General features: G+C 34.9%; 1 non-coding gene across 1 annotated transcript; it reads left to right on the top strand.

Moving 5' to 3' along the window:
* Positions 1-46,700: 46,700 nt before the first annotated feature.
* Positions 46,701-104,023, top strand: LOC132693223 (uncharacterized). Its single transcript, XR_014137553.1, has 3 exons — positions 46,701-46,806; positions 90,804-90,915; positions 103,886-104,023. It is a non-coding gene; the product is annotated as an uncharacterized LOC132693223 (transcript).
* Positions 104,024-144,179: the final 40,156 nt, after the last annotated feature.

Genomic DNA, 144,179 nt, shown 5'->3' with positions numbered 1-144,179 from the left:
AAATTTATTTAGAAAACATCCAATTGCTATTTCATTTAATGTATCTGAATCATTTAAAAACTGTCCATAAATGATCTAAATAACCCAGAAAATGCCCAAATGATTACTAGAAGAATAATTTTAATTTTGAAAATGTAGTGAAATAGTACATAGGAAATATTAGGATTAAATTCTGATATTTGCCCCTAAACAAAAGTCTGTTTATGGCATTTACATGGTTAACAGAAAACAGCAATTAAAAAAAAAAAGCGAAAGTACAGAGAAAGCAGACTGGCTTCAAGGTGGTTGTAGGCTACTGAACCAGACTGACCTTAATAAGACACCCAGGGAGCAGTTCACCTACTGATAACGAAAATGAAATCTGCACTTAGTAAGGCTGGCAGCTACCCCCTCACTTCGAGCTTTAACAAGTCAATTGACATACATGTGACCCACACTACGAAGAGGAGAGTCTGACTTCACAGAGGGATATCCTGTCTAGAAAAACTGCTAGGAGAGACAGCAGTCAAGTAGCCAACATACTTACTATTTAAAGGAGATTTAGACAGTCTACTGAACCCATGAATATATATTACAACAGCTCATTATTCACATTTCAAATTATCTATGAGGGAATGTCTTTACAGCTCTGATGAAACTTTCAGCTACTTTTCATTTCTGAAAGTTCTGAAAGTAACTTTGGGATGAAATAGAACTACTTTAAAAAAACAATTAAAAGCCTAGGTATAAGGGAAATAATTCATATGAAGTCACTTCTTCTAAATGACTACATTTTTGCAAGATATTTCTGGGAACAGTTAAGAAAGGATTACAGCTTGAACATGAACTTAATCTGATCCTAGCACAGAAAAACTGCTTTCTTAATTTCTTTTCCAACCTGAAAAACTCTTTATTCTAAAGGAAATCAAAGTGGGCCAGATTTTCTTTTTTATAGTTCTATCATTTTAGTAATCACGAAAAATGCTTCTACAGCAATGTTTTTGAAGTAACCTAAAGGTCATTTTAAACAAAATGCCATAATTCAAGTGTTTTTTGTTTTTTTTTTTTAATTTTTTTTTAACGTTTGTTTATTTTTTTGAGACAGAGAGAGACAGAGCATGAACGGGGGAGGGTCAGAGAGAGGGAGACACAGAATCTGAAACAGGCTCCAGGCTGTCAGCACAGAGCCCGACGCGGGGCTTGAACTCACGGACCGCGAGATCATGACCTGAGCCGAAGTCGGCTGCTTAACCGACTGAGCCACCCAGGCGCCCCAATTCAAGTGGTTTTGAAGCAAAGTAACTTATACACACAAACATACAGCTTATTTCTAAGTCCTTCATTTCTTCAGTTGTTAAATAAATTGAGAAAAGCAGCTCAGATTCCTTGTTCCAAAGTATGCTACCACAAACTTTAAGTCTCAGAAGGTAACAACACAAAAAAAATCAATTTCTGAAAACATGTCCTCTTAAAAAAATTTAAATACAGGATATAGAAATCTTTTATATTGAATTTTCCTTAGTTGAATAAATTAAAATCATTTATGTTTTGTGTAACAGCTTTACTGAGGTTTAATTGACATGCAATACTGCTATTTTTCAAATCTGTAGTTTGATAGGTTTTGACATATATGAAACCTTCATCACAATCAAGATAATGAATCACTACCAAAAGTTTCTTTGTACCCTTTGTAATCTCTTACTCTGTTCTTTACCCCTTTCACCTAACAGCCTCCCAGTACTTACACACCTAATCCTCAGGCAATCATGATCTGCTTTCTTTCATTATACATTAGTTTTTATTTTCTAGTACTTTATTTAAATAGAATCAAGTAAGTACTCTTTGTGTGGGGGTGGAGGGTAGAGTCTGGCTTATTTCATTCAGCATTTAACTGCTGAGCAGTACTCAAATGCATGGCTAATAAGACAGTTTGTATATCCATTCACCTGGTAAGAGATATTTGGGTTGTTTCTTATTTTCGACTCTTAAAAATAAGTCTGCATTTATGTACAAGTCTTTGTATAGGCTATATACTTTTGTTTCTTTGGGATAAATACCTAAAAGTGAAATGGCTGAGTCAAACAGAAGGTATATATTTAACTACTTAAGAAATTTCTAAACTGTTTTCCAAGGTATTTGTACCATTTTACACTCCTCAGCAGTGTATGACAAACTTCCACTTGGTCAGTATCTTTACAAATACTTGGTATGCTTAATATTTTTTTTAAATTTTACCCATTCTTATAAGTGAGGTGGTATCTCTTATACGTGAGGTTCAATTTGCATTTCCCTACTGAACAATCATGTTAAATATATTTTCATGTGTTTGTCATTCACATATCTTCTTCAGTCAAGTGCCTGTTCAAATTTTGTGCCCATTTTTAATTTTATTTTTTTCCAGCTTTATTGAAATATAATTGACATGAGATTGTGGAAGTTTAAAGTGTTCAATGTGATGATTTGATACGCATATACATTACTGCAAAATATTTACCACAATAAGTGTTAGTTAACAGTCTTCACCTCACATAATTATGATTTTGTTTTTGTTGTTCTGGTGAGAACATTAAAAAGTTCTGTTCTTGGGGTGCCTGGGTGGCTCAGTCAGTTAAGCGTCTGACCCGCCCTCCCTCCCTCCCTCCCTCTCCCTCTCTCTGTCTCTCTGTGTGTGTGTCTCTCTCTCAATAAATAAACTAAAAAAAGAAGTTCTCTCTCATAGCAACTATCAACTATATAATACAAAATTGTTAACTATGGCTTCCATGTGTACCTTAGCCCCTGGTACTTACTCATTATAAAACTATAAATTTGTATTCTTTACCAACATTTCCCCATTCCTTCTATACCTCATCTCCTGGCAACTACTCTGTTTCTAAGAGTTCCATGTTTTTGATTCCACACAAAAATGAGATCATACAGTATTTGTCTTTCTCTGTCTGACTTACTTCACTTAGTATATAATGATAATGCCTTATGGGTCCATGAATGCTGTTGCAAATAGCAGGGTTTCCTTTTTATGGCTGAATAATATCCACTGTGTATGTGTGTATCACATTCTATTTATCTATTCATCTATCAATGCACATTTAAGATGCTTCCATATCTTGTTTGCCTACTTTTTAAAACTGCATAGTTTGTTTTCAAATTACTGAGTTTTAAGAGTATTTTATATATAAATCCTAGATAGAAGTCCTTTATCAGATATGTGATTTGTCATTATTTTCTTCCAGTCATTAGCTTGTCTTTTTATTCTCTTAAAATGTCTTTCAACGAGAAGTTTCTTGACTTTTATAAAGTCCAATTTATGATGTTTTTTAGTGAATTGTACTTTTGGTGTTATATGCAAAGAAATTTCACTTAGCCCAAGGTCACAAAGATTTTTTTTCTTTATGTTTTCTTCTAGAATTTTACAGTTTTAAGTTTCACATTTAGATCTATGACCCATTTTTGAGTTGAATACTTTGAAGTATGATTCACAGTTTATTTTTTGCATGCAGGTATCTCATTTTTCTAAATCCATATACTGAAGACTATCCTTTCTCCACTGAATTACTGCTGTAGTTTGGTTGAATATCATTTGGCCATATGTGTGTGGGCGTATTTTTGGACTCTTGTATTTTGTTTACTCTATTTGTATATTCTTAATTGTCTTAACTTCTGTGGCATTATAATTTTAAAATTAGGTGATTCAATACCTCCAAACTAGTTATCTTTCAAAATTGTTTTGGCTATTCTAGTTCATTTGCATTTCTGTGTGAATTATAAAATCAGTTTGCCAATTATACAAAAAAAAAGAAAAGAAGAAGAAGAAGAAGAAGAAGAAGAAGAAGCAGCAGCTGCCGCCTGCCAAAATTGTGACTGGAATTCCACTGAATCTATACATAAATCTGGGGAGCAACATCATAATAATATCGAGCCTCTAACCCTCCATTTATTTAGGTCTTCTTTAATGTCTCTTAGCAATATTTGTAGTGTTTGGTGCATAGAGGTTTCACATTTTTTATTCAAGTCATCCCTATTTCACATTTTTAAAATTATTGTAAATTGTATTATTTTTAATTTCAAATTATTTGTTGCTAGAATATAGAAATAATTTTTTTTTGCATTGATCTTGTATCCTGTTAGTTTTAACAGTTTTTTGTTTTGTTTTTTTTACGTAAGATTTTCTGTGCACAGAATGATGCTGGTTACAAATAAGGACAGGTTTACTTCTTCCTTTTCAATCTGTCCTTAAACTTGAAAAAATTAAAGACTGAAAAGATTTAGTGTAGGAGATGCTTAAGAAACGTGTATTATTCTCTGTCTCTCTCTCTCATACACACACACACACACACACACACACACGCACGCATACACACACACATGCACGCACAGGCGCGCGCACACACACACACACACACACACGTATATATACTGCTATGGACTGAAATTCAAATGTTGAAGCCTAAACCCCTAGTGTGATGATTTTGGAGATGGGGCCTTTAGGTGAGGTCATGAGGGGTAGGGCCCTCATGATGGGATTAGTACATTTGAAAAGACTAGAGAGCTTGTTTCTCTCTTTGCTATATGAGAACACAGTAAGTAGGCGGTTGACCACAAGCTAGACAGAGAGCTCTCACCTGACCATCCTGGCACCTGATCTTAGACTTTCCAGCCTTTAGAACTGTGAGAAATCAATTTCTGTTACTTAAGCTACACAAACATTTAGTCCATTTGCAAAAGGGATAGTTTTACACACACACGGCCTGATTAGATTAACACACATACACATGTGTGTAAAACTATCCCTTTTGCAAATGGATTAAATGTTTGTGTTCCCCTGAAATTCCTATATTGAAACCTTTTTTGGCATTCCCTAACTAATTCCAACAATGTGGGGGGGGGGGGGGTGTTCTCCATACACATTACAAAGCATTTCTCAGGCACTAGCTGGATGTCTGCGAATTTAACTCAATTCTGACACTATGTATCTGGAGATGGCATCAGATTCCACAGGGCTCCTCCGACAAGCCTACCTCCTAACCCCCACTTCAGATGCCAGTCTCAAGGCCCAGGCTGTTATCTATGCTTCTGACCAACCTGCTACAAACTGGAGGTTCTAACCACCTTTTGCTTAGGTTCTTTTAATTTGCCTGAGCAGCTCACAGAACTCAGGGAGACACATTTACCAGCTGATTAGAGAATATGATAAAGGATATGAATCAACAGCCAGATGAAGAGATACATATGATATGCTGAAGCCCTAAGTATGAATAAAGAACAGATATATCTGAGAAATATACATTTCAAGGACCAAATTATAATTTATATAAATACAATAATCTGAATGTCCAAATATATCTTTCTTACAAATCATTACATCATAGAATATAATTCCCAATGTTCTGATATTGGGAGGTGGAGCCTTTGGGAGGTGATTACGTCATGAAGGGAAAGTCCTCATGAACAGGATCAGCGCCCTTATAAAGAGACCCAGAGTGCTCCCTCATGCCTCCAAGATGTGAGGACACAGGGAAGAGACAGATGTTGAAGAAGCAGGAAATAAGTTTTCATGGGACACTGCATCTCCTGGGGCTTTGATCTTCCCAGCCTCCAGAACTTTGTGGAATGAATTTCTGTTGTTTATAAGCCACCCAGTCCTTGGCATTTTGTTATAGCAATGTAAATGGACCAAGACATCCTCCTACTTATCTCAAAATAGCACCTTGAAATTTGAGACATTATGATCTAGTGTAATCAAGGAAGTACACTTCCAGGCTAAATAGAGCTGTTTCGGTATACTAAGAAGGTTAATATGATAATTAACAACTGGAGCTATACCAAATCATCAACTTTTGTTTGGTGATTGTCACAATCAAGCACACAGTATATAATTTCCAAAATCTTGGTAATTTCAGACTTATAGTTACCTCTTTAGCAAAGGAGTACTGACAGGATCCTACAACTGATCTCTAAAAAAACTTTCATATTCTATTCAAAAGTATCAAAATATAAACATACACATACTGAATGATTAATTCTAAACACCAAATACAATATAATCAAATGCAGTTTAGAACAATTCTAAATAAAAAGTATTCAGAATTTACAGTATACATGTCATTTAAAGCTGTATTTTAAAGCTAACTAGGCTCATAAAACATAACCATTCAGTAATACAACTCCTTTCTGCATTTTTGATAAATTATGTCCATAACAGAGGTAATTGTGGGAAAAAGAACATGATTTACATTTGTAAATCAACCCCAGCTATATTGTGAAAGGGAATTTAAGCCAGAAAATATTTCTTCTGTCAGTACTTCCATTTCACTTCCATGTTTATTTAGCTGAAGAAACACATACATACATACATACACACACACACACACACACACACACACAAAGTTGAAATGGGGATCTTATTATTTCATGTGTTAACTCTTATTAATAAGTACTTAAAATAAAAATCCTGATTTATCATATTAATAATTATTAACAATTAAGGTTAAATTTAACCCTCAATTTAATTATTGTCACCATTCCAAATTTTCAGTCATTTAATAATTGCTTTTATTAAAGCACTATTCTAACTTTAAAGCTTATCAATTTTATTATTGTTTGAAAATTAATATGTTTCCAAACTGAATGAATGAACCCAGAAAATGAAAAAGCAAGAGAATACATTGTAAACACATTTTTGTCAATACCAATATTATCAATTCCTTTAGATTTCTAAGAAACGTAGAGTCCTAATTGAGGAATTCAGTTAGAGATACTGGCCCAAGAGAATTCTACTCCTAACTACCAAAGAAATACACTATGACATTATTGTTCATTTAAATAGTCTCTAAACAAATAAAAATCTACTTTTATTATATACTTTCCTAAACAACAGATTAATTTAATTAAATTATACTTAATCCTCTAAAATTGATCCTAATGAATAATTTAAAAAATAAAAATCACTCTATTTGTAAAATTCATTTTCTAGATAGATTTTTGACTCATGCTTTTCTCTGCTTATAGGGGATATGTCATGACTAATAATGTACATTGTTAAGATGTCAAATTTTGTTCAAAATGTAATTGAACTCACACAAATGTATAGTATAATGAGATTTTTTTCAAGAGCACTCTAACTACAGGATAGAAAATCACAGATTCGCATGGGAAGAGACTAGAGTTAAGAGGCTGTTATAGTAAATTAGGTAAGAGATGAACAAAAGAAAAGAAAGGGAAGACACAGCACTTTTAATTATCTGTAAGTATTTCTATATGACTTGTGATTTATTTATTTTGGTTAAAAATTAGTGAAACATTAAGCATGTAACTGGTTTTCTGACTTGAGCACTGCAGAATAAATTAGTGGTAATGATGGATTCTGAAACCAGACTGCCTTGGTGTATGAGTCAAGGATGACTACTTACCAGATGTGTGACTTTGATCTAATGTTACCTGTACATCAATTCTGTCATTTGGAAATGGAGTATAATAACTGCACCTATTTCAAAAATTAAAGGATTAAATATGCTAATGTGTTTATAGCCCTTTATGTTCACATGTTCACGAACTGTTAGCTATTGTGGTACACTGTTCACTGCAACCGGAAGAACAGATTTTAATAACACCTGTCTATAATTTTGCTTGTAAATATGCATTGGGGATGCCTCTAAGATATCCTAGTGGGTATGTTCTAAAGGCAGTTGCATGTGCTACTTTATATTCCTAAAGTGGGATCTTAATTAGAGTTTGAGTTATGAAATCAACAGTAAGGAGATAGTAATAACTATAGTCATAGAAGTGTAAGAATATTTTTATAAAATATATGAAAGGTAAGGGGGGAAAGAAGGAAGCTTGGGTCAGAACATCAAGTAAAACAAAAATATAAGTGAAAGATGAAGACAGTGGTCATGTTAAGTATAATGTAGCAAGCCAAAGAGTGATACTAAAGGATGAGAAACTTGTGAAACATGGTGAAATCATAATTTAAAATGTTGGGAAAAGCCTGTAAAAGGTGAGGAGAAATAGGTATTGAACTTGTTTGAAAATTAAGAAAATGAAAACTTTGGTGACTTTGGGAAGAGCAGCTTGTATCAGGTAGGGGTGTGAGATAGAAGGCAGATAGATTTAGGTTGAGAAATGTATGGAAAATGAGAAAACCAAGACTCCAAGTCTAGGTAATTCCTTTTGAGAAGTTTTGATAAGCAAAATTAGTGTGGAAGCAGGAATGGGAGTAATGGAAAGAGATGATTTTTTTCTATGTTTAATATATTTTAAAGATTTAACAGGTTCGTATACCTTTTTTTAATGGGGATAATATATATGGCTTATAAACAGGTGGAAGATGAATACACAGAAAGAAGAAAGAGGAGTGGAGAAAAATATTTAAAGATGGAAGAGTTCTGCACAAAGCACAAATAAAAAGGTCAGTCTTAGGCAAAAAACAGACTACATCTGTTGTAACTGAAAGAGGAGAAAAGGATCATTATGAATCAGTGTCAAGTGAGTTCAAATCTGGAGTCTTCTGCTTTCCCTGTGAGAGGGAAGGAAGGAAGGAAGGAAGGAAGGAAGGAAGGAAGGAAGGAGTGAAGGAAGGAAGGAAGGAAGGAGTGAAGGAAGGAAGGAAGGAAGGAGTGAAGGAAGGAAGGAAGGAGTGAAGGAAGGAAGGACACTTAGAATGAGGTCTAAGAAGTAGAATTGAAGGTTTGAGGTTTCAAATTGAGAATTTGAAGGTTTGGGAAAGACATGGCATTTTTATATCAAGAAAAACAATAATCTGTTCCAGTGATGGAACTTTACTTGGAACATGCCTTTCTTGCTTATAAATGACCTGGGACATTTGGTCACAAATGTCAGCATCTTCTAGGCAAACTAATTAATAATGGCCATATCTCTGAATAAAAAGGTCACAAAGGAGCCTTTCTCTAAACAGAATAATACCAAGGGGATCTATTCCCTCCACTGACAGATGGATGAACCCAGGCTTAGGAACTGGCTGCTTGCGCCTTGGATGAGTAGCAGGGATTTCAGCACTTCAGTCTCCTCCTTGCCCCAACAGCTGGCTATCATTGTGCACTGATCAAACCGCACAATAAAAATCCTCAATGGTCTCCATACTTCATTTTCTCTAGCTGGCTAAACAGTCTCAGTTTCTAGAACCAGGCTTCAGCCTAGGTGACAATTTACTCTCTTGACTGACTCATTTTTTATCCAGGTGGTTTTCTGTCAAAATCAATCTATTTTACTGGTCATCTGGTCACCAACTTCAATCTATTTTATGTGATAAATAATTCCTGGAATGAAGAGGTAGATTTCATGTTAACATAAGATTTTTCACTACTGACAGGAAACCAGTGTTAAAGATTTTCAATATGTCATCTACCTTGTAATATAGCTAATAAAACAGTGCTTGGCATAATATATTTAATCATAGTTTAGTGGCTGACAGTTTTTGGTATCAACTTTAGATTCTTATTTCTCAGGGATACTCTCTCAATATTTCTTAATATTAGCCTTCATTTTTTTTAAAGGAATGATGAAAGGTTAGGTCTTCTAGCATAACTTGTGGATAAACTGTCATTTCACATCTTTTCCTTTACTTTTATATACTCCTCAATGCGTACACCATAATGTATAAAAAATAATAAATTTGTAGTCCAATTTCCTTTGCTAGTCTTCACTAAATGTTAATGTATTCTTATTTTCTTTCTTTAGTAATTTTTGTATTTAAGAGGTCTTATTTTGATTTTGATTTTGGCAATAAGGTATGAAGGTAGGAGAAAAATATGTTATCTTTAAATATAATAAATCTACTAAAAATACTGAAAACAACTTTCAAAGGACATACTTTTTAAAGAACGTTAGAGGAATTTTTTTTTTGGCCAAATTGAAAAATGCCATAAAGGACAATGTTAAATAAGTAAGTATACTTATAAGTAAATACAAATTTAAGGGGTTTCAACATATACTGAGATGCTGATGGACTTTGGGGATGATTTTAGGCATATTCAAGGTGAGAAACACTAGAAGCTGTGAGAAACAGAAGATTTAGAGCAATTCAAGATTTTGGGAAACATGAAATATTTGGCTAATGATGGGATAATCAAGAAATTCACTGGAATACTTAACAATGCAGTGCAGAGTGGGCCATGAGAGGCTAGGAGAAGGCATTTTCCTGAACAGAATTCTTTTAGAGCTTAAATATGGTCCACTTTATTTCATAAGGCCAGGAACATCCTTTACTTTATCAAAGAAGGAATGGAAATTGGCTTTAAGATTATTCCTAATAGGTTCTGTGTCCAGAATATGGGCAAATTGAGTTCAAAGTTCAGCAGATTTAGGAAGGCATGAGAAGGAAAGTAAGCAGCAGGGATGTTAGCTAGTAAATTAAGGAAAATAATCAAATTTGTAGGCACTGTTCTCCTTCTTTAATGTTTCTTTGTTGTTTTGTTTTGTTTTGTTTTGTTTTGTTTTGTTTTGTTTTGTTTTGTTTTGTTCTTACAGTGGGAGAAACATATGCAATCTATGGTCTTAATGCAGTAAATACTTTGGAGAAGTAACCTGTTATTAGCCAGGATGAGGCAGGGCCTAAATGATTAGGTTTTTTCACAAAGACTGAAGATATCAACTAAAGACATTTTTAGAATTTTCATTACAAATAAATCTAGGCCAGCTTGCCCAACTATGTATAATTAACTCTAACTGATATGTTTTTAAATGGTGTGTTTTCTATTGTACCTTACTATATTTAATCAAACATGCTATTCTGAATGCTTCAACTTTATTTTCTATAATAAGAGTGTTGATTTGTAAATTCAGAAATAAACCTATACATTTTTGGTCGATTGATTTTTGACAGAAATGTCAGGAAAATTTAAAGGAGAAAGGATAGTCTTTTCAAGAAATGTTGCTGAGACAACTGTGTACCAACATGCCAAATAAAGGGTCCCCCTTCGTTACACCATACACAAAACTAATTCAAAATAAAGTATAGACCATATGTAAGAGTTAGAACTAGAAAATTTTTAGGAGAAAATATAGAAATAAATCTTTGTGATCTTGGGTTAGGCAAAACCTTAAATAAAGTAAGGAAAGGACAAATGACACAATAAAATAGATAAAATGGACTACATCAAATTTTTCAAAATTTTGTTCTGCCAATAACACTGTCAAGAAAGTGAAGGGCCATCTGGGTGGCTCAGTCGGTTAAGCGTCCGACTTCAGCTCTGGTCATGATTGAGATAGGGTTCTGTGTGGACAGTGCAGAGCTTGGAGCCTGTAGCCTGCCTGCTTTGACTTCTGTGTCTCTTTCTCTGCCCCTCTTCCACCCCTACTCACACTGTCTCAGTCTCTGTTTCTCAAAAATAAATAAACATAAAAAAAAAGCGGGGTGCCTGGGTGGCTCAGTCAGTTAAGCATCTGACTTCGGCTCAGGTCATGATCTCACAGTTGGTGAGTTCGAGCCCCACTTCGGGCTCTGTGCTGACAGCTCAGAGCCTGGAGCCTGCTTAGGATTCTGTGTCTCCCTCTCTCTCTGCCCCTTCCCTGCTCATGCTCTGTCTCTCCCTGTCTCAAAAATAAATAAAACATTTTTTTAAAAATTTAAAAAAACATTAGGAAAAAACCGTTTGTTTTTTTTTTTTAAGAAAGTGAAAATACAAGCCATGGAACAGAAGAAAATATTTGTAAACCATAAAAGACTTTTATAAAAACTGACTTCTATCTAGGATTTAAAAACACAATACCCCTACAACTGAAAAATAAAAAGAAAATCTAATTTAAAATAGGCAAAAAATATGAATAGACATTTCTCTAAAGATGATATATGAAGAGACAACAACCATGTGAAATACACTTAATATCTGTCATCAGGGAAATACAAGTGAGACAAGAAAGATACACCACTTCCCACCCAGTAGGGTAACTATAACCAAAAAGGCAAGAACAAGTATTAATGATGATGTGTGGAAATTGAGACCCTCATACAATGTTGGTGGGGATATATGACAGTGTAGCCACTTTACAAACAATTTGACAGTTTCTTAAGATGTTAAACAGAATTTACATATTAACCAACAAACTCACTCTGTGAAATAAATTAAAACATATATCCACACAGGGGCGCCTGGGTGGCTCAGTTGGTTAAGCATATGACTTCGGCTCAGGTCATGCATAATCACACAATCAGTGATTTGAGCCGCTAGGGCTCTGTGCTGACAGCTCAGAGCCTGGAACCTGCTTCAGATTCTCTGTCTCCCTCTCTCTCTGTCCCTCCCCTGCTCATGCTCACTCTCTCTCTCTCAAAAAATAAACATTAAAAAAATTAAACAAACACATATATCCACACAAAAATTGGTACATAAATGTGTGCTGCAACACTGTTCACAATGGCTAAAAAAGTGGAAACAATCCAAATACTCATCAACTGATAAATGGATAAATAAAATGTAGATCTTCATGACACATGAAGTTGCAACCAAATAAACTTACGCTGTAGATATTCCCATACAATGATTTCATATGTAACCAACTAATATTCTTTTCATTTCAGGATAAAAAATTTCCAATCAAGCTGAACTACTCTGCTAACTTGTTTGGGCTTTTCTAATTTTTTAAATTATATAAATCAATGAGATCAAGTATTGTGGCCTCTAGCTGTTCTGCTCACATATATGCATAAATTATTGCTAACTGCTTCCCTCAAATTTAGATATTTTCAAGTGCAGCTGAGCAAGGCAAAGATTTAAACTGTCTTCAGTGAAGGTAAAATTGCTTTGGTTACATGGCAGGTTAGTACAAGAGGACACAAAAACTTGGGCAACTGAAAATGATAAAAGTGTTCTTTGATACAAAGTTAGTTAAAATATAAAATTTACTTAATATATCTTGTATCCTCTGTGCCTGTTAAATACTGAGGCAAGATGCAAAGCAAATTCATGAAATTACTTGAACTTAAGTAATTTAGCTAGAAATAAAGCCCATCTTTAAAACATTTTGCCTATTTGACAAACAATAAATCTATATTTTGCAAAAATTAACTATTTCCATGTTCTTCAAATAGCAAACACTAAGTCAACATGACATTAAGATTTAATCTCATATGCAAGCAAGAGAAAGAAAGCATAAATTCCACTAATAGTCTGTAAATTAAATAATAGGTTGAGGGAATTTTGATATTTAAATGAATAAAAATATAAATCTGACTCTATAAATATCTCTTTTCATTCAACTTTAATTACAAAAGATGTAAATAATAATGTTATATAACAATTGGATATATCTGCTGATTATAGTTTATCATACTAATTAAAATCAGAACGATAGTTGTTTAGAAAAGTTATAATCACAATAAATTTTTCTTTTCTGATGTTCACCAGTATCAAAGCAAGTTATATAATGAAAATATTAATAAATTTACATTTTTTAAAACGTTTACAGTTTAAATCTTATTTAACCAACATGATTAAGCAAATATATTTACTGAGCAATTGTTAAACATAGGATATAATAGTAGGGAGAAAAAATGCATAAAACTAAGACCTTTAGGGATTTATAATCTAATTGTGAGATGAGAGGATTACACCCATATATACAAATGCAAAGAAATTTAATTGCCAAAGAAGTAGTCCAAATATTAGCCTGGTAAAAAGATGGAAAAATCTATCTTGTTTAAGAATGATAAAAAATAAATAAATAATACATATAAGGTAGTATTTGAAGAGGTTCTGTCCATTTATTTGCTTATTTAAAATACAGAGGCAAAAAAACTCAAGAAAACATACTTTCATAGATAATGGTATGTTCACTGTCATTTGAATCATAATGCTATCTAATGCTCTCTCTAAAATCAAAGAAAGCCATAGTATGTATCTCTCTGATGTCACAGGATTGAAACGCTTCTACTGGAAGTTGAAAGATCCTGAGTTATTTAGAGGAAAGAAAACACGCTACCTGACAAAAGACATTAACAGTTCCCATTCCACAGCCTCCTTATGTTCTGCTTTTACCTATTTCCCCAGTGCGATCCCTGAATGAGGTTTTATGCCTTGATTGCTTTGTTCTCTTTTGACCTCTCTTCATATCCAAATTTCAATCTTTCTTTTTTTTTTGGTGTTTTAAGCATTTTATTTCAAAAGCATGCATTATAAATGATATGTGTGACTTGCTTATTAATGAATAGTGTGTGACTTGTTCATAACAAATCATTGATTTGGATGTTAAATAATTTTAGCGTTTTATAGAATTCCAACTTCATAAAATGTATTTTGCCTATAAAAACACTCCTAAAGAAATTGGATTTGAGCAATTATATTAAAATGTAAGAGGTTCTGTTTTCCTATCACAGTCTTTATTTCTTCATTTCTAACCTCACTCGTATTTTATATATTTTGAAAAAAATTTCCAGTCCTGGTAGGATTTATGTTGAATCAACAACACTCCATCCCTTATGTGAACAAAGTTATACACTCAAGGGTAAGATGCTATGGTTAGGTAGCAATCTATGCTGAAAAACAGAATACAATTAAAGTCTTAATGTGGTTGAAAATACATAAGATAAAATATATATATTAACACCTTATGTAAGCATCATATATGTATATTATATATATATGATAATATCTTATATACAACTCTAAAACCAATATTAATTTTCCTTCAAGTTATTCTTCCCAACAATTTAATTCATTTTATGAATTTTTAGAATACTTACCATCACCCTGATGAAAACAGGGCCAGGCAAGTGATATCTTTGTTGCTACTGAGAGAAAATTCAGTCTTTCATTGTCTATGGTCATATATTATATGAGATCAGATTTTTGTCTGAATTAGAAAAAAAATCTGGTAAATATTACTATAAATCTACATCAATACAGATTTCAATTAAAATTTTAACCTTCATGTATCAATTATGAATTGGAATTTTATGGATAGAGACATGTATTTGAATTAGTGGCAGCTTAAATGGCTCATGGATCTTGTAAGACAATTGTGCCTTCTGCATCTCAAAAAACTAGTTTCATTTCTCAGGGGTGTAAATGAATGGAAATAGTGCTAACTAGTAGTGTTTTGATCATCTTTATTAAACTAGAATAACAGATTTTTATTCATTTTTTATTTTAAAGTTTATTCCTTTATTTTGAGAGAGAGAGAAAATGGGGTAGGGGCAGACAGAGACAGAGAGAGAGAATCCCAAGCAGACTCTGAGATGTCAGCGCAGAGCCCGATGCAGGGCTCCAACTCATGAACCCATGAGATCATGAACTGAGCCAAGACCAAGAGTCAGACACTTAACCTGTTGAGCCACCCAGGCAAACCTAGAGTAACAGATTTAAATTTAATTAACTAAAAAACCAAAAATTTGTTCTGTCCTTCAATATCCTGAGCATCATTTTGAGTACTAGAAATACACAGAAATTTACTATCTCTTAATAAAGCTTTCCACATTATGAGATATAATAAAAGTACTTTATATTCCACAAAGTAGTTTAATGAGGATAAAAGCAATATAAAAATGTATTCATAAATTCAATCTACAAATATTTGTACACACAAATTACAAATTAGGTATACAGTGGTATATAATACAAACAAATGTCCTTTCTCAGGCTGCTTCCTTAATGAATAAAATAGGTATGTCAGATCAGGCCAAAAAATTGGAATGATAAATCATAAAGTATTTTTCCTAGATTTATTGATATATAAATGTCAGCCAAAGGTGTACATGTTGATTAGATACACTTACATATTGCTAAATAATTACCACCATAACATTAGCTGACATCTCCAACACATCACAAAATTATAATTTATTTTTTGTGGTGAGAACATTTAAGATCTACTCTCTTTAACAACTTTCAAGTACAGAATATAGTTTTATTAATTATAATTATGTTTTACATTAGATCCCAGAATTAATTAAACTGTACCTTAAACTGGAAGTCTGTGCTCTTTGACCAAATCTCCCCATGCCCCTCATTCCCTAAACCCTGGTAACTACCATTCTAGTCTCCATTTCAGCTTTTTTAGATTTCACATAGAAGTTATATCATACTTTGGTATTTGGTTTTCTATGTCTGGCTTATTTTATTTAGCAAAATGCCCTCAAGGTTTATCCATATCAGAAATGGCTGGATTTCCTTTGTTCTTAATGAGGGAGCAAAAGGCAAGCTGAGGGCAAAGCTCAGGCTAACACCCTGAAACCCCCCTCCCCAGGTGGCCTATGTGTGACATTCCTCAGGCACTCCTGGCTGCCCAAGAACAAAGGAAAGGGAAAAACAAGTGGTTACTGATATAGATCACACTCATGCAGGACATGAGTTTGCAACTATCTTAATGATTTACAAGAAAAACAGCAGTTTTATCAATAAATAGACCCCCAAGAAACCTATAGACTCATTCCTGGATCCCTAACATCACTCTCCTGTCCATAGGAGAGAAAAACTTTTATCATCAGTCACACCTCAGAACCCCAGTACAGTTCTTTCTGCCCACAGTTCTTGTCCCTGTGCTATAATAAAAAACACTTTTTGGCACCAAAAACACTCAAGAATTTTTTCTTGGCCGTTGGCTCAGAACTCCACTACTTCAAATTACTTCATGGCTGAATAATATTCCATTGTGTATACACATATTCCACATCGTCTTTATGCATTCATCCACTGATGGACATGGAGGTTGTTTCTGTACCTTGGTATTGTGAATAATGCTGCAATGAACACGAGAGTGCAAATATCTCTCTGAAATCTTGTTTCCATTTCCTTTGGATTCTACCCACAAGTGGCATTGCTAGATCATATGGTTATTCTGCTTTTAAGGTTTTGAGGAATCTGTATACTGTCCCATAAAAGCTGTCCCAATTTATATTCCCACCAACAGTGCCCTTTTCTCCACACCCTCACTAACTGGTTATCTCCTGTCTTTTTTGATAGCCATTCTAACAGATGTGAGGTACCTCACTGTGGTTTTGGCTTGCATTTCTCTGATGATTGGTGATACTGAGAACCTTTCCTTGTAACTGTTGGCCATTTGTACATCTTCTTAAAAAAATTCATTCCTCTTCTGCATTTTTTAATCAGATTTTTTTGCTACTGACGTAACATGAGTGCTTTATGCATTTTGGATATTAATCTCTTATTGGACATATGGTTTGCAAATCTTTTCTCCCATTCTTTAGGTTTCCTTTTCATTTTGTTGATAGCTTCCTTCTCTGTCCAGAAGCTTTTCAGTTTACCATAGTCCTTCTTGCTTATTTTTGCTTTTGTTGCCTTTGCTTTTGGTATCAAATCCAAAAACATCATTTCTAAGATTGATGTCTAAGAGATTACCCACTGTTTTCTTCTACAAGTTTTATGATTTCAGGTCTTACGTTCAAGCCTTTATCGACTTTGGATCTATTTTTGTGTCTAATGTATAACAGGGTCCAGTTTCATTTATTCCCATGTGGTTGTTCAGTTTTCTCAACACCATTTATTGAAGAGATTGTCCATTCTCCATTGTAGGTTTTTGGCTTATCATAAATTAATTCACCATATATTTGTGGGTTTATTTCTGGGCTCTTTATTCTGTTCCACTGATCTGTGTATTTGTTTTCATAACAACACTAGATTTTTTTTGATGACTACAACTTTGCAGTATATTTGGAAATCAGAGAGCATGATGCTCCTGGCTTTGTTCTTTCTCAGGACCATTTTTGCTATTTGGGTACTTTTATGGACCCATTCAAGTTTTAGGATTGTTTGTTCTATTTCTCTGAAAAATACCATCTGGAATTTTGGTAAATATTGCACTGAATCTGCAGACTGCTTTGGGTAGTATGGGTATTTTAAAAATATTAATTCTTTCATCTATGAACATGAAATACCCTTCCATTTATTTTTGTCTTCTTCAGTACTTTCGTAAATATCATAATGTTCAGTGTACAGGTCTTCTACCTCAGTTAAATTTTTAATTATTAGTTATTTTAATTTTTGATGCTGTTGTAAATGGGATTGTTTTCTTAAGCTCTCTTTCTGATAGATCATTGTTAGTACATCGAAAAACAACAGACTTTTGTATATTGATTTAGTATCCTGCAACTTTACTGAATTTATTTGTTCTGACAGTTTTTGGTGGAGACTTTAGGGTTTTCCATATATAATACCATGTCATCTGCCAACAGAGACAATTTAACTTCTTCCGTTCTGATTTGAATGCCTTTTATATCTTTTTCTTGCCTAATTACTCTGGTTAGGGCTTCCAGTACTATGTTGGAAAGAAAGTAGCAAGAATGGACACCCTTGTCTTGTTCCTGATCTTAGAGGAAAAGCTGTCAGCTTTTCACCACAGAGTATGAGGTCACCTGTGGATTTATCATATATGGCCTTTACTATCTTGTGATACATTCCTTCTATGCCCAGTTTTTGAGAGTTATAATCATGAAGGGTTGAAGATACGTTGAATATTGGCTAATAAAAGAATTTAATTAGAGATAACTAATGTGTTATTGATTTAGAAGACTTGCCAGTGGCACTGTTTACTAATGTGGAGTGACTATGGGACTGGTAGGTTAGGGAGTAATTAAGTTCTGTTTTGGCAATGTTAATTTGAAGATGCATATTTATACATCAAATTAGAAATGGCAAAAAACAGACAAATTCTTCAGAGTTCTTAATAAAAATGAGGATAGACTATACACACTGGAAATAATCTCTTCTCTAATGCTGGTATGAAATTATCCACAGTGGTATTTCTTCTGAATATATTTCAATATAAAATGTTAGACAAATGTATTTTTGAAAGATCTAGCTGGAGAACCACTTTTTTTTCTTTTATTTTAAACTGTATTTTGGCCATTTCAGTGGCTTTGAGCATAATATAACTCAACATAGAAAAACATTCTAAATTTCTCCCCAAATACACTTGTTACCTATTAAATAACACACATTATTATTAAAATTATTTTATGTAACAATGTGAGGACATAAAAAATGATGACACAATGGATAGATAAACCTTAATATTTTCAGGGGATCCTGGGAAGATGGTGGCGTAGGAGGTGCGCTGGGCTCACCGCGGGTCCTGCTGATCACTTAGATTCCAACTACACCTGCCCTAATAACCCAGAAAACCGCCAGAAGATTAGCAGAACGGAGTCTCTGGAGCCAAGCGCAGACGAGAGGCCCACGGAAGAGGGTAGGAAGGGCGGCGAGGAGGTGCACGCTACACGGACTGGCGGGAGGGAGCCAGGGCAGAGGGGCGGCCTGCTGCCGGCCAGGCAGAGCCCCCGAGTCTGGCTGGCAAAAGCAGAGGGGCCAGACGGAGTGTGTTCCGACAACAAGCGGGACTTGACATCTGGAAGGTTATAAGCTAACAGCTCTGCTCGGAGAACAGGAGGGCTGGAGGAAAACTAGAGGGAGAGTTGTTGAGCCCCGGACGACAGAGCGCAGCTTTGTGGGGAACAAAGGCGCTCCTCAGCACCATCTCTCTCGCCCATTCCCTCACCCATCGCCAGCCAAATCCCAAAGGGAACCAGTTCCTGACAGGGAACTTGCTTGTACCACGCAAACACCCAACACTGTGCTTCTGCGGATCCATCCCTCCAGCGGGTCTGACTCCCTCCAGGTGCCGCAGGGCCCCTCCCGAAGCAGATCTCCCAAGGAAAAGCGAGCTGAGCCTGCCCCTCCCGCCCCTGTGCACGTTGCCTATCCACCCCAGCTAATACGCCAGATCCCCAGCACCACAAGCCTGGCAGTGTGCAAGTAGCCCAGACAGGCCACGCCACCCCACAGTGAATCCCGCCCCTAGGAGAGGGAAAGAGAAGGCACACACCAGTCTGACTGTGGCCCCAGCGGTGGGCTGGGGGCAGACATCAGGTCTGACTGAGGCCCCGCCCACCAAGGCAAGTTATTCAAGACAGCACAGGGGAAGTGCCGTGCAGTCCCACACCACTCCAGGGACTATCCAAAAGACGAAACGGGGGCGCCTGGGTGGCTCAGTCGGTTAAGCGTCCGACTTCGGCTCAGGTCACGATCTCGCGGTCCGCGGGTTCGAGCCCCGCGTCGGGCTCTGGGCTGATGGCTCAGAGCCTGGAGCCTGCTTCCTGGAGCCTGCTTCCAATCCTGTGTTTCCCTCTCTCTCTGCCCATCCCCCATTCTTGCTGTGTCTCTCTCTGTCTGAAAAATAAATAAACGTTAAAAAAAAAAATTTTTTTTTAAAATACAAAATGACGAAACGGAAGAATTCCCCTCAGAAAAACGTCCAGGAAATAACAACAGCTAACGAACTGATCAAAAATGATTTAAACAATATAACAGAAAGTGAATTTAGAAAAATAGTCATAAAATTAAACGCTGGGCTTGAAAACAGTATAAAGGACAGCAGAGAATCTCTTGCTACAGAGATCAAGGGATGAAGAAACAGCCAGGAGGAGCTAAAAAATGCTATCAACGAGTTGCAAAATAAAATGGAGACAACTACGGCTCGGATTGAAGAGGCAGAGGAGAGAATAGGTGAACTACAAGATAAAATTATAGAAAAACAAGAAGCTGAGAAAAAGAGAGATAAAAAAATCCAGGAGTATAGGGGAAAATTAGAGAACTAAGTGATGCACTAAAGAGAAATAATATACGCATAATTGGTATTCCAGAGGAGGAAGAGAGAGGGAAAGGTGCTGAAGGTGTACTTGAAGAAATCATAGCTGAACTTCACGGATCTGGGGAAGGAAAAAGGCATTGGAATCCAAGAGGCACAGAGAACTCCCTTCAGATGTAGCTTGAATCGATCTTCTGCACAACATTATCATAGTGAAACTGGCAAAATACAAGGATAAAGAGACAATTCTGAAAGCAGCTAGAGATAAACGTGCTCTAACATATAAAGGGAGACCTATAAGACTCGGGACCGATCTCTCTCCTGAAACTTGGCAGGCCACAAAGGAATGGCAGGAGATCTTTAATATGATGAACAGAAAAAAATATGCAGCCGAGAATCCAGCAAGTCTGTCATTTAGAATAGAAGGAGAGATAAAGGTCTTCCCAAACAAACAAAAACTGAAGGAATTTGTCACCACGAAACCAGCCCTACAAGAGATCCTAAGGGGGACCCTGTGAGACAAAGTACCAGAGACAACACTACAGGCATGAAACCTACAGACATCACAATGACTCTAAACCCGTATCTTTCTATAATAACACTGAATGTAAATGGATTAAATGAACCAACCAAAAGACACAGGGTATCAGAATGGATAAAAAAACAAGACCCATCTATTTGCTATCTACAAGAGACTCATTTTAGACCTGAGGACACCTACAGATTGAGAGTGAGGGGATGGAGAACTATTTATCGTGCCACTGAAGTCAAAAGAAAGCTGGAGTAGTCATACTTATATCAGACAAACTAGACTTCAAATTAAAGGCTGTAACAAGAGATGAAGAAGGGCATTATATAATAATCACAGGGTCTAACCATCAGGAAGAGCTAACAATTATAAATGTCTATGCGCCGAATACAGGAGCCCCCAAATATATAAAACAATTACAAATATAAGCAACCTTATTGATAAGAATGTGGTAATTGCAGGGGAATTTTAACACTCCACTTACAGAAATGGATAGATCATCTAGACACACGGTCAGTAAAGAAACAAGAGCCTTGAATGATACATTGGATCAGATGGACTTGACAGATACAGTTAGAACTCTGCATCCCAAAGCAACAGAATATACTTTCTTCTCGAGTGCACATGGAACATTCTCCAAGATAGATCATATACTGGGTCACAAAACAGCCCTTCATACGTTTACAAGAATTGAAATTATACCATGCATACTTTCAGACCACAATGCTATGAAGCTTGAAGTCAACCACAGGAAAAAGTCTGGAAAACTTCCAAAAGCATGGAGGTTAAAGAACACCCTACTAAAGAATGAGTGGGTCAACCAGGCAATTAGAGAAGAAATTAAAAAATATATGAAAACAAACGAAAATGAAAATACAAAAATCCAAAGGCTTTGGGATGCAGCAAAGGCAGTCCTGAGAGGAAAACACATTGCAATCCAGGCCTATCTCAAGAAACAAGAAAAATCCCAAATACAAAATCTAACAGCACACCTAAAGGAAATAGAAGCAGAACAGCAAAGGCAGCCTAAACCCAGCAGAAGAAGAGAAATCATAAAGATCAGAGCAGAAATAAACATTACAGAATCTAAAAAAAACTGTAGAGCAGATCAACGAAAGCAAGAGTTGCTTTTTTGAAAAAATAAACAAAATTGATAAACTTCTAGCCAGGCTTCTCAAAAAGAAAAGGGAAATGACCCAAATAGATAAAATCATGAATGAAAATGGCATTATTACAACCAATCCCTCAGAGATACAAGCAATTATCAGAGAATACTATGAGAAATTATATGCCAACAAACTGGACAACCTGGAAGAAATGGACAAATTTCTAAACACCCACATGCTTCCAAAACTCAATCAGGAGGAAATAGAAAGCTTGAACAGACACATAACCAGTGAATAAATTGAATCGGTCATCAAAAATCTCCCAACAAATAAGAGTCCAGGACCAGATGGCTTCCCAGGGGAGTTCTACCAGACGTTTAAACCAGAGATAATACCTATCCTTCTCAAGCTATTCCAAAAAATAGAAAGGGAAGGACAACTTCCAGACTCCTTCTATGAAGACAGTATTACTTTGATTCCTAAACCAGATAGAGACCCAGTAAAAAAAAAGAACTACAGGCCAATATCCCTGATGAATATGGATGCAAAAATTCTCAGGAAGATACTAGCAAATCGAATTCAACAGCATATAAAAAGAATTATTCACCATGATCAAGTGGGATTCATTCCTGGGATGCAGGGCTGGTTCAACGTTCGCAAATCAATCAATGTGATACATCACATTAATAAAAGAAAAGAAGCATATGATCCTGTCAATCGATGCAGAAAAGGTCTTTGACAGAATTCAGCAACCTTTGTTAATAAAAACCCTCGAGAAAGTCGGGATAGAAGGAACAAACTTAAAGATCATGAAAGCCATTTATGAAAAGCCCACAGCCAACATCATCCTCAATGGGGAAAAACTGAGAGCTTTTTCCCTGAGATCAGGAACACGACAGGGATGTCCACTCTCACCGCTGTTGTTTAACATAGTGTTGGAAGTGCTAGCATCAGCAATCAGACAACAAAAGGAAATCAAAGGCATCAACATTGGCAAAGATGATGGTAAGCTTTCACTTTTTGCAGATGACCCAATATTATACATGGAAAATCCGACAGACTCCACCAGAAGTCTGCTAGAACTGATACATGGATTTAGCAAAGTTGCAGGATACAAAATCAATGTACAGAAATCAGTTGCATTCTTATACATTAATAATGAAGCAACAGAAAGACAAATAAAGAAACTGATCTTATTCACAATTACACCAAGAAGCATAAAATACCTAGGAATAAATCTAGCCAAAGATGTAAAAGATCTGTATGCTGAAACTATAGAAAGCTTATGAAGGAAATTGAAGAAGATATAAAGAAATGGAAAAACATTCCGTGCTCATGGATTGGAAGAATAAATATTGTCAAAATGTCAATACTACCCAAAGCTATCTACACATTCAATGCAATCCCAATCAAAATTGCACCAGCATTCTTCTTGAAACCAGAACAAACAATCCTAAAATTCATATGGAACCACAAAAGGCCCTGAATAGCCAAAATAATTTTGAAGAAGAAGACCAAAGCAGGAGGCATCACAATCCCAGACTTTAGCCTCTACTACAAAGCTGTCATCATCAAGACAGCATGGTATTGGCACAAAAACAGACACATAGACCAATGGAATAGAATAGAAACCCCAGAACTAGACCCACAAACGTATGGCCAACTCATCTTTGACAAAGCAGGAAAGAACATCCAATGGAAAAAAGACTGTCTCTTTAACAAATGGCGCTGGGAGAACTGGACAGCAACATGCAGAAGGTTGAAACTAGACCACTTTCTCACACCATTCACAAAAATAAACTCAAAATGGATAAAGGACCTGAATGTGAGACAGGAAACCATCAAAACCCTAGAGGAGAAAGCAGGAAAAGACCTCTCTGACCTCAGCCGTAGCAATCTCTTACTCGGCACATCCCCAAAGGCAAGGGAATTAAAAGCAAAAATGAACTACTGGGACCTTATGAAGGTAAAAAGTTTCTGCACAGCAAAGGAAACAACCAACAAAACTAAAAGGCAATCAACAGAATGGGAAAAGATATTTGCAAATGACATATCGGACAAAGGGCTAGTATCCAAAATCTATAAAGAGCTCACCAAACTCCACACCCGAAAAACAAATAACCCAGTGAAGAAATGGGCAGAAAACATGAATAGACACTTCTCTGAAGAAGACATCCGGATGGCCAACAGGCACATGAAAAGATGCTCAACGTCGCTCCTCATCAGGGAAATACAAATCAAAACCACACTCAGATATCACCTCACGCCAGTCAGAGTGGCCAAAATGAACAAATCAGGAGACTATAGATGCTGGAGAGGATGTGGAGAAACGGGAACCCTCTTGCACTGTTGGTGGGAATGCAAATTGGTGCAGCCACTCTGGAAAACAGTGTGGAGGTTCCTCAAAAAATTAAACATAGACCTACCTTATGACCCAGCAATAGCACTGCTAGGAATTTACCCAAGGGATACAGGAGTACTGATGCATAGGGGCACTTGTACTCCAATGTTTATGGCAGCACTCTCAACAATAGCCAAATTATAGAAAGAGCCTAAATGTCCATCAACTGATGAATGGATAAAAAAATTGTGGTTTATGTACACAATGGAGCACTACGTGGCAATGAGAAAGAATGAAATATGGCCCTTTGTAGCAACGTGGATGGAACTGGAGAGTGTGAGGCTAAGTGAAATAAGCCATACAGAGAAAGACAGATACCATATGTTTTCACTCTTATGTGGATCCTGAGAAACTTAACAGAAACCCATGGGGGAAGGGAAGGAAAGAAAAAAGACAATAGAGTGGAAGAGAGCCAAAGCATAAGAGACTCTTAAAAACTGAGAACAAACTGAGGGTTGATGTGGGGTGGGTGGGAGGGAGGGAGGATGGGTGGTGGGTATTGAGGGCACCTTTTGGGTTGAGCAATGGGTGTTGTATGGAAACCAATTTGACAATGAACTTCATATATTGAAAAAAAATAAAATAAAATCCTCCTTTATGTAATAAAAGAAACTGTAATATTTTCATACCAAATATATATATATATATATATATATATATATATATTTAATGCTTTCTTAGATTTTGATTCTATTTGAAATGACAGAATTTTGACCCTACCATTGGCATAGATTTTAGTACTGTAAATTCTACTGGAAGTAATAATTATTGGTATAAAATACAGTCATGTTCCTTTAAATAGGATCAGAAATCTAATGACTAAATTGTATAAAGTTCTTTTACTGCTTCCAAATATTGTATCTCATTTCTGCTCTGCATTTTAAGTGTGGCTTCCAAAGCATGATGGAATATGCACGGTATGAAAATAATGTGGATATGATGATTGCCTTGCCTGCTAAATATGGTCCATTTATAGTCTCATAATTCAATGCATTTTCCGTGGAATTTGCTGTGTTATAACTCAGCATTAAGCTCTCAAATCTTATCAAGTATCACTATAAAAATCATCCATATGAAAATCATTTTTCATGGTCTGTAATACTATTATTTTCTTCAATAACAGAAAATGTGTGAAAGTATCAATTTTCTTTTCTTCTTCTAATCTCTGAAATACTCAGAAAGAAAAAGCAAACAAATGCCATCCAATATATTAAAATTTGCTGAGTAGCTTTCATATTTGCATTCTGAATTTCACTATACTATGTTTTATTCATTTGTTTACTCTTGATGCTATAGGCTTATCAAGGACGCTAAATATGTGGAGATATATATCTCAATACTTTTTGATACTCATACTTCTTGAAAAGTTCCAAAGGAATGTCCATATCTGGAAAATTATCTATAAAGTTGTGGTCATGTAATTCAAGGTGGGAAAAAACTTACTGTCAATGTCACCTTTTTGACCACAAAACTGCTTTTTCCAGTACAAGTTGGAAATATAGTCTAAAGTCATAAAAAAATGACTTACAAATGGAAGCCATTTAAATAGTTTAAGTGTAGAATCTTTATTTGTAGCAGAGAAAATTTTTATGATATTAAGAATAGAGTTAAACTGGAAGCATAAATATTCTAAGTTGGAATGTGTCCAGAGATAAATCCATCTGAGCAGTCTGCCCTGGGCACCAAAACAATTAGCAACTGCATATACTCAGTATTAGCTTATATTGCTTATAAAATCCCCTCTCTCCAATATTGTCTATAGCCTTTGTAGGATTTTGGAGTCCAACATAAATATTGCTTTTTGTATTTGGTGTTTTGTTTCTTTTTTTAATTTTTTTAATGTTTATTTATTTTTGAGACAGAGACAGACAGAGCATGAATGGGGGAGGGTCAGAGAGAGAAGGAGGCACAGAATCTGAAACAGGCTCCAGGCTCTGAGCTGTCAGCACAGAGCCCGACACAGGGCTCGAACTCACGGAGTGTGAGATCATGACCTGAGCTGAAGTTGGCCGCTTAACCGACTGAGCCACCCAGACGCCCCTGTATTTGGTGTTTTTAGGGATCCATATCAAAGCAGAGCCTGAGAATAAATAAAGGAAAAAAAAAATAAGATAAAGAATGAAAAGCTATATGAGAGTGATTTATTGAAGTTAACTCTGAAGCCAACTGATGCTTAATTTCTGTTTGACAGCTTCAGAGAGTAAGATGCTTCATAGAATTATCAACCTAAGGATTGCCTTTGACAAGTATTTGTCCTCCACAGCTTCTTCTCTCTTAAGACTTTCCTCCAGAGGTGTTAACTCAAGCATACATGTACAAAACAAAAGTGCAGGAGAAAGGCATGTCACAGTCTCTTCAAAAGACTTAGTAATGAAGGATTCGTGAAATAATCTAGCTGCAACTGGCCCTAAGGCTTTAATATTCATCATCTCCGTGTTCTACCACTTATTCTAGATTTTCCTCACCTTCACTCATGCATATCTGATAAGAGGACTTCTGCATGTTTCTGTACCATATGAGAAATATCAGCAGAAAAGGTGAAGTTACAAGTGGCATATGCTTGAAGTGAGATACTTAAAAACTATCCCCTGCAGCCACATCTGAAATTAGACATAAGGTCTAATGGTGTATATGAGAGTAGTAGAAGCATTGAATTAATTAGGAATCGCCTTTTGTGGTTGCATTTATAATTTATCAAGGCTTTCCAAGTTGCTTGGTTAATAGAGTAGTACTATTTCTTATTCAGCATTTTACCCTTAGTGTCTTATAGTTTGGGGACTTAGTAGACAGTAAATTAAGTCTCGAAAGAACACACAAGTGATGATATCTTCATAAATACCTAAAATATCCTTCTCTCATATCCTATGTCCTTCCATTCCTGGCCATTCTACTTAAGAAATAGCTTCCCAGTCAATCCTCTCCCTTTTATTACCTTGTTGTACACTCCTGGCCATGCTGTTTGCATTTGCCACCAAATCTAAATACCAGGTTTCAGGGAAAAAAATAGGACATAGAATCATATACACAGAATTGGATCACGTCCATCCTTCCGTAAAATAATCTGTATCCTCCTTATTCTTTACAGTATGAAATATCAACAACTCTGCATGATAAATTCATCCACAATCTAGAGATAATCTATAACATCCCCTCATATGTCAAATCATATTCCAACACCCTATGTTCCAGCACCACAAAACAAGCACACTTTTTTTGAAAACATCATACATTTTTGAACTTCTCTTGCTGTTGTTCACTGCCTAGAATGTTTTTCTCTCCCTTCTAAGTGTGAAAAACACTACTAAAGAATCTAGGTTAAAAGTTATTTTGTGAAGTGTTCTCTTATTTCCTTAGGAACAATCATTCATGCCACTGGCATTACATTATCTAAGCCTCATTATATATAATTACACAAGTCTCATTATATAAGTTTCTTCTGTGGAATACACATGCCATTTTTCCACAAGTCTGAGAACTTCTGAGGCCAGGAAACATTTTTCCTGATATCCTTAATATTATGCTAACTCATAGGAAAAATATATTTCTTGGTTAAAAAGTAAGGAAAGGAGGAAGGAAGTAGGTAAGGAAGGAAGGCAGGGAGGGAAGATGGAAGGAGAGAGAAAATGAAAAACTAAACTCCATAAACTTCCCCATAAATATCCCTTGGTCACAGATGCAATCTATATATGTGGCTACCTCATTCACACACATTTTTAAATCTTTCGATCTTTTCATACAAGAAGGTCATACAGAACATTCTTCTGGCCTCAAAGGTAAAGAAAGTCATCCTCTGCATTTTCCAAATTCTCCACACAATATGAACACAAACAGATGGTTAGCACTGGAAACTGTAACCTACATCCCATGACAGGGATTAATGGAACAGCAGACAGCTGGGAACTAAGGCTCATTGTGCACAGTGAAGGAATGCCCTGGCCAGAATTTTTTCTTTTAATCTTCTGAGCATTGCTCTGAGCACTACACCACTGTGGACATCTGGTATAAAAATGACAAGAACACTTTAGATGGTTTAGCCTTTTGTCTGTGCTGTAATCATCACACACACACACACACACACACACACACACACACACACCCTAAACACATCAGCTCTTATCCATTTTGTTAAGAAAGGATGCTTAAAGAGAAAGCTGTGTTCTACCATATGGTGGTCCTGTGGCACCTGGATTCAAACATGCTCTTTCTTAACCTACTCTCTGCTCTGATCTCTAAATGGCCCTTTATCCTAGACTGAATGTTAAAGTACTTCTTTTATCACATAGTAGGACTTCTGGCTCGATTAGGACTGATCCCAGACTGAAAACTGAGACCTATATTTTTCTGACTGAATTTCCTGGTTGTGTTCTTTACCTGTATATCTCTGCTTATCTACTCAGAATGTACCAGTGTCCTCTTTCTCTGAACTAACCTAAGATTTCAGGTGACATCTTCTAGATCTCACAATGACCACTACCACCATCCTAACTAGTCAATCTCAGACCTCTGAAAATTTGACCTTCCTCCTACAAAACCTCATACACAAGTGATGATGGAGTCTTATTAATTCAACCTTCTAAATATTCAGCAGCTCTGTGACCCACTGTAACTGCCTTTACTAAAGGCCTTTTTAAAAAAGAAATTCAGCTTATCTGATGGCTGGCATAATGTAAGCAATCAAATGTGGGGAATAAGTGTAGGAATTCCCTGTGCTTGCACCAATGGGTTAACAAGGCTTTGAGCAGAAAGTGGCCACAGGACAAAGCATCCAAGAATAGGTAAACAGCTGAACAGAGCGAGAATAGGTAAACAGGTAAACAGGGCTAAAGACAGGTGCAGCAGGGTGAAATTGCCCAGAGCTAATTAGCAAAACGGAAGTGCCTTGTTGACCTTGTGGTAGCATGCTTTGTCTGTCTTAGCCCCTAGGCAAGTTAAGATAAACAGACATAGTGCCTCACACCTGCCATAAACAGCCATCAGTTCGGTGCCAGGATTTTGTATTGACCCAAACACCTAACACTGCATATCTTCAAAACCCCCTTTCTCTCATACACTTGAATTAATGGTCACTGTGACATTGTCTCTTTCTGCATGTCCATCATGTTTGTAAGCCTTCTGATCTTAATAAATATGGAGCAAGGACCCTTATTGGGACTCTGCTCTCCTCCCAGACACTAGCCTCTCTCGCATTCAATTCTGTGTCCTCTCTCTTGCTGGACATGAGAGAACTCCAGACTCAAAGTCTGTGACATTCAATAAGTGTTTGACAAAGGAATTGATTAATAACACTAAAGCAGAGTAGTTTATCTTCATGACTCCAGAATTACCACACTCAAATCCACACACAACCTTTCTGTCAGTGTTAGTTCCAAAAGGAAAAAGAACATAATAATTTTTCCATGATCCTATTTTCAATAAATTGAAATCCAAACTCCTCTGAATGGCATCTGGGGTTACTTGTCACCTGAGCGCTGCTTATATTTCTTGCTTTGTCTTTTGTAGCCTCCACATAGTTGCAATTGCTCTTCCTTCCAGGGATTCTTGTTACCCAGTGAAATTGTATTTCATTCTTTAGGACTAAGTTCCTCAAATACAACTTATTTTAAAACATATTATTTACAGAAGCACTGATTATAATGCATTGTCCCCCAATTAAATGTAAGCTCATTGAATTAATGATTGCCTTTTTGTCTAATAATCAGCATAGCACCTGGAACACTGCAAGTATTCAAAATGCTTAAAATAAGTTGTATCCATATTTCTCATCTTTATGTTATGCTTTTCATTTGTCCTCAGAGACAACCCTACCGAACCTTACAAATATGCCATATTCTCCACCGTGTCTCTTGGCCTTTGCTTGCTTCTAGCTTAGCATATCATACTTCAGGGTTACAACAACATACCCTTCAAAGGCTAATATTTGAGATTTCTCAAGTTTGCACAAACCTTTTCCTTCATTCCTATTATCTAATTCTGCATTGGCATGAGTTTGGACACTGGAAGGGAGACTGGTTTCCTTTCACAGATCTTCAAAACCATGACTTTGAATATCCTCTCAGTGCAATATCATTTTATATGTATACAACATAAAAAGTCAAGAGAAAAGAATATATCCCTTGTTACTTGTTCATAATTGAGATAATCTCCAGTTTACAAACAGCATTATAGCGTTTTTAAACAACCTAGGACAATGCTTGTAAATCCTTATTTTTACTCCTTCATACAAAGAATAAAATCTAAAGGGTTTCTCAGGCTTGGCCACAAAGGGTAATATAATTTTTAGAAGTAAACCAGAGTAAACTAGCCATTAGCCTTTTCATAGATAATTCTCGAATGAAAGGAGAGCATATTTTTTATAGAACCTCCAACTTGTGCCAGACAACACACGTATATATCACAAGCATGATCACTCAGTTAAAGGGAAAAGTCATTTGTTGAGTTACCTAGTAGGAGTGAGGTCTCATGATAGGTGCAGGAACAAAAATAATAAAAATAAAAAGAGACTACATATGAGCCTTTAGGAAGAACACAGTCTTCACAATACTCATTTGGGACAGGTAATATTATATCCTCACAGAAAATAAATGACAACTGAAGCCAGAAAGGTCATGATGGAAACCCACATCTGTTGGTGTCAACAATCCTCTGTTTTGCAAGTCATTTTCCTGCACCCTAGGGAAACATGCAAACATGACCTGCTCTGGTTAATCCAATAGGAATCTCCTGAGAGAAAACAAGACAAAGTTTAACTTAACACGTAGGTAATAGGAAGTAGTAAAAGTTTTGTTCGAATATGCAGTGTGGGCTTCTGAAAAATAGCTAATAGATTAATTAGCAGTGAAGATTCTGAAGAAAATACGTGAGGTTTATTTAGACTTAAAAGTACAGCAATTTTCTTTGTCTGACAATGATATTGGGGACAGTGAGTTTTACTTTGAAAGAAGGAAATCACGAGACACACAATGGCAGATTCTTTTAGTACTTCTGGATAAAAAAAAAGAGGGTAAAAGATGGTTTCCTCAAGGTAAGTGATAAGAGAAAGGATATACAAAACATCCAGTCTTTCTGAGTATCACAAAATGAAGAGATTCTGCAGGAAAATTGAAAAGCTGAACTTCAAGGGAACCCTCTTTCTTATAACCAAAATATGAAGCCTTTTCAGGAACACTAAAGATCCAAGAATTTAGGGTAAAAGAGAGCATAAACTTTCCCTTGGAAAAGTTCTCTCTTCACCTACAATCTTTTATCTTTCTCCAATAATATGCAGGCATTATCTGTCCTCCTTAGTTTCTCCCAAGTGTTTCCTCCTCAAATGATTTCAGTGAGAGCCTTCTCCCCAGGAGTCAGAACAATCTCTTTGAACTACTTTTCTCTTTCATATTCACCCTACACACTGCATTTAGATTTGTCTTCTAAATCTTTTACACACATCAAATGATACTCCGGGATCTTATAACTATTTTCACTTCAACAAGTAACTTATCTTTTGCAGATATAGACTAGTACTACATTTAAACTCAATGGCATGCTTTAGGTTATTATTTACAAAGTGGAATGGAAAAAAAGAAAAAAGAGGGTGGCAGATTTTTCTTTACTGCTATTAAACAATAGTTGAAGAAAACAAAGAGAACTGATTAAGAGTATGCATATTACAGTCTTAAATGCTTTCTAGGGGAGGTGTTCAATCAAATAGGATTCTCTCTTCTATCTTATTATTTCCAACACAATTGTTTCCTTTCCCTCTGTCTCCACTTATGCCCTGATATTCAAATCCTAAATATATTTAAAAGTAACTTGTAATCATTTCAAGCTATTTTTCTCCATTTCTGATCCTTCACTGCTACGTCTTTCAGAATGACAGTTACAATGTAAGCCCGTCTGTTCTTTACTTTAAAATTTGTTGATTTTTCATTTTTATCATTGAAATACATAGTTCAAAAAGTCCTAAAATTTAAAAATCATCGATACCTTACCCCACTCCTTCAACCTGCGAAGTACACTATCTATAGTCAACCACTTTGCATTGTCTGGATGTTTCTCCTGTTATTTAGTTCTTAACGCTACATAATAAATACTACTTGGTTTTCTAATATTATACAGTATCTAATATCTTCTAAATATAAAAGAAGGAAATTTGGTTCTTTTATATCATTGTCTCCTTTTCCCCAAAACACATGACCCCTCTGTTCTCCTCCTCATGTTAGGTTAATATTTATGGTTAAATCAAATTTTAATATTTTAATTATTTTACCAGTACATGTTATTCAATAACAACTTATATCATATAACACAATTTCATTTTCCTTCTTGTCCATCATCTTTTCTCTGAAGTTACCAACTGCTTCAACTTTAACTTAGTTTTTTTGTTTTGTTTTGTTTTCTTTGTTTTACTCAAATACCAATCAATAATCACAGGACTCACCTAACATGGTCAGGCACAGAAGGTAATTGATCCATTGCTTTTTTTCTCCTTAGAGCAATCTTGAGGAACACTCTACCTTCCTACTCCAATTGTATGACTTGCCTTTCTCTCATTTTGTACCTTCTCTTCACCGTTAAGAGTAGGAATCTCTTTACTTCTCTCTTTATCATCTCTCCTTTTCCTAGATATTATGTCTGTCTTCTTTCTTCCACTCCTCTCTCTTCTCTTCTCTTCCCCTCTTCCTTCCTGTCTTACTATTATTATCTCTCATTTTTGGATCACATTCTATGGTAGCTTCCCTATACATGAAGGGTAATTTTTCAAGTATTCCACTTTTGAAATACCATGTTCCTACCCAAAAACCGTAAGTGAAATTTTAGCTTGATATGTAATTTTCCCAGAAATTTAATGGAATTCCCTTATTTTCTTCTATATTTTAATAGTTTTGTTATGAAACCTAATGCCATTTGATTTCTGATCCCTTTCTTCATGAGCCTGAATTATCAAAATAGACTTTATCCTTCCCTCTTTTACTTTGGACTTTTCAGTGATTTTGCTAAAGTACAAATTTAATCATGTCACTCTCTAGTTGTCAGAATCATCTGTTCTTAGAAGAAAGCATACACTCCTTGGCATTTCTGACATAATTATTTATATTCTACCTCACCAGCCTCATTTCTTCCCACTCAAATCTTATACTTCATGCCCTGAAATACTATCTATCTTATTTCAGCTAGCTGAATATATGTTTTCTTTCACATTTTGGTTTTTGTATATGTAATCCCTCATCCTACAATACTTTCTGACTCACTCTTACCTTTAACTTCTATTCACCCTTCAGGTTGTAATCAATATTTGGTACCTCAACCTTGTGATAGCTTACCACAGACATCTCTAAACTAGAAATTAGCACACTGAATTGTATTTTTCTGTTTATGTCTGTTTTTTCCCCCAGTAAGTTAACAATTTCTTTAGATAAAGACTGTGACTCATTTGTCATTTTCTTCCAAGTTCCAAGAAATGCCTGGATGTGAAAATATTTTTTCTTTTTTAAAACATTTTCTTTTAATTAAATGGATTCATACCTTTTTTCCAAGAGCCACCTCCACCCCCAGCCTGGCATGGTATCATTTCCTTAAATTTTTATCACTTTCTTATTAAATGCACACTCACAACTTACAACTATTTGAGATAAATATACATGTATCATATTTTGCCTTGTACTAAACTTACTATTGAGTACACATAATTAACTAATTATCAAACATGAATTTTTTTAGCATAAAATCTTGCACCTACTAGTGACACATTGAGTTGATCTTTAAAAATTAATAGAAAGGAGTAAATAAGATATTCCCTCTTTTTTGCTACCAAATTTCACCATTCACTTGGGGAAATTGGTGTAGATCGATGTAAAAAGCTTTTGAGTAGCAGTGGCACTCTGCAGCTGTCTACAAATATATAGGACATTAATAAGTCAGGTGTGTGAAACTCAATGAAAGCCAATATTAGCAAATATGTCTGTTAAATATATTTCATTTAAAATTTTCTTCAGATAATTTCTCATCAAGCTACAAAGATAAGCACAGAAGCTTATTATCCATTTTGGAAAAACAGATGCCATAAAAAGCAAGAACAGAGGAGTACAGCAATTTTGTTAAATAAGACATCTAGCAAAGAATATTCCATCTGGGATTTAATTATCAAAAGATTATGAGATATAAGACTTCTAGAGCACTCTGCCAGAGTGTTTCTTAATAAGTGAGAACAAGAAAAAAAAAGAACAAATTCTCCCCATTTTAAAAAACACTAGTTATTTCTTAACTATTAGGAAAAGGAAGAAAAATAGATGAATTATAATTTGATTCAGATTTTATGTTCTAACACTGAACTTCTCTTGTTGAAAAATGTTAAGACTCTCTTTAAAACTTACAATGTTTTTACTAAAAAACAAACAAAAAACTCTTTATCAACATGCCGATAATGTATCTCTGTGAGTTCTCTAAGGCCCGTCACACCTAAAACTATCAGTGGAAACTTGTAACGCTTCAATATAAGTTTATTATCCTTGAAAGTAGCCTAGAATGTGAGTTGAAAATAATAAGCTTCTTGGAAAAATGTATTTTCTTTTACTGATACAGGATTGAAAACATGAGAAGACCCTTGAGAAACTTCATATCATGCTAATAGAGACAATGAAGGGCAGAGGTTACAGGTGTAGACACTAGATCCCCACTAAGAAGGTTCTTATCTGAGATTGATAGACACCAGGGTTAGTCATGAACCTCCCTGTATCACATCCTCTATATCCTATAAAATAAGAATACCACTACCTCACGGGGCTTTTTGCAGGGTTAGACGGGTAGGAGACACAGTTCAGATGGTAGCAATGACCCTTTTAGTACATGGCCATGCTTTGGAATAGAGGCCATCAGGTGAACTGTGGACCTCAGCAGGATGGTTTAAACCCAACGTTTAAGCTGTTTATTCAGACAGTTAATCATTTCAGAGGAAACAGTGATCAAGATGCTTCGCATATTCTGATGTTTTGGTTTTAATGACAAAATGACAAACTTTTATACAACCTCTGGAGAGGTCTCTAAGAAATGCATACTGACCTTATCAGTGTATCTTTGCAGGTTAAGAATTACTAAGACAAGACTCTCTCCTCATCTCAGAACCAACATAACAAGAGCAAAGACATTTATATTTTCTTAATACCAGTGGATCTATCACAGGGAAAAGTGCTACTTGCATGCTCTGTTGGTAGGTTAAAAACAATTAATACTTTCTTCCTAAAAACATATTATACTGCTCAGGTTTCCAGATGAGTATATAAGAACATGTTTAATCCATAAAAAATGGAACTATTATATACCAGTAATAATATTACGTGTTTCTATTTTATAGCTTTTTTTAAGTACCTTATATTTTATACACATTGACCAGTAAGCCATTATTTAATATTTTATATGAAAATTTATGAGCCAAAATTCTAATAAAATAAAAATGATTAGTATTTTATTCTAAAGGATTATATATATATATATATGTATATATATGTATATATATATACATATATATATATATACACACTATAATTTCATTCTATTTGCTTATTTATCTTTTTTTTATAAAAGTTCTTTTAAGAGATACAACAAAGATACATAGAATACAGCAAGAGAACTAATTAGTAGACAGAAAATTTTACTTAAAATTTTGACTTTGTACATATGTTTCCCTCACCCTGATAAACTCTTTGCCTTACTTTTACCTTTACCTTCAGGTTCTAGTTGAGGCTGAGTAACTTGCATTATAACAGGCACCACATACATATCTAAACTAGAAATTAACTTTCTTGATGAAGCTCTACCACCTGACAGTTAACAACAAATAAATAAATAAACAAAACTCACAACACAATGGAAAACTAAATTTCTAATAAAATATCCTTTCAGAATTTGGAAGGCGTTTCCAGTAATTATAATTATCAACACCGTGGGGCTGAGTTGGAAATTGAGAAATATATCAATACCTTCCTTATGGCATGCCCAATTTTTAGGTCAAAATGAAGGCTCCATGCTTGGTCTGCATGAAATAGAAAAGTAACAGCCATCTCCCTTTCAGGATGATGCCACTGTTTAAGGTAGACAGATGCACTGCTGCTTCAACCCTCATTTTCATCATTGGTAACACACTGAGTTACACATTATAAAGGCATATTATTTCTAATAAACACCACTCTTTTTGGCAGAAACAAGAAGAAATCTGTTGGCAAAGCATGCTAGGAGTTTTAATTTTGAAGACACTTCATTAGTTAAAAGTGATGGAGAACGAGGCTGTTGGCGAAGAAGCGTTATACCTTCGTCTACTAGAATAAAAGCGCAACGCTGTATTACATAAGACAAAAGTCTACTGGACTTAGGGTTTTCTGCTGCATTTTAGCCACCACTGTAGCTATAAATCTCAGAAAAAGATTCAATCGTCATCCCAGTGTCATTCAGAAAAGCTACTAAATTATTAAGTAATCATACCATAGATGCCAAAATTACAGCCAATATACTAATCAATTTAATTCCTATATACTAGTTGCAAACAATCTTAAATTTAAAAATGCAATTTATAGCAACCTCAACCATGATATACTTGTCAATACATTAACACAATATTTTTAAGACCTGCACGCTGAAAATAGCAAATTATTGTGACGAGGAATTGAAAACCTAAAAAAAAGAAAAAAATACATGAGCTATCTTTCCTGTATTGAAAGACAATACTTTAAAGACATTTACTCTTGGGGCACCTGGGTGCCTCAGATGGTTAAGCCTCTGACTTCTTAGGCTTAGGTCATGATCTCAGGGTTTGTGAGTTCCAGCCCCCCATCAGGCTCTCTGTTGTCAGCACAGAGCCCGCTTCATATCTTCTGTCCCTCTCTATCTCTCTGCCTATCCTCCACTCATGCTATGTCTCTGTAAATTTTTTTTAAAAAATTAATTTAAAAAATAGACATTTACTCTTTAAATTGCTCTATATTTTCAATACAATCATATTTTTATCTGAATATTCTGTGGAGACTGGCCAGCTGATTCTACAATTTACATGGAAATCCAAAGGACTGAGAGCAGCTAATAAAATTTTGAAAATAAAGAGCAAATATTGAGTACTTAAACTAATTTCAAGACTTTAAAATCTACAATAGGCAAAACAATATGGTATGGATATGGACAGACATTTACATCAAAGGAGTAGAAGAGGGTCCAGAAATATATCCACACACATCTGTGGTCAACTGATTTTCAACAGAATAAAGGTAATCAATACAGAAAAAATATTCTTTTCAATGAAGAGTTTTGGAGTGTCTGGGTGTTCAGTTTACGATGGCCTGCAGTTTTTCTCACAGTTCGGATAGGGTTATGCATATTGGCAGCAATGCCACAGAAATGGAGCTGTGCTCTTCTCATGGCATCCTATGAGTATAGTGTCAGTACATCTTCCCACCTTGATCAATTGGTGTGAATAGTGTCTGCCTGAATTTATTCACTATAAAGTTGTACATGTTTGCCTTTAACAAGTACCTTTCAGGGAGATACTTTAAGGCTATGTGAATATTCCATTTCTCATCACACTTCTTCCAATTAATTTTAACATCCATCCATCTTGCCTGTAACATATTACTGCAGGGTTTTCTTTATGGTGATTTTCTTATTAACCTCATTACTTCCATATTTAATAATTAAGAGTTTACTTTAGGGAAAAGAGATTCTTCCCCATTTTTTTATTTATATAAGGATAACTAAGTGGTGTTTATCTTATAAGAATCTAATATTATAATTATTAATTTTTTGATCCTATTATTCCATCTTCGACCACTGGAAACTTCCAGGTTGATTCCTGTATCTTTTCAACATGCCCCCATCATTTCTGAGCACTTTCTTACTTGCTGGCCCCATAAGATGTTTCAGGTTCATGGTGGACTTGCCCTGCCCTAGAACTGAAACTAAGTATTTCTTCAAAGAATCATGGCACTTAACAGGATTATGGTGTTAACAAATACAACCAGGGTCCTACATTTATTTATTGCTTCTGAGGTATCACTGCATTTAGTCTCAGCAGGTAAAACTAGGGCATAAATGTATGTATGCTAACACATATTTATACATCTATTTTATCTTGGTAAGTAATATTTATATATTAAAAAATAGACAAACCTGTATTCATACCAGTACTGACAATACCAATGTAACTCCACAAGGTTTATTCTACTCTTCCATCTTTCCACTTGTTCCCTGGAAATGGGAAAACTGGCTCTCATTAGCCATAATACATTTTCTTAATAATTTAATCATAGTTGGGGCGCCTGGGTGGCTCAGTCGGTTAAGCACCCGACTTCGGCTCAGGTCATGATCTCACAGTCCGTGAGTTCGAGCCCCTGTGCTGACAGCTCGGAGCCTGAAGCCTGCTTCAGATTCTGTGTCTCCCTCTCTCTCTGCCCCTCCCCTGCTCATGCTCTGTCTCTCTCTGTCTCAAAAATAAATAAACACATTAAAAAATTTTAAAAAATAATTTAATCATAGTATACACATAAACTGGTTTCAGGTATGCTCATATCCCTGTGAGCATCATATTTACTAACTACAGTACATATTGTTTTGGGTTCATTTTCCTCTGACTTTACAATATACAGTAAAAATATTTTCCAACATCACTTTTTCCTCCCCAACCCTTTGAATATAATGATGTTATTCAGTTACAAGATTGACTTGTGTGTTACAGAGTTCATCCCATTTGGGCTTCCTCCATAAACTGGTTAATTTTCATTATTTACTTTGGGATATATGACACAATACCATGGTTGTAACAACCAGAGATATAAAGAAGAAACTCCAAGAAGTGTCTCCACCTTCTCACGTCTGTTATCTCATTCTTGTTTCTCCACTATTTCCATCCATCCCTGACAACTCTCTGTAGGTAATTAATATTTAAAGTTTCTGATATTTTTCTTGCATTCTTCTGAACAATATCACTCATACTACTTTGTAGTTTTCAGTGTATAGATTTTGTGTTTCGTGTGTCAAATTTTTATTTCTAAGTTCTTTTATGCTATTATAAATAGAACATTTAAAAATTTGTCTTTAGATTTTTTTGTTTATAATAAAGACAATTGATATTTTGTATATCAATCTGTATTTTTATAAATATACATGATCTTAAAATCATCTAAAATTCTAGTAGCTATTTTGTAGATGCCTTAGTAGTATCGACTTTCATAATTATATCACCTGCAAATAAAGTTTTATTTCTCCTTTCCAACCTGTCTTTTCCTTTTTTGCCTTACCATACCACCTAAGATTTCTAGTAAATCATGGCACAGAATTGGTACAGGTGCAAACACTTGTTTTATGAAATCTCTGGATTGTGTTTTGTTCTTTTAAATATTACTGGTTTTAGTAAATAATTATCTTGCCTGGATTTCAAATATGAAATATCTTCCCCAATAATGTAAAACTACAGATCCTTACTCTGTTTTTTGTTTATTTGTTTAAGACTAGCCCTCCTAGCTGTCTCTCCTGTGTCTATATTGTTTACCAGTCAGTAATTTCGGCAGTGATTATGCAAAACATTAATGCCAATAAGGCTTCCAACATACATCCTCTGAGTTGATTGTGGGTTAAGGGTCACATTCAATAGTTCAACAAGTTTGCAAATTTCCTCAAGCTTCCAATTTTCTCTGTGTTATCTGGGGTCTCCACCCTATATCCAGTTACTAGTTAGCCAGAGATATATAGAGAATTTATTAACTCACTTTCTATGGCCCTTCCAAAATAATGTTTTAGCTGCTCTATCAGACACACTGAAATGAGTCTATCCCCTCCAGCCAGAAAGAGGGCATGTTTCTGAACCCGAGCTGGGAGTAAGGGAGCAAACTGAGAAATCATCAAGACAAGAAAGCCACAAACATCTCACCAGCAGTTTTCATATGTAATTGCTTCTCAACTTCTTGTCACCTTTGGTTGATTTCTAGTGCACTGATTTTTTTTTAATTGTGTCCAGTTTTACACTTCTTTTGAGGGATTTGCTCCACTTCCTCACACTTCCACTATTTTTAAATCAAAGAATTGTGTTCATTAATAGATAACAATAAGAGAATAAAGAGAAGATATGTGTAACATATCCAACCAAGGACTTACTCAAATGTAGTTCTGCCTAATATGGTGGGACCACAAGAAAGAGAATAGTTGTAACATTACAGCCCCACTCATGATGTCCCTGAAGGATAATGGAGAAGAGAAATCTTTTCTGTGTGCAGATATCTGACAAATAATCTGGTGTTTACGTTAAATTTGCCTTTAAGACAAAATGACTAGAAGTACAGATTTATACTGGTTCATTTTCTAGGTGGTAACTATATTATTCAGGGTTCTCTAGAAAAAAAGAACTAATAAAATGGGTGTGTGTGTATGTGAAACACACAGATACATATATGGAGAGAAAGAGAGAGATTTATTTAAGGAATTGGCTCACTAGATTATGAAAGTTGGCAAGTCCAACATATGTAGGGAGAGTGGACAGGTTGGATTCCCAGAAAGAGTTAATTTTTCAAAATTGAGAGAAGGTCAGTTTTTGTTCTTTAAAGGCCTTCAATTCATTGGATAAGGCCCACCCTTGTTACAAAGGGAACTACTTCCCTCAAAATCACATTTAACCTATTTAATGTTAATCTTATCCAAAAAAACTCCCTCACAGAAATATCCAAAATAATGTTTTTCCAAATATCTGGGTACTATGGCCTAGCCAAATAGATGCACAAAAATTAACTCTTACAATAAGAGACATGTAAGTGATGTAACTGAAAATTTGGTAACAAGTAGGTCTGAGGAAGAGATATTTTGATAGATTTTTAAGAATGAGTAGCAAGGTATTTACACCCATATAAATACACTCAAACTGGCAACCCTGCAGAGGTAGGTGTTGATAATCTTATAAACAAGATGAGCCCGAAGACAGCAGCATAGGCAAACAGCAGTCAAAAGTGGCAAGTTTATTAAATTGAAATTCTTCATAACAGAAGAAGGAATGTTTATCCTCAGTGGACTAAACATTTTCTGTAGTTTTAGGGGGTTTCCAGATTGCTCTTGAGAACCACCTTCTTTAATGCTTCTGACTGACTTCATTGGTCACTTGCAAAGTGTTGTGTAAACCTCTCTTTTCCTGTATTAAAGTCCTTATACCTAAAATAAATAGCCCTGCCTTTGATTTTTTTCCTCTTATGTGTCCTTTTCCTGTACTTTTCTTTTTTATATAGTAGTTATTTATTTATTTATTTAGAGACAGCACATGTGCGCAAGGAGGGGGAGGAACAGAGAGAGAGAGAGAAGGAGAGAGAATCCCAAGCAGGCTCCTCACTGTCAGTACAGAGCCTGACTCAGAGTTTGATCTCACAAACTGCAAGATCATGACCTGAGCTGAAATCAAGAGTCTGATGCTTAACCATCTGACCACCCAGGTGCCCTTCTGTACTTTTCTTAAACTTTCTGCATTGGAGGCATCTCTGCCAAATGAGGAGAATGTGAAAGGAAGGTGACATAGCTGGTCCTGTCTGTAAGTCACCAGTATCCATAGTCTTCTAAAGAATTTTGGTCAAGACCTCAAATGTTTTCTAAATAATTCTCTAATTTTATTGAAAATTTTAGGCATTTCTCTTAATTACAGAAGATTTAGAAGAACTTTAATTAAAAAAAAAAAAAAAAAAGCTTCAGTGGGGCTATATTCAACTGTATGACTTCTTTTGTAATCATTGTTTTTTTCACCAGACACAAATATTTGTTTTTGCCATATAGCTAGATAGATACAGTTTGCAACTAGGGGTAATTTTGCCCTCCAGAGAAAAATTTAGCAATGTCTAGAGATAGTTTTAATTGTCAGAATTAAGGGTAAAAGGGTTGTGCTACTGGCATATAGTAGGCGGAGGACACAGATGCTGTTAAACATCATACAGTGCAAAGGACAGCCCCAAGACAAAGCATTCTCCTGTCCAAAATGTCCATAGTACTTAGGTTGAGAAATCATAACCTAGATTCTTACAAGGATGATATAATTATTCCTAATTTAGGGATAATTAAACTAAGGTTCAGTGAAGATAACTTATGATCTACAGTTATACAACTACTAAGTAAAATAATCAGACTTTTGTTCTTTTCACTACTGGATTACATCTAAACCTACTATTAAGGAAGGTTGTTTTTACCAGCTGCTAAGTGAGAAAATTTTAGAAATGCCAGACTTCACACTATATTTAAAGTGCAAAGGATAAGAGACAACTTGTGCTGCAACCTTTGAAAACTACATGTAGTCTTGCCCATAAAAATGCTTTCTTGCCAGTGATACAGAATAATTTTCACTTTCAGACCTATTTTTCTGAACAGAATTATCTGGTTCAGTGTAGAAATACCCTGCATAAGTAAATGAATGTATTTTGTGACACAATTTTATCCTTGGAAACTAAACTTTATATCATTCTCATGTGTCCTACAAATTAATGATAATCGTTTTGTAATGATCACTCTAAAATTAGTAACATGTCTATACATATTTTCTAGATATTCCATATATATTCTTGTAATGAGCTGAATTGTGTCTCCCCAAATTTCATATGGTACAGTCTTTAATCCCTAGTACCTCAGATTATGACTGCATTTGGAGATGGGCCATTAAAGAGGTAATTAACTTATACTGAGGTCATTAGGGTGGGCCCTGATCCAATTCAACTTATGTCATGGTAAGAGGAGGCTGGGACATAGAGACACAGAGGAAAGCCCCTGTAAGGAGACAGAAAGAAGATGGCTGTCTATTGGAGGAGAGAAGCATCAGAAGAAACCAACCCTGCTGAAGCCTTGATCTAGGACCTCTAGCCTCCAGAACTATGAGAAATAAATTTCTGTTGCTTAAGCCACCTATTTTGTGACTTTATTATGGCAAACCTAGCAAATTAATCCACTCCCCAACAACACTTTACAGATCCATTTATACTTTAGATGAAATACGTGACTATTAGCACATTCCCAAATAATCCTACATAATTTTCCTCACTCTCATTATCATTGTCTCCCATTCACAAAACCCCAGCATGTTGTCTGTTGCCAACTAACATCAGCAACATTGGAAAATGGCAAAATCGGTAACCATCAGCCATGTTTCTGTGCTAGTTGACCCTTAGGTCAAAGACAAGCAGATGTTTAAATGAAGGTGGAAAGAGTAATTTTTCCTAATAATTAGCAATAATCAGTATAAAACATCAAAGAAAAATGACTCTGTGACTCAAGACAGGCTCTGGAATTAATATACCACCCTCTAAGTGGCAAATGATCACTAATACTTGTTCTACCAAAAATATCTTTTCTTCATCAGTATCTTTGTCTTTTAAGATTTATTAAAAGAGTGAAATGGACTTTTGAACTATTACAGACAAAGGATAACCTCTAGGCTATTAGAACTAAAGAGTATCTTTTTGTTTTACAAAAGTGTTTTTTTTTTTTTGAAAACTTTAATTTTAATAGGATTTTCTTTTTTTTTTTCTAAAATTTAATTAGTAAGACAATATTTTATGACTGATACATTTACTGTATCTAGTACTTTTTGAAAACAAATTAAAAAGTTTAGACAAAGTAACTTCTAGTCACATAGAATGTTTAAAATGTTAACTGTGAATAAACCAACTGATAACTTTAGAATGACAATTAAATACTAGTTGCATGAATTTTCTTGGTATGTTTTAGGTTAGAGCTTATGTGCTTTCTATACAAAAAAAAAAAAAAAATTACTTCCTGAGTTTGAGTAATATACCAGCTCATGATTGTGAAATGAGTCAAATTGTTGCTAAACCAAAATTAGAAAGCTATCAAATGTACTTTGGAATAATATGACAAACCATCACTTAATCTGGCATAAGCAAAAACTGGTATAAGAAAACAAATTAATACTGGACAAAACTCATAGTATATCTAAAAACTAATTTTATTCAGAGACTTACATATGTCCAAAGTCTTTATGTGACACCGTCCAAAAAACTGCCTAAGTTTGCCACAAAATCTTGCTATTTCCACAAGCTCATTTTAAACTCTCATTCAGTATATATTCAGTATCTGCCAACAATTTCTCCTCCCTGTAAGAGGGTAACTGCATGTGATTTTAGATGGTATTAACATTCAACACTCTCCTGTATTCTTTTTACTCATTTCCTTCTCCTAAGATACAGTATTCAGGCCTCCCAAGTGCCAACACTTGACCTCGTCCAAGTCAGATTTAAAACATGTCTTCCACAACAAACATACCCACCCCTATTTTCACAATTTCAGTCACTTTTTGCCTGGTTATATTTTCTACTTCTGTAACTTCTCTATTGCCTCTCAAATTTCTTCTCATTTTTGTAACTGATACCACAAGACACTTAAGGCCAAGTTTTCTCTCATAAGTCAAATACAGTCTAACATTTTTTTTTTTTGAGAGAGAGAAGGAGAAAAAGAAAGAGAAAGAGAAAGAATCGTAAGCAGGCGCAACATCCAACATGGAGCCCAATTCAGGATTTGATCTCACCACCATTAGATCATGACCTGAGCTGAAATCAAGAGTCAGACACTCAATCAAGACAGCCATCCATTTGCCCCATCTAACACTAAATTTCATACATTTGTGGTATCAGAAATAATTTTCAACTCAAAACATTCATGCCATGAAAAGAATAAAAATGGCATAAATTCTCCTCCATTACAAATACTAACTAAAGACTATAAAAATATAACCATGCCAACCACCATAATTATAACGTTTTTAGTATTTCAGAATTTCACTAATCTGATTATACAATATTTGGTACCTAAAAATACTTTAAAGCTTATTAAAAACAAATGAAAAGGCTACTTGTTTCAGCTTATACGGTATTAATTAAGTAGGAATGAGCATTGTTTCCATCTCGACGGAAGGAAAAAGCTAGAGAAGCAAAAATTAACGATTTTCATTTAACCAGTCAAGGAACTGGAGTTACAGGGAAAATAATAAAGAATCCAACATGTACAGCCATGATGACTGGTGATTTCCAAGTATTAAGTCCATTTGCATAAGGAATCAACCTGAAAGTGAGCCCTTCTTCAGAGCCACTCCAGAGAACAAATCCAAACTGGAGGGGCTTCTTGCCCAAAACTCAATGACTGGTGAGTACAATCATGTGGCCTCTTAGGAGTCTACCTGCAGCCACATGAACACCCTCCACCAAAGGCCATAGGCCAACCTGCCACTTCTCCCTGGCCTTACTCCATGCCATCGATGAGGCTGTCTTCAAGTACATCTGTGAGACCTGCACGATCCAGGCAGGTTGGAACTGTGTTAGCATGGAGCTAGCCCTTCCCAAGGGACCGGTCAGCTATCCAAGCACATCTCTTTCCTATTTCAGGGAACAGATCTAGCTTATCAATCCCTACATGGGCAAAGAGATAGTCCAGAACTTCATGGTGCTGATGTTTGCCACCAGGATCTTTGGCCCCATTTGGAACTAGAGTAACATAACTCTTACCTGCAAGGTGTCTTTCAGCATTGAAGGCCACAGGGGGCTACTTCGATGCCCTTGGCATCATCCTACCCGTGACGCAGAACCACCTCCTGCGGATGCTGTATGTGGCAGCCATGAAGAAGCCTGGCTCCACCAACTCAGAGGACCTCCGCAATGAGAAAGTCAAAGTGTGGAAACGTATCTCATAAGTACTGGAGAACAATGCGGTCTTGTACACGTGTGTGGGGAACCCCACGGAGAGATGAGGCCATCAAAGGGTACTTGGACGACTCCACAGTGCACCGTGGGTTCACCATTTCCACCTTCGCCATGTAGAGAACAAAGAGGTAGTACGGGGTGTTGTTTTCCCACCCTGTGGCAGATTCCCCAGTGAGCACAAGGCTGAAGGGCGGCAGCAGTTCCGAAAGGTAGCCTACAACAGCTTCTACAAGCCCAGGGAGGCCACACACATCAAAACGATGAAGAAAAAAGCCGAGCAGGTTCTTTCAACCCCGAGGAGTAGGCGCTGGACCAGACTTTCGGCAGGAACCGGAAGAGCCCGAACGTGCCTGAGCCCTCCTCCTGAACGGCGTCTGTGGGCCCCTCCTGGCCCCCCCGTGATGTACTTTACGTGCAGTGAATCGCTCCAGAGGCCGGCGAGTCTTCACGCCACTGCCGCACAAGGTCGCAAAAGCAGCCCCGGCCCATCGCCTACATTTTTGGCAGCCGAGGCCTGCAAACAGAGGCTGGTGGACGGCTGGGCTTTCAGTACTCGGACACCTCCAGGTAAGTTCATGTGCACAAGTTTCCCTGCCCCCTCGTTGTATTTGTCTGTCTGTGTCCTTCTTACTTTCTTACCTCCAAACCCCACTTTGAGAAGACTTCAGGACCATGGGTCTCAGCCTCATATTCGCAGCCCCTGGCCAACCCTGCCTGCCCCTTGCAGCTGCTGCCCAAGTCCAATTACATTCAACTACTGAGCACTGAGATTGGTGCCAAGACTGCCCCTGCCGGCTCAGCCTGAGCCAGTCTTTGCCCACGGGACTAAGCCCCAATGGAAGGAAAAAGAAGAGAAGCCCTTCCGTCTATCCCAGGCTTCTCGGCCAGAACAGGATGAAAGAAGCAACAGGCAGGGATAGTGGGTGGGGCTCAGTGGGGCAGTGGCCAGCTCACATCCCTGTTGGCTGTGGGCAAGCTCCTCAGAAGGCTAGGGAAGAGGGGAGAGCATCCACGTGAAGGCGCTTACCAAAGGTCCTGAGAGGACTCCTGGAGACACCGCAGCCTCAGTACCACACGGTATTCCTGATGACTAGTTGGAAAAGATCTTCATGCTGTCCAGCAATCCGTGTGTCTGGGGCTACCTGGATATCTCTCTGACCCAGCAGCTCCCTGCCACCACTCCAGCCTTCCACTCAGTCGCCACCCCCACCTCATCCCAGATATAGGTGGCCCCCTTGCTGCTGGAAAAGCAGAAGCAGTCGCTGGGATGCCCCATTTCAATCCTTGACGTTAAATCCACACACTGAAAAAAAAGCAAAACAAAAACAAGAGCAAAAACAAAAGAAAACACTTTTTTTTCTTAAACATAGTTTCGAATAAGACCTATGTGACTGTAAAATATAACTTTTAGATGGAAATCTGTGTTGGTTGTAACAGGACCTCCCCAGGTGTAATCTGAAACCAGCCCCTGTACTCAGAGGGCAGGGAGAGACCTAAGAAACAGGCAGGTCAGTTACTAGTTAGTAGATGGCAGTTTTAATAAGCAAAGGGAAGTTACATAGGAGACTTGTCTTGGGTGGCAGCAAGCAGATCCTTGCACCGTTCACCAAATCTTAGTTTATATGAAGGCCTTAACTGGATTCAGTTATGTATGTCATGCAGCTATTCACACTACATCTCTCTCTCAAGGCTATGTCCTTGGAGCAACCTATGGGAGTGGGAAAGGCAAGGAGAACTCACATCCCAAGGACAGGAGAGAAAGTGAGGAGCCTTGGAGTGCCTGGGTCCAGTTCATGAGTCAACTGGAGGTTGCATTTTTTCAATGACCTTCCCCAACAGTCTGCAGGAAAGAATAGAACCTGAGCATTTGCTTACCTTGGGTGTGTGTCACCAGATACCATATTCATCCATAAGAAGTTTTGGTTAGAAAATTTTTAACAAATTGCTAAGGATGAATGTGGAGTAGCATAAAGGTATAAAACCCTTAAGGGCATGAAGATACAGGGCAGTAAACACCCTCTCACTTTTTCTCCAGGACCCCTACCACTCACTCATGGGGAAGATGGAAAGAATCAGAGACAGTTCCCTATGGTGCTGGCTGGGAGAGGAGGACAGAAGGCCCTGCAGAAACTTCACAAAGAACACCTTTATAGAACACAAACCTTAATCTGCAGGGAGTAAACAAACAAAACAAAGTACATAAAAACTGTAAACGTAGAGTACTCATGGAAACCCATTGCTGCTGGGAGAGACAAACAAGGGGAAAAAATATCTATTCCTGGGGAAGAGCAGGGATATTAGACCCAGCCTTGCATTAGTTTGGAGTAGGGACAAAAAGACCGGGGGGGAGAGGGGTGCTCCTAGACTTTTACCTATTTTCACAGTGCCTACCCAAGACTGAGGTTTTTCATATGAGAGTGTCCTCACTGCCACACTAATAAGAATCAAGTAAAAGAATGAAAACAACTAAAAATTTCTGCAAGAGCTTCTTTTGCAAAGAAATACAAAGGGCAGACCTAACATGTAGGGGAGAGACCCAAAGGAATGCAGAGAGCATTAACTGAGATAAATCCTCTGATATATTATCCCACATCATAGATACAAGATGCCACTATAGAAATGTAAGGTATCACTGTGGGGCACTGAGAGTGACCACAGAAACAAATATTTAAAGCTCAGTCAATTCCTGACTAGATTAACACAAATCCCCACATTAAAGACAGCTGAAGAAAGAATGAGCTCATCTAGAAGTAGAAAAGTATTTATCTCAATATTTACCATTTTGCAAAACATGTTGAATTTCAACAAGAACAACGTTATAAGGCATACAAAAAGCAAAAACACAATGTAAACAAGAACCAATTACAACACCGATGTTTAAACACTTAAGGAATTTAAAATAACTATGGTTAATATATTTAGGGCTCCAATTTCAAAGGTAAGCACCTCCATGGGGAGATAGTTAGTTTCATCTAATGGAAGGAAACTATATGAAAGAAGCAAATGGAAATGCTAGAAATCAAAAACAATGATGTGGGGATGAAGAAGAGATTTCTGATGGGTTCATCAGAAGACATGATATAGATGAGAAAACAATAGAATTGAAGACACACCACTGGAAATTATCCAAACAAATCAAAAAAAAAAAATAAGTCAATAAGACAGAACAAATTATCTACAGTTCTAAGACAATTAACAAATTAGCATGGGTGTGATCAGAATCCTAAAAAGAGAAATGAGAAGAGATGGGGTAGAAGACATTTTTGAGGAAATAATGGTCAGATTTTTCCAAAATCAAGATCACAAACTACTGATATAAGAAGACTGAAGACACAGAAATGGGGGGAAACAAAGGTACCATATAGGCATAACATATTCAGACTTCTAAAAATGAAGACATAAAAGGAGACAAAAATGATTCATTATGTACAGAAGAATAAAGATCATAATACGGTAAACTTATCACAAACCACACAAGTAAGAATACAATGGAGTGACATGTTTAGATTGCCAGGGTAAGAAAAAAAATCTGTTCACCCCAGAATTCTGTATCTAGCAAAAATATCCTTCAAAACGAAGTAGGAAAACAGGAATTCACTGTCAGCAAATAAGCTCTAAAATAAAAACTAAAGAGAATTCTTTAGTCAGGAAAAATATAAAGATCTGTATTTGTAACATTTAAAGAACTCTTAAAATCATAAAACAACTCCAAAAATGAGTGGTCAAAGATCATAACACAATCTTTAATAAAATATGGGTGACAAACATATGAAAAGATGTCCAACATCAATCATTAAGGAAATAGAGTTAAAAGCACAAAATACTACTCTAAATCTATTAATATAGCTAAAATAAAAATAAAAATGCAAATGGGGAAAAATCTGAGAATACCAAATATTACAGAAGATGCAGGGCAAGTGGAACTCTTATTCACTGCTGCTTAGAATGCAAAATGTTATGGTGACTTTGAAAAACAGTTGGACAGTTTTTTAAAAAGTTGAAAAGTCGTTTACCATTGGAACCAATTATGTTACTTCTAGCTATTTACCCAAGCAAATCAAATACTTATGTTCAAACAAAAGCCTGTATATTGAAGTTTGTAGATTTATTCAAAATTGCTAGAAACTGGAAACAACTCATTTCCCCTTCAGCAGGGAAACAGTCTTTGTCTATTCATACAATATAATACTGCACAGGAATAGAAAGAAGTGAACTGTTGTTTCATGCATCAACATCGATGAATTTTAAAAGCATTTTCAAAGATCTAAAAGCCTGCATATTGTATGATTCCATCAATATGTGATTATGGAAAACAAAACCATTGAGACAAAATACCTATCAGGGATTAGAGAAGGAGAAATAATGTGACTAAAAAGGGGTAGCCCAACGGATATTAGGCCAATGGAACTGTTTAGTGGTACAAATAGCATATGTATATGCTAAAACCCATAAGATTGTACATCTCGATAAACTTTAAAAACAAGCAAACAGCCATAATAACTGTAAAACATCAAATACCAAGATATTAGGAAAACCCAGGATGAAATCTTGCAGTCCCCAACAAACTAATTTAACTGTATTACAATTAATTGTTACATACCTCACTTAAAGACATGAAGAGGAAAAGAGTAGAACTAAGTAACTTTGGAAAACAGTGTTTTGATCAGATTATCTTATGATACTATAATGATGGATACATATCATTATATATTTGTCCAGACCCATAGAATGTGAACTTTAAGGTTCCAAGAGTGAAACTTAAGGCAAACTATAGACTTTGAATGATTACAATGTGTCAGTGTATATTCACAATTGTAATAAATGTATCACTCTTAGGGGATGTTATTAACGTGGGAGGTTATGCATGTGTGGAGAAGGGGGTATTTGAGAAATCTCTATACCTTCTCAATTTTGCTATGAACCTGAAATTGCTCTAAAAACATGAAGTCTTTAAAAACATTAAAAAGATAAATGTAAAAATTTAATGAATGCTTTAAACATTTCTAAATGATATACAGATTATCCTTAAAAACTTTATGTCACAATTTTACAAGCTTTTTTTTTTTTTTTAATCAAGAGGTTATATTTGTTTGTGTCTCCTGAGAAAAAAAATAGAATAGCAGGGTCATTCTTATGTGTAATTATTTGACTCTCATCTCTAATACTATGATGTACCAAATTTTTTTACACCCTGTCACTGACATTCTTTCCAGACACTTTGAGACTGCTGGTCATGAGAAGCATATGTGTTCCAAACTTCCCCCAACACGACTGAATGCTATCATTGACAATTATCTTTTATCTTCCCAAGAGATGACCCCCATGCCTATATAACCTAGAGCACACAAAAGACCCAGAAGTTGGAGCCCTATTGAGGTTTATATTTGATACAGCATTAAAAATTTATATATGAATAAATATCATTTAGATATTAAAATATTCATCTACATTAGGTATTTATTTAATCATTATTAAGTGATATGAGATAGATTGATTTTTACTGTTTCTCAAACTTTAATGTTAAACAGTATAAAATGGAAAGCATATTAAAACAATTTTCTAGACCCCCATTCCCAGAGATTCTAATTCAGTCCTTTGGGATGTGAACCATGGGTTTGCATTTCTAATAAGCTCATGGGCTATGCCAATACTGCTGGCTCAAATACCACAATTTGAACTTTTAATCCAAAACATCTCATCGACTTCAGTTAAGCTCTTTTATATTATATAATCTAGCATAAGAGATTTCTATATTTCTTATGTCTTATTTTTAGGAATAGGTTGTATACACAGGAATAGGTTGTCTAGATCTACTTCTAGGCCAGTTGTAGCTAAAACTTGTTTATGTGAGAATGCAAAAAAAAGTGATCACCATGATACTAAAATTAATTTCAAACATTTAAAAATTGTGTATCTATGAGAACAATATAAATAAGATACCTACATGGTATATAAATCTACATACAGAGCTTCATTTTCATTAATATTTCATTGCCATTTTGAAGCAAAACTTCCACGAACAGCATTTATTACTTCAGAAAGGAAAAGTAAATTCAAAACAATATACTTGAGAAGCAGAAGTAAAGGTGGTGTTCAAATTGAGAATCCGGTGATATGTAGAAAGTGAAATATCAAATATTTATATAAACTTCTATTTATGGATAGCCTATCTATATAGAATACAAATTACTGTATACTACCTTACTATAAATATTATCATGTTCTCTGCGCATATTTGAAAAATTGCATGGAAACAGATATCCTGCTGTTACAACAGGGTCTATTAGAACAATTTATAATCTAGGTTGTGAAAAAAAATAATTCCTTTGAGATATAAGTTAAAAAAGTGGCAAAATTCCTTTCTTGATCATGAAGGAAGTGTAGTTACTTGAGAAAATATTTGAGGCCATCTGGCCATCCATACAGATCACCAATGTAGTCCATTGTTATTTTGGAATATTTTTTACCGACTGCAAGCTGGTACTCTCTTCTTGAATCTGACAAGCAAAGGGCAAGTTAATTGTTCTGGAGTGAACACAGATTTAATGCAGCAGGATGTCATTTTTGTGTGCATTAATAATTCAACTTTACATTACAATTTATCACATACCATGGACTATTTTGTATTCAACAGTGCACAAAAACTGATTTACCCACAGGCTTGATTTCACTCTCTAATCTGGTAGTCCAAAAAGAGGAACTAAGGTCCTCAGACAGAATATGTGTGTCAAAATGCTAAGATGAAAGGGAACAGGACATTCACTCTTTGTAGCTAATCATAATCTAAACTATATCAATAATATTTATTTCGGAGCAAACATTTTCTTCTGATTGCTAATATGAATTCTTATAGAATGACCATTCTATTGTATGCGTTTAGAAATTGCGTCCTTCCAAAAATTAAACCCATTCAATAAATAAGAGTTCAATGTCAGAGCCTAGATGGGCTCTGACATCCAGGAGAGCAGAGGAGGCCAGGCTAGGGAAGTTACAATGAAAGCAAGGAACAGCAGAGCATATAGATACAGAGGAGTAGGCTGGCATTGGATGCCAGAGTCTGATCAGTGGAGGTCATGACATTTAGAATCAGAGCCAAAAAAGGTAAGCTGGGCAACCATGCAATAGGCTGAATCAGTAAGGGATGCTCAATAAGAGAGAGTAAGTAGAGTGAGTAGGGCATTCACATAGGAGGCAAACAGAGCCGATTGCAATGAGGAAAGTAACTGTAAACATGGGCTACCAGGGCATAAATGTGGTCATCCATGCATGGGGGCATCTCTGTATGGGGTGTTGGAGACCAAGCAAATCTCAGGGTGCTTTTCACAGAGAGAGGAACTCCGTTGTGGGATGACAGCTCTAAAGGGCTGAGGACATCCTAGCATGGAGAGCTGAAAACCATATGCAGTGAGGAAAACTGCTTTGGGAGGAGAAACTCAGAAAGAGGAAAAACTAGAATGAACCTTGTACTTTGTATCTAAATGGAGTATTTCAGTGTAAATTCATGGCTTTTAATATACAGAGATAGATGTAGAAATAAATATAGATGTTAACACAGATGTATATATGTGTGTATGAATGCATACATGTACAGCCTAGTTATGTTCACTGAGATGGCTTAGGCCATGGAATAAAAATCAGCACATCTAGGAGGGCACCTTTTGGGATGAACACTGGGTGTTGTATGGAAACCAATTTGACAATAAATTTCATATATTAAAAAAAAAATTAAAAAAATAAAAAAAAAATTACACACACACACACACAAAAATCAGCACATCTAGTACGTGTACCTTGGTTTCTACTTAACATTTTTCCTCAAAACAAAAACAAAACAGCTACTCAGTGAAATTGCTGGTACATGGACTGAGGCAAAGAAAGTAAAAAAGAACATAGAATATCTTCTGCCAGAAAGAATGGTAATGCTTAACAAAGGAGAATAGTATAAAAGAACACAAAATAATAGAATTTCCCTGTCCAAAAATGTGAAACGGTTTGAGCATCAAAATAAATTAAGATTGTAACACAAAATAATGCATTAAATAAATTGGGAAATCATAACCACATATAGATATAAATTGTTGAAAGAATTGAAATTTTTAATTAAGTGTGGAGAATTACATAATTTCAAAGCATCTCCCAGAAAAATGGTTATTGTGATGGGGTGGCATAACTGTATACTGGAGAAGTCTAACAGACAATAAGTACCTTAATAATGTTAGCAGGATGAAGTTCATCAGTAACAGGCAAATTGAAATATTGTGCAAACCCATAGGATGCAATGAGGATACAGCAACATTTGGAATACTGTTCCTCTCATATTCCTATCTAAACTACATAACTTTGACTTAGTCATGATGAAACATCAGGCAAATGTGATTTGAAGAGCATTGTAAAAAATAGCCTATAATCTTCAAAATACCGAGGTCAGAAAAACTGAGAAAAGGGGCGCCTGGGTGGCGCAGTCGGTTAAGCATCCGACTTCAGCCAGGTCACGATCTCGCGGTCTGTGGGTTCGAGCCCCGCGTCAGGCTCTGGGCTGATGGCTCGGAGCCTGGAGCCTGTTTCCGATTCTGTGTCTCCCTCTCTCTCTGCCCCTCCCCCGTTCATGCTCTGTCTCTCTCTGTCCCAAAAATAAATAAAAAACGTTGAAAAAAAAATTTAAAAAAAAAAAACTGAGAAAAGCCTGAAGAATCCACCCAGACTGAATTAAAGTGAAGAGACAAGCCAGCAATGTGTGCTATAATCCTCAGTTGGAACCTTTTCCTCTCAAAGGCATTACTGAGACATAAGTTCATTCTAGGATCAGATGGTATTTATGTTAATTAGCTGATTTTGACAGTGTATTTAGTTACACAGGAAAATGTCCCTGTTTGTAAGAAATACATACTGAAGTAAGAAAAAAGATAAGACATCAGATCAGCAAATACTTTTAAGTACTTCAAAAGAGACTTATTTTACTGGACTTTGAATTTTTCTGTAAGTTTGAGATTGTTTAAAATAAGAAAAATGGAAAGAATATGGACACCAAACAAGTTCCCTTTACTTCTTAAGTAAAACTATTATTTTTACAATTGACTTTGTGGAGATTCAAATGGAAGTATGAACAAAATGTACAAATGGAATATGTACAAAAGTACAATTTTATTTATACATATTTTTTCAATCTTTTTCTATTTTGATCAGGTCAGGCCAACCAACATAAAATAGTCAAGTAGTTGATAAATTGATGCTGTCTTTTCTTTGCTCTGATTTTCCTAAACAGACTTCATATTCAAGTCAGTTTTTTTTTAATTTAAAGTATTTCCTTTATAATCGGGGTTTTTTTTGTAAAAATAACCTATATGCATATCTTTCCTCATTCAATTTCCAGGTAACAGCTTTCTAAGAGCACCTGTGTAAATAAAAACACGCAAATATATATATATGTTCATATATGCACACATATCTTACACATTCATCTGTATCCACACACACATATATATATAAAATATGAATATATACATATACATGTGCATGTACTTTTTATGCATGTACACATATATTTTCCCAAAAAGGATTATGATACATATATTTTTCTGAAACTTTATTTTTCCTTTCCAGGTAACCACACACATATTTCCCACACTGTTTTCTCCTAGACGTTTAATACTTTGTTATAGGTATGTAATGAATGAAGTTGAAATTACTGGTTTTGTTACAAATTTTAATGTAACATATGTGTTGTAATCAATATCTTACTGTATATACGTGTATACACACACACACACGTATATACATATATACACACATATATATATATAAAGTTACTATGAAACATATTCAGAAAGTTGTACTCATTAAATTCATAACTACAGGCAAAGAGAAAACCGGTTTACTCACATCCTCACCATTATTATTATTAATATTTTAAGTATTTGCCAAACTAAAATTTGAGAAGTATTATCCATTATTATAGTTTTCATTTCTTTACTTATGATAAGCCCAGACCTCAGAAGCTTTCATTTTTTATAGTTTTGGCATTATTTAGGGATCCTTTTAACTCTTGGTTCTGAGAGTTTGAAAAAAATGCTTATTTAGCTATTTAGCATAAGGGCACATTTCTATGTCACCTTTGTCAGATGCCATGGCTATTGAGCAGTGTTATTAACCAAACTGAAATATTAATGAAAGTATATCAGTGTATCCTTGTAAAAACAATCAACCACCCTTGACATATGTATGGAACTCTTTCTTCAATCAGTCAACAGTCAACACATATCCACTGAGAGCATAATGGAGGTCAGACTCTAGTCTGGACACAGAATACGGCAGTTAAAACAGGCAAAAATATTGCACTCACAGATTGTATTCTACTGAACAGACTGTAAATTGGCTGTCTCAAAATTTAGTAATACATTATACATTATAATGCTTATAAATGCAGTTTGCATAAAAGGGAAACAAGGCTGTCCAGGATTTTGAATCTGGAAGTCTGTAAGCATTGGAATTCTCTCTGTTGGAGGGTGCTCAGGTGAACACTGTTCGGTTAAGACACTGTCAATTTGATTCAGATAGTTTCTTAAAATATGATACCATCATTTATTTTACAGCCTACTATTGCCTAGTTAGAAGCTGCTATTTCATTCTTTGTCACTTGATAAACTTGTAACAAGATGTATTATGTGCTGGCTTTGATTCTGCAGTTTCTAGGCAGAAAGTCAGAAAGGAATTGCACTTCCAGGTGCTAGGAACACGTCCCTGTTTCCTCTATGTATCAGGTTTGGAAATACATTAACTACTATATTATATTAAATAGTAATATGTATTAATTTAATGCTAAATGTAATTTTTCAGAAATTTTAAATTTTTTCCTGATGCTGATTATATAATTTTTCTGCACATCAAATATTTCCATTTTAGTGCATTCACGTTTTACAATGAACAGTCATCCTCTACAAATTGATTTTTAAAGATGGCATGAAGTCAATAAATATAATGCCACTAAATTTAATAATTTTCCATTTCTTGTTACCTAGAATAACTGTCAGTTAAAACATTGTATTGTAATGGCTATAACTAAAGTTTATTGTCCAACTGTAAGTTTTTAGTGGATTCTATTTCATAGCATTTGACCACACCAATATTTTTCCTTCCAACAATAGAATAAGAAGGATTAAATAATTTTTAATTTAGAAAATAACTTAGAGTTTAGAGATATTTTAATATTAAAAAATGTTTATTTATTTTGAGAGTGGGGGGAGAGACAGAGATAGGGAGAGACAGAGAATCCCAAGCAAGTTCTGCACTGTCAGGGCAGAGCCCCACATGGAACTCAAACTCACAAACCGTGAGACCATGACCTGAGCTGAAATCAAGAATCGGATGCTTAACTGACTGAGCCACCCAGGAGCTCCTAGATATTCTCATATTTTTAATAAAATCTATGAAATGTAAATTTTTTTGAGAAGTATAATAATCACAATAAATGAAGTTTGCAGATTTGAAGTTTGGAGATTACTTAATTACATGGAGAAGGTTACCTATACATCAAATTAATAGGATACATAAAATAATTTTGTTATTACTTATTTTTTTTAATCCGTAGTTAATTTTATGATTTCCTCAAAATAAGCACTGAATTTAAATGCATTAAGCTATGAAGAAAAAATATCAAAGGATAATGGGGATGCGAAAAGTTTTAATATTCTACTAAAGATGTTTTTATACTTTTCAAACTATTTAGTGTCACCAAAACCAATAGTAACTACTTCTTGAATCCTAAATCTGGGCTAGATACTTTCCATGAATTTTAGAGACAATGTATAATTTAAATTTAATCATATAACTGCTTAAAATATTAAATTACATAGCATCCTATGAATAATCTATTGTTTAAAAACAACCCTATAGGCACTTGTACCCCAATGTTTACAGCAGCACTCTCAACAATAGCTAAATTATGGAAAGAGCCTAAATGTCCATCAACTGATGAATGGATAAAAATTTGTGGTTTATATACACAATGGAGTACTAGGTGGCAATGAGAAAGAATGAAATATGGCCCTTTGTAGCAACACGGATGGAACTGGAGAGTGTTATGCTAAGTGAAATAAGCCATACACAGAACGACAGATACCATATGGTTTCACTCTTATGTGGATCCTGAGAAACTTAACAGAAACCCATGGGGGAGGGGAAGAAAAAAAAAAGTAGGTTAGAGTGGGAGAGAGCCAAAGCATAAGAGACTCTTAAAAACTGAGAACAAACTGAGAGTTGATGGGGGGTGGGAGGGAGGGGGGTGTGGGTGATGGGTATTGAGGAGGGCACCTTTTGGGATGAGCACTGGGTGTTCTATGGAAACCAATTTGACAATAAACTTCATATATTGAAAAAAATAAAAACAACCCTATGAAGTAGTATTTCTCTATAACTAGAAATTGTAGAGTGAGGATTTTTACTAATAAAGTCTTTCTTCTGAGTCTACCCTAATATCTACTACTTAGTATTCACCCTGTTGTTTATTTATTAGTTTTACAAATGGAAAACTTTAGTACTAAAATAAAGTTTACCAATTAATTAGAAGTAGCACATTTTAGGGGGGCCTGGGTGGCTCAGTCACTTAAGCTTGGATTCTTGGTTTCAGCTCAGGTCATGACCTTGCAGTTTCATGAGTTTGAGCCCTGCTTCAGGCTCCATGCTGGCAGCTCAAAGCCTGCTTGAGATTCTCTCTCTCTCCCACTCTCTCTGTTTCTCTGTCCCTCCCCCACTTGTGCTGTCTCTGTCTCTCCCAAAATAAATAAATAAACTTTAAAAATGTGACATATTTTCACTTGAATAATGGACAATCATGCAGCAAGAAATTGAGTCAGTTCATGACACTGTATCAATAGAAATAATAGAAAATTCAGATGAGTTTTAGTCAAAAGTTAATTCAGTGAATATCATCCTGTCAAAATATAAGACAAATACAGAAGAGTTTATTTTATTGACTAGAAACAGTGAGGAAAAAGCAAATAATCAATAGTGCCTGAAAAACTGAACTGTTCTGAGAATTCAGTTGTTCAATACATGTTAATTAATTTTTAAAAATACTTTTTTTGTACAATGATTTTTATCCACTCTAATGTGTGATTTATACACACTCCCACACATACATAGGCCAGATCATTGTGAAAAGAGAAATCTCCAAATAATTATAAATAAGGCAGTAAATATTAGTATCTTAATTGAGGTACATATAGAAATGCACAGTGAATTAAAAGAGATTACTGGAGCTGTGCAAAGGTAAATGAAGGGTGCTTCGAGGTTGATAAAGTCAGTCTTTGATATTTGAACATCTGTGAAGAGTACAGAATAGCAGTTACTGAACAGTGAGTTAACAGGGCACATTTAGAGGATCCAAATATATATATACAAATATATACATGTGTGCACACACAAAATCAAAACAGCTTAATTTCAAAAGAGGGAGCATGAAAGATAAAGTTTGAAAAATAGATGTAGATAATATTGTGATGGACCTACAACAGACTAAACATTTATACTTTATTTATTGGATAATAGGCAGCCATTGAAGGTACCTGAGAACAATAATACTCTTAGGATTGAATTTATCTGTGAATTGCAGACAATTCTAAAATAAGAGTTTTGATAGCAGGTTAATTCTCTCTCAGTAAAGGATTCTTGAGGTGGTCACTTCAGGGAAGATTTGGTGTTATGTAATGTAAAGGTCCCAGACCTTTTCTATCTTCTTGCACTGTCATGCTTGGATTCCATTTCCAAGTTGACCTCATGATCTTACAGGTTTTCTGCCAGTCTGTAGTCCAGTCAGAAAGGAGTAGGAAGTAGGATATGTCATCTCACTAGATTTATGCATACCACTTTCACTTATGTTCCATTAGCCAGAATGTAGTCAGTGAGCCACATGTGCATGCAAAGGAGGCTTGGAAATGTATTCATTTTTCTAGGTGGCCATGTGCCAAGCTAAATATCAAGTAAGGGTTTTATTACTAAGTAGAAAAGGAAGAGCACAATATTGAGAGCAGTTAATGTACTTTCCAACAGTAGATCTATGATCTGAATTTAAAATTATTGGGAGTATATATTTTTTTAGTTGGATAGGAAAGAATCTACATTTGGGAGAATTGTTTGAGAGACCTCACATATTCAAAATGAGAGGAAATATAAAGCTGGATGTAAATGTGATAACACAATATTTTAAAAGAGTTAATGATAGAGGAGAAAAATTTGATGCTAGAAAGTAACATCCATAGTCAACATAGCAGAAATCAGCCTTTAAAAAAGAAGTTGAAGAGAAACCAGAATAGTGCTATGTTTCAAAACCGAGAAAAAATTTTTGAAAAAGAGTGGTCAATTGTATCTAGTAAAGCAGCGATTACCAAATGCATGTGGCTTAGATAAAAATACTAGAATTGACAGTTAAGAATACTGGTAACATTCAAGAGTCTTCATAGCAAATGGCAAGAATTTCATTAAATTTTATACTGTAAATTTTTAGAAAAGAAGGTAGGATAATTTTTTTTCTATTATTCTTAAGAAGGGAAGAAATACTTCCCTTCCCTTCTCCCACCCTCTCTTTGTAAGAATGTTATTACCTTTTAATATGAGTGTTAATTTCTCTACAGTTTTCTCTAAGCCCTGCCTTAGCTACATGCCACAAATTTTATATTCGGTGTTTTCATTTTTATTCAGTTCAAAATATTTTTCAATTTTACCTTTGATAGATGTCTCACATTGGAAATTTTATATTGTTGAGTGCTGCATTTTGTTGAATTGTATAAAATACTTTTGGATTTTGATTGGTATATTGTCATGCAGTTTGAGGATCATTTTGTCCCCTTAGAGGCTTTTGAAAGACTTTTTCTATGGCAGATCCAGAATAGTCTTTAGTCTAGGGCTATTTTGTTCTCTCTACAAAGGTATGACCTTTATGAGGACTCTACCGAATCCCTGTGTGACACAGGTCTCCAGTTTGGGGAACCTAACTTCCAGCCCCTTTTGGCCTACAACTTTTCAGTGGTTCTATCCTGTGATTTCACATATGCACCGGTCAGCACCCAAAGACTCAGGAAGGCCTCTACAAATCTCCAGTGCGCTTTCTTTCTCTTCCTCCCTCTCTGTGTAGCTTTCTTCTCTCTAGTCCTCATGTTGGGAATTCTGACAGGTCCAGTCTCTCCAAATTAATTTCTATCTGTTTCATTCAACAAGCCCCCTCACCCCCACCCCCACCCCCGCCCAGGCTGTCGTAATTTTCTATCCCTGAATTCTAATTTGGAGACTGATACTGATGAAATAACAGGGCATACTTCATTGTCTCCTTTGTGTCAGGGATTCTAGCCCCTCACTGCCTACTGTCCAATGTCTAAAAACCTTTGCTTAAGTTTTTTTGGTTTGTTTTATTTTCTCCATTTCCTTGTAGCCAAATGGCAGATTTTATAGAAGTAAATCGTTAATGGGCAGAAGTAGAAGTCATTCTCTCACTCTCTCTGCCATTCTGTCTCTTTCTCTTACTTTCTTCTCATTGTCATTTGAGAAGCAAGTGGACATTGATAGGGAGAGGAAAAAAGGTTCGGTTGATCATAGCCCTAATATGAGAGTGCATAATGTAATTGGTACAGTGATATCATAGGAGAATTGGGAGAGGATGAGATAGTAAATTATAACTGTAATTTCTTTAGAACTAAATATGTGAAAGGTCAGCTAATGTAATACACATTAACTAGTTTTCAAACAGGTCATTGAGGAAAGGACACACTTATTTGTAAGTCACTAGAAAATTCTTCATACATAAAAGCGTAACTTTATGTTACATATAGATAGATAGATAGATAGATAGATAGATAGACAGACATAGATAGATAGATAGATAGATAGATAGATAGATAGATAGATATTTAAATTAAGAGAAAAAAAGTATTGTTAAAGCAGGGATATCAGCAAGTGATTATGATGAATCTTTTCCATTTCCTTCCAATAATTAGTGTTTAATCCTTCTAACTTCAATGAGTTTCTCAAGCCAATTCCACTGGCATCAGCAGCCTCTGTCTCAATCTAAAATGTGAAAGGCTATGTTGCAATAAATAGATTTGTACATTACTGCATAATGCCAACTTTATTAGCAGTTTGGCTTTCATGGAGTGTGCTGTATTAATCACATTCCACAAGTGTACAAGGCTTTCAGTTGTTTCCCTGTGGTGATTGGTAAGCCTTTAGTGCCAAAGTTACTGGCTGAGTAAGCTGAACAATAAATCCATGAGGGTTTATTATTATTAAAGGCTCAAAATAGAGAAGCAACACAAAGACAATCAGTAGCAGAAAGTGGTGGAGATTCACAGATGTCATATAAATGTTATATAAAACATTAAAATTTCATTGATTAGTCAAATATTAATATATTTTATTGTAGACTCATGAAAAGAATTGACTTTCCTTGAGAAATACAGAGTTTTATAACTCAAGAAATTTTTAAATTTGTGTTGGGACAATTAAAGCAAACTCATGATTAAAAATTATTTAAGATGCAAAATCAAAAATCAAACATGGGTGAGTCAGAGTGAGTCTGCCAACTAGAGAATGGACTAGATTAGCTTATTGAATCTTTTAGAAGTATGACAAAGAAGCAGAAACTTGTGGATAGAAGATAAATTTTTTAAATCTTTTTGTTTACACACTCTCCTGATCCTCTGAAAGATTTGGAGCTGTATATTGATAACCACTTTGCATTAATAATAAAAAAAGAAAGACAAAAATGCAGAGGCCACTTTTAGACAACAGGCTTGAGCAATGGAGACTTGATCAAGGCAAAAGGGCCCACTGTGACTACCTGGCTGAATACAGACAGACCCATCAGGCAAGCCACCTCAAATATTCCATAAGCCCTAACTAAGCAATAGGCTACTTACAACCAGGCACAGTTACTAAAAAAGGGAAAATTTCATAAGTCACCATACCTCTTCATCTTTCCCCTTTAAAATTAGCCCCCACCCACTGCCTCCTTGTGCACAGTATCTCCTTTGCTGCCCTGCCTTCTGCTCCCTTGGGTGTATTCAGTAAACTTCTATCTCCTTTGTTCTGCCTCTGGTGAATACTTTCACTGTTCCTGACACTGGCTTCCACTGAACAGTCACCCCACATTTGGGGGCCCCTATCCTATCAGAAGAGACACCACAAAAAAGTAAGAAAATGGTCCTGTGGTAAGCAGAATAATGATCCTTCAAATATGTCCACATTCTAATCACTGGAACCTGTGATTATGTTACCTTACATGGCAAAGGGAATTTGTGGATATGATTAAGTTAATGACATTTAGATGGGGTGATTATCATGAGTTACTCTGGAAGGTGCAATTTAATCACAAGGGCCCTTAAAAGTAGAAGAGGGAGGTAGAAGAGAAGAGAAAATCAGAGATGTAGCAGCATGAGAAGTGCTCAACATGATATTGTTGACTTTGAATAGGGAGGAATGAGACCATGAACCAAGGAAAGTAAGAAAATGCAAGGACATCAATTTTTTCTTTAAGTTTCTGGAGAGGAATGCAATCTACTGATATCTGGATCTAAGCCCAAGGAAATCTCTTTTGCACTTCTGATCTACAGCACTATAAGATAATAAATTTGTGCTTTATTAAGTCACCAAGTTTATGATTATTTGTTACAGCAGAAATAGAACATTTAGCATCACCATAACCAAGGAAGGTAAGACACATGGTCCATCAGTGCAGCTGATACATCAGTATAATTCAAGAAAACTTTTAGTTCCTAAGAAATTTAATCTTTTGTTATCTATATCCTTTGAAATTTACGTAGGAATGGTATGTTAGTCAGTACTACTATAGTAATAAATGATCCCAATATCTCAGGTAGGTTTCAATAGAAAGTTATAGATGCTGTTCATCTTAAATGTAGAATGTTGGTGAGCTATGGCTCTACACCAGGTTGCAGCTCTGTGTCTTCTTATTCATGAAAGCAGGCAAAATGCAGGTCTATGAATGGGAATGCCCGTCCCCCATGGCCAATATGAAAAGCAAGAGAGCTGGCAGAAAATTAAGATGCTACTTTTAGTGCTTCTGCTCAAGTGTGGTATTCATAGAATCAACTCAAATTCAATTGATCAATGCATATCATGCATCCTAGCCAAAGATCAGTAAGGCAGGAAATTACTTTCTTCCCACAGGAGATAAGAAAGTCACATGACAATTAGCAGGGAAACACATAATCATAATAGGGGAAGAGTAGGTGAAATAGCTAACATAATAAAATCTACCTTGCACTGCTTTATTGTAGCTTTGTGTGTTCTTCTTATAATAAAGTTGCCAAAGGGAGGTAAAGTATTTGGATTTTTCTATTAAAAAAATGATTATATGCCATGACCACACACACACATACACGCACATGCACACACACTTTAATTTTTACATATATACATATGTATATATATATGTATATATATATGTATGTATTTATGTATATATGTGTATGTTTCTAAATTTATATTTTCCTGTCCATTGATGGGTTGAACATAGTCTTTTGTATTCTTTATTTCCTGTATTTCCTGGTTTTAGAAAACTGCTATATAGTTTTCTGGGTATGGTAGAAATCAGATTAAAGCTGCTCAGTATGTCTCAGTTTACTAGGATCCTTTAAGTCAAATGTGAATTTGCATAGAATTTATCTAAAGACAATGCAAATGAAAGTTAGACATACTCAAAGATGTTAGGTATGGATGTGATTATATAGTCTGACAGAATAGCTATCTCCTCTTAGAAGTACACAAAAGACTTTGATGGGAAGCCTTTTTTTTTTCAAGATTTTGTTTTTTTAAGTAATATCTACACTCAACATAGGGCTCAAACTTAACAACCCCAAGATCAAGAGTCACATGCTGTATTGACAAAGCCAGCCAGGCACCCCACCTAGGAAGACTTTTAGTATACCCAGATGAAGCTATATTTAGAGGCAGAAGATACCCAATTGACAGTTTTGTTGGGTACTCAATATTTGATTGTTCATTTTCCCAACATTTACAATTTCGTAAATGTATAATTGCACAAAATATGTGATAGCTTGGTCACCATTTGATCCAAACCAAATGTTTGGTAGAGATATTAGGAACTGGTCATGGTATACTAAGTGAGGCTGAAAAAATAATTATGGATAAAAGAGAATAAACATTAATTCCCTGATTAAAGAACATCAGTACACCTATGAAGAGATACAAGTAACAATTCACATTTTTTGTAGAGGAAATTCCTGTACTCCATTGGAAAACAAATATTGGTAGTCACCTACCAGGGTATTAATGGTCTTATGCTATTATTTACTGCCACTATAGGAACAACAGTGCTCCGAAAGGAACGAAAGGAGGAAAATCATCCATTCTGATCTTATTGACTTTGTAAATGAATCTAAGGATTTTATGATATCCTTATTTATGGAAAGCTTTTAATGGAGTATTTCTGATTAAAGATTATGGAAAGTAAATAAATCCAGAATCTATAGTTTTGTTTTGTTTTGTTTTAATTTTTTTCAGTTTTTTATTTACTTTTGACAGAGAGAGAGAGAGACAGAGCATGATCAGGGAAGGGGCAGAGAGAGAGAGAGACACAGAATCTGAAACAGGCTCCAGGCTCTGAGCTGTCAGCACAGATCCCGATGCAGCGCTTGAGCTCACAGACTGCAAGATCATGACCTGAGCCAAAGTAGGACACTCAACCAACTGAGCCACTCAGGTGCCCCATCAGAATCTATAGTTTTATTAGGCTTAACTTGAAAAATGTCATATACACAGCTGTATAAATTGAAGATAGCTACAAGATAGTCATTCAACACTAGGTGAGGTGAAGTTATATGCCATGTATGTTATTAGAAGTATTGTGTATTTTGGAAAAGAAAGGCCTTTCTGCTGTGGGAATGAAGAATTTGAAACCTATGTGTAATATCTAAGATCACTTTTTACTTTATGTGGGCTATTCCATTGCCTGTATCCTGGAAATTAGTTGTAAAATTGGAATAATGAAGATCTCTCATCACATGAATCTAACTTGACAATCATATTGCTATGGATTGAATTGTGTCTCCCCTCCAAATTCATATATTTAAACCCTACCCCACTATGTGATAGTATTTGGAGATGGGGTCTTTGAGAAGTAATAAGGGTTAGATGAGGTCTTGAGGGTAAGGGTCCCTTAATGGGATTAGTGCTTTTATATAAAAATAGACCATAGAGTGTATTTTCTCTTTTCCTGCCATCTGAGGGTACAGCAGCAGGAAAGGGGCTTTCTGCAAGCATGAAAGAGAGCTCTCACCAGAAAACAAATCTGCTGGCATCTTGATATTGGACTTCCTAGTCTTCAGAACTGTGAGAAAATAAATTTCTGTTGTTTAAAACACTCACTCTGTGGTATTTTGTTATGGCAGCTGGAGCTATCTAAGACATATCTTTTGTTAGCTCAGGAGCATCAGATTTGTAAATTCTTTATCAGTTTATGAAGATTCTTAGCCTTTATGTATCTTTTACACTCTTTTTCTGGTTTTCTCTTGTTTGTTTGTTTGTTTGCATCTTGTTAATCTCTCCTATACTGCAGTATGGAGACAGCATCTGACCTATCATTAAGTTCACTGTTTTGTTTTTTTTCAGCTATGCCTAATCTGCTGTTAACTGTATCTACTGATTATTAATTTAGTTTTAATTTTCACTTCAGAATTTTTATTTGCTCTTTTTTATTATATCTGTTTTTCTGTTGGAATTTTGAATCTTGTTATTTAATTCCTTCAATATTTTAATTATAGTTTCACAAAATTTCATGTGTGATAAAACCAATATCCATATATCCTGTATTTACTTTTATTTTCTATTTTTCTCTTGGTTTTCACTAAATTATTATCTTTTTATATGTTTGGTTACATTTAATTGAGTGCTAGCATTGCATTTAAAGAAATGGGAATAATTTGAGGTCTTGGATGTGGTTTTCTTTTGCATTTGGCAGAAACAAATGTTCTTAATTGATCAAGAAATGGAATTATTTAAATTTGTGTTATTTGAGGCCATATGATTCCTCGGAAGACTTATTCTACATAGGCTGCTCTACCAAAGTAACACAGACTGGGTAGTTTCAACAACAGACATTTATTTCTCTGTTATGGAGGCTGAGAAGTCTGCAATAAAGTGCCAGCAAATTTGGTTTTTTTATAAGGGCTCTCTTCCTGGCTTGAAGACAATTGCCATTTCACTGTGTGCTTACATGACCTCTTACGTCCATACAGAGAGAAAGCCCTGGTGTCTCTTTCTCTTATTATACGGCACTGATTCCATCATGAGGGCCCCATCGTCATTACCTCATTTAAACCTAATTGTTCCCTGAAAGGCCCATCTCCAAATACCATCACATTAGGAGTTAAGGCTTTAACATGAATTTCAGGGGACATAATTCAGTTCATAGTAAAGGATGCTGTTGTGTTCCAATCAAAATCCTGGGCTGTTTACAAAGCTTCCTAACTTTTTACAGTTTCTAAAAGCTCGTTTTTGTCCCTTCAGCTTAGTGTCTCATTCTCCTAATTGCGTCTTTTGCTTTAACAAATTTTGACTCAAGGGCAAAATTTAGCAAATGTCAGGTTCATATTTCTTAGCTTCTCTTATCTTTATCTCTTTCCTAAAAAGTTCTCTAAGCATTGGATTCCTTTTCACTCAGAAGTGTGATAAAGGAGCATGGTGGGAGTGAACTGCAATTTGATGCAGTGTAATCACATTAGATTATCACACAACATCTGCCAGGAATTACTTTGTTTTCCTCCCCATGTATTATGTCATTATTTCACTTTTAACAATATTTGCCACAACTCTATTTGGTGGAACAGTTATTATTCTCATATTGCAGTTGATAAGACTGCGTAAAAAATTTTAAGTAATTTTCCCAAAGTTGCATATTATTAGACAACAAATTTAGTGCACACTTCCCTACTATAAAAAGCCTCATGTTGAACTAAAACTTAAAGATCCAATGAATTATGACATAAAATCAATATACTATGCTGAGTACTAACTTATTCTATAGAGGTTTTTCTAATTTCAACAATAATTTTCAAAGCCCAGCAATAAGAAAAAAAATGTATTGAAATTCACATCTTATATATGTGACTTTCAAATTATAAGCTTAAAATTTATTCTTTATCTTAGCAATAGAATTACCTTTTGATTTTTTTTATCACATGCTACTTTCAGTACCAATAATGAAAAATGAGGAACTTTACTTAGAAAAAATAAAAACTACTGAAATATTAGTCTTATAAATGCCTAATTCTGCTTTTTCTCATTTTCATTTCTTTTGAGGCTTTTTTTAAATTTCTTTTATTCTTGTTCCCACTTCCCTTCTTTTTAACTTAAACTTTAAAAAAATACTTCTGTAATCAATTAAAATCCTCTTTAATCTCATACTTAATATGACAAGAAAGTGAAGTGTTTTACAAACTAATTAAATGATTAATGAGACATGACTAAAAGACTGTTTGTTGCTCCAAAGCATAATATGGCTAGAAGCAAACCTTAGGTGTGAATTAATCAATGATGATATATATGATAAGGATAAATACCTATTTTTTCTTTGGAAAGTTTTTCTCCACTTAATATGTCTGAAATAGTATATTACACTCTGAAAATTCTCCATTTGTTATCACTGTACTAAAATATTAAAACCTCTATAAATAGAATTCTGTAGATTCATATAGAACAGAAACTTTTGGCTGTAGCTTTCAATGTACATAAGAGTTAATTTTTCCCTAACAAAATACAAATCTACTTGTTACCCAACTGAAAGAAATAGTTCATTTCATAGTAGGAGTAAAGTGCATTAATTGTATTTCCATTAATTTGGAATTAATTTTCTCATTTGGCCCAAGAAACTTACTGTTAATAATGTCTATTCTTAAATACCAAAGAACCTATATTTACTGTACGTACCATGCAAAGCACACACAAAAAGTATCTCAGGAATGTCAGATGATGATAATACGATAGTATCATGAGGAAGTTACCAAAAAAGAAAAATTTAAATGTAAAGTAAATAGGTAATTTTCAATGCCTAGGAATGATTAAACCATGCCCAACTGCTGTTGGTCTAATGTAAGTGTTCAGTCCTTGATATCATTTCATGTCATGTCTTTCTATGGCAAGGATAAATGCCAGACCTCCCTCCCCTCAAAAGTCATTTATTTTCATAACTCTGCACATTACAGACATAATCAAATGTATTTTTAATATTTCCTTTAGCAAAAATGTATATTATTTTAATTTTATCCCAATGCTTTGTTTCTATTTTAAAAAAACAAATATCTTACATTTAGATGCTGTAATTTCTGTTTCATGTCTAATCTTGTTGAGAAAATAAAATAAAGCCTGATGCTTGCTCCCTTGTAGTGAATACTGTTTTATAACAGGACACAGAAACAAAATTTCTAAGCATGATTAAAAGTAAAATTTTATTATATGGCAGAGATATTAAGTAAAAGAAATACATTTCATCAATAATTGAACTCCCACTATCATTAATCAATTAATGTTCTTGAATACAGCTGATTTTGACTCTTTAGTAACTTATATTTTCAATATGTTAGTAATATATTTATATTATATGAGGTAGGAAGGGAAAGCAGAATCATATATCTTCACATCCAGTTATAGTGATTATTAATAATTCCTTATCTTGATTCATGTTCATCATGAATCAAAATACAGATTTTAGAGCTAAAGTCAAAACTTTCAAACTTGCCGTTGTTACTTAATTTTCTTGATTCAAATACAAAGTAAAACTGGAAATCACCTCAGGATCAACTAATTAAGATCTAAGAGCACTGTGGAAAACATGAGGCTCACTACAAACTTATCTCAAACATTTAAAATATTTTATTTGGGGCATCTTAGATAAATACAAACATGAGGGATACTAAGGAAGAATGATATTCTTCAACTTTACAATAAATGTTATTTTATAGGAATAACATGAATTTTGTTTTGTTTTAATATTGTATCTCAATATTAACTAGAAGATCACATAAAGAATTACATTTTATTTGTGATAAATTCATAGCTTCAACTGAATCTAATATGGATTATAAATTAATTATTTCATAAATATAATCTGTGAGATGTATAATATTTTAATGACTTGTAATAAATATGAATCAATAGGATATGTGAGCCAGGAAACTTCAAAAAATGACCAAAAATGATATTAAGTTTATAGGTAATGTATAGAGAGATATGAGAGACAATACGTAATATGGCTGTTTCTTAAAATACGAGAGATGGTTTGTGAATGTAGGTTAATATACTTTCTGTTTAAATTTTACAAAGTCAAAATAAACCACATGCAAAAAAAAATAGTGGAATGAAATGCAATAGCCTATGGACTGGGTTGATTAGTTCCCCTCAAAAATTCATGTGTACCTGGAACCTGTGAATGTAAACTTACTTGGAAATACTCTTTAGCAATGTGATTAGTTAAAATGAGGTTATACTGCATTAGGATGGGCCCCAAATTCAATATAACTGGCATTTCTAGAAGAAGATGAGAGGAGCAGACATAGAGACATACACAGGGAAAATGCCATGTGTAGATGGAGGCACAGATTAGCATGATGTATCTAGAAGACAACACCAAGGATTGCCAACCACCCCCATAAGCTAGGGGAGAGGCGTGGGATAAATTATTTCTTTTGACACCTTGATTTAAGATTTCTAGCCTCCAAAACTGTGAGACAATAAATATCTCTTTTAAGAAACCCAGTTTATGTCCATTTGTTATGGCAGCACTAAGAAACTAATACAACCCATATACATAGAGAACCAGATTTTAGTTGAATCATGCTCAGTTGCAACAAGGCCCATAGAAGTAGAGTTTTATTTTCAAGAAAATGGTAACCAGAACTTTTCAGCTAATATCAGCATTATAGTTAGCAAACGAAGAAAAGAGTGAAAGAACCCTTCTTAATAGGACAAGATAAAAAGGATTGGGATAAAGAACATTTGTCTAACTCAGTTCAGATGCACTTAAAATAGTCAAGATAGCCAAAAGATTAAGAATTTTAATTCATGGGGCACCTTGGTGACTCAGTCAGTTAAGTGTCAAACTCTTGGTTTTGGCTCAGGTCCTGATCTCCTGGTTCGTGAGTTCGAGCTCTGCATTGGGTTCCACACTGACAGTGTAGAACCTGCTTGGGATTCTCTCTCTCCCACTCTCTCTCTCTGCCCCTCCCCTGCTCGCTGTCTCTGTCTCTTTCTCTCAAAATAAATAAATAAACTTTAAAATTTTTTTTAAAAATTTAATTGAAAAATCCTGAGGCATATATAAATTCTATAGACTGGGGCCACATTGGAGGAAAAGAGGTTGTTGCACTTAATGAAGTTATGTAGAGTCGAATCCCCTTCTAAAAAATTAGCAGATATTCTCACTAGAAAAATACCTGACTCTCTGATATTGTGTAGGAAATTTTATAATGAAATGGAATTAGTGAAACACTAATTATTTATATTCATTTGAACAGTTGAAAAGAGCTGCAGAGAATTATTAATTTCCTATTAAGTAAACTCAAGCATGCCCTCATAATAAGACAATTCATTTCAGTTCCTGTAAAAAACTAGGGAAATTTACAGTTAAAAAGAAATCATAGGAAGAGTGCTGAAAACTCATTCCACTTTTTCTTATCTGATATTTATGTACTGAGAAATCGTCCATATATTCTGCAGAGCACTTTTCCTAACTAATCTATGCAGAAACATTTCCACCATCCTTGTTTAAATGAAGGGTCACAAATTTAAATCACAAAAAAAGCAACTGAAATGAATGTAATATACTTAAAATATTCTTTGACTATTAGAGGCAAAAACACATATATACACATACATGCATAAAAATATGGTCAGCACGGACGCCTGGGTGGCTCAGTCGGTTAAGCGTCTGACTTCAGCTCAGGTCACAATCTCACAGTCCGTGAGTTCGAGCCCCCCGTCAGGCTCTGGGCTGATGGCTCAGAGCCTGAAGCTGCTTCCAATTCTGTGTCTCCCTCTCTCTCTGCCCCTCCCCCATTCATGTTCTGTCTCTCTCTGTCTCAAAAATAAATAAAACGTTAAAAAAAAATTAAAAAAAAATATGGTCAGCACTTGTAACTTTTAAAGGAAACAAATACACAAAAATTTTGCTGGAAATTTCCCACTTTTAAATGTTTAGAGATAATTCTAATAGATAATTCTTACAGATATTTCAAAGTTTTCCCTTTTTCTATCATTTTACAAATTCTGATCTGTGTTTATAAATTGTTTGTATTTTTTTCTTATTTGTAATATATTCCTGTGTATACATTTAAACTACAATCTAGTGAAGCATAAATAAATGTGTATCTGTATATACAAATAAATGACAAGGATATATTAATTTTTGTATAAATGTACATAATTACCTGGATAAATGAGTAATCAATGACCTCATTTATTTTTTCACCAAGTAAAATGCCATGATCACTTTTGGTTAATGGGAGGAAAATTTTTCAGCTTAATCTCAAAAGGTAGATCAGTGATAAGTATAACATGACGTTAGTGAGAACACTTCAGCGTCTAAGGTGGGAGTAGGGAGAGAATAAGAATGTAAAGAATAAATCTACCTGAGAAAAAGGACTAGTGAGCTTGAAAAAAGCAAAACAAAATAAAACTGAGAATACATAGCCAGGTGTAGGGTCTTAAAAGGGGCGTATTGATTTTGGTTCTATTCCAAAGAACATTTGGAACTCTGCTGTGTGCATTAAGAGAAGGGTGTGAATGTTATGCTAAAACTATGTGTGAAGAATAGAACATAAGGAAACAATGCAATTTCTAGAAACAGGACTGTTTCAAAATGATAGAGAATGTTTTCTATGATCAACATACTTCCATCCTGCAGATGTGAGTGCCCAGAGGGACTTCTGTTTTACACTGCACTGAAACCTTTTTATATGCACCAGTTTCATGTCTTGGATTTATAATTTCCTTGACAAAGACAATTTAATTTATGTTAAATGAACTCTCATCACTCCAGTAACAGTGGTATGTTAATACCACTTTAAGCCTTGCTGGGTTTTTAAACAGAACCAATTTGTCAAAAGCATAAAATCCTTACAGGTGACCATGAAGTTTACTTAGGAAAAAGAAACTTTGGAATCAGCTATTGATATTATCAATATTATGCATTGTAACAACTCTACAATTCTCTTACAATCTTTTATCAAAAATTATTTTGGTGTAATATTTCAAACCTATTTTTGGAAGACCTTTTAAACTTCAAATGAGAAAGAAATCCAACTGTTGCCTACCTAATTTCTTTTCCCTAACCTTTTTATCCTTTTGCTTACCATCTCTTCCAAATTTTGCCATTAAAACACAGGCACATTTATCCACAGTATAAAGTTTTCCTCATTAGGATACTCTGCTAAAATGGAGAAGCACATTCATGTACATCAGTAACTAAATCAAGTGTGTTTCTGTATGAAGAGAGGAAAGGCTGTGCCTATGATTATACCTGAGTAATTTCTCATGTAGTAAAACAGAGAAAGGACTCAGAGTTCCATTAGGTACCAAACAGTATGATACTGGGGTAGGAAATAATTTATAGAAATAACCAATGAAAAATTTAGGGCCCAAGCTCCATAAGCTATGGTTAGAATAAAGTAACCTAAAGTTACAACATATAACACTTCTACACATTTAAAAATAGCAAAATCATTAGCAAAGTATCTGTTTACTTTCTCATTACCACAGTACTGCTGTGGTGTGATTTGTTTTTGTTTTTTTTTTCCTCCCTTTCTCTTCAAAAATTTTTTGACTCAGATATTTACAAAATGTTTACAGCAAATACAGGAAATGTGAAAAACATGATAGGTAGTCTTATTTTTCTAAGACTCTAAACCCTATTGAGAAGGACTGCTTTACTTAAAAAAAAAAAAGGATATTAATTACATGAATATATTTGCTTTTTAAGAGCCTTTTCAACAATTTTTTTTCTTTTCCAGTACTATAAATGTTTATAATATTAAAATTGCTCTTCGTTTCTTGAACTAAATAAACACTGAATAGCCATGATCTTCATGGCTAAGAAGAATGGCGTTGGCATTAAATAGTGTAACAATGAATTAAATATTGTAATAAGATAATGTTAAAAGGGTTTAAAAATAGAAAACAATCAAGATTTGAAGGGAACACTTAAAATTTTAGCCTAAAAAGACTATCACAATTCTTATATTATCTATTTCATTCTTTATTTGCCAAGTGTTTGATATTTGCAATCATGGCAGAGAGCATAAACAAGCCAGTAGTTATACCCAGAAAATAGGACCCTCTCAGATATTTACAATTTGAGAATTTTTTTGAAAAATAAAATAACTTTCTAGATTTAGTAGTATTTCAAGTCTACAATTACGCTTAGTGAATTCTGAGCTACAATTGTCTATATAGTTGAGCTGGTCTCTTAATAATATAAATACATTAGACTAAGTATATTTTAGACATATGCAAGTATTTTTCAAGATTCTAAATGAATCATAGATCAAAGAAAAATTATATGAGATACTATAGCAATATTAATGACATTTAAACATTGACAATATGTAAGATTAGGATATGTCTTCTGATAATTCCAGAGATCAAAGATATGTTCCCTTCTTTTAGTATCATTTCTTATTTCTCTTTTTAAAAAGTAAAACATTATGAAAAACTAAAGGCTCTCCTGTTTAATATGAAGAGTTTATAACCCATTTAAATATGAAATCTATAGCCTAAAAATACTACTTTTGTTGATTTGGATGCTTATAGAGTTATCTGAAATGTTTGGAATGAGCCATTAATTCATTAACACACATAAATTACATATTTAAACAGGTATTTAAGTTCTAGTAATAAGTTAAGAATCCTAATGTAATTATAATACAGTAATTATGTCTCCTTCAACTGAAATAAGAACAGAGTTGCCTAAATTGAGGAATATATCTTATTAAGGGAAATTAATTTGATTTAATATTGTAAATACATGAAGTTAATTCCCAGTCTTTATGGAGAAAATCTTGTTGTTAGTATGATTTAATGTTTGCCATTAATGTTAGCTTATGTCTTGGTATTCAACTTGAAACTGTTAGGATAAAAATATACTGAATCAAAGTCACTATCTTGATGTGAGCTCAGATAACAGCAGCAAAAATGTTTACTAATGTCAATAAATGTTCTACAATGCTTATTAAATTAGTTCCTAAAATACTAATGGCTTATATTTTAATTTGTGTCATTCTGCTTATCCCACAGATTCACAGTTTGTTTGTTGAAGGCAGTTATTCTCAACCTGGGAGAATAAATTGCCCCCTAGGGTCTCCTCTGAAGACTTGAATATTTGTACTATTTTTAAAAACCAAAGATGCTTTGGAGGAATATTTAAAAATCAAATAAAGCAGTGTAGGAACAGTTTAATGAAATGTCAATTAGGTCAAAGATTCCATTACATGGTGTGATTCTCAAACAATTGAAATTTAGTGCCAAAACATTTATTGAATGATACTGTGTATCAGGGACTATTCTTACTCCTGGTGATACAGACTTGAAAATGCCATGGAAGGCCTTGATATTTATTAATTTGTTACCCACAAAGCAGAATAGCACACAATAAACAATTATATAAATAAATTAAAAAACATATAAAATAGGGTTAAGTGCTATTATAATAGTGATGCAGTGATTAAAGAGCATCTTTACTTTGGTGGTTAATAACGACCTTTTACTAAATTTAACCAAAGACAAGGAGTCAGCCTCAAAAATAGACAAACAAGAACAAAGATAAAAAAAGAAAACAGTCTGGGATAAAATAAAGAAATATTGAACAGTCTCTAACCTGGATATGCCTTGGTAGTTTTGGGAAACACAGAGACATGTGTGGCTTGATCAAAGGGAGCAAGTAAATGCATAAGGTTGGAGACCTGGCCATACTCCCAGATCATATCATATGTGTTGCGAAGCCTAGATACTGAATTTGGATTTTAAGCAAGAGAGCAGTATGTTTACACTAATATATATAATTTTTTTAAGTTAATTTATTTTGAGAGAGAGTGCAAGCTTGAGCCAGGTAGAGGTAGAGAGCGGGGGGAGAAGAAAATCCCAAGCAGGCTCCACATTGTCAGCGCAGGGCTTGATGTGGGGCTGAAACATCACCTGAGCTGAAATCCAGAGTCAGATGCTTAAACAAATAGAAGTAGTGAGACAAGTTTTATTACTTCATCTCTCCAGGTGAACGTGATAGTGAAACAGAGAGAAGTGAATTGCACTATGGTTAGAGTTGAAGTCTACAAGATATTCTGATGGATGAAATAAGAATAGTATAGTGATAAGAGTTAGGGATAAATCCTGTGGCTTTGACTTTTATGGCTAGATAGAAAGTAATGCTATTTACTAAGGTAAAAAAACAAAAAATGAGGGAAATAGCAAATTAAAGAGCTATTAAAGTGAAAACTATTTTAGATTTGATAATACTGAGGTCTCCTAGATTAAGTGGGGATTCTGAATAAGCAATTAGATATATAAGAATGGAGTACAAAAGCAATGCCAGGACTAGAGATAAGAACTTGGAAGTCATAAACATGTAGATGAAATTAAAAGTCCCATGACTGTATGAGATTACCCAGCCAGATTATGTTGAAGTAGTTCCCAAAGATGACTGAGAGGGAGAAAATAGCAAATTCCTTGTACGCATTGCTCTAGATTCAACTAGTCCAAGACTTCAAGATTGGTTATGATAAAAATGATGCAAAAGACTTTCACTCTTATGTTCTCAATAGTATAAAACCTGATAAAATAAAAGTCAGAGTTTCCTATGGTGTTATCAAAGAGCCATGGATAAAGGAAGGCTTAATAGAGGGTAAAACTTTGCAGGCACAAATTCTTCCATTCACATGTTGTCCACGTTTTTCATTAGATCTTTTTATATATTATGCATAGTTATTTCAGTATCTCAGTTTGTTAATTTCAACACCCAGACCATGTCTACTTCTCTTGACTTCTTTATCATTTAACAATAGGCTTTTTTTTCTGTGTCTTATAGGTTTTGTTTGAATTTTAGAGATTGTATGTAAAACAAAAATAGATATTGAGGTAAATCACTTTTTAATTGGATACAGGTATGCTTCTTTTTCTGCCAGGCTCTTAGTATGGGGAATTAAGTTGAGCTGGATTTGGGTATTTGTTGTCATGGTTTCCTTCAGTATTAAAATGTTCAGATCAGTCCAGGAGAGTGATGTTACCAACATGGTAGAGTAGGAGACCCCACCCTTATCTCCCAATAACAATCAACATTTAGACAGCTATCCATGAATAAAATTAGCTCTGGGAGAGCTCAGGAGTCCGCTTAAGAAGCTTCAGCAAATCAGTGGAATGAAAAAACCTAAGAATAACCTCATAAAAAAAGAGATTGAGAAACAGTTTTATTTAGCCTGCAACATCCCATCCCCAGGCCAGCACTGCCAAGAAGAAAATCCCAGCTTGACAGAATTCCCGTCATCAAGAAAGGAAGAATGGGGTAAACAACCAGCTTCCCCAGTCTTTTGGGGCATTGAACAAAGGACCCACTTAGGCTTTAGCCCACTCAGACTGCCAAGCCAACATGTCTAGAGAAGTCTAGGAAACAGAAATAAGAGGGCAGAGGATATCAATATCAACAATGTAGGAGTGACTGTGGTTCTTATTGGCCTGCTCTGCAAAGGACCCCAATAGCTTCCACCACTGAACAAACCAGCAGCCAACACAGTTGCCATGAACTTCTTCACATTTCATCAGTGAAATTTTTGGCTTACAGGTTTTTGTGTTTGCAGATGTCAGCTGCCTGAGTCATATCCTGCTCTGCCTCTCTCTAGTCTGGATCCACACTGGCAGCCAGCCCCTGTCTCTGCAGCTGCATATATGCAAAATGTTAGCCTAGACCCTTGTGGCTGACTCCCACAGCTATGTGAGCTTTCAGGGCTAGCTCCTCCAGCTGTGTGCCTCCCATGTATGCCTATGTTTAGATTCTGTAGTCACAGGAATGCACACTGACAGCCAAGGTCCCTACAGCTGCTGGTGGGCCTGGGCCTGGCCCTGTCTCCTGTCACCAGACTCCACTGCTATTTGTACAACCATGGCGATACCCTGAGGCCATAAGAGTACACACCTACAACCAAGGACCTCACAACTGCTAAAACAACTGCAATTGGTCCTAGCCTCTGCTGCCGGCCATGACCCTTGCTACTATGTGTATTTGCAACCAACCTTTGCCAATACATAGGCATGTGGAAATGGTCCTTACATATGTATGTATCTGGCCACCAACATTTCCTGCCTTGGTCCCTAACTGCTGGACCAGGAATCACCACTTAGAACTCCTAAAGCACTTGCAACCACTGTGCCCCACCTGCAACACCCATGAGGAATTACTCAGTTGTAGGTGTTGTGGACCTCAGTGGCTTGATCCAACAATACAATATACCTACCTGGATCACAGATGCCACATGCCTCCTTACTTGTCACCCTGCATCAATCACTAGACCTGGGAGCACTGCACTCCAGTATGCCTCCACCTACAGGTGAAGGACTTTTCTTACCAAAATAGTCTATAAAATCTGGAAGAGGTGACTGCTTCTTCAAAGTGCAGACACCAAAAGGCTACAGGGATCATGGAGAATCAGGGAAGCATGACACCACCAAAGGAACACAGTGAAATTCCAGTAACTTACTTCAAAGAAATAGAGATACATGAATTACCTGACAAAGAATTCAAAATAACTGTTATAAAGTTGCTCAGAGAGTTCTGGGAATATAAACAATTTTTTTTTTAAATCAGGAAAACAAAGAACAAAATAAGACGTTCACATAAAGGTAGAAAACATAAAGAGAAACCAAACAAATCTTGGAGTTGAAGAATACAATGACTGAATTGAAGAATTCATTAGAGAGCTTCAGTAGAAGATTGGGCCAAGCAAAAGAAACCATCAATGACTGAAATACACATTAGCTGAGATTATACAATCAGAGAAGCAAAAAGAAAAATAATGAAGAAAAGCAATGGGGCTTATGGGTATCGTTAAGAAAAGTAATTAATGCATTATTGTAGTCCCAGAATAAGAAGAAAAAGGGAGTATAAAGCTTATTTAAATAATAGCTGAGAATTTGCAAAAACTGGGGAAAGATTTGGACGTCTAAGTTCATGAATCTCGTAAGTCCCCAAAAAAATTCAACTCAAAGAGATATTCTCCAATACACATAATAACAAAACTGTCAAAAAATCAAAGACAAAGAGTAAATTATGAAAACAGAAAGAGAAAAGAAGCTTGTCTCTTATAAGGAGACTCCCACAAGGCTATCAGCAGATTTCTCAGCATAAATTTATAGGCCAGTGGAGAGTTGGATGTATATTCAAAGTGCTGAAAGAGAGAAAAAAAAGCCAACAAAGGATACTTTATCCAGCAAAGCTGTCTTTCAGAAATGGAGACATACATACTTTCCCAAACAAACAGAGGCTGAGAGAGTTTATCACCACTAGACATGCTTTATAAGAAATGATGAAAGGAGTTATTTAAGCTAAAATGAAAGTAATATTTAGTAACTATTTAGTAACATGAAAACATGTGAAAATGCCTGGTAGAGGAAAGTATATAGCAAATTCAGAATACTCCTACTATAATATGGTGATAATAATTATTAACACCATAATTAATAATTAACAATAATTATCTCTAGTATAAAGCTTAAAGGACTGAAGTAATAAAAATAGCTATAGTTGTGCTAATTTGTAAGGAATACACAATATAAAAAGATGTTCATTGGGGCACCTGGATGGCTCAGACTGAGTGTCCGGCTTCGGCTCAGGTCACTATCTCATGGTTCGTGAGTTTGAGCCCCGCATCTGGCTTTGTGCTTACAGCTCAGAGCCTAGAACGTGCTTCGGATTCTATGTCCCCCTCTCTCTCCGCCCCACTCTTGCTTGTGCTCTGTCTCTGTCTTTCAAAAATGAATAAACAAATTTTTTTTTTAAATAAAAAGATGTTCATTGTGACGTCAAAAACATAAAAAGGTAGGGGAAGTAAAAATATAGACTTTTTGTATGCAAGAAAATTAAGTTATTATCAGCTTAAAATAGACTAGTATCCATAATATATTTCATGTAAGCCTCATGGTAACCACAAAGCAAACACCTTAAGAGACACACAAGAAAAGGAGAAGGGAATCAAAGTATACCACAACATAAAATTATCAATTCACAAACAAAGACAGCAAGAGAGGAAGAAAGAAGGAAAGAAATTACAAAACATCCAGAAAATAATTAACAAGATGACATTAGTCAGTCCTTGCCTATCAATAATTACTTTAAATTTAAATGGATTAAATATCTCAATTGAAAGGCATAGAGTGGTATGTAGATAAGAAAAAAAGGCCCAACTATATGTATCACATAGACTCACTCTAGGTTTAAAGGCACACCAAAGTTCAAAGTGAAGGGATGGAAAAAGATATTCTATGCAAATGGAAACCAAATGAGAGCAGGAGTAACTAATATCACACAAAATACTTAGTCAAAAACTGTAACAAGAGATAAAGAAGATAATTATGTAGGGATAAAGGAATTGATTCATTATGAGGATATAACAATTGTAAATATATATTCACTTAAGTCAGAGAACCTAAATATATTAAGCGAATTCTAAAAGATCTAAAGGGAGAACTAGAGAACAGTACAATAATAGTAAGGACTCCAACTTTCCATTTTCACAATGGATAGCTCGTTCAGACAGAAAATCAATAAAGAAACATTGAACTTGAACTACACCTTAGACCAATGGACTAAACAGACATATACAAAACATTCCATCCAACAGCAGCATAATACACGTTTCTAAAGTACACACAAGAACATTCTTCAGAATAGGGTCATATGTTAGATCACAAAACAAGTTTTAGCAAATTTAAAAGATTAAAATCATACCAAATATCTTTCCTGACCACTATGGTAAAAACTAGAAATCAATAACAGGAGAAAAACTAGAAAATTCATAAATGTGGAAATTTAAACAACATACTCCATATAAAAAAAAAAGTCTTACACATGAAAATAGAACACAACAAAATATACAGTATGCAGCAAAAGCAGTTCTAAGAGAGGAATTAGTAGTGATAAGTTTCTACATAAAAAAAGAAAAAGAGAAAGATCTTAAACAAGCAGTCTAACTTTATATATCAAGGAACTAGGTAAAGAATTTCAAATTAATCCCAAAATTAGCAGAAGAAAGGAACTAACAAAGATCAGAGCAGAAATAAAAAAAATAAAATGGTGACTAGAAAAACATGAAAAAAAGATCAATGAAACTAAGAGTTGGCTTTTTGGAAAGATAAACAAAATTGACAAACTCTTAAGAAGAAGTTTCAAGAAACAGAGAAGACTCAAATAAAATTAAAAGTGAAGGAGGAGACATTACAACAATTGCCACAGAAATATGATCATAATCATTAAAAACCACTATGAGCAATAATTTTCCAACAAATTGGACAACCTGGAAAAAACTGATAAATTCCTAAAACATATGACATACTAAGACTGAATTATGAAGAAATAGAAAATCTCAACAAGCCAATAACAAATTAGCAGACTAAATCAGTTTTCAAAAATCTCCGAGTGAAGAAAAATTCAGGGCCAGAATGCTTCACAGGTGAATTCTAACATACATCTACAGAAGAATTAATACCAATCTTTCTCAGACTCCAAAAAAATTGAAGAGACTCTCAAACTCACATTATGAGTCCAGACTTCCTCTTGTAGCAAAGCCAGACAGGCTACTGTAAGAAAAGTAAAGCATACCCAGCATATTTCACAATTCAATTGAATCGTTTTGGATTCCCCCTCTATTAGGTACTGAATTATGCCCCACCAAAATTCATATGTCGAAGTCCTAATCCCTAGTACCTCAGAATGTAACTGTATTTGGAGATAGGGCCTTTAAAAAAGTAAATTAAATAAAATGTAGTCAAATGCATGGGCCCTAATTCAACGTCTAGAGCCCTTATAAGGGGAGTTCTGGACATAGGCACAAAAGATCAAGGGGTGATTATGCAAAGAAACAGTGAGAATGCAGTTATCTGCCAGCCATGGGGAGAGAACCTCAGAAGAAACCAAACCTTCCAATACCTTGATCTTGGACTCTGAGCTTCCAGAACTGTGAGAAAATTAATTTATGTTGTTTAAGCCAAAAAACAAAAAAACAAAAAAAAAGAAATAAAATAAAAATCCCTCCAGTTGTTGGTTGTTATTATCTTGTTCTTAATGTTAGTCTTGGAATGTTGGTGACTTATTATTCAATTTTCCCGCTCCACCCCTAGCTTTCAGCACAGCCTGTATTCCTGTGACATGGAGTTTGTCCACACTCTTGTGTCTCCCTCAACATTAGCCTGCTGCTGTTGTTTCTCCATCCATGGCTTATGGGGAAGGAGAATTCTCATTATTATACTCTTTAACCTGTTCCAGACTCGATTTTAAGCAGTCCCTGAATGCTGACCCTCAGAGATGAGAATTTCTGTTTTTCTGCACTTTTTTCCTACTCAGAGTATAGAACACAGGCAGTTATCCAGCCCTTCCTGCAATGGTAGCTGATCTTTCCTGTGTATTGGTAAAGGATCCTGATCAGGAGTAGGTTTCCTGCCCATCTTCCAATGGCATACTTTTTTTAAAAATGACTTCTGCCAGTGCCATTGTAACCAGCAGTCAAGACTAAAACCAGAAAAGGGAAAATTTCCTACACTTTTTCTTGGGGCAGATAGCTTGCCTATCGAAAGCAAGTCCATTTCCTAGGAGTGAGCAAGTTTCCTGCCCTTCCTGCAGTGACAGACACTTAACTTCTGTAAATCAGATGAAGTTTGAGGTATGAGTAGGTTTCAGGTCTGCCTTCTAGCAGCCACCAATCACTGCCTTTTATTCATCCAGAGCTCAGTACAAATAAAATTCTCTACCCTTAAATCTTGCCACGTCCTTTGTACCTGCATCACTAAGGTAGACTAATAAATTAAAGATGCATATTTCAATCCCTAGATCAACTACTACTGGGGAAAAATAAGTAAGAGTGATAGCTAGAAAGCCAATAGAGAGATTACAATACAATAGTAAAAATAATAATAATAATTTCATCCATTCTGCCTCAGTCTATCTCCTTGGCCTAGGCTGCTCACCATGTTTCTGGCACTATTCTGGTACTAAGAATGTAAACACTGTCTACTGCCACCATGCCTTACCTCACATTGTTCCATCTTTTCCTAGAGGCAAATGTTTCAGCAGGGCTTCCATTGTACTTGATAAGCTTGGGACTTCAGCAACTCCAGAGTCCCTGTCAGACTTGATTATACTCATAGAAGCTCTGTCTTTTCCTAGAAATGCCCAGAGAATAACACATATATAAGTATAGAGGTGGGGGGTGATTTCCCTTGGGACAAGCTTCAAACAATAAGAGACAGGATAGTGGATAAACTGATAGATAAATTGCTCTTTTTCCTTGGCAGTGCACTGACCTCAGATAAAATCCTCTGTAACGTTCTTCTTTGGGGGAAAAAAGAAGCTGTGTTTCTTAAAAACTGTTCAGCTTAGTAATTCATCTTTTTGTATTTGCTTTTCTCTTTTTCTCTGTCTCATTTTCAATTTCCTTTATTTTTGCTTTCTTGGAATGTATCTTCTAATAAAACATTAGCACAGAATCTTTGCTTCAGGTTCTGTTTTCTAGGGAAATTGGGCCGAGACATAGAACCTAATAGAGTAATAGGGAAAGAATGAAAGCATGAGGTTAAAAAGTTCAAGGGAAGAAAGTGATTTTAGGGAGTGGTCTGTCATAGACTCTGGGTCTGGAATTCTCTCTTGTCTAGCAGGAGAAGGGACATAGGATTGAAATGCAAGAGAGGCTAATGTCTGGGAGGAGACAAGAGCCCCACTAAGGGTCCTTGCTCCGTTTTTATTAGAATCAGAAGGCTTACAAGTGTGATGGACGTGCACAAAGAGACAATGAAATCATGAACGTTAACTCATGGGCATGGGGAAAAGGGGGTTTTGAAGATATGCGGTGTTAGGGGTTTGGGTCAACACAAAACAAAATCCTAGCGCTGGGCAGATGGTTGTCTACAGCAGACCTGAGGTGCCACCTCTGCCACCTCTGTTTACCTAAACTGGCCTAAGGGACAAGACAGAGCATGCTAGGGTACAGTCAACAAGGCACCTTTCTTTTGCTAATTAGCTCCACTCTGGGCAACTTCAACCTGCTGTGATCTATAGCCCTGTTTACCTGTTTACCTGTTTTGCTCCTTCCTTCCTGTGAAAGCAGCTTTCTCCTATTGTACTAAATTGGGCGCATTTCTGCCCTGAATACCTACTCTTGTTTACCTCATTTTGTATGCTTCCATCCTGAGATTTCCTATTCCTATACTTTTGTCCTATACTGGTGGCCTTTGCCCTGGTTACCTAATCTTGTTTACCTAATCTTGGATGGGTACATCTTGTGGCTTTCTATTTCTTTATGCCTTGTTAACCCATTGGTGCAAGCTCAGGGAATTCCTAAGTTTATTCCCCATATTGGTCAACTAAGTCAAATTTGCCTATTAAGACTTTGTGTAAAGATAAGATGTAACATTAGATTTGTCAATGTGAAAGTCATTTATGATCTTAGTCAATTCAATTCAGGAAGATTATAATCATTTGTGGCTGTAAAATAAAACCAACTATCACTATAGCCTTCAGTACATACTTTAAAAAAATTTTTTTAATGTTTATTTTTTTTTTTGAGAGAGAGAGAGAGAGAGGGAGCACGGGGGAGGGTCAGAGAGAGAGGGAGACACAGAATCTGAAGCAGGCTCCAGGCTCCAAGCTGTCAGCACAGAGCCTGATGAGGGGCTCGAACCCACAAACCGTGAGATCATGACCTGAGCTAAAGTCAGATGCTTAACCAACTGAGCCACCCAGGTGCCCCCAGTACATACTTTTTTGTTTTCAATTAGCTCCATTCATATACAGGATTAAATTGTTAGTGTGCCTTCCTGTTAAATGATCCCTTTAGTGTTAAATGTTCTTACCTTTTAAGTGAATAACAATGCCTCATTGAATTTTATTGTTTTGGCAAAAACCAAGTAGTCGTATTAGATATACCTAATTTAGGTATGCCTAAGAAATGTTGCCTTAACTTGCTTTCAAGTTATTTCTACAACATCAGAACTTTGTATGACATAGACCAAATATTTTTAGCTTAAATAGAATCTTCCAAAGGAAAAAAAAAGCAGCTGTTGACTAGATTGCTGACCAGAATTAAAAATTTAGCATATTGCATTCTCAAATTCGTACTGAGAAACCAGTTATTGATTGGATTTTTAAAAGTAAGACCATTTTAATTGGCTACCAAAAAAATGTTCACATTCCAGCCAACATATACTTTTGGTTAGCTATCTCTGTGTAATCAGAAAGACAGAAAGATGGGAGGCCTGAGTGGCTTACTCGGTTAAGTATGTGACTCTTGGTTTCAGCTCAGGTCATGATCTCATGTTTCATGAGTTCAAGTCCAGCATCGGGCTCTGCACTGACAGTGCAGAGCCTGCTTGGGATTCTTTCTTTCCCTCTCTCTCTGCCTCTCCACCACCTCTCTCTCAAAGTAAATAAATAACCTTAAAAAAATACAGAAAGTGGTAGTGGCTTTATTACACAGAACAAACAATTCAGTTCTGCACTGTAATTGAGAAAATAAAGTGTAAGTAAGGCTAAGTTATGAGAGTTATGCAAAAGCTTGTACATTTATCTCTAGGATCCAAAAATAACCAACTAAATATTAAGCTCTGTATAATGGAGTGAAGTATTTACCCCGGGGGATTTGCAGTCAAGTACACGTGATGAGGCCTTTCCTTTTCCAACCACTGCTACTCCTTAGAGTGTACACCCATTCTTTCTGTTTTGGAGGTTAGGAAGATTATGAATTTCTAAGCCAGTGAAAGAGAGATATAGACATATAAATGGTATAAGAACATGTAAAACTAATCAATGGGCTAACAGCAAGTTGTTCCTTTGGATAGGATGGAGAGTGTTTACTAGAAAGAAGTGTGTGGGAATTTTTTGGAGTGATGGAAATATTCTTTATCTTATTTTAGATAATGGCTACTTGGATATATACAATTTCAAAACTCATTGAACTCATCACTTGACAGCTGTACATTTTTTTTATGTTAACTAGACCAGTTAAAAGGGATCTTTTTTATCTTTGGATTTCTGATACATCAATGTTGTTTTGTTTTGTTTTGTTTTGTTTTGGAATGTGTCAAATGCTTTTACTGATGATTATGCCTCTTCTTTCTTTCTGCAATATTTAAGTGGTTATTTTTGTTACAGTCTATTTCATTAACTTTTAAAGCCTTATTATTCTCACTGGGCTTCCTACCATACTCCCCATTTTCTCCCCACCATGCTGAAAATAAAGGTGCTCTCTTACCTAGAAACAATTTGTCAGAGCAGTAGCTTCCATGTACCATACAGCCTGTGACTGTCAATAATTTACAAGCTCTTCAAATGTACTGGAACTGAACCTACATACTGGCTCTTTCTTGACTCCTCTATCTGTGGCGAGGCCTCTTCATGGGTTTCTAAAATCTTAATTCTTTTGGGACCCCATAAACCTCTTGCTTATCATTAGGTGTATATCTTGCCTCAAACTATTTAGATCTAGCTGTGAGCCTGAACTGAGCTTCCTCTCCAATTTAGCAAAACATCACCTTCATTTTTACCAAAGTAACTTATTGTTCAATCTTCCCCCTCATTCCTGAAGCACTAGCATATAAAACATATATTTTCTCTTTGAGAAACTGACCCCTCCCTTGGATACATCTTCTCTGCACAGAATGAAATAAATGAGTATGGAGAGAACATTACCCTTTGAATTTACCTGTGAGAGTTAGATTTTTCTGTAGGTAACAAACTAGCTTGTCTCAGTCTTTATCATTTTGTATACAAGTAATACAATAAAGAGAATAAATTTTCAGATACTTTTTCTTTCTTTTATCTGGAAGTCTACACTATTATAACTGAAAGTAGTCCTTTTCTATGGTAATCATGAGGGCTGTATAAAGTATTCCAGTTCTCCTAGGCATGAGGCAGAAATGTACTTGCATGCTGTGTTGAAGTTGGTCACAGCTGTGTAACTTTCTTTGGCCAATGAAATGTGAGCTGAAGTAATATGAAATGTTTTTAGCTATAGTGTTCTCTTTCCCTTTACCGTGGTGATAGGCAGTATTCCCCATAGTGACCATTTCATCAGTCTCTGTAACAGAAGGAGAAAGTGAACAGGTGGCATGATGTACATATAGAGTCAGAAATATTATTGCTTTAAGCTCTAAGGTTTTGAGTTTATTGCTTACCACAACATAATCTAGAGTCATCCTAACCAATCAGATTTCTTTTATTGATTTTATATCAGTCTTATACCATTCCATTTTTCTCATACCATTCCATTTTCTCATACCATTTCTTTTTTTTCATTCTGATATTGCTCTGGATAATTTCAGTCATCGATGAGAATTACTCCTGCACCTTTCCCCTCTGATTAGCTACATACTGAGTAACATTTCTCAGTGCCTTCTCTCAGTCACCTCAAAGCAATGATCAATATATGCCCTAATTCCTGCCTAACATTAAGAAACAAGAATGAAAATCAATAATTGCATTCATAATATCATCACAGGTATGCAGTGGGAATTCTGCATATTAGCTCCATTGTCCTTCCTCCTCTGGGAAAAAAGTTTCTCTAGCTTATTAAGTAGCATTCACTTAAATTCCCAGGTCCTTTTGTATGTCTTCTTTGGAGATGGCTGATATATTATTGAAGTTCTTCACCTCAGAGGGCTGAAACTCATATTTCCAAATTCTCTGAATTCTGGATGTGTAGTAAAATGATCACTTCCAAAGTACCTGAGAAATGGTGTGTGTCTTATGATCCCATATTGTATAAACCTGTTCCTTACCAGTGAAGTTATTAGACATGACTAATATTTTCTGTAGATTTTGGGCATAAATTTCTAAAGGCAGGAAGCTAACACAGAATATTCCATAAAGCTATGACTCTGAATTCTTTTGCAGGAATCTGCCCTATTTCATTCAATGCAGTGGGCACAGGTTCACACTGGGTCAAACCTTTAGGCTGTTTTTTTCGAAAGTTCTTTAACTTCCCGTAGAGCTAAAAGTCCCATTTTGCTCTCAAAACTGCGCTTCAAGTGGGAGCAGTGAAATGTTCAGCCCACAATTTTTAATAAGTTCTAGTGAGTTCTTTAGAGAATAACTGGCCCCTGCGAACCCTTAATCTTCCCATTTATTGCCTCTCTTTATCAGCTTCCCATAGCCCATCATATAATGGCTATTTGCTTAATATAGAACACATGACAAGTGTTAGAAGAGATGCTTTGGAGTCAGCTCAAAAATCAATTAAAGTATCGTCTTACAAGTTTTACCCACCTTTGGAGTCCCAAATTTCCTTGACCTCTCCCATCAGAGTAGTTATATTTTCCTACACATGAGAAGAGTGGAATAAGTCATTTTCATCTTTGTTCTTGATCTATAATTTTAAACTACTTATGAAATAGATTATTGTCATTGCCAACTTTAAAATGTAATTAGTATGTTTTGTCCTTGTCAAAAATGGCCTATTGTAGAGCCATAAATTGTTTCTCTTTACAGTGAAAAGAATTTCCTTCAAATTCTGGTTATTTAAGTACTACCTATTTCTTATAAATGATTTAGCACTATAGACAAATACACTGAAGAAAGATGAAATTCTACCACTTACAGATAAAATCTATTAACATTTTGAAACATCTATTATATGCTTATTTTCAAATATGTACAGTTTTGTACACATATATATGTATATATACAGGCAAGTAGATGAATAAACAACTATTTTTGTTTATCTGTTTTATGAGAAGGTAAGACATTTTAGTAATGATTGTGACATAGTCTGAGGTCATGAAGCAGTCAAAATTAGCATTGACAATATGTGCCAAAAATGGTATCCTCAGCAAATTCTTCTTACCATTTTCTTTGATTGTCCATTGACAAGACTTTCTTGGTTCTGTTTTATGGCACTAACTTTTTAGTCTCCCAGAGGATTCTATGAGCCTTAAATCTCTTTCCAATAATTATGTATTTTTCTATTTAAACTAATCACAGCAAGTTTTTCTTGTAACCAATAAAACTTATTTATAATTATTTACTTTGCTTATTCTTTCTAAGTTTGCTTCTGTTCTATTCTGGCTTCTCAGTTTGTTAGAATGGGAAAACATGGAAAGAACAGGTAAATACTTAAGAACTCTTTTTTCTCACACATATTGCATTTTTCTAATTTTATTTGCTATCACTAACACAGCTCATAGTTAGCAATATCCCAAAACTCTATTTCATGTTCAGCTCCTACTAACTAGTTCATGTTCTTTTAATTACCCAGAACATCCAAACCACAAAACATTTTCTATTATAAAAAGACCAAAAAATGAAACAAGAAAAGTCAGATAGCTACTACCTAAGAGAGTACCATTAAAGATACTTTATATGTGATGTCTTCTAATAACTTTGTGAGATAGAAATTATGTTATCCATTTCACAAATGAGAATATGAAACAGGGATGATTTGCTGAGACTCACAGATATATGACAATGCCAGAATGTAAACTAGAGTTTTCTGACCCTACTTCATTGTAATTTAAACTATGTAACCGTTTTCTTTTAAATTTTGCAAACATATTTAATTTTGCTTCCCCTTAACAAGGCACAAGTCAAAATTAAAGAGTGTGCATATAAATATATAACAAAGGGAAATCCTATAACCCCTTTTCTAATTCACTGTTATTATTAGCAATAAAATCATCAGTACATCTTACAGGACTAAGTATTACTTTAGGACCAGTTTTATGCTCTAAAATGGCCAAGAAATTTCAGATCAGAGTTAATAGGGGTCAAGACCGGCTGCAGGCCTGCTCCTTTGAAAACTATTACAATTTTTAAGACAATGATATCAAACCAAGCATGGGTCCCTTCAAAGCCTGAGAACTTGTATGACTAGTTGTACACTCATGAAGCCCTGATAAATTTGCTCCTAAATAATATAATTTGGGTTAGTAATTGAATAAATACATTATATATATATATATATATATATGTGTGTATATATATATATATATATATATATGTTACAAATTGATAATTGTTAAAGCTCAATGAAAACATGGGGACATTATACTATCCTTTCTACTTTGCATATGATTAGAATTTCTATAGAAAAAAGATAAAAAAGAGTGTATTGAAAATATTGAACCCAGAAACACTCAGATATATGGAAGACTAAAAATGTACACATAAGCAAAACAGAAAATAACAAAAAAATAAGTAATTAGGAGATGATAAATGTGAAAGATAGATAACAAATATCTTTATACACATAAATGTTCACAGGAATAGAACAAAAAAAATTATTAAAAAAATAAGAATTATTATTCTTCCATAGGAATATAAAAGAATATGTCCTGAAACGGAAATATTTGAAAATGTGCATCAAAAGAAGACCCTCTGTATGAAGACAAAAAATGACAGCAAGATTGTCATCTAAGTACATACAGGTAAATTTGCTGAAATATGATAAATAAGAAATCCTAAAGAAATCCAAGTTGAAAAACCACTAAAGTAATCTATAAATGAGAAAAACTGAGACTGGCCTCGGATTTCTCCTTAATAAGAATTTATGAAAGAAGATTATATAAAACACATCTTCAACATTCTGGATCAAAGAGAATATGGTCCAAAAATTTCTTTCAAGTAAAAAATAGCAAACAAGTATTTAGGCCTTTAAAAATCCAAGGAATAAAACACATTTAAGTCCTTCTTGAAAACAAACAAAACCTTTCCTGATAATAAATACTAGCCAATCAAGAAATGGCGAACTAGGAAATAGGAAAACTATGGTAAAAGCATGGATTGTGAATATCGAATGTTAAAATGCAGAATAAAGATTAAAAAAAGACTTATAGTTACAAAAAATTGACAAAATCTTGCTAACACTGAAAAGAGTTTCTAATAAACCTCCAGTATTTATAGTTTAGGTGAGCTGGACAAAGTGCATATAACTACATATTTCATTGTAGGAAGTGAATACCCTAACTGTCTAAAGCTAAAATTTGTAACCAGGAAGAAAAACAAAACACATATGTTTACATATTTTCTTCATGTCTTTATATTAAAGATGTCTTTTCTAAGGTAAATTTTTGTTTTGTTTTTAAGAAGAAATGTAAATAATAGATACATCTTTAAAAGAGTCAAAGATACTGAAAATAAACTAGCAACAACATTCAATATTCCACCTTCTGCAACTAGCCTTTGACAACATTTGGTGAATATCACCCCAATCAACCGTTCATAGGTATACAGAGAATGGTCACAATGACAGAAAAGTGAAGAGATAGCAAGTTTGGCAGGATTCATTGTTCTCAACTGGATTATTTCTCAATATTCCCATTGCAACTAAACTAGAAAAGATAAATGTTATAAACTTTCACTGTTGGTGGGAATGAAAACTGGTACAGCCACTCTGGAAAACACTATGGAGTTTCCTCAGAAAGTTAAAAATAGAACTACTCTCTAATTCAGTGATTGCACTACTAGGTATTTACCCAAAAGATACAAAAATACTAATTTGAAAGGATACATGCACCTCAATGTTTATAGCAGCATTACCAACAATAGACAAACTATGGAAAGAGGCCAAATGTCCATCAACTGTTGAATGGAATGAAGATGTGGTATATATGTACAATGGAATATTACTCAGCCATTAAGAAGAATGAAATCTTGGCATTTGATTGTTGTTTGAGCCTTTGCTTTCTCTCCTTCCTTGCTAAATGTAGGTTGTTAGTTGTGACTTGGAATCTGCTCCTTTTTCTAACCCTAACATACATCTTTAACTCTAAAAGGTATGGAATAAAAAAATCCATCAATCACAAAATAAAAATTTAAATAGATATAATTGTGAGTTTGTAGTGATATCACAGTCATATTATCACATCTGCTTCTGCTCTGAGAGACAGTAAGATCTTCAAATTTTCTTTTTTTTTTAAATCTTCAAATTTTCACAGGCATTTTTCTTCTAATGGATATATTCTCAAGAAACATTATCATTAAACATATTATAAAAAGACTGAAAATCTGCCAGTATTTCCCACCCCAAACTAACATTTTATCACATATCTTTTATTTGCAAGACCTAGGAAATGTTTTCTGGTCATTCTCCATGCCAGGAGAAAAATACATATTTCAAAATATGATCAGAGTGTGATAATATAGTATAGTAAAAACGTCAGAAACTAAAAACTAAAAGAGCAGACATTAAGTGCAAGCTTTACTACTTTCTAGTTTTTGGAGTCACCTGGAATTGATTCAAGTGTTCTGTTAATGGTCAGGCAATCTGTTGGGGAAAGAGGGACTGTCATATTTAAACTAGCCTTAAAGCCCATCTCCTGCTTCTCTCCTGTTCTTCTGATCTTCTTATCATGTATGCAGGAATTGATACTCAGGTCCTTGAACACATTCCTTAGCTGTGCAATCTGGACACATCATCTCTATATGCTTCCTTGTTCTTTTTCTGTTCTAATTTAAGACACTTGAATGTGACTTTTATCCTATTCCCAATTCACAGGCAGTCATTCCTGATGCACTTGCAGGATTTGGTGTAATCTTTGGTCACTTCCTAATTTCTGCTTTTGGCCATGATTCGTGTTCTTAGTTACTCCATTATCTGTATCAATTATGGCCAATATGGAAGTCTATCAAAAGAAAACTAACTTGCAAATTTTAATTAATATATTCTTGGGTTGGAAGAAAAAAGGTTTTATTCCGTTGTATATCCTATTACACCTCTTTACTGATGATGATATTTAATATAAGTTTGATATCTTTGATATATTAAAAATGAATTAAACATATAGTTAATCAAAAAAGCCAGTAGACCATAGACAGGGAGCACTGCAAATGCTTCTGTGTCCATTAATATTCAGGAAAGCAAATGAGGACAGAGTCAACGTAAAGCCATATGCTGCTGATGAGACAACCACCCTGAATCCCTCACACAAACAAAAGTGTATTGGTGTCAGATAAAATCTCTTTGCATTTATTCTCCCAGAGCACCGAGCTGAGAGAAATGAAAGGATTCTAATCCAAGGGCTCTACCAGGAATGAATTATTCATTGTACATACTGATTAATTTATGGTAATTATAAATCATGGATACGTGGTCTCACAGTAACATTTGATTTGTGTGATGATCTGCAAGATGGAGCTCCTGTAATTCATGTGTTTAATAACTGTCCTTGATTAGCTGAAGATTCGTTTTTATGAGGTAAAGGAAGTAAATATGATCAAAGCAAACTCCCAAAACACTAAGGTTTTATTTCTAAAAAGAAACATGAAGGTATTTGGAGCACTAAGACTAAACTCAACCATGTATGTTCATTCAAACATTGTTACTCAATATAAATGAGGTTGTCTAAATTTTAAAGTCACAACAAAAGTATGTCACACAAATTTTACAGATAATTGTAATGGGCAGCGTGTTTTACAAAACATATTTGTTTAATTATTCCAATTAAACGTAATGAAATGTTAGGTTTCCATGCAGGATTGGGTGGGAGAATTCGTATGCAAAAATCTATATGGTTTAAATGGCTAAAGCAAAACTGATAAAGGGAAGTACACACCTTTAAGTTTATGGATAATTTTTCACTGCTAACTATTGACAAAATGGACAAAATCTATCATTTTATTGGTGGCCTATCATAGAACTTTAATGCATTAATTTTCTAGGGCTGTCTTAACAAAGTATCACACACTTAACAACAGAAACTTATTTGTGCACAATTCTAGAGGCTCAAAATTTGAAATCAGCCTATCAGTAGGGTCTGTGAACTTTTTCATTGGTTTGTCAGTGAACGTCTTCTCCCTAGGTCTTCACATGGTCTTTCCTCTTATGTTTGTCTGTGTACAAATGTTTTCTTCTTTCAAGGACACCTGTCATATTAGATTGGAGTCCACTCTAAGACCTCATTTTAACTTAACTACCTCTTTAAAAACTTGATATTTACAAATAGTCACATTCTGAGGTATTGGGGATAAGGACTTCAACATATTAATTTTGAGAAACACAATTCAGTCCATTACATTCTTTTTACAAAAAGCTTTATTTCCTTTGAGGATAACTTATTTAATTTGAAAGGATCTGGGTTTACTTGTATGAAAATAACTAAACTCTGAGATTGGAAAAGTGAAAAATCATTTGGAATCTGCCTTCAATAGGATTACTTTGTAGTAAGAAAAATAAGTTTGTGGATTACTAAGTCATATTAATTTAATTTAATTTAATTGCTTAATTTTGTTAATGTATATTTATTTTTGAGAGAAAAAGAGACAGAGCATGAGTGGTGGAGGGGCAGAGAGAGAGTGGCAGACACAGAATCCGAAGCAGGCTCCAGGCTCTGAGCTGTCAGCACAGAACCTGACTCAGGGATCGAACCCACGAATGGTGAGATCATGACTGGACCCGAAGTCGGACGCTTAACCGACTGAGCCACCCAGGTGCCCCCAAATCATATTAATTTTAAAATAGAAGATCATAAGAGGTAGAGATATTTTGATAAGGGTTTATTATTTTAAGAACAAGCTTTTATAGGAATGCATCACATGTAATTAATATTTACTAGGTTTCTAAGAAATTTAGTATTTCTGGGTAGCTAAGGAAGAACTTTGAAGATGAGGGAAACTGCAAAAGAAGAATAGTAGAAAAAGTTTTAACAACTTGCAATATGCTTAGGTATAACTGCATTCCATTATGCAACTGGAGAAATATCAATAAATGAGGCAAAGGGGTATAGGAAGCCTTCCATGGAAAACATTTCAAAATAATTATGCTGCGTGAAAGCTAAAAGTCAAACAATGACAAGAAAGAAATCTATTCTATTATTTGATTTTATAAAATTCTACAGAATGGAAATTGATTTATAAGGAATGAGGAAATTGGTGGGAGAGGTCACACACACATAATCAGTTTCTTGGTTATGATGAAGTTTCACAGATAATCTACATATGTCAAAACTCATTAAACTTTCTACTTTAAATAAGGATAGTTTTGAGGCGCCTAGGTGGTTCAGTCGGTTAAGCGATTTGGGCTCAGGTCACCATCACGGTTTGTGAGTTTGAGCACCGCATTGGGCTCTGTGCTGACAGCTCAGAGCCTGGAGCCTGCTTCAGATTCTGTGTCTCCCTCTCTCTCTGCCCCTGCCCCACTCATGCTTTGTCTCTATCTTTCAAAAATAAATAAATATAAAAAATAAATAAGTACAGTTTTGCATATGTACATTATACACCAATAAAACTGTTGAAAGAAAAACAATTATAGAGGAAAAGGAATTATGTTGTTGCCATTTAAAATGATAACATTTGAGGGCACCTGGGTGGCTCAGTCGGTTAAATGTTCAACTCTTGGTCTGGGCTCAGGTCCTGATCTCACGGTTAATGGGATCAAACCTTGCATTGGGCTCTGTGCTGACAGTGCAGAGCCTGCTTGAATTTCTTCTCTCCCTGTCTCTCTAACCCTCTTCTGCCTGTGCGCTCTCTCTCTCTCTCTCTCTCTCTCTCTCTCTCTCTCTCTCTCTAAAAATAAATGAATAAACATTAAAAAAAGGTATTGGGGCACCTGGATGGTCAGTCAGTTAAGCGACCGACTTCAGCTTAGGCCATGATCTCAGTTTGTGAGTTTGAGCCCCACATCATGCTCTGTGTTGACCCCTCAAAGCCTGGAGCCTGCTTCAGATTCTGTGTCTTCCTCTCTCTCTGCCCCGCTCGCCCTCTCCATCTCTCAAAACTGAGTAAATGTTAAAAAAAAAAGGTATTATTTGTATGATATTCGTAAGATGTGTCGTTATTCTTGAAAATGTCTCTACTATTTTAACTTTGCTAAACTTTTAGCAGGAACTGATGTTAGATTTTTTACAATTATTTTTCTGCATGGACTGGATGATAATATTTTTATTATTTAGTATATTAATATGGGAATACACTTTAATTAGTATTTTACTTTTATAGCAGTTTTATGTTCACAGTAAAATTGAGGGGAAGGTATTCCCAAATACCTGCTACCTCCACACAGGCAGAGCCTCCCCCATTATCAATACCCGCATCAGAGTGCTACGTCTGTTGCAGTTGATGAATGTACATTAACACATCATAATCACCCAATGTCCATAGTTTACATTATGGTTCACTCTTGGTGTTTTATATTATATGGGTTTGGAGAAACGTATAATGACATGTATTTATCATCATGGTATTAGAGTAGTTTCATTGTCCTAAAATTCCTCTGCTCTCCACCTACTAACTTCTCTGTCCCAACTCCCAATCCTTGACAACTATGATCCTTTTTATTACCTCCATTGTTTTGCCTTTTCTAGAATGTCATTTAGTTGGAATCATACAGTGTATATACTCTTAAAATTGGCTTCTTTCAGTTAGTAACATGCGTTTAAGATTCCTCCATGTCTTTCCATAATTTGATAACTCACTTCTTTTTAGTGCTGAGTAATATTCCATTGTTTGGATGTACCACATTTATATACCAGTTCACCTACTGAAAGGACATCTTGGTTGCTACCAAATTTGGCAGTTATGAATAAAGCTGCTATACATATCTATATGAGGTTTTGTGTGAGCAGAAGTTTTCAACTGTTTCAGGTAAATAGCAAAAAGTGCGATTGCCAAGCCATATGGTAAAAGTATGTTTTGTTTTGTAAGAAACTGCAAAACTGCCTTTCAAACTTGCTATAACATTTTGTATTCCTATCGTAAATAAATGAGCATTCCAGTTGTACATTCTTGCTAGCATTTGGTGTTGTCCATGTTTCAAATTTTGGCTCTTCTGATAGATGCGTAGTGGTGTTTATAGTTTTCATTTGCATTTCCCTGATCTGATGACATATGATGTGGAACATCTTTTCATACGCTTTTTTGTCTTCTTTTTTTTCTTTTTTGTGAGATGTCTTTTAAGAACCTTGGTTCATATTTAAATTGGGTTGTTTATATTTTTTGTTGTTGAGCTCTATGAAAGCTTTTTAAAAATTATTTTGGGTAATGGTCCTTTATCAGATATGTCTTTTGTAAATATTTTCTGTCAGTCTATGATTTGTCTTCTCATTCTCTTGGTATTACCTTTTGCAGAGTGGAAGTTCTTAATTTTAATGAAGTCAGTTTATACATTATTTCTTGCATGTATCGTGCTCTTGGTATTTTATCTGGAAAATCACCACCTTGCTCATGGTCATCTAGGTTTTTTCTTATGTTGTTTTCTAAGAGTTTTATGGTTTCACATTTTTATTTAGGTCTACAACCCATTTGAAGTTAATTTTTGTGAAGAGTTTAAACTCTAGATTCATTTTTGGGGGGAGTGGATGTCCAGTTGTTTCAGCACCATTTGTTGAAAGGACTATCAATATCGAGGACTTATTAAAAAATATTTACTTATACGCAATGTTTTTCTTATACAAGATTTATTGTATCTTTAATATTTCAATTTACTCCCTACCTGGGGTTGATTTTTATGTATAGCACAATTTTCAGAATAAGACTTAGTTTTTCATTATGGATTTTTATTGACTGGCACCATTTTTTGACAAGATAAAGTAAAATTGAAATCATTGTTAATATTGTTATTGTTGAAATAGACAACTTTATTTTATATTATTTTTTAAAATTTATTTATTTTGAGAGAGACAGAGCATGATTAGGGGAGGGGCAGAGAGAAAGGGGGGAGAGAGAGAGAGGGAGGGAGAGAGAGAGAGAGAGACAGAGACAGAGACAGAGACAGAGAATCCTAGGCAGGCTCAACACTATCAGTGAGAAGCCCAGTGCGGGGTTCGGAGAGAGAGAGACAGAGACAGAGACAGAGACAGAGAATCCTAGGCAGGCTCAACACTATCAGTGAGAAGCCCAGTGCGGGGTTCGAACTCACAAACTGCGAGATCATTACCTGAGCCAAAACAATGAGTTGGATGCTTAACCAACCGAGCCACCCAGGTGCCCCTGGATACATTGATTTTAATTTTTATGTGGAAATACAAAACAAAAAAAAATAGCCAAGATACTCTTGAAAATGAAAATTTTCTTGTACTTATATTATGAAATATAAAGTCTTATTATAAAGCAATACCATTAAAGACAACACTGTCCTGGCATAAAGATAGACAATAGATGATTGAAACAGAATAGAGAACTTAGGTACAGACAACACAGACATACATACGAACACTTGATTTTATGACAAAGTGAAACTGCAGATCAACATTTTATAAGCATGCTTCATAAAACTGGAAGAAAGTCCTAATAGCTCCAGTTTGTTTTGTAAAACACTAGATCTCTATAGAATGTAGCATAATTATCACATCTTTACCAATACATTTTGACTGTAGTGAACAATCACAGGGCAGCACTGAAGATTTAGTATTTTTTTAATGTTTATTTATTTATTTTTGAGAGAGAGAGAGCATGTGTATGTGCACGCAAAGAGGGAAGAGGCAGAGAAAGAGAAAGAGAATCTTAAGCAGGCTCCTCACTGTCAGAACAGAGCCTGCCACGAGGCTCAAACTCATGAACCCGAAGATCATGAACTGAGCAGAAATCAAGATTTGGAAGCTTAACTGACTGAGCCACCCAGGAGCCCCTAAAGATGTAATATTTTGATTAAGTTGTCTAGGATATGAGAGAGTTGAATATGTTTATGGGCTATTTTTCAACAAGTAGATTTATAGAAAATAGTTCATGGATCAGGAAATTCAGAGACAATAAGAGGATTTTATGATTTATGAGATTGCAACATATTTCTGGTTAGAGAGGAAGACTAAGAAAGATATAAAGAATAAAAATGCATAATGAGCACTTTAAAAAATGTATTTGAGAATACAGTTTCAAAATTACCACTAAGCAGGAGGCATGTAACATCAGAGAGGTTTAATATTATGTTCACTTCAGCTAATAAAACAGAAGAAGAATCTTTACACCGCATGGAATACAACAGTATATAAATGCTAAATTACATGTTTTTGTATGGTAGTTCTTTAGTATTTTTATTAAAGTACTGTAAAGTTAATTTAACAAAAAATAGTGTGCTTGTAATATTCACCACAAAATGCAATGCTATGGTCTTTTGAAGGAAACCACAAGTGACCACAAAGGAAATCACAAGTGAAAAAATGAACATAAATACTTTAAAATATAAAATTAGCCTTTTGAGGGGCTCCTGGGTGGCCTAGTCAGTTGGGTGACTGACCTCGGCTTGGGTCATGATCTTACTGTTCGTGGGTTCAAGCACCGCATCGAGCTCAGAGCCTGGAGCCTGCTTCCGATTCTGTGTCTCCCTCTCTCTGCACCTCCCCTGCTTATGCTCTGTCTCTCTCTCTCAAAAAATGAATAAATGTTAATAAAAAAATTTTAAATATAAAATTATGCTTTTGATAATAATTTCTATATGAAAATATTCATCAAATTAATTTGAATGTATTCATGTATTTAGAAATCTTCAAGGATTTTCATTATAAATTATTAAAATACACAGAAAATTACAGAAAATAATAATGTAGACATTCATGTACCATGACCCAGATATAGCTGAAAAATCTTCTTAAAATACTTTAATTGTAGTATTTTAATTAATCGTTTGTTATCTTTATTAGGGTGCTAGTTTATAAGTGGTCATTGAAAGATTGCATATTATAGATAGGTTGCATTTATAAATGTAAACCATGCCCTTGATAAAATGGCATAGTTGTTCTCCAATAAGTGAAAGTAACCTAAAATTGATTAAAAACTTAGAGGATAATGATGGCAAATGAGCACTAAATACAGGGTGGTCTATGTGACAAAGGGGGGAAGTTGATCAGAGGGAGTTTAATATTAAGATTATATTCACTTTCAAAGCATAATTGGAGGTTATAAAGAGAGCTTAATTTGCAGAATTTGGTACATGCTGAGAAATTCAGAAATTGTTTATCATGACATTTCTGTATATTCATCCCATTATTTCTTCATTCAGTAGTGTCTCTATCCATATACTCTTCAGTGTTTCACTCTGTGCTCTAAAAGAGTTGGGAAGTAATGCTTAACCCTCTCACTAAAGCTACTTGTGATGCAAACACACAACTATAGGGCTGCAATTATTTGACAAATGAATAATTAAGCTGAAATTTCAAAATTATTGATTGTGTGAGATGAAAGACTTAGAGGGAGAACAGAAAAATGACAAGCATGGATTAATAATAAAGATCAAGTCAGTGCCTGGGTTAAAAACAATAAAGTAACATCCTAAAAGCCAATGATTTTTACCAATGATTTTCACCACTTATGTTTGATTATACATATGAAGCTATTTAAGATAGCTTTAATTATAGGCAATAGAATTTTGGCATCATATTCCTTTACAATTTTATTCTTTGTGCCTTTTCTTCCTTCTGCCTTTCTAAACCATCATCTATGTTACATAATTCATATGTATTAAAATAAAGTATGTAATGGCTAAATTATTTCTATCATTGGTTCAAAGAATTTCTAAGATAATGTCTTTGTTTTCAAAATGAGATTAATAAATTATTTATATCAGATAATGCCTCTAAAATTATAACTCAGGTTTTGCTTCTATTTTTAAAATATGTATGAATTTTATTACATTTTTAATATAACTGGCACAGGAACAAAATCTCATAAAACAGGTTTTGGAATCTAGAAATATAAGAGTATAGTAAGAGAATATGGTGCATATGCAGTATACTTTCTAAGGTGATCAGGAGGGTTAAGGGCAACAGCCCATAGCAAAACATTTCCGTAGGAAAATATGTGAACATTCTAACCAACTAGCATAAATACAGACCATAAATAATTTCATACTTCTTTTGGTCAGGGTTTATAACAAATGAGATCAGGTCAGGTCACATTTTGCTACCAGATGTTACCAAAAATGATATTTAGAGCAGTTTGGACTCCATAAATTAAATAATGTTTTGTGTCAAAACAAAACAAAAATAAACTTTGTTATCTTTGTGTAAATCTGAGTTCATTATCCCCTTCCTCCTTCATTCATTTTTTTTCTTCCCATCATCCTTGGTAACACCTTTGCTGGTCTAGGTTGCTTACCTGTTTGCGTGATACAAATCTAATCCCTGAGAAACTGGGGTACCTTTACACCATGCTCTTCTCAAGCTGTACCTGTTGGGCTTGTGCATTTATGGTCAAAGAGCAGGTGAATATCAGGGGACACACCAAAAAATGCACTTGTTACTAAAAGCATTCTTCCCTGTCTTCATTGTATAAAGGAACTCTACCTGTTTCTGATTATTAGCTTTAATTATCCTTGCTGGGATTCTGACTTATGTCTGTTTGTCTTTTAGCATCAGGAATCTGACATGACCAGATGGTGGCTTATCTAATGGTTTAATGGGACTCTTCCTCTGCTCCTTGTTAGAAACATCTTAACTATAAGGAACAGCAACTGTAAACCCACAGGGCTCAGAGTTATAGTGACGAAGAGGACAAATTCTCTAAGAGACTCACTGGAATTGACGGTCAAGGATTTACTCCTGTTCTTATCCTTCTACCTTTCGGCAAAAGGTCCATTCTGTTATTGTAGGAGGTCAGCAACATCTGGATCATATGATATAAGACCAGAAGATCACATACCAGGTGCCCACTGTCTTACCTCCTCTTCTGAAAAGTAGGTTCCATACTTTAGTGTAACTTATGTGGAATCCCATACTTGTAGAAAACAACAAAATGGAACTCTTAACCTCTTGGATAGTAGTACAGTGGTCAAGATGCTGGACGCATAAAAGCAAACTCATTCCTACAATACATGTAGCTTCCAGTCACTGTTAATCACCACCCTTTCCAGGGTTGATGGAGTGTAAAATAGTTTTCTATCAAGTAGCTGGTTGGTCTTTGAACTGGATGCTTTTTATTGGAAAATGAACACTGGTCTCTCTTGCTGGCAGGTTGGGCTCTCAGTAATGGTAGTAACAAGGTCAGCCTTAGTGAATGAGAGACTGGACCATTAAACCCCTGCTTAGCTTCAGTTTCTGACATCATGGCTCAATCATTCCATCTACATAAGTATTTAGTGCTTTTTCTGTAGTGAGTGCTTTCTGGGGAGCATTAGTCAGATACATAAAGATTTTCATACTTAAAATCCTTCCCCAAAGATCCATTCACATGCCATTTTCCTTAATCTCCTTACTCCAATATTCCAATCTTTTCTTATCCAGGATGCTGGTAAGTTAGTAGTCAACCAGGCAAGTTATTTGCCACTCCCCACGAGTATTATATATTATAACCTATGACCATTTTTTGTCCAGACAGGGATATCCTGTGTGCCCATTCTGAGAGTTTCCTTTGCACTATTTCTCAGGGCCACTGCTGAATGGAGCTAACATTTGCAGTCATATACAGAGCTTAGTTGAGGGTGAGACGCCAGTAAAATAGTAGTTGAAAGGATAGGAGTCCAGACCACCTGCTTATACAGCTTCTATTTTTTGGCCTTGTTCACATCTGATTCAAAATATAGTACTTCCATTTTATAATGGATTGCTACTGGTCAAATCTGACCTTATGATTTGGTTGATATGATAGAACTTGGCTTATGAAAGGTAATTCTGACTACAAGTTCACTTCATGTTCCTGGGTCCAGTTATAAAACAGGACATGTTTCTCAAAAAGTGTAGGGGCGCCTGGGTGGCTCAGTCAATTAAGTGTCTGACTTTGGCTCAGGTCATGATCTCACAGTTCGTGAGTTCGAGTCCCACATCAGGCTCTGTGCTGACAGCTCAGAGCCTGGAGCCTGTTTTGGATTCTGTGTCTCTGTCTCTCTTTACCCCAATCCTGCTTGTGCTCTGTCTCTCTCTGTCTCTCAAAAATAAATAAACGTTAAAAAATTTTCTTTTAGTGTATAAATATTGATTGTATATGACAAGATCTTGACCTATTAACTTACAAGTCTATCTTATAATTCTTCTATTGGGGCTTTCCATAAACTCCACATGGTATCTTTTCACTTCACAGGTACCTATAATACCACTTAATCTGCTAGGTCATGTGGTCCATGTGGCAGAGCCACTTCTATCTTAACGTAGACCTCCTTAGAGCCCTTTTCTGCTCTAGGTTCCACTTAAAGCTAGTAGTATTTTGTGCCATTTGGCATATAGGTCCGAATAATATTCTTAAATGTGGACTATGTAATTTCCAAAATCTGGAGAGTCCTCTTCCTTCTTAGTGGTGGGAAATACAAGATGCAATAATATGATCCTTATTTTCAGAAGACGGTCTGGAATACCTCAAACCTTGGGAGCTCTAAAATCTACAATGATGTGTTAATATCCTGATCTTGATCTACCTTGCACTCTCTGAAGTCTATGTGTCTTACCAAAGACTCCAATAGATTTGTCACTTCTTGTTTATCAATCCTCTTGACATGATTTTATTTTTAGAGTATGTCATTGTGTTGTTCTTGCATATGTCCAGATGTTCCAGGTCCCTTTGGATTGCATTATGACAGAGGACAGAGGAGATAACATAGCCTTGGGGCAAGACCATGGAACCGTGTAAGGACAGACTGTCTCAAGAAAATGCAAACTGTTTATGATCCTGCTTTCAAGTAGTAATGAAAATAAATAGATTTACCACATTAGTGGCCATATATCATGTGTCTAAAGTTTTGATGTGTTCAAGCAAAGATAGCACCTTTTGGCATGCCACCCATAATAGAGACCACTGCTGGTTTGTATTTGCAATTGTCAATTATCCTCCAGAATCTGTCTTTTGATGGGCCACACTGGTAGATTTAATGCTGGTTATCAGTATTTAAGGTTGACACTAGTCCCTGCTACTCCTTCAGAATATGGCATGGTTTTATCTTCTTTGTGCATAGGAGGGGAAGTAGTTTCAGAGACTTCCCACTGAACTTCACCTCTGATAGCTCCTATCCCAGAGACAAAAAAAAAAAAAAAAAAAAAAAAAAGTTAGGGTTTTGGCCCTTTTATTGAGTATATCCATTTCAATTGTGCATTTGACAATCAGAAAATATCAGAAAATATCACCAGGGACTCTTTAGACCTATTGAATATACTGTGAAACAAACTTGATCACAGACTCCATTTATTATCTAGTTCTCATGTACACCCACTCAACAGAAATCCATAAGGTACTGTGGATCCTCCAGCATCAATGTTAATGTGGATTCTGGGTATTCCTCTTTCCTAGGATATGAGTACTAAATTAAAAGGCAGGGTGTCTGGGTGGCTCAGTTGGTTAAGTGCTAAGTGTCAGACTTTGGCTCAAGTCATGATCTTGCAGTTTGTGAGTTTGAGCCTTGTGTCCAGCTCTGTGCTAACAGCTCAGACCCTGGAGCCTGCGTCTCCCTCTCTCTCTGCCCCTCCCCCGCTCACACTCTGGCTCTGTCTTTTAAAAATAAATAAACGTTAAAAAAATTTTAAAGGCAATATATCTCTTTGGAAAGTATTCAGAACTCACTATCAAATGTCCTTGCCATGGTGTTGCATGATCCTTGCATCTTGGTACCAGGATTTTCCTATGCTCACTAGGTTCCAGGTCTGAAAACTAGCTCAGATCCAGAAATTGACAAAAGATAAGTTTTTATTTGGAATGGTTGTCCATGGCATCCTGATTATTCATTTTAAAAATTTATTTTGAATCATATTCTAGCCAACTATTTATCTATTTTGCCCTTGGGAATGCTGTTTTATTAACTATCTCCTTTTGTCTTTATAGGTAATGATACTGTGATTGAAACTAAGCCTTCCTCGCTCATTATAAAAATCCTGCCCACCTTTTATTTCTGATGGTGAAGCACCTTCCCTTTATTTTTCAAGATTCTGTCAATCCTACTGTTACCAGGGAGCTCAGTTATTTTTTTTATTTTTTTAATGTTTTTTTTTTTTATTTTTGAGAAAGAGAATGAGAGAGAGACAGCAAGGGAGGAGCAGAATGAGGGGTACAGAGGATCCCAAGCAGGCCTTGTGCTGACAGCAGAGAACTCAGTGTGGTGCTCAAACCCAGAAACAATGAGATCATGACCTAGGGCAAAGTCAGACACTCATCTAAGCTACCCAGGTGCCGCAAAAGCTCAGTTCTATAACAGCATATCATACTATTAATGGCAGCCTATGGAGAGCATCCACCTCTGAACTTTTCAGTGTCCATATCACCAGTATATTCTTTATTTCTTTGATAAAGTGAAGTGTCTTCTAAGACCACTTATCATTATATTCATCTGGTGGATTTTCTGGCCTTATATAGTATACCTACTTCATCACAACTACTTCTTTGAGTCTTTCTATTTCTTCTTTCAACATCCCTCATGGTAGATTTGGCTTTACTACCCTATATACTGTGGGCTGTAACTTTTCCCCAAGCTGCTAAGAGCCAACCTAACAGTTTGTTATAGTTTGTTACAGTTTCCTTGAGTTTCTTGCTAGGATGTTGCTTTCTCTATCATGGGAGAAGGTTTTCATATTGATAAAATCTCCTTTGCCAAATTTTATGTTCTGCCTCTTTAGTCCCATATGTTTTCTCTTGGCTCCTACTGGGACATTTTGGCAACATCACACAGATCTGTCAGTGTATATCCTTTTTTCTCTTAGCAAACCCAGAGTTTACCTGGCTGTTTTATGTTGTAAATTGGCCCTTGTTGTTGGTCTGGTAGATAAGAGGAAGGCTATAAAAAGATTGTAGGGAAATATTCTTCCCTTGAAAGGCAGAGGTATCTGCATTATCTTCAAGGAAGCTGGAATCGCTTTTAAAAGGGAAGAAGCCTAGATTTTTTTTTAATGCAATGACCCAGATTTCTCTATCTCATGCCAAATAATTCCAACCTTTCCCATTCATGATTCTCACTTTGGTATAGCATAACTGTTAGTCTCGAGAGTTCAACTTTCTCTGGAGCAACATTACACTTACAATAAAGTGCTGGCCCTGATCTGAAGCTTTTTTCTGACCTCTGAGAGCAGGAGATACTATTCTCTTCTTGCTATCAAGGAGACTCACTGGTTTTCACTCTTTGCAATAAATCAATGATTGATCATTTTCTTCCTTTCATGGCCTGTCATGGTCTTTTCCTCCCTAATTAATCATTAATACCCCAGTAAAGTTCACTGGACTCTATAGTCTTTATAATTATTGTTTCTGCAGTATTTCTCAAATGTCTGATATACTGCCTGCATCAGGACATTCTCTTCTACCAGTGGTTCACTTCCAAAATTTTTTTTTAACAATTGCTGCACTGAATGCACATGGTACAGACTATGTGTTCTCTAATGACCAGGAATGATAGGGTTTTTATTACCAGGCAGCTGGTGGATAATACAGCTCCCAAATCCTATTTAATAGTCTGCTTTCTTAAAACACTTCTGGTGCTAAATGTTGCAGTGTAGGTCTCCTGAGAAGCACTCTGAGAGGGAGATTTGTGTGCAACACTTATTGGGGAGTGATCTCAGGATCAATATCAGTAGGGAAAAAATGAATGCGATTCTTTAGAGGGATAAATATAATCTTGAATTGAGGTAGCTCTCTAATGTTGTCTGCAAATGAGTTTAGTCCCACATTCACCAGTCATTGGAATGGGAGATATCCTTGAATGAGAAAGCTTTCTTCACAACATGGGAAGTCTCAGAGAAGGACTCTGGGTGAAAATGGTTAACCACCTGCACTCCTGGGAGATCAGGGACTGAGTGCCTCTGTTCTGAGTAAAGGAAAATTTGGTGAAGCATTTTTTATAAATTGGATATCTGGAAACAACATAAATGCACATTAATAAGGAACTATATAAACATTATAGATCAAGAGACAATGATATGCAACGGTTAAAAAAACAATGAAAGTAAATCTTCAGATCTTAATATGGATGGTTCTCAAAAAAGATAAAATTGAATACTAAAAATAACATACAGAATAATGAATGTATGTATTATTTACCTAAATAAAAAATACACAGACTAGTTATGTGTGCTTTTCATATATAGTCAAGTGGTCATGAAAATAATAAATTCACTAAAATGATCAAAATAAAATGATTGGCAGCACTTTTCATTGGGGAGAAAAAGAAGGAAACTAACCTGGAGAGGAACACACAGAGAACTGCAAGTTTCTCTGAATATTTTCATTCCATTTCTATGAAAATATGAAGCTAGATCTTGAAATTACAAACATTTAAACTCTGATTGCAAGGTGAATATACTTTCCATAACAATGTTAAATAGCCTCTTGAAACTTGTTTCTTGATGCATCCCAAGACCTCCCATTCTAATTTTCTCTTCATCCGCATGACTACCACCTGAATTCAAATCTTACCATGTTTGCTTAAATGATATAATGGTATCCCTGCCTACTGGTTACCTCCTCCAATCTATCTTACATCGTTATTACAAAAAGTAATATTTCCTAAATATACCACTAATAATATCACTACCCTGGTCAAACCTATCAATTGTTCCTTGTTTCCCACTAAATTATGACCCCCCCAAAAAACCCCACAAAGATTTAAAAAAATAATGAAATAGATGATAAGAAACAATCTGAGGTATCAAGCACCTAACTAAAGGACCCTAGAACAGGCATAAAGAGAAAAGAGAAATTTTTTTCACATAAAAAGCATCTTTAATCTTAAATTATGCTTATTTATTCATTTTTTTAACAAGACATCTTCAAATATGAATAGATAACATTCATAGTTCTTGTAATTAGGGTAAACATATATTTTGCTTTGCTTAGGACTGTCCTGGTTGACCTAGTTATCTTGCATAATTATTAAGAGTTCTTTGTACTCTCTGAAATGTCTCAATTTGCACTAAAATTAATATATCCACTGTATATCAAACCTTGGTATTTTGAAACCAAGCATACTTGTAGCCCTTAATTATGTTAAATTATTATATTTAGGCTCCAACAACTCCAACTGTAGTAAAAATTATTGTAAAATGTCATACTAAGTTAAAGAACATTCTCAAAGTATTCAGAGGAAAAAATGGATACACTGCAGAATAATGAGAATAAGACAGACATCAATATCTCATCAGTAACCTCTAATACTAGAAAATAGAGCAAGGTATTCACAGTTCATATAGAAATTTATTTCGAGACTAGTATTACATTTCAATAGTCAAGTGTAAAAACAGAATAAAAACATCTTCAGAAGTGTAACAAGACAAAGTTTATCTTCTATATACTACTTTTTGGGGGGTAATTTAAGAGCATTTAAAAAAAATTGTGTAAACCAAGGATTACACATGAGAGTCCAGAACTGTGGATCCACAAGGGGATAGATAGAAGTATTCAATGCCACCTAGATGAAAGGACTAAAGAACAACCTTCACAGTTTGAAACATAAGGACAAAACTTCAAAAGTCTTTAAGGTTAGATAGAGGATTTGCGAGAATAAACAGTAAGATTGATGATTTAGAAAACCATGGGAATATGCTTTATCTTAGTCAATAACAGATGGAATAAGAAACAGAAATATAAATATGTGGCTTGAAATTTTAGTGATGGTTGATGAAACAACTGAGAGTAATGTAATTATTTGGGGAAAAAAGAAGAGAGATACAGAGTTGTGTAAATGAGGTAAATCTCACCTATCAAAGTAGAAAATAATAGATAATAGATTAGATCAAAAGTGCAAAAATTAACATATAGAAGTGAAGGTACGTTATTCACAGATATGGGGATAAAGAATAGAATAACTACACTAAGTAAACCATAAAGTAGTTGGCTCTGGAAAAATACATTAAAGGTGGAAAGATTTGGGGAATAAAATGTTTCTCAATCTAGAATTTTCTAAGTTATGTATGTATATTTCCTTGATCTAGAAAATAAAAATGAGCAAACAAAATTATGCATGATGAGAGATATTATTAAACACTGCTTATACTAATATGTAATATAGCTTGGCTTTCTGGTTTTTGCAATCTCAAAATGCAGTCACATGGTCCATAAATAATATCTACTCTTCTCAGAGGAGAATTTTACTAGATTAGTATTTATTCACACATGCATTCATTCATCTGACAAATATATATGAGGCATCTTTCATATGCTCAGTATTCTACATGAGAATTAAAATGTAAAACAAACAAAAAAAGCAAAATAATTTTTTCTAATTTCAAGTATTTTATACTAGTGAGAGCGTTATACAATGAAATAGATTATGGAGAGCATGATTGATGAATGTTAGTGTATTAGAGGGTACTAAAGGAAAAATATATATAAAACTGAATTCAGGATAATGTACTATTTCTATGGAAATGATAATTGCATTGACTCAAATATCACAGTGATACCAGAAAAATAAATATTAATTTCCCGGAATATGCTATGATAATGAAAATCCAGCATTATGCAGATGTACATGTACATTTTACTCTATTGAATGCTAGTCAGGGAGTAAACCCAAGTTTTTCCTTTTATAATAAGATAAATGACTATTAAATGACTATTAAAATATAGTCCTTTTATAATAAGATATATATAATAAGATATATATATAATATATAATAAGATAATATAGTCCTTTTATAATAAGATAAATGACTATTAAATGACTGTAATAAGATAAATGACTATAAATGACTATTAAAAGACTATTTAATTCACTTAACTTTTCAGAGTAAGGACTGTCTAAATATTCAGAAACAAAAATTGATTGAATATAGTTTGGCTTCATAACATGATACTTTAAAGAAAAGCTACTTATACTAGAAAGAGAATGAAGAAGTCTTAGATGTATTTAAAGAGTCATTGGTAGAAGAGAAAAAAAAAAGACATGCCCAGTTGCACAGTAAAGTACAGAGTGCATTTGAACCAGATAACAACAACCCTTGAGATAGAACATAAAAATAAAACAAAATTGCTGCCGGTTGGTGAGAAAGGAATTATTCAGTTGCTGCAGCTACACTGATTATTGAGTGATATTCGAGATCAGGTATGCAGTGCTGTTTGGATGTTCATTCAAACGTATGTATACAAAGATGGCTGGAAAGAGGAGCAAGTCAAGTAGTCATGGTGTGAAAGCCTTTGGAAACCTGCATAGGCACTGAAAAAAAATTCTGACAAAGACAATAGGCAAAACAGTTTGAGAGTTGGTAGGGGAGGATAAAATATAAATGGAATTGTTAAAGACTTTAACAATCTAGATTTGAGTATATTCAGCCAGCTCCTCTCTTGTTAAGAGAATAAACAAAATTACTAGCCATGGAAGTTAAAAGAACAGGAATATTTAAGAATTATGTTGAAGGACGAAAGAACAAGCCTGGTGGCTGAGTGAATGCTGGCTGGGAGTGAAGGAAGCTGGAGGGATTACAGTGATTTAGTTTTCCACCTGGGTGGCATTACAGTGATGTTACCTATAACAGAAATAAGGAGGATGGAAAAGGAGCTCATTTAAAAGAACATCATGGAACCAATCAAAGGAAAAATAAAAAGTAGGTTGAATTTTAAAATGAATCAGCATATGACTGTTAAATCATTTTAAGCTTAATAAACTGACGAATTAATACAAGTTCTCCAAATATAAGAAAATTTTCTCAGAACTGGATTAATTTTTTTTCTTTTTTTTTTTAATGTTTATTTATTTTTGAGAGAGAGAGAGAGAGAGAGAGCAGGAGAGGGGCAGAGAGGGGGACAGAGGGGGCAGAGAGGGGGACAGATGGGCGTTGTGCTGATAGCAACGAGTCCGATGGCACTCAAAATCACAGACCAGAGGATCATGACCTGAGTCAAAGTCGGATGCTCAATCAGTTGAGCCACCAGGCGCCCCAATTTTATTTTTTCTTAAGGCAGAATTGAGTTTTAAAGACATTCTATAAACATAAGACATTATATGACAAGATATTCACATATGACAATATATGTCATAATTCTGTCTTAATATTTTTACAAGTTTAATTTTAAGTACTTAATAAAACTTTGTTACTTTTCCTCTAGTATTACATTTTCAATGGCTGAAATTTACACTACTTTGATGTTTTTCCAGGAAAAGTTTTCCTTTTTCTCTGATGACATCTGAATTATTGAAAGATTGCATCTTGACTATAAAATTAACAGAATGTTGAAAGGCATGTAAATCTTTTTGATGTGATATATAATTCATGTTTATTTCCTTTCTCTGTTACGGAAATGATCCTAGTTATTTACAGTTTATGTAAGGAAGAAGTAAGAAAACCAAAATTTGTTCTTATTAAAAGTTTGTTGCTAGGAAAAAGCAAGTTATTGCTAACCTTGTCCCATTCCCAAACTATGGTAACACACATGGAATTTTAACAAAAAGAACTACCAGTGTGGCATTTTGTTTTTAATTTCAAAAGGCTTGATTTTATTTTTCAAATTTTCTATCTTCAATTGTAAGCTTTTTTAAAATACAGCACACACACACATAATATATTAGAGATAATGTTAGAAAAATCCAAGAAAAACTGTTAAGTTCCTTTTATCATATCTAGAAAACTTATGCATATCTGCCAAATATTATACCTAAATCTTTGAGGACAAAACAAAAGTTTCAGGATAAGACTTGCATATAAACTGAGGTAAACATAATAATCAAATTGCGCTTATACCTGTTTTGCAGGGTAAATATGAAGGAAACATAAATGTGAGAAAAAATACACATTCTTAATATATATATACAACATATATATGGTGTTTATATATGTAAATATTACTTTAACTGGTGAAATAAAAGGATATTGAAAGGCCACAAGGTCATTTTTTAGTAATAAATGATTGAAATGTAACAGTTTATAAATGTGCTTATTAATATGCTGGTACATGAAAATTCAAGTTCAAGGGAAATAACTGAATTGGGCTTTTAAGGTTTAACTTCAGTGAGCAAATAGAAAAACATTGCAATTCAGGGGCACCTGGGTGGCTCAGCTGGTTAAGCATCCAACTTAGGCTCAGGTCATGATCTCACGGTTTGTGAGTTCAAGCCCCTTGTCAGGCTCTGTGCTGACAGCTCAGAGCCTGGAGCTTGTCTTTGGATTCTGTGTCTCCCTCTCTTTCTGCCCCTCCCCTGCTCACACTGTCTCTCTCTCTCTTTCTCTCAACAATAAATAAAACATTTAAAAAATTAAAAAAAAAAGAAAAACATTGCAATTCAGCACAAATATCTTATTGTTCCAACATAAAAAAGAAGACCTTGTTAACTGAATAATGCCTGTCTTCTCAGCCTGTGTTCACTTGTTTTCTTCTCCTTAACATATATGAAAAACATATAGACTTGTTATTTTTATAACTTTTATATAATAAAGCTATATTATTGAATTGTAAATCAAATAAGCATTTGTAAAATCACCTGTCCACTCAGGTTTGTTGTTGTTTTATGACTGTTTCTTATGTTCTCATGCTAAACTGTTATAATTTGTGTAGGAGTGACTTTTAAAACTTTGTATGACAGAAATATTCAAGCATATACACAACTACAGAAAACAGGTAATGTACTTCTTTGAATCCATCTTGAGCCACAATAATTGCTGCAATTGAACTAATACTGTATTGATTCCTTATTGCTTGAGGATGTTAAAGCAAGTTCAAGAAAACAATTTATTTTACACTTAAATAATATAATATGTGTCTCTCACCAAGATGTGATTCTTCTTTAATATAACCATACCAAAGAAAGTGTATTTTTATCACTTCAAAATTAAAAAAATAAATTACTTAGTATGAACTAATATCCAGTATATGTGCCGATTTTTTCAAGAATCGAAAATGTAATTTTTACTGTTGGGTATCTGAATTATTATGCATTTTTAATCTTTATCTTTCTTACTATAGTTAATGTAAATTATAGATATACATATGTGAATGTACATAAATCTATATATTTCTACCACAAATAATTTGCCCAAGTGTTTGAAAACTACATTATTTAACTCATATATATTGGAATTTTAAATTTTTTGAACTTTTTTAATGTTTACTTATTTTTGAGAGAGAGAGAGAGTGTGAGCAAGGGAGGGGTAAAGAGAGAGGGAGACACAGATCTGAAACAGTCTGCAGGCTCTGAGATGTCAGCACAGAGCCTGAAGCGGGGCTCAAACCCACGAAACGAGAGATCATGACCTGAGCAAAATCGGATGCTTAACTGACTCAGCCACCCAGGTGCCCTGGAGTTTTCACTTTTATTAAATGAAAAATATGTGGGTATATGTGTTTGTGTTTGTACGTATACAATTTTTACTCTAATCGTATCTAGTAGGATAGATTTCATGCTATAACCTAAGATACATAACATGAGTTTGATGGCTCAAAATGCACTTTCAAAATTAATTAATTAAAACATTCCATAAGTATTCACTGAATATTAAGGACTTATTGCTGTGCTTCCATTTGTGTCTGAAAACAAATCAAAACAACAACAAAAAAAAGAATTTGTAATTTCCTTGAATTTTGTTGTGCTAGAGCAATGTGGAAAATCCATTAAATATTATATAAAATGGAAAGATGTATTTGATAACATGTCGAGACAACTAATATGCCAAAAGTAGTAGAATTTTGAGGAAAGAGATGTCATCATTGACTGGAAACAACTTTTCCAAAGTAGGTTGTAGTTTCATTGGTTTTGGTGGTAACAACTTTCACAGACTAACCCAACTTAAGTACACTTAGGATCTGTTTAGTGAAGAGAATAAAAAGCGACTAAAAATTTAGTATTTATTTGAAGGAGTAATTAAAATGAGAAAATGGTGCATTTGTATTGTAAAAGTTCTTTAATTAAAAATTTAGATATCTCAATTATGCTATAATGATGGGAACAATCCACCCTAGGTATTTTAAACAGAAAGGATTTTATGTGAGACAGTTCATAATTATGAAATGTTTGGAAGAACTGGAGAAGAATGATGGAGTATCTGCTAGCACTACTGAGTTAACAAGTAAACTCTTTAGCTAGGATGCCAAGTCAAAAATATCAGAGTGTCTATATCAAGAAAAAATGTTTGTTTTAGTAATTAAAATAATTCATTTGTTCAACATGCCAACTAGATATGCCAGGTTGGTACATTCCAGGGTGTGGTGCCATATAAGGGACCCAGCATTTGTCTGCTCTGGTGGAAAATTAAGCACCAAGCAGGAATAGGTTTGATGAAGAGGAATCCATGTTGTTGAGTTCATACATAACCTCCATCTCTGCCACCATGGCCATTCTATTCATGAGCTCTTTGAGCCGACGCTGCTATGGTTTCAAAAACTGGCTGATGTTGGGGCGCCTGGGTGGCTCAGTCGGTTAAGCGGCCGACTTCGGCTCAGGTCATGATCTCGCGGTCCGTGAGTTCGAGCCCCGCGTCGGGCTCTGTGCTGACAGCTCAGAGCCTGGAGCCTGTTTCAGATTCTGTGTCTCCCTCTCTCTGACCCTCCCCCGTTCATGCTCTGTCTCTCTCTGTCTCAAAAAATGAATAAACGTTAAAAAAAAAATTAAAAAAAAACTGGCTGATGTAAATCCATGGCATAAGTTGCCTATTCTATAATTTTGGGGGGAGTTTTCTCTAAAGGGGGAGCCCTTTTGTGCACCCAGAAGACTTAGAAATATTGCCAGAGTCTGGATGCATTCTGAGAAGGCTTTTTTCTTAACTCCATTTAAGGGCTTTTGTGACCACACTGCAAATCTTGTTTCTTCAAGCTCCTCACCATTTTGCAACCGGACTTATAAGTGTTCATGAGAAACTATAAATATACCTCGTCTATACACCATTCTAGGCAAAGTAAATAACTTGATGGGTTAGCTGAGGTTCTCCCTGCCAGGATGATTTTCCTTCCCTACTGTTCTTCAGGGCTTCTTCTAGGTGGAAATGTTATGTTATGATAGTCCACTTCTGACAAGTAGTAGGATATACTGCATAACTATCTATAAATCAGACATGATCATTTTCTTTTTGGACAACAACCACGTAAAACACCATTTGAGACTATAAGCAGTAACAGATATGAGTGGCTAACGAATCTTTCTTGTACTGTTACACTGCTGTCAGGACATACTGTGGAGCCTGTTCTTAAATATATCACTTTCACTTAATGATAGAATTCTGCTTCATGCACATAGCTGTGTGACTTGAGACATAAGATAATATCTTGAGATGGTTTGGGGATAGTCGGCTCAATCATCACTTGATGTCCCATGGTCAGGTCTTTCTTGCTTGCTTATGGGACTCAACAAGGACTGTTTCTCAAAGCTTGAATAATTTTTTGCCGAAAGGAACATTGCTTTGCAACAAAACACTGAATGATGTTTCTTCCATGGGGGCATATCACAGGCACTATTATACTTACAAATGTTCCACTGATAGTCTGAACTCCATTGTATCTACTGAGACATGAAACTGAAGTTCAAGTGGCAGTTCAGCTTCCCCTGCAGTATGAGAAAGCCAGCATTCTTTTCTCCCGGGAAACACTTGAGCAGACAGCCTGACAGGTTCTTCATTAGATAAAGAGGATCAACACAACCAAAATGGTAAACGTTGCATCAAAATCTAAAAATGCTCAGCAGTTTATGTGACTATTTCTTAGTGGTAGTCAGTGCAAGATGCAGAACCTCACCTTTCACTTCTGAAGTAATAGCCTGACCTTGGACCTCCAGAAAATTCACTGAGATGGCAACCTCTTCGATGTTTCTGACCTTAATTTCCCACTTTCTGGTATTCGTATTTCTTACCAAGGATGGTAGAATACCTGCTACTTCTTGGGTCACTAAAGCTTCTGAGCAAACTGTCATCAACACTGTGAAACCTCATGATGATTGTGGGATGGCAAAGTTTCTTTGGAAGTAAATTATAAAGAATTACGAATTTTGACTTACCCTAGAAACTCCAGTGAAAATTTACATCTATAGCCTATTAAAGTAATCATAATGGTCTTGGCTCTTTTAAGTGCTGTCTTTGGCCTCTGCCATTTCTGAATGCTTTTTGTGGTGTGTTGTTATGGTAATAGCCACCAGTAAATAACACCTCTGGTATCCAAACCTTTGTGTTGTTCCTTTCCACAGTGACTCTGGGTTTGATCATGACTCTTTTTTGGGGCATTGGGATATTTACATATATGACAAGCAGAGACCTGAACATCCTTTGTGCTGTAGGTCTTGCTCACTTATTTCTGGAAAATCTTCTGACTGGGTAAGAAAGTGAGGTTAGGCTCCTGGGAGAAATGAGAGCATATGGATAAAAGTACTAGTACTTCTAACCAACTCACTATTCCAGTGGAAGCCCAAACACATGAAGAGCCCAGCTAACACCATGTGGAAAAGAGGAAGCATCTTGGCTGCACGTGGTCCAAAGTTTAAACCTTCAGAATTATAATTAAGTAAAAGATTGTTTAAGGCCGCTGAGTTTAGTGTAATTTATTAAGGAGAAATATATAACTAATAAAAACTTGGTGGCTAGAATAAGGAATATAGCAAACATCCAAAACATATGGCAGAGTCTGTGGAACTGGGTGGTAGGTAGAGGCTGGAGAGGAACAAGGAAATAGTTGATGAAGGCAGAAAAAATGTCAAATAAAGAGTCTATGTTGAATAAACAGCGGGGAAACAATTTTTGGAGACCGGAAAATGATGACTCGTAGTTTGAAAATAATTGTCAATCCACATAAATATAGTCAACTGACCTTTGACAACATAATGGAACCAATACAGCATAGAGAGTTTTTTTTTCTTTTTCTTTTTAAGTTTATTTTTTTTTATTTTGAGAGAGACAGACAGATGGATAGTTGGGGAAGGGCAGAAAGAGAAGCAGAGAGAATCTCAGGCAGACCCCTCATTGTCAGCACGGAGCTCTATGCAGGACTTGAACCCACGAACCATGAGATCATGACGTGAGCCCAAAACGAAGACACTTAACTAACTGAGCCACCCAGGAACCCCCAAAGAGAGTTTTTACAGCAAATTATGCTAGAACAAGTAGACATCCACATGCTCGAAAATGACTGTAGACACAAATCTTATACTCTTTGCAAAAGTTTACTCAAAGTATATCACAGACCTAAATAAAAATGCAAAACTATAAAATTCCTAGAAGAAAAACATAAGATAAAACATTGATGACCTTGAGTACAGCAATGATCTTTTAGTTACAACACCAAACACAGTCAATTAAGGAAATGATAGATAAACTAGACTTCATTTAAATTAAAAAATTCTGCTCTGCAAAAGATAATGAGAAGAGAATGAGAAAACAATTCATAGACTGAGAAGAAAAATTTGTAGAGGACAAATTTGATAAAGGACCCTTATTGAAATATGCAAAGAACTTTTAAAACTCAACAGTAAGAAAGACAATCCAGTTAAAATATAGTCCAAATCCCTTAACAGATCAATAAAGACATACAAATGACAAATAAGCAGATGAAAAATTTCACATCATATGTCATAAAGATGAGGGAAATGTAAACTGAAACAATGGTATACCACTAAATACCTATTCAAATGGCCAAAATCTGAACATTCACAATATCAGATGTTGGCATCAGGAACTCTCTCTCATACATGACGGTAGGAATGCAAATGGTACAGTTTGATGGTTTCTTATAAAATTAAACATACTTTCCTCATATAATCAGCAATTGCACTCCAGGGTGTTTAACCAAAGGAGTTCAAAATTTATGTCCACACAAAAACCTGCACACAGATGGTTATAGCAGCTTTATTCATAATTGCCAAAACTTGGAAGCAATCAAGATGTCCCTGAGTAGTTGAATGGATACAAAATCTGTGGTATACCCAGACAATGGAATATTATTCAACATTAAAAATAAAGAGCTATCAGGTCCTGAAAAGACATGGAGGAATCTTAAAAACATCTTGCCAAGTGAAAGAAGCCAATATGAAAAGGCTACATGTTATACGATTCCAACTATATGATATTCTGGAAAAGGCAAACCAATGGAGACAATAAAAAGTTCAGTGATTGCCAAGGGGAAGGAGCAGATAGGGAGAGCACAGAGGATTTTTGAGTAGTGAAAGGAAAATGCACTGTATGATACTATAATGATGGATACATGTCATTATACATTTGTTAAATCTATAGAATGTATAACACCAAGAGTTAACCCTAAGGTAAATTATGAACTCTGGGCGATTATGATTTGTCAGTGTAAGTCACTCAACTGTTAACTAGTGTACCACACTGATGGGGAATATTAATAATGGGAGATTCTATGAATGGGGCAAGCAGGGAGTATATGGGAAATCTCTTTACCATCCCCTCAATTTTGTTTCAAACCTAAAACTGCTCTAAAAATTAAAGTCTTAAAAAGCATTCTCAAAAGTGGCCTGCAATAACTGGGGGATATAAAGCATACCTAATAAACACATGGACCTTTATTTCCGGGGAGAATTTCTCTAAGTTGCTTCAAGCCATATAATAATGTTTAGGGAATCCAGAGGTTTTTTTCCCCCTCCTAAGATACATATCATTGTTAGTTACTATTTCTGAAAATGTTGAACTACTTTGAATTGTATTTCTGAGGTTCAGGAATTATTGTTCTATTATTTGGAGAATTTCTCTCCCAGAGTTATTTTGCAAGTTGAAAAATATTATTCTTTTATTTGTAAAATTTACGGATTTCAGTGGCCATCCTCAGTACTGCTGCCATTTTGGTTATCTTGTCAATATAAATATGTACGTCATTCTACTTTCCCAGCTGCCTCCCTTTCAGGTCACATTTAGTTATTTTAATAACTTCAGAGATGCAGGAAAATCCCTCAGAGGTATTTTCCTGATAAAATTTCAACCTTGAAATCTTGCTTCTTAAACTCTATTATTAGTATTACTGTTTTTGCTAAGCATTAACCATCTAAAATTCAATCTCCTTGTTTGTCCATTTTAAGTTTTAACACACGTGTGTGTGCATTTGTCAAAGCTTAGTAAATAACCAGTATTTGTTCATTTTATTGTATGTAAATTTTATATGAAAACTATAAACAAATATTAAACTATGAATGACATGCAGGACAAAATATTCAGGGGAAATATACTGATATCTGAGATTTGAAATGCAACAGAAAATAAGATGGAGTAATGGATGGATAGAGTATTCGATAATAGGTAGGTATTTGATAAGCAAGCATAATAAAATGTAATGGTAGAATCTGGTTGATGGGAATATAAAGTCTTCATTGTAAAAAATTTCAAAACTTTCCTCTATGTTTGAAAATATTCAGAATAAAATGTTGGAGGGAAAGTTCCAGGACAGATTTATTATCCTCCAGAAGGTATGGAAATTATTCTTTTAAAGACATTCTCTGATAAGTCTCTTTTCTTGTTTAAAGCTGTTACTAATGCAAATGGTGTCTAGTGTTTTGAGACTTCATAAGTTACCTAAGTTACTGCTTAAAAATACTTCCTTGTTTTCAACGTTTGTGTTTGTTTTGTTTGGGTTGATGTTTGAGATGTGATTTGCTCAATGAAAGATTCTGATTCATTGTCATGTTCTCTAAAACATCCATTAGAACTTTATCAGCAGCAACAGCAGCAGCAGCAGCATTACAATTACACAAGTGGTTTTTGTTCTCCTGTAGTAATTGGGATTTAGGCAATCTTTATCTTAGGGTATTTGCAAGTTTAGTAAACAGGAAGCAATGTGACAAGTCATCTAGCCCAGAGTGTCAGGTGACCCTAGATAGAAACAGAGGTAGGGGAAGTTGCTAGGCCAAAGCACCGGAACCCACTATCTTCAGATGGAACAGCCCTCACAATCCTCCTTTCTGGAACCCACTGTCTTCAGATGGAACAGCCCTCACAATCCTCCTTTCTGAGCAAATAGTAGCAAAAATCCTTTATTTCACCCTGCTTGTTTACCCAATGAGAACACTGAGACTTTATTATGAGGATAGAGTTCATATGGTTAATTATGACAAGATGGAAATAGAACAAAATTCTCCAGTTTCCTTTACAATGAAAATTACACTGAACCCATTGAATATTTAAAGGTGTAAATTTAGCCAGTACCTCTATTCGTTTGCTTGCTTTTGCATTCATTAAAAAAATAAAATTTTAATAAAGTGGGATAATGTAAGTTTATTTTGTTATAAAAATGAGAAGTAAAATTAAAAATTAAAAAATAAAAACTAACAAATGAGAAAGGCAGCCAACAAAGAAAATGCTAATGTATCTTTACTAAATAACATATACTTTTTTTTTTTTTTAACTTTTATTTATTTTTGAGACAGAGAGACAGAGCATGAACGGGGGAGGGTCAGAGAGAGGGAGACACAGAATCTGAAACAGGCTCCAGGCTCTGAGCTGTCAGCACAGAGCCCGACGCGGGGCTCGAACTCACAGACCGCGAGATCATGACCTGAGCCGAAGTCGGCCGCCCAACCGACTGAGCCACCCAGGCGCCCCAATAACATATACTTTTATAACTACAAGAAAAACATATATAAAACAAAGCAGAATTTTTGGCAATTTGTATCCTTAAAATACAATGGAAATTTTCCATTTTTACATTGATACCAATGAATTCATTCCCAAAATTTGTAACAATCTCTACAGTTGGTGCCACATGGATTCTGGTTATCTTTGTACCATTCATATTTTGGGGTCAGTCTTCGTTCAGAGATTGTTTTAAAAGCCCAGTTTGATAGTTTATGGTTAATGAAGTGACCTGGGATTATCTGAACTTGAACTATAGATGCTATTGTCCACATTAAAGTTAGGAGTCACCTAATGCTCTCTCAATATTGCTGTTTCATAAATTCCATGGATTTTCATTATCCCTATAACTACTGACTCTAAAAATGGAAATTATGGCATATAATTTCAAAGGTGATGAACTAAAGATAATCACAAACATTTGTTGAGCTCTAAGTGCAAGGAACTATTTTAAATGCTTTGTATGCCTTAAGTGAACTATTATTATTCTCATTTTATAGATAAGAAATATGAGGCTCACAACACTAAAAATTTTCTGAAACTTTAAAATGCTAATAAGAATCAGAGTTGGTTTTTTTTTTTTAATTCAGGTGGTTTGGTTCCAAATTTATGTTTTTATCACTGCAATGAAGTTTAAATTAGAGGTTCAAGAGTCTGGCCTTAATGATTTGTAAGTTACCCACTGTTTTATTCTTTGTGTTTAAATCTCAAGAAATCAGTTCTAGCAACAAGGTCACTATCTCAGTATTGGTCACTATATGCCATTTCCTTTCAAATTGCACAGTCCAATACTATGAACACTATAGACCTTTATCCCAACAACTTTTTATGGTAATAATAAAATATTAATATTTATTATTTATCGTGGGCCTCACATATAGATTTTACATTTACATTCAAGATCTCTTGATCCTCACAACAACCTCAAGAACTTCTTACTGTTATAACATATATAGAAATAATGTACATGAACTTATGGAAGTTCACTTGCTTCACTAAGATATACAGAAATTGGTTACAAATATATATGTAATATCCATGTAGATGTCTACCAATTGCAAAATTTGTCAAGGAAAGGAAATGAGGTCACATAGATGTAATTCAGTTATTATTATTATGATTAGTTGTTGAGTATAGTTGACCCACAATTTTACATTAGTTTCAGTTTTGGTGATTTGACAAGTTTATACATTATGTTATGTTGACCACAAGCATAGCTACCATCTGTGTGATTACATTGCTATTATAATATCACTGACTATATTTCTTCAGCTCTGCATTTTATTCTCTTGTCTTACTCATTACAGAACTGGAGACCTGTATATCCCTCTCCCCTTCGCTCATTTTACCTAACTCCCAATCCCTTCCCCTCTGGCAACCATTAGTTTGTTCTCTGAATTTATAATTCTGATTCTTTTCGTTTATTTTTTCAGATTGCATTTATGAGTAGAATCATATGGTGTTTGTCTTCTATAGTCTGACATATCTCACTTAGCATAACACTCCCTCCAGGTTCATCCATGTTGTCTCAAATGACACAATCTCATCCTTTTTCTATTGCTTTGTAATATTCCATTGTGTATATATGCCACATTTCCTTATTCATTCATCTGTTGATGGACTTCCATGTCTTGGCTACTGTAAATAATGCTGCAGTAAACATAGGGGTGCCCGTATCTTTAAAATTAGTGTTTTTGTTTCTTCTATGTAAATATCCAGTTGTGAAATTATTGGATCATATGGTGTTTATATTTTTAAAGTTTTGAGGAAACTCCATGCTGTTTTCCACAGTGATGCCACGAGTTTCCATTCCCACCAGCAGTGTATGAGAGTTCCTGTACCTCCACATCCTTGCCAACACCTGTTGTTCCTTGTGTTGTTAATTTTAGCCATTCTGACAGGTGTGAAGTGATAGCTCATTGTGGTTTTGATTTGCATTTCCCTATTATTGAGCATCTTTTCATTTGTCTATTGGACATTCATATGTTCTCATTGGAAAAATGTCTGTTGAGGTCCTCTGCCCAGTTTATGTCAGTTTTTTTTTTCTATTTGTTTTGTTTTGTTTTTGCTTTTGTTTTGGTGTTGAGTTGAATGAGTTCTTTATGTATATTAACCCCTTATTGGATATATCATTTGCAATTATCTTCTCATATTTAGTAGGTTGTATTTTTGTTTTGTTGGTGGTTTCCTTTGCTGTGCAAAAGCTTTTTATTTTGATGGAATCTCAATAGTTTATTTTTGTTTTTGTTTTCCTTGCTTTAAGAGATACATCCAAAAAAATGTTGCTATGGCTGATATCAAAGAAATTACTGCCTGTGTTCTCTTCTAGGATTTTTATGGTTTCACGTCTTTATTCATTTTGGGTTTATTTTTTGTGTATGGTTTAGAAAGTAGTCTAGTCTCATTCTTTTACATTTAGCTGCCCAGTTTTCCTAGAACCACTTATTGAAAAAGACTGTCTTTTCCCCATTGTATATTCTTCCTTCCTTTGTCATGAATTAATTGACCATATATATGTGGGTTTATTCCTGGAGTCTATCTTGTTCTGTTGATCTATGTGTCTTTTTTTGTGCCAGTACCATACTATTTTGATTACTACAGCTTCATAGTATCCTGAAATTTGGAATTGTGATACCTCCAGCTTTGTTCTTCTTTCTCAGGGTTGCTTTAGCTATTCAGGGTCTTGTGTGGTTCCATACAAATTTTAGTATTATTTGCTCTAGTTTTGCCAAAAACAAATGCTTTTGGTATTTTGATAGGGATCAGATTGAATATATGACTGCTTTGGGTAATATGGGCATTTTGACAATATTAATTGTTCTAATCCATGGGCATAGAATATCTTTCCTTTTGTTTGTGTCATCTTAAATTTCTTTCATCAATGTTTTATAGTTTTCAGGGTACAGGTCTTTCACCTCTTTGGTTAAGTTTATTAGTAGGTATTTTATTCTTTTTGGTGCAATTGCAAGTGGTGCTGTGTTTTTAAATTTGTCTTTCTGCACCTTTGTCGTTAGTGTATAGAAACACTACCAATTTCTGGGTATTGATTTTTTATCATGCCACTTTACTGAATTTGTTTATGATTTTCTATATATAGTATCATGTCATCTGTGAATAGTGAGAATTTAACTTCTTGTTAAATTCTGACTGCTTTGGCTAGGACTTCTAGTACTCTGTTGAATAAAAGTGACAGTGACACTTTTATTCACACTCTGTTGAATAAAAGTGACAGTGGACATTCTTGTCTTGTTTCTGACCTTAGAGGGAAAGCTCTCAGTTTTGCACCATTGAGGATGATGTTAGATGTGGGTTTTTCATATATGGATTTTGTTATGTTGAGGTATGTTCCCTCTAACCCCATTTTGTTGAAAGTTTTTATTATGAATGCATGTTCAATCTTGTCAAATGCTTTTTCTGCATCTATTTAAATGATCATATAATTTTTATACTTTGTTTTGTTTATGTGGTGTATGACACTGATTGATTTGTGCCTATTGAAGCATCCTTGCATCCCAGGAATAAATCCCACATAATTGTGGTGAATGAACATTTTAGTGTATTGCTACATGTTGTTTGCTAATATTTTGTTGAGGATTTTTGCAACTCTGTTTATCAGGGATTGTGGTCTGTAGTTTCTTTCTTTCTTTCTTTCTTTTTTTTTTTTTTTTTTTTTTGTGATATCTTTGTCTGGTTTGGGTATCAGTGGAATCCTGGCCTCAGAGAATGCATTTGGAGCCTTTCTTTCATCTTCTTTTTTTTTAGAATAGTTTGAGTAGAATAGGTATTAACTCTTCTTTAAATGTCTGGTGGAATTCAGTTGTGAATCCATCTGGTATTTTTGGTATTTTTTTGATTACTGATTTAGTTTCATTACTTGTCATCAGTCTATTCAGATTTTTTTCCCCCTAGTTCAGTTTTGGGAGATTATATGTTTCTAGGAATGTATCCATTTCTTCTAAGTTGTTCATCTTGTTGGCATGTAATTTTTCATAGTATTCTCTTATGAAATCCTTTGTATCTGTGGTATCAGTTGTTACTTCTTTCATTTCTCATTTTACTTATTTGGGTCCTTTCTCCTTTTTTCTTGATGAGTCTGGCTAAGGGTTTGTCAACTTGCTTTATCTTTTCGAAGAACCAGATCTGGGTTTCATGAACATTTTTCTATTGTTATTTTAATCTCTACATCATTTATTTCTGTTCTGAACTTTATTATTCCCTTTATTCTACTTACTTTGGGCTTTGTTCTTTTTTTTTCTTTTTTTAGTACCTTTAGGCATGGGCTTAGATCATTTATTTGAGTATTTTCTTACTTCCTGAGGTAGTCCTGTATTGCTATATACTTCTCTCTTACAAATGCTTTTGCTGTATCCCAGAGATGTTTGACTATTGTGTTTTCATTTTCACTTGTCTCCATGTATTTTTTTAATGTCTTCATTGATAGCTTCATTGACCCACTGGTTGTTTAGTATTCTATTGTTTAGTCTACATATGTTTGGGATTTTTCCAGTTATTTTTTCTTGTAATTTATTTCTATTTTCATACCATTGTGGTCAGAAAAGATGCATGGTATGATTTTAATTTTCTTTAAATATACTGAGGCTTGTTTTATGAGCTAACGTGTGATCTATTCTGGAGAATGTTCCATGTGCACTTGAAAAGAATGTGTATTCTATTGTTTTTGTATGGAATGTTCTGTATATATCTGTTATGTCCATCTGGTCCAATGTGTCATTCAGACATTGTTTCCTTAATGATTTTCTCTCTGGATGATCCATTCATGTAAGTGGAGTATTAAAGTCCCCTCCTATTATTGTATTACCATCAATTTCTCTCCTTATGTCTGCTAATATTTGCTTTATGTATTTAGGTGCTTCAGTGTTGGGTGCATAGATATTTGTAATTATTATATCCTGTTGTTGGATTGATCCCTTTATCATTATGTAATGCCTTTCTTTGTCTCTTGTTACAGTCTTTCTTTTAAAGTCTATTTTGCCTGAATTAAGTATTGTTACCTCGCCTTTTTTTTCTTCCATTTGAATGGTGAATGTTTTTCATTACTTCTCTTTCAGCCTGTATGCATCTTTAGGTATGAGATCTTTTGAAGGTAGCGTATAGATGAGTCTTATTTTTTTTTATCCATTCTATGTCTTTTTATTTTCATCACTCTATGTCTTTTGATTGGAACACTTAAGCCATTTGTATTTAAAGTAATTGTTTATAGGTATGTACTTATTTCCATTTTAAAAATTTGTTTTCTGATTGTTCTTATAGTTTTTTTTTTTTCTTTCTTCTTTTGCTTTCTTTCTTTGTGATCGATGAGTATCTTTAGGTTTTGTTTTACTTCTTTAGTTTGTGTTTACCTTAAGGTTTATATATAACATCTTAAGTGAATAGCAGTACCTATTAATTTAATGGTCATTGGCATTAAAACACATTCTTAAAAAAAACATAAAAATAAAAAATAATTTTTCAATTTCTCTTTTCCCCTTCTCTTTTTACTCCCTTCTTCATATTTTATTTATATGTGTCATATTTTACATCTTTCTATTCCTATTTTTCTTATGTCTAATTTTGGTTGTTTCTTTTTCATTTAAAGAAATCCCTTTAATATTTCTTGTAAGGCTGGTCTAGTGGTGATGAACTCCTTTATCCTTTGTTGTCTGGGAAACTCTTATCTCTCCTTCAAATTTGAATGATAACCTTACTAGGTAGAGCATTCTTAGTTGTAGGTTGTCTCCTTTCAGCACACTCAATATACCATACCACTCTTTTCTCACTTGTAAAGTTTCTGCTCACAAATCAACCTTACATGTTTTCCCTTATAGGTAACTTTTTGTTTCTCACTTGCTGTTTTTAGGATTCTCTCTATCTTTAACTATTGACATTTTTATTATTATGTGCACAGTGTGGACCTCCTTGGTTTCATCTTGTTTAGAACTCTTTGTATTCCTTGGACTTAGGCTAGGGAAGTTTTCAGTTATTATTTCTTCAAATAAGTTTTTTTACACTCTTTCTCTCTCTTCTGGGACCCCTATAAGACAAACATTTGTTGACTTGATGTTGTCCAAGAGATCTTTTAATCTATTTTAATTTTTTAAAAATTCTTTTCTCTTTTTGTTGTTCAGCTTGTGTGCTTTCCATTGCTGTCTTCCAGATTTCTGATATGTTCTTTTGCATCCTCTAATCTACTGTTGATTCCCTCTATTGTGTTTTTTATTTCAGTTATTATATTCTTCAGATCTGATTGGTTCTCTTTAATATTTTCCTTCTCTTTATTGCAGATCTCACCGAGTTATTTTATTTTTTCTCCAGCTGAGTATCTTTACAACCATTACTTTCAGATCTTTATTAGGCAGATAACATACCTCTGTTTCTTTTCATTCTTTTGATGTTTTTGTTTGTTTGTTTGTCTGTTCTTGTTTTGTTTTTTGTTTTTGTTTTGTTCTTTCTTTTGGAGCATATTCCCCTGCCTCCCTATTTTGTTTGAATTTTTGTGTTTGTTTCTATGGATTAGGTGATATAGCTACTTTTAAAGTTGAAGGAGTGGTCTTGTGTTTAGTGACCCCTATGCAGGCTATGTGTGCTTGGTGATTTTTGCTGGCTGTCTGGAGACATGCCTGTATATGCTGTTTACTCTTTTAAAACCGTGGCATGTCTCCATTTCTTTTGATGTTTTCTTTGTCTTTGGTTGTTCAGTAGTCATTCAGTCAGCCCTCAGTTCTTCTTCAAGAGGAATTGTTCTATTATTATGTGTAATTTTGTGTGTTCCACAGAAGAGGTGAGTTCAGACTCCTCGTATTCACCATCTTGAACTGGAACTGAGGTCGCATAGATTTTAATTGGTTAGGTCAGCAACTTTAACTGTATGTTCTTTCTCTTCTGTACTATATATCATACTTGCATTTTGTTGCCTCCTTGTATTAACTTCTGCTTGAATCTGAATTATCTGGCCTGACTTGTGTTGTCTGCTTATTCTTTAGATCTCAGGTGACTCTCTATGAATCATTATAGTCCGGGGACGGTTATCTCCCATTATGTGTTAATGGAAAAAAAGTGAGGATTTGTGTTTTTTCAAATAAGAGATTCAATATACATGTCAAGATATGAAAAGAGAGGGAAGCATGAATCAGGTTTGTCTTGGGCTCTCCAACTTTATTTTCCATTCATATAATAATAATCTCACCATGTTTTAATTTTGTAGAGGAAGTGAATAACGAAAACAACCTTTCCTCTACACTCATATTTCATAACTGGGTCCTGCAAATCAAACTGATAAAAAACAGATTAATGAAAGAAAATTTTATATTACATGAATACAGGGAGCCTCACTGAAAAGAACTGAAAACTCCAAAGTAGTGGTTAAACCTGGAGTTTATATATCATTTTAACAAAGGGCAGTAAATTGTGGAGAAGTAAGTAGATAAAGAAAGTGAAGGTTGTTCTTCTAGTAGTAAATTGTGAAAAGTAAATATATGAAGAGAAATGAATTAAAGATAGGGATAATTTAGGAAACTTTGTTATGTACACTCAACATTATGCCTGCTCCATTGATGAGCATTGTTTCTTGTGTTCAAGATTCATTCTCCTCTCTCTGGTATTGTAGAGGGAGACAACTTTATAAATGGAAATTTATGTTACCTTTACAAAGGGAAATTTATGCCCTGCTTTTAGACAGAAAGGGAGAGGGGAGAGAGATAATTACTTTCAGCTCAAAACAATCCTTATGCCAAAGTCGAATACTTTGGGGTAACATATTCTTATCCCCTTTAATATTTAATAAATGTCATAAAGTTTTTTTTACCTCAGACATGCCTATCCAAATTTAAGGCATATGAAATTAATATGCTAATGGCATTATTTGAATCACTAAGCCAGAATTTTAAAACATCTAATACTAACATATATTTATTTCTTTATTATAATCCCATGGTAAGTCACTCAGAGAAGTACCAGAAAAGAATAGGATATACATTGAAGAAAGTGAGTTATGTGATTTATATACAACTTCTCTAGAAGATAATTTTTGTACTGTTATTTAAAAGTAACTCAAATATTTTAAAGTTAAAAATATCTAATCTAAATTAATTTCCAATATAAATATTAAAACCATGCATTTGAGAGACTTTGGTATACCTTTTAATTACAGATGACATTCTTAGAGTGAATTTCTGTTTATAATTGGTACTATCTTATTTAATATATTATTCAGTTACATATTTTAAAACTCATTAAAAATTATAGAGGAAAGTAGTATATTATTATATAGTTAAAGCTCCAAGCCTACTTATACATGCATTGGGTGATAAAAAATTATTAAATTTATTTGTTTATTTTTTAAAGTTTATTTACTTATTTTGAGTGAGAGAAAGAGAGAAAGCTGGAGGGGCAGAGAGAGAGAAGGAGAGAGAATCCTAAGCAGTCTCCACACTGTAAGCACAGAGCCTGACCCAGGGCTTCATCTCATGAACCCTGAGATCATGACCTGAGCCAAAATCAAAAGTCTTATGATTAAGCAACTGAGCCACCCAGGCTCCCCCCACAACACAAATTATTAAATTTAAAAGGAAACATTATTTAGTATGTTACATTATATAAAAGTGTCTAGTTTCCCCTAACTTTAATTCATAATATTATAAAACAATATTATATACCTTTAAGATAAATGCGGAAGGATTGCAAACTTTCAAATTTAAATATAAAGACAGATTCAACTACTTTTTGTTCCAATATTTCTCTTTTACAGTCTTATCATGTTTGTTACAGTGAAATTTCTCAACAACCATCTGCTATAAAGATTTTCTCTTGGGTTATAGTTCTTTTCATATTGTATTCTAATTAGAGACTTTTAATCTTTAAGAAAAATTCTTATAACTAGATACAAAATGGAGTAAAACTATTCAGTGCTCTTGGAAATTCCCACAACATCTGTTCTATAGTAGCTATCCCATTCCTTTGGTTTTTCCTATTCCCTCCAAAAAGTATGTTGAGATATTGACATTCATAGCAATTATTTATAATAATCATCCAAGAATATTCTGAATGCTTCCTCAGATTTTTATGTTTTCTTTGTATTGTAATCACATTTTAATTCTCAATCAATATTATAAATTTCTTATCTTTTAATGTAGTTTTTCTTTTCTTTTTTTTATTTAAATTTTTTTTTAACGTTTATTTATTTTTGAGACAGAGAGAGACAAATTATGAACAGGGGGAGGGCAGAGAGAGAGGGACACAGAATCAGAAGCAGGCTCCAGGCTCTGAGCCATCAGCCCAGAGCCCGACGCGGGGCTCGAACTCACAGACCGCGAGATCGTGACCTGAGCTGAAGTCGGACGCTTAACCGACTGAGCCACCCAGGCGCCCCAGTTTTTCTTTTCTTTTATATTTAATTATGAACTTCATATAAGATATACATATAAAATATAAGGTATATATGCATGTGAGATATATGTGGTAATCTATCCCTCATAAGTTTGAACCATCAGTTAGCCGACTTTGTATTTATTCTCTTTTCACACAGTCTTAGATACAATATACCTCTTTTCACTCAAAACTTTTAATTATAGATGCACCCATAAAGGGCATATTTGTTAGTTTTGCCTAAAGCATCAACATAGAGTGATAAGAATTATCATGCATAAGTGTTTTTATATCAACTAGTCATTCTTTTTTGAATTCTAGAGTGATTACCAGTTGCCCCCCTGAAAATACTGAATCCATAACTTCAATATTTCTTCTTAGTCAACTTCCTTTTTTTAAAAACATTTATTTCCCTAATAGTTCAATTTACTTTTGACTTTTAAGCTGAAAAAATTCTCTTTGTCCTCTACTATAAATGATTATCATTATTTTTCCCAAGTGGACAATTTGGTTTCAAATTGCCATGTAACCATTTCAGATAAGTTACAGTAGAAAATAGTTTCTTTGATTGATACAGAAATATTTCTGCCCAATTATTATTTTCTTCTAAATTGTATTACATTTAAATCTACAGACTAATTTAAGTTTGCTTTCATTTGTCTGTACTTGGTGTTTGCATGTAGGCTTATTTCTAGATAGCAAGGTTCTCAAGTGGAGAGATGTATCATCTCATTATACAGAAGTTTCTGTAAGAATGAACAGTGAAAGAAATAATTTTTTTATCAAACATTAATTTCTTATTAGAGAATAGTTAACAACTTAAATAATTTACTCATTAAATATTTGGAATTATACTAAGGCAGCTTTTGAATTCTAACCCACCAGAGAGTGATCAGCTCTTTTTATTTACATTTTTATCTTTCCACATACAATTATTTTTTTTCTTAAAATGCTTCTGTCTACTCAGTTAAAGTTTACATCTTTTCATACTCCATGATGAGTTTTGTTACTTCTCTCTTTGGAGCAAACTAAAGATTTCCATGTGAGCACTAGAAGATGATCTTGGAGGTCTAGTTCCAGTAATATTATACAGCATATTCGAAAAATAAAATAAAGAGCTTAAATTTTAAATCATTTTTTGTCTGACATGCTGGAGTTTATAAAGACATCTTGCTACAAACCTAAATATAAGAAACTTAAGATTTAGTGGTAAATCCACCACTAACACAGTTATAAGACAACTCTTTTTACTAAACTGTAGTCTATCTGGTCTAAGTAAAATAAGTATTATTAGAATGGAGTGAAGAAAAGAAAGAGGGCTTAGGTTAATTTGCTAGATCATGGCACTTTCCATTTAAAACCCTCTTCATATATTGTCTAATAAAAATATGTAAATTAAAACTTCTCTTTCCCCAGGGAGACAATAATCATATTGCTTTGAATTCCTTTTTCCCAAAAAAGTAAATATTTTTATATTTCATATTGGCTTGACAATGTTCAAGAAATAAAAATATTATCATGAATTATGGTAGTCTTATGCTAAATTAACTTTGACTTGTACTTAGAAATGGAAGAATCTGAGGACTTCAGAATTTTCTCAAGGATATAGCTAATTAGATTAAAAAAAAAAAAAACCTGGCATGAATTAGAAATATTCCAAAAGGCAGCTCAATGTAGTGATAGAATGTAATAATTCAGCACTACCTTAATGCCTCAGTGACAATGGCAAATGCCTAACTGCTGTGAAATTATCACTGCTTTTGTACGATAAATTTTGATGTTTCAATCATATCTAAGATTAATATGTAGTCTGGTCCAAAGCACACAACTTTTTATATTCCAATAACCTCAATATGCCTGGTATAAGAAAAACAGATATAAATAGATAGTCAAAGACATTTTGGCAATATAAATACTAAATTATATCAGTTTTTTGTTCCTTTTCAAAAATAAATGTTTAAATAATAGACTGTTAATGCCGTTTACTACAAACAAAATTTGTCTAGCACTTGTATATTTAGAAGTATCAGGGGGCACCTGGGTGGCTTAGTTGGTTGAACTTCCCATTTGGGCTCAGGTCAAGATCTCACAGTTCCTTAGTTGGAGCCCCACATAGGGCTCCAGGCTCAGGTTCCCTGCTGTCAACCTGTCAGTGCAGAGCCTGGTTCAGATCCTCTGTCCCCCTCTCTCTGCCCCTCCCATACTTGCTCTCTCTCAAAAATAAATAAACATTAAAAAAAAAAAAAAGAAATATCAAGTTAATGAAAACTTGATTTGGAGTTACAATGTAATCCAATTTCAGTATAGTATAAGTATAAATGACCCCGGGGTAGAGATTTAGGTACGAGAATGGTATACTGTAGGGCTTTCACACTCCTCCCCTTCTTCTTTCCTTTCTCTCTTTCAAACCCCCTGAGCTGAGAGATTTGGATTTTTGAAAAACTGAGTGTCCCTATATAGAGCTAAAGTTCCTAGGTGAGTTTAGTAGTGCTTCCTTTCACAGTGAATATCCTGTGGTTTTATTTGTGCATGGCAGGGACAGTTCCAGATTGTCCTACCTTTTTCTTCTTATTTTTCATCCATTTTTTCATCTTTTTATTCAAGGTCAGTAAATGCCAGGTAGATCAACAGTGGAAAGAGGATAGATTATAATGTACTTTTAAATTCTTAACCTGAATGGTTGGCACTAGCTGGGATTGTTACAGAGCCCTACATTAAAGCTCTTCTCTTCCCATTGTTGTGTCTGTAATATCGTCCCATGACCTTGCTCAAAGTTGCCCTTCAGTAATTACTGAAACTTTACCCCCTGTATTGGTGTCTGCAGGGACATGTGAAAATTTTACATGCAGACCATCTCCAATACAGAACTCAATTTTCTTTTGTTAGAGACTCTCCTTGGGTGGTCCTAATCATGAAGTCTTGCTCCTCAGGGCTTTCTTCTTTGTTTTTTCTGTGTAAGAACATTTTTACAAGGGTCATGATGGCAATGGTCTGTAAAATTTCTTTCAGATTTCCCTGCTCTGTAGTGCTAATTTGGCACTTTTTCCCCTTTCATAACAGACTACTGTGGTCCTGTTTTTCAATTAGAATTTTCTGATTAATTCTTCATGATTTAGAGCATCTTTATCTCTTCAAAGAATCTGATTCAGTTAACCTAGAGTAACCTCAATTTTGTACACAACATAAGTAATGTTTTATTTACTTCTACCTTTTAATACAGTCATGCTTAGATGATCTTTTTCTAGTAACCTTAGGGGAACTTTAAAGGAAGATTTAGGTAAAACATTGTAAGAGCAGAAAGCTAATTGGAATCTCAATAAAAAAATTAATTGCCATATCCTACAACAATAAAGAGGTCAAACAAATCTCCAATGTATTTTGCTAGCTATACATTTGCATTAGAATAGATCAATGAAAGGTAATATAACAAATTAATTTAGAAAGGTTAAATTGATTTGTTAACCCTTATATTACCATTAGGACTGATGCTACTGGCAGAAATAAAACTGATTTTACCATAAAATTGGTCTTATTTCTGCTTTGTACTGAAGTTTTGCAGACCACAAACAGCCTTTATCACATATTCTTTGTTTCATTTATATGTTTATGTTAGTTCAAAACACCAGGAGCTTCTCAGAAGAAATATGAAACTGGTTCCGATACACAGAGGGCAGGCAGAGAAGAAGGGGGCAGGCCACTGCAGATTGGTAGGTGACAGGTTTAATAAGCCAGGGAACTCCATATGGGTTTGTCTTAGGTGCTGCAAGATTAGTAGAGTTTAGTACCAGAACCTTTTTTTAAGTTTATATTTAAATTCTAGTTACTTAACATATAGTGTTAATATTAGTTCCAGGTGTACAATACAGTAATTCAACACTTCCATACATCACCCAATGCTCACCACAAGTGCACTCCTTAATTCCCATCACCTATTTCACCCATACCCCCACTCACCTCCCCTCCGATAACCATCAATTTACTCTCTATAGTTAAAAGTCTATTTCTTTTGCCTGCCTCTTTTTTTTTTTTTTTGCCCTTTGCTCATTTGTTCTGTTTCTTAAATTCCACATATGAGTGAAATCGTATGGTATTTGCCTTTCTCTGACTGACTTATTTCACTAAGCACCAGACTCTTAAAAGTTTAGATCGAGACCTTAACTGGGTTCAGTCTCAATGGTCACAACACCTTACTCTCTCAAGGCGATTTCCTTGAAGCATCTCCTAGTGTGGGGATTATGGGTTGAATGTACATTCCAAGGACAAGGAAGGGAGGAGCCTATGATGGCGTGGGTCCAGCTTGCGATTCAACCAATGGTCACGTCATCTGAATGGCCAACTCCAACAGTTTAAAACCCTCTAAAAATGTTAAAACAGGGGCGCCTGGGTAACTCAGTCGGTTAAGCAACCGACTCAGCTCAGGTCATGATCTCCCGGTTTGTGGGTTCGATCAGCTCTGTGCTGACAACTCAGAGCCTGGAGCCCGTTTCAGATTCTGTGTCTCCCTCTCTCTCTGCCCCTCCCTGTATTTCTTTCCTTTAAAAATAAATAAACGTTATTGCTCATGCTTTGTATCTCTTTCCTTCAAAAATAAACGTTAAAAATTTTTTAAAAAATAAAAATGTTAAAACAGTGTTTAGCTAAACTGGATTATTTGTTTTTGTGGTTTATATACACAATGGAGTACTACATGGCAATGAGAAAATGAAATATGGTCCTTTGTAGCAACGTGGATGGAACTGGAGAGTGTGATGCTAAGTGAAATAAGCCATACAGAGAAAGACAGATACCATATGTTTTCACTGGATCCTGAGAAACTTAACAGAAGACCATGGGGGAGGGGAAGGAAAAAAAAGAAAAAAAAGAGGTTAGAGTGGGAGAGAGAGCCAAAGCGTAAGAGACTCTTAAAAACTGAGAACAAACTGAGGGTTAATGGGGGTGGGAGGGAGGGGGGGGTAGGTGATGGGCATTGAAGAGGGCATCTTTTGGGATGAGCACTGGGTGTTGTATGGAAACTAATTTGACAATAAATTTCATATAATAAAAAAACAACAACAGTGTTTAGCTAATGGGTCTGTGTGATATGCCACACATCAAATATGACCTAAAGGCAGTAGTTTATTGGCTTAAGGCTAAGATAAATCCTACTTTTATTTACTTCTATTGATAAATGTGAAAATCTTTTGTTACACTATATAACTGTATCAGAGATATTAAAATAACATTTGCTACACCATACATCAGTATAATTTGTGTCATTTTCCAATCCTTTCCAGTAGAAGCAACCTTTTCCCACATACCACACATTCCTAGTGACTACACTGGTGACAAGATGTTATTATTTTGTCAGTTCTATATTCCATCTGGTTTGTGGATATAACAACCGTACTTTATAAAACAAGTTTTTACAACCAGCAAACTTCAGTTGTCATTATGTAGTAACACCAACCATTTACCTTCTTTAGTATCTCTAAGGGATGTGTTTTTTTTCTTTTATCCAATCACAACCAGTTATGACATAGATAAGGCAAATTATATTTTCATCCAGAGGACAAAAAATAAATGCACTGTCTTAGTGACAATCTGCCATAATGTTGGTTTACCACTGACTTCCTATGGTTGGTCTTCCTTAGCTTGACTTTCTAAAACTCCCAGCCACTTTAAATACATTCCATGCCATGGTGATAAGAATACTCAGTAGTCTTTCCAAGGTGAGATTACAAGCCTGCTTTCAGCATGGTTGAGGGATGGGATGTTTCATTAGAATCACTATCCTATTTATCCATTCAATTAGATCTGTGTTGTACTTCCAGATCAATTTCTAGCTGTGGTCTGTCTCCTAAAAGAGACTTCCCTCTTGTGTCATTATGAGAATTTGAAAATACTTTTCATCATGATGAAAAGCCTGAAATAACTGATTAGTACCCTAAGACCAGCTTCTATTACACTTGTGTCAAAGTGGGACCAGTGGTGACAAAGCCATCACAGATGCACATATTGCACACTAATGGATTTCAAACTACTTGAAATAATAGTGTACATGTAAAAATATTTTATGTCCCATATGAATATCATTTGGGTGTACTTTAACTCCTATAACAGCTCTGGTGAGGAGGGTCATAAATCTTTCCATAAATGCTTTTTGCATCCTTATGGAGTGTAGTTATCTGTAACTTTGAGCCACCAAATCATACCCAAAGAGATCTCTTTTAAAACCGTCTACATTTCATTTCCACTGTCTTTAAATACATTTTTTTCACTTCTTTAGCAGAATAGTGGTGACACATTGGTCAGGTAGCTTCATTCTACTTTCCATCCTATTGATATTACTGTCTCAGTAATGTTTCATCTTTATTTATGGCCACCCAGAGTGCAGAATCTCTGTTATTCTGTCTCTTATTCTCTGTTCAATTTATTGGCAATATTCCTTCAAATCATCTGATAATTAACCAGACTAATGAGTATGGCTTATAAGCTGAATGAATCAGTTGATGGCTATTTTTGACTCCTGGAAGTTGCATCATTCGAGGGTGCTTTGTCATTCCTTTACTAAAACTTATTAGGATGAACTCCTTTAGGCAGAACTTGAAATTCAGCAGTAGTCTATTTTCCCCACTCCAGAAAGGACAGTTCCAGAAGTTTTACCCACCATTGGTCATTAGTCAGTACCAGATCTGAGACAGGTAGGAGTATTATTATAGTGCTTCATGCACTTGGTGAAAATGGAATGATTGCCTCCCCCTGTGATTGTAATAGACTTGTAACAGCCTCTTTTCCCTATGCTATGATCTCGTACTTTTTCCATTTATTACCTCTTTTAACCTTCACCCTTATGATAGTTGGGCTTTCTAGCTCAGCAGAAATACTATTTATGCACAAAAATTACAATAACAGCAGACCAGCTCATACTTTTTCCCAGACCAACTTAAAGGCAGTATCATAAGTTTTGACATGAAAGGAATTAGGGTTTTCCTTTGCACTGAGTAATGGAGCCACATCCTGAGCTAACTAAATTTAGCTAGAAAGGAAGAAATTAGAATTGCCCCTGAGGAACCCTTACAAATACACTATTTCAATTGTTTAAATGTCGTTTATTGAGCATTTGTATCACATCTCTTGCATACATGTAAATTTGAACCTTGGTCTAGTACAACAGACAGAAGAATTGTATGAGATGATGAAGGAAGGATTTAAAGCCACTGGCCTGTGATCTATTCACTTAGTTTACTGAAGGATATGCCTCTGGTAAAAAGAAAAGAGAAAAAGTGTTGCAGCTGATCACTGACCTGGAAGATCACCTGGTCTTCCAGGTATGTAGACTAGTGGTAGTCTCAGGTCAAAGAGATATTATCTACACACAGGTCTGATGTGACAAGGAAAACAACTACAAGATGTCTTAGACCACTTTGCTTGGTTTCATTTACTTGACTGCCTATATCCTTGAAATTATTAGTAACACTTGTAACATTGTAACATTTTATATTAGGCAAATTGCTAATTTTTGTGAGTCTGATTTGGCAATCTGATTTTTAAAAATTTCCTATATTTACAAAAATTATATAATTGCACATATTTAAAGTGTACAATATGATGTTTTGATACATACATAGTAAAATAATTAATGCAGTTCAGTTAACTAACATTTCCATTTCTTAGGTACCTTTTGTGTGTGTGTGTGTGTGGTAAGAGCGCTTGAAATGTACTCATTTAAGTGTTACCTCTGTTAGGAAAAATAGAAACTGTGTAATTGCATCCTCTCCAACATCAAACAGGGGTGTTTTTAATTATCTAGTTTATCTGAGGCCCATGTGCATGACCACACAGCAAAATCATTGGCTTCAGCTCCAGGGACCTCTGAATGTCTGAACACTTTCCTGAGGGTTGATACCTAACTCATCATCAATTCAAGCAACCCATACTCCACTCACTCTTCATATTTTCCCTTGTCTTGTAAGTCAAGATTTTAGCATTTGCATCATCTGTTGCTGATTTCTAAATGACATAGACCTCAATCCTTGGATTCTATCTGTGAATAGGCAACTTATTTTGGCACAGCTGGAAGAGATTTATAGGGTTCTGATGGCCTATACATCAATGTGAGTGGAGAAGAAAGTCTTCAGAGTACTCTAGTGTTGGTCCAATGTGCAATGAAGCAACCACCTTTATAGATAAGATGAAAATGCTCCCCACAGCTTATGCCGTACTGCTTTCTTTAACATACTACTTCCAATTCACAATTAAACTCTGTCACACTGCCCCTTCCATATTTTAATGATTTTCTGGCATCATCTAAGACATGATGGCATTTTCCAAGCCAGAATTATCTGATGCCCTTTCAGAATGAAAAGAATCTTGACTAAGGCCAAGTGATATGCCAACAATTTCCTTTCAAATGAGGTATATTGAATAGCTTTCTGATGTAGCTTAGAGTCTCTACTTGGTAGCATTTTTCAATTTAAGCCAAAGGCTCCCATATGCATATATTGTCTCTTATCATCTTAGCAGTTAGAGCATAAGTTCCTAGTTGGACTGCCTGTACCTTTTTCCTCTGTAAAATATTGTTTCTGCTCAGGATGATGTATAAATTCAGATGTCTTTATGTTGATTTTAGGAAGAGAGGACAATAAGATTCCTAGGTGATGGGGATAATTTTGCCAAAAGCAACTAGATTAGCCACTCTCTTAATTTCTTTATTAGCAGGATCTTGAGAAATAATAATTAACTTATCATAATTTGATTGTTATATTTAGTTGATCTGGCCCTTCTAATTCCCCAGAATTTTACAGATTCACTTGAATTTCAGGAGGGTTTATAAGCTAGACACCGTTTGTCACAAGGATGACTATGGTTCTTTCCTCCTCCTAAAACTCTTCCTGAGCAGTCATTTACCATGATGTAATATATGTTGTATACTGACTTGCCCTCAAAGTGTTCATCTCCAACTCAAGTCAAATCCTGCCACACTAAGTTGTGCCAACATATTGTGGCATTTACATATGCCTTTGTCATTTAGCAAATGTATACTGGGATTTCCATTTCATGAGAGTACAAATTTTGCCTGACTGGCTTTCAAAACTGTGATGACAAAGAAGTAGTAGCCAGGTCTGTAATGTTAAACAAGCTCTCCTTCACCTAGTGAACCTCCTATATAGTCTATCTACATAGCTACAATGGACTATTAGGAGGAAATACGTTGGCTAATTTTTCATAACTTACAGTTTACTTTTACAGAAACATCTTCTGTATATACACTGGCTAAGTAAAAATATTAAAATATGAGTTAGTAAGTATCAAAACTCTCACCCAATTTTTTCCCTAATCAGAGCAAAGATCTTGTTATCCCTAGAATTCTATATGACTTTATGTTTACTACTGAGAAAAATTCAGGCAGTTCTATAGATTTCCATTTAACATGATCAATTAAAAATGAGGTGTGAAGTGTGATCTTAATAATATGCCCTATAAGAAGGGTAAAGGCAGCATCCCTATTGACCTATCTAGACCATGTATGCATCAGCATGCAGGTGAAGGTGACTTAACCATCAAATGGTGTCTCCAGTTACACTTTGTGAATAACTTCATCCCTATATGAGTGTTTTTACACAGTAGCGTATCTATATTAATTCTAATTTTATCCTTTAAAGTGCATTTCCTATCCCTTCTAAAGATTACTGTATATTGAATTACCATATGTAACAGTAAAGGAATTTTATATACCCTCATCAAAGACGTTTCAACCAAATTTTTCATTTAGCCTCGGATCACCACCAGAGTTAAGTGAGCAGATCTCAACATCAAACCCAATACTTTACAGAGTCTGTGGCTTTAACTGAGGGTATAAATTCAGCCCCCTCTTCAAGAGTTCTTAAATCAAGTCCTAATACTTGGATTTGAATTCCCCAAAACTAGGGTAGATATAAAATATTTGACCTGCTACTTTAACAGCTTAGTATGGATGGGGTTGGAACTGTTTCCCAATTTTCAAATATTGATAATGCAGTAGCAATTACTTAATGAATATCCCACCAATTCTCCATTTTTTATCCCTTTCTTTAAAAGGCACTTCTACAGGGGTGCCTGGGTGGCTCAGCCAGTTAAGCCTCCACCTTCAGCTCAGGTCATGATCTCACAGTTCATGGGTTCAAGCCCCGTGTCGGGCTCTGTGCTGACAGCTCAGAGCCTGGGGCCCACTTCCAATTCTGTGTCTCCCACTCTGTCCTTCCCCTACTTGTGCTCCATCTCTCTCTGTCTCTCAAAAATAAACATTAAAAAAAATTTAAAAGGCACTTCTACTATTCAACCAAGTCAATCTGGTTATTATTCCCTCATATAATTTCCCCCCAATTTTTTTATTTCTCCCTTTTGTACCAAATTTCATTGGTTGCAAAGAAATTTTTGTCTTTCAGGCAGCTCATATATGATAACTGATTTAGCAAGCCAGTTATTGCCTTGCTAGTACTTTCTTTACTTGCTCATAGCAAGGTACCCAAGACTGAGGAGCCCCTAAACCAGTGTATACACACACACACACACACACACACACACACACACACACACACAAACATACCCTCATCTAAGTCAGTAGCTGAGACTTAGGTATATCTCTCTAATCATCACAGAGCTTATCTAAGCCCACTTGTACTTATAGTATTTCAACCATATTGAAGGAGTGCTCTTTTTTTTTTTTTTTTTTTTTTTTTTTTTTTTTTTTTTTTTTTGGTTAGGGACAAGTTACCTTTCTCACAGTAGGACTGCTGGCTATGGCTTCTCCACCACAGAAAGTTGTGTCTTACCATTCTGAAGCATCTGCTCACAGAAGTTTCGAGGCTAGTCAAGGGGACCAATTGGTAGCCCAAAGAAACCCACATATTTAGGAAGATCTAAAATTTGTGAGAAAGTGCCAATTATTAACTCTAAGAATCCAAGATAGTAATTATTTATTAGGCTTCTGCTGGCCTTTCTCAGTAAAATGTCCTAATTTTTCAACAGAATACACATGAGATTCTGAGTCACCCGCACTTGGTCTCAGTTTTTAGTTTATAGTTTTACTGTATGGTTTTATAGTTCATTTCAGAGTTTATAGTCCATAGTTATGTTTTTAGTTCACAGACTAGAGTTTCAGTCTATAGTTTTTCAGATAATCCACTGCTTTAACGGAGTTGCTTTGCCAGGGAAAATGCTATCTCTCCCCTTAGTGCCAGAGTCATGAGAAGGTCTTCCAGTGTCCAGAAAAAAATATTAAACTGATTTTTTCCTCTTGCTAACCCTCCAGATTTAGGGTTCTGGCTCTTACCAGAGTTGTTAACAACAGCAAAAAAATGTAACTATTTTTTAAAAATAGTTTCCATTTTATACTGGTATTCTCACTCTACTCATTTAGATAGAGCTGTTGGGTCTAAGTCTGTCTTCAGATTTTATTAGTAAGGCTACTTTAAAAATTTAGCCACTTCATACCACAGATGGATAAGCAGAAATTCTAGCATCTCATTCTGATGTTGTTTTCCATCCCCTCCTTTTTCTCTTATGATAACATGTCTTAGCTACTATGCTTTAAAAGTCTGAAAGACAATTCTTACAGTTTCAAACTGCTATAACACAAAAGATCCAGATGTCAAATCATATTCATACCAACTGTATGATATTTTCTAATATCAAGCTCTGTTAAGAATTTCAAGGGCACTAGTAATCAAGATGCTATATGAAACAGTTTAGCACCCAAGCTTCTTTTCCTCTCATACATCTTCTAGGCAAGTACACAGAAGGTGCTGTATCAATTAGAAAGCATCTCAATACTTTTAGAGATAGTAACATAGTCATATGAAATTGTACAGTGAATACCATAACTCATAGATTTCTATCATTTAGATAGATAGATAGATAGATAGATAGATGATAGATGTTTACCATAAGATAAATATAGTCCGCTATAAGCACTTCATAGAAAATTACTCTCCTGCTAACAGAAACCATTTAGTTTGTTTCCAAAGAAGCCTACCTAAATTAGTATGGTCACAGGAAGGGTAAACCAAATCACTTGCCCTATTTTTCCTCCAGAGCATCTTCTGCCCATTCCCCCATTCCCAAGCCAGGAAAAGTGAGAGCAGAATTTAAGGATTGTAGCTATGTAAACTTTTCTAATGCTTCTTTTTCCTCTGCTAGTAGCAACTTCTGTTTTTATAGTGATTCTGGGAACTAGAAGAATGGAAAAGCCTTTGATATCTTCCTAAAATAGTGATCTGTTTTTAATATAATTTTTGCTTTTTGGAGTTGATTATCATGTTATATTCTTATGCTAAACCTAAGAGATAGCCCAATCAATCTATTCTTTTGAAAGTGGGATTTAATAAAAGTATTAGTTATTTTAGGAGAATAACATCAATTCTCAACATATTTTCAAACTTTTAACCCACAGTGCTTGTGAGTTCTTATTTAAAATAATATTATCAGTGTTGGCAAAATTTTGACTTTGAAGTTTGACTACATTTTTCAAAACAACCAAAATATTTTTAAATCATTTTATGATTTTGGTTAATCAAATTGATTTTTAGAGCGTTGAGTCTAAATCAAGAGATTAATATGATAAAGGAAATTTTCCCATAGTCTTTGGAAATTTATATTCAAGTTCAATTCAAGAAATTAGTTAAAAACATTTGAGATACAAATACCTGAAGTGCAATATGTTCTTACTTGATATAATTTTTTAATGTTTATTTATTTTTTAGAGAGAGTGAGAGAGCATGAGCAGTGGAGGGACAGATAGAGGGGGAGAGAGAGAGTCCCAGAGGCAGACTCTGCATCTGCAGGGCTTGATCCCACTGATAATTATGACCTGAGCTGAAATCAAGAGTCAGGTGCTTAACCAACTGAGACACCCAGGCGCCTGCTTTTATTTTAAATACTCTTCTAATATATAACTATTATATCCTGTGACCCCCATTGATGAAATCACAGTTTAAAGAGAGAAGTAATTTATCAATCTTCCAACTAGAATAGAATAGAATAAATAGAATAACACACATGCACACACACAAACTTTATTGCTTAGGTAAATTAAGTTTATATTGTTAAGTATATTGTTTTGGGGGACTGCTTTTTTCTTATAAAAATTTGCTGAATATCTCAGAATAATGAAATATAATTTTACTTATTTAATTTATAAATGAATAAAAGTATTCTATCTCTATGGGAAAGAAGGGTCAAAATCAATATTAGAATAAATTCAGATAAGATGATCTTTAGTAACTTGTATATAATAATTATTACTTAATCTTTGGCCTATTAGAAAACGCATACATAATACTGTCTTACGTATATTATGTTTTGAGTTACATGTTTCTGCAATGAAAATCTAAGGATAACAATTTTTTTAAAAAATCAGGTTAATTTAAGAATATTGCTACATGTTTTAAAATAGAACTGGACATTTCAATTAAAAATATTTATATTAGGGATAAATAGCTCACTTGAAAAATATTCCATGTTATGTTAAAAGTGAACTACCTATACATCTTCCTTTGGGTAAAGTTGGCAAGGATATTTCAGAAATAAATGAAGTGACAGTGGATTGTAAATTGCCCTCAGTTCAAATTTTCACTCCCAAGTGGAAAGACATAAATGACAAAGAAACCAATTTACTTTCATTTATTTGCTCTCTAAAATGTCTTATTGCTCAAAAATCTTAATTTAGTTCTCAGTAAAATTGTACTAAAATTACTAGACATGAACAGCATTCATTTTTTTTAGTATAATTTATTGTTAAGTTGGCTATCATATAGTGTGTGATGAGTGCTCTTGGTTTTGGGGGTAGATTCCCGAAGTTCATTGCTTACATACAACACCTAGAGCTCATCCCAACAAGTGCCCTCCTCAATGCCCATCACCCATTTTCCCTTCTCTCCCACCCCCACCAACCCTCAGTTTGTTCTCTGTAAAGAAATAAATCACAAAACAGCTACCTGTATATTCTTCAGATGAATGTTATAAAAAAGCAAAGTAAGCCTAGTCCTTAGAAAATAAACTTTTTTTTAAAT

The sequence above is a fragment of the Panthera onca genome, chromosome B1, assembly GCF_046562875.1.
Source record: "Panthera onca isolate mPanOnc1 chromosome B1, mPanOnc1 haplotype 2, whole genome shotgun sequence".
In the NCBI taxonomy this organism is placed as follows: Eukaryota; Metazoa; Chordata; class Mammalia; order Carnivora; family Felidae; genus Panthera; species Panthera onca.
Note: the sequence above shows the minus strand (reverse complement) of the source record. Positions and strands in the feature narration are given on the sequence as shown.